At 43.6% G+C, this 144179-nt stretch overlaps 3 protein-coding genes and 1 long non-coding RNA gene across 8 annotated transcripts in view; 3 read left to right on the top strand and 1 right to left on the bottom strand.

The window, feature by feature from the left end:
* The first annotated feature begins 50960 nt into the window (after positions 1-50960).
* NEIL3 (nei like DNA glycosylase 3) lies at positions 50961-75960 on the top strand. The gene is made up of 10 exons (XM_069977790.1): positions 50961-51116; positions 57011-57138; positions 60435-60569; positions 62878-63091; positions 63294-63368; positions 63705-63871; positions 64837-65000; positions 67422-67815; positions 71837-72011; positions 74422-75960. Exons 1-10 carry the CDS (start codon positions 51012-51014, stop codon positions 74578-74580), a joined length of 1716 nt encoding a protein of 571 aa, XP_069833891.1. The 5' UTR covers positions 50961-51011; the 3' UTR covers positions 74581-75960.
* Positions 75299-116612, bottom strand: AGA (aspartylglucosaminidase). Its single transcript, XM_069976169.1, has 10 exons — positions 116535-116612; positions 108925-109144; positions 100930-101083; positions 99273-99385; positions 87098-87210; positions 83298-83415; positions 83125-83200; positions 82240-82347; positions 79414-79547; positions 75299-75771 (listed from the first exon to the last, which is right to left on the bottom strand). Exons 1-10 carry the CDS (start codon positions 116610-116612, stop codon positions 75671-75673), a joined length of 1215 nt encoding a protein of 404 aa, XP_069832270.1. The 3' UTR covers positions 75299-75670.
* Positions 116613-118594: 1982 nt separating this feature from the next.
* LOC138797517 (palmitoyltransferase ZDHHC1-like) lies at positions 118595-121805 on the top strand. Of its 4 annotated transcripts, none has more exons than XM_069977793.1 (2): positions 118595-118697; positions 120591-121805. In XM_069977793.1, the coding sequence occupies exon 2, from the start codon at positions 120656-120658 to the stop codon at positions 121718-121720; it is 1065 nt and encodes a 354-aa protein (XP_069833894.1). In that variant the 5' UTR covers positions 118595-118697; positions 120591-120655; the 3' UTR covers positions 121721-121805. The 4 variants fall into 4 exon arrangements, with proteins under 4 accessions (XP_069833894.1, XP_069833895.1, XP_069833893.1 ...); XM_069977794.1 differs by having other exon boundaries at positions 118609-118697; positions 120594-121805; XM_069977792.1 differs by lacking the exon at positions 118595-118697 and adding an exon at positions 119023-119303 and having other exon boundaries at positions 120594-121805.
* An 18635-nt stretch (positions 121806-140440) lies between these two features.
* LOC138796862 (uncharacterized) overlaps positions 140441-144179 on the top strand; it is a 4606-nt gene continuing 867 nt past the window's right edge. Inside the window, exon 1 of one of the 2 annotated variants that reach the window (XR_011363830.1) lies at positions 140441-140519. This is a non-coding gene — a long non-coding RNA (uncharacterized lncRNA). Of the gene's footprint in view, positions 140520-143207; positions 143260-144179 lie in introns of those variants that run through there. The other variant, XR_011363831.1, reaches the window with a different exon arrangement.

Below are 144179 nucleotides of genomic sequence, written 5' to 3'. Positions count from 1 at the left end.
CTTGGCACCTGGGGTGGAGGGGCAGGGAGTGGAGCAGCATTGAAAAGCAGGTGGCTTGATGAGCGGATCGCTGATCCAACAAAGTGCTTTGCTGCGTTTAGATGAGCGGTTGGCTCCTCTCTACTGGCAGCACTAGTGTTCACAATATGGGATGTACCTGGAATGTTTTTATGAAGAATGATTATCAGGCAGCACTGGACGTCATCATCATTTTTTAAATTACTTTCATTTTTCCTTTTAAAATTGGTGCCTAAGTACCTTAACTGAGAGGCAGTCGTCATCTCCGCTCCCTGCTGTCTGTACCTGTGGAGGTGCTGTCGTCTCCGCTAGAGATGATCGAACATCAGGATTTTTCAGGTTCGATCGAACTTAAACCTTCTCAAACCGTCGTCATTTGATTCCCGATGCCTTCCCATTCTGTGGGGAAGGTGGAGACAGCCCGAGTACCGCCTGGGAAACAGGGATACAGCGTATTACCTAGGCTGAATCCCGGAATTCCAGGTGGTACCCGGGCTGTCTCTTCCTTTCCCACGGACCGAAAACGCATCGGGAATAAAATGCGGTAGGTTCCACAAGGTTTCCGGTCATGTCTAGCCTCCGCTCCCTGCTGTCTGTACCTGTGGAGGCTTCATTGTCTCCGCTCCCTGCTGTCTCTACCTGTGGAGGAGCCGTCGTCTCCACTCTCTGCTGTCTCTACCTGAAGAGGCGCCGTTGTCTCTGCTCCCTGCTATCTGTACCTGTGAATTAGTAGGCAAAGCTTCCTGATCTATCTCCAGCGTGATGCCCAGTGTAATGTGTAATGTGCCATCTCCTAATGCACAGGTATGCTCAGCAGCGGAGATAACAGCAGCAATACCTCCAGTAAGGTATTCCCTCATCAAATTCAAAATAGAAATAATTTAGAAAAATGAGTCTTGTATCCAGTGCTGCCTGATGGTCATTGTATATACAGATGCAGGTGCATTACAGATCAGCGTAGTGAACCTTGGCTCTCCATCTGTTGCAAAACTACAACTCCCATCATACATGGACTCCAGGCATGATGGGAGTTCTTCAACAGCTGGAGAGCCAAGGTTCCCTACCCCTGGAGATAGCAGGGTAAGTATATATAAATATCATATATTTTTGGAGAGGGCAGTTATTAACCCTTTAAGGACCGGGGCAATTTTGATTTTTGCGTTTTCGTTTTTTCCTCCTTGTGCATAAAAGGCCATAGCAGTTGCATTTTTTCACCTAGAAACCCACATGAGCCCTTATTTTTTGCGCCACTAATTATTTTAAATTTTTGCATAAAGTACACTGCAAAAGCAGGAAAAAATTTAATAAGTGGTGAAATTGAAAAAAAACCCCACATTTTGTGTTTTTAGTGGATATGTGTTTTTACGCCGTTCGCCCTGGGGTAAAACTGACTTGTTATATATGTTTCACAAGTCGTTACGATTAAAACGATATATAACATATATAACTTTTCTTGTATCTGATGGCCTGTAAAAAATTAAAACCATTGTTTACAAATATACGTTCCTTAAAATAGCTCCATTCCCAGGCTTATAGTACTTTTATCCTTTGGTCTATGGGGCTGTGTGAGGTGTCATTTTTTGCGCCATGATGTGTTCTTTCTATCAGTACCTTGATTGCGCATATACGACTTTTTGATCGCTTTTTATTAACATTTTCTGGATTTGATGCGGCCAAAAATGCGCAATTTTGCACTTTGGGATTTTTTTGCACTTACACAGTTTACCGTGCGAGATCAGGAATGTGATTAATTAATAGTTCGGGCGATTACGCACGCGGTGATAGCAAACATGTTTGTTTGTTTATTTATTTACTTTTATTAATAACCTGGGAAAAGGGGGGTGATTCTGACTTTTATTAGGGGAGGGGGCTTTTTATTAATAACAACACTTTTTTTTTTACTTTTACACTGTGGTATAAGTCACTGGGATCGCCTTTGCTGGGGTCAAAGGACACGTATCTGGTTCATCCAAATCAGGCCAACAGCATACATAGGTGCAATCTGACACGTAGTCAGGTTTATTTAAAAGGTTGCAAGCAGAAAATAAAACAAAACAGCAATGAAAGAAAATCCTTGCCTGTCCGGCACTTACTATACATTCAGGTATCCTGACTATCAGCTGGAGAGCTGCTCCCTGCCAGCTTACCAAACACTTAAGCAACCTTTACTACTCACACCAATCTCTCACACAGACAGGCTTTCTGTGTCCCCAGCCAGAGAGAGCTATCTGCCCTCCTGGCTTCTCTTATATACCCGCCCTCTTAGCAGCTTCATTAATTACCCTGCAGGTGAGAGGCCTGGGCTGTTAGCTGACATAGGAGAGGAACCTAGAAGAAATATACCTCCCTTCCACAACCATTCCTGCATAGGTGTCACATATCCCCCCCCTCTGCTCAGGCCAGTGGGACTGGGCAACAGTAACCACTAGACAGTGCACACGAGACAATGCATCGGCATTGCCCTGTAGGCTTCCCGGCCAATGCTCTACTGTAAATTTGTATGCCTGAAGAGCTAGGAACCATCTAGTTACTCTGCTATTCCTTTCTTTATTCAGGTTCTTCCCAGCAGATAATATTTGAGGGATTCTAGAGCCCATTTGATGGCCAAGCATTCTTTTTCAACAATTGCATAGTTTCTCTCATGTTTATTTAACTTTCTGCTTAAATAAAGCACTGGATGTTCCTCTCCATCCCTGACCTGAGACAAGACAGCCCCTATTCCCGCCTCTGAAGCGTCTGTTTGTACCACAAATTCCTTTTTGAAGTCCGGAGTGACCAACACTGGCTGTGAACAAAGAGACGCTTTCAGTGTTCGGAAGGCTCTTTCTGCTTCAGGGTTCCACTTTATCATCACTGACTCTTTTCCCCTGGTGAGATCAGTCAGGGGACCTGCTATGGCTGCAAAATTGGGTATGAAGCGTCTATAATACCCAGTAATTCCCAGAAATGCCCTCACCTGTTTTTTATTAATTGGTTGGGGCCATTTCTGAATCGCTTTAATCTTGTCAACTTGAGGCCTGACTATACCTCTTCCAATTATGTATCCCAAATATCTGGCTTCCTCTAGCCCAATGTGACATTTCTTAGGGTTCGCAGTCAGCCCTGCCTCCTTCAAACTATCAATGACGGCCTGAACTTTTGAAAGGTGTGTTTGCCAGTCGGGGCTATGTACCACTATGTCGTCAAGATAGGCTGAAGCATGTTGCCTATGTGGCTTCAGCACTCTATCCATTAACCTCTGAAAGGTCGCTGGAGCACCATGTAGACCAAAAGGCATAGTTACATATTGAAATAGACCATCCGGTGTGGAAAATGCTGTCTTTTCCTTGGCAGACTTCAAAGGAAGTCAAAGGAATCTGCCAATACCCTTTTGTCAGATCTAAAATTGTTATGTACCTAGCTTTGCCAAGTTGGTCTATGAGCTCATCCACTCGTGGCATTGGATAAGCATCAAACTTGGATACGGAGTTTAGTTTTCTAAAGTCATTACAAAATCTTATGGTACCATCTGGTTTTGGTATTAGCACGATAGGGCTGGACCATTCGCTATGAGATTCCTCAATCACTCCCAACTCCAGCATCTCTTTCACTTCCTTTGAGACTGCCTCCCGCCTGGCCTCAGGAATTCTATAGGGCTTTACCTGTACCCTTACTCCAGGTTCGGTTATGATGTCATGTTTTATAAGTGAAGTCTGCCCTGGTTTGTCAGAAAAAAAATCTGTGTTATGAAGGACCAACTGTCCAGCCTCTTTCTTTTGCCCATCAGATAGGTGAGTTAAGCTCTGCAGCCAGGGCCTGACGCTCTTTCCAAGGTTTTATCAGATTCACATGGTAAATCTGTTCTGTTTTTCTTTTCCCTGGCTGGTACACTTTATAATTAACGTCCCCTACCTTTTCAATGATCTCAAATGGACCCTGCCATTTGGCCAGGAATCTGCTCTCCACTGTAGGGACAAGAATGAGTACTCTATCTCCTGGGGAAAATGTACGGACCTTAGCACCCCTGTCATAAACCATCTTCTGGGCTCCTTGAGCCCGTTCCATGTGTTCTTTTACAATTGGCATGACTGCTGAAATCCTATCCTGCATCTGTGAAATATGTTCTATCACGCTTCTGTAGGGGGTGACCTGCCCCTCCCAGGTTTCTCTAGCCACATCCAATAAGCCTCTAGGATGTCTACCATACACCAGCTCAAAAGGTGAGAACCCTGTGGATGACTGTGGTACTTCTCTTACAGCAAACAACAGATATGGAAGCAAAAAATCCCAGTTTTTGCCATCCTTGTCCACTATCTTCTTCAACATCTGTTTCAGAGTCTTATTAAATCTCTCAACTAAACCATCTGTCTGGGGATGATAGACTGAGGTACGTAACTGTGACACCTTAAACAGCCTGCAAAGTTCCTTCATTACTTTAGACATAAATGGTGTCCCTTGGTCTGTCAGTATTTCCTTTGGAATGCCCACTCTACTGAATACCTGGACTAACTCCTTTGCAATGGTTTTAGATGCTGTATTGCGTAAAGGAATGGCCTCAGGATAACGTGTAGCATAATCCATTATGACTAGAATGTGCTGGTAAGCCCCGTGCAGACCTTATTAAGGGACCTACCAAATCCATCCCAATCCTTTCAAAAGGTATTTCAATGATTGGTAAGGGTACTAAGGGGCTACGAAAATGAGGCATAGGCGCAGATACCTGACACTCAGGACATGACTCACAATAAGCTTTTATGTCACCATGCATGCCAGGCCAGAAAAACCTCAGCAATATTCTCTCTGTCATTTTCTGGATCCCCAAGTGGCCACCAACAATGTGTCCACGTGCCAGATCCAGAACTGTCCTCCTGTAGGCCTTAGGAACAACTAATTTCTGTATGGTTTCCTCACCCTTTTTGTCAATTTGATACAGCAATTCATTTTCCAGGACCATGTATGGGAAAGCTAGCCTAGCCCCAGGCTCCACAGCTACCCCATTCACTACTTATACCACTAATTCCACCTGGATAATAAAGAAATTACCAAAATATTCCTGTCTCAACACAGGTTATATCCAGTCTACCTTTTAACATCAACACCTCTATAACTTATTTTATACAACAAGAACCATATTGAGGCTAGTTAACAGTTTTAAAAACACATACTTTATTATAAAATTACAACATACAAAAAACTATTTGCAATAATAGAAAAGACCAGCAGATGGCAATATACAAGCACACAGATAAATATGTAGATTTTTTAATTTTTATAACATCTAGGGTAGTGCAACATGTTCATCAAAACTCCCTATATAAAGGCTAGTGTAAGTAATCTCACCGTCGTCCACACTGGGACTAATAGTACCGGCTAACTAACCTCACAATAAATTAAACTCATATAATCCTGAGCACTCACCCATTACTGCTGCTGTGTATCTACCACCATATACCCCTCAACGACGTTTCGCGTTGGTTTGCTTCCTCAGGAGGGTGTGGCTTAACCCCTGTCTAACCCCATTATTTATATGATGCCGCTGATGACGTTGGCGCCAAGCGCCGGGTCGTACGGGTATCGCATCACTTCCGCTTCCGGCACTCAGCGCTGGAACGCACATCCGCCGTGTGACACGGACATGCGCACTGCGCATCTTGAGACCGCTTCGGAAGGATGCCCGTACCTGAATCCCGGCTCTCGGCGCACCACCATTGGAACCAAGTAAATATATTCTCATCTACCTAGACCTAATACCAAATATTGCATATAGGGCCTCATTCATGAACTACGGACAGTGATGTAAATATAAATAATAAATGTATAAATAATAAATAACCAAATAAATAAATAATCTAACAAGTCATAGAACCATTACAATTAAACCTCATTTGTAAACCTCATTTATAGACTACAAGTCCCCAATGTAAATGTATAGACCAAATGATGTGTATCAGAAAGATAACAACCTATTGCTAAACCAATACTATACTCGTGTAATTGGGTGTTATATTTAAAGTGCAAAAATAGATATATTTGTAAATAAATAAATTAATAAACAAGCTAATTAAGTGCATAGTTATAATTTGAATAGTTATGTGTATCTTACCCACTAAAAAAGTGCTAGTGCATATTCAAAAAAGTGCAAAATCCGCAATAAATGATCCACTGCAATTCATATAATATTGTAAAAAACCACATGATCTCAAATTTGTGTAAATACATATAATCAATTTTCCAATACCAAAAACCCCCATTTACTCTACCCCCCCACCCACTACACCCCTTACTCCCTTTCCCACACACTCAAACATAACTACCCCCCCCCACATTCATACAAACATCCATCCACTCTGAAAATCCAACATCAATTATTGTGTCTATATAGTCCTTATTATTATGTTGTAGTCCATGTCCTATATCCATAAATTTCCAATCACTGTTACTATAATATTCTTTCCTTTCTCTCTCTTATCTTTGTGAGATCTTCTTTTCTTCAGTTTTATCTGTATAGATCTGTATAGATCTGGTAGATTAATTACATGATGTTTTTTCAGATGATTCCTCATCCATGGTTCCAACAATGACAAAATTCTCGTGTAGCAGCAATCAAAGCAAAAAATCACTAAAAAATATATACAAAAAAGACAAAGGTTAAAATATGAATTTAAAAAACTGATATTACAGGAAAGATACAAAACTTCTCTGTTCATTTAAACCCATAGGGTATAGCGTACCAAGAGTTGTTATCCATCTACATTCTTTTTGGGCAAGAATCCTTTTCATGTTTCCCCCTCTGATGCCACTGTTGATCTTCTCTATCCCTCTCACTTTAAATGATTTTGGATCACAATTGTGGTATGTTTTAAAGTGCCTTGGTATAGTCTTAAGTCCTCCTCATCTTTTGCTGCGATAATCCCCCTTACATGTTCTCTCGTCCTTATCCTTAATTCCCTAGATGTTAGTCCCACATAGACTTTTCCACAACCGCATGTGGCATAATAGATCACATACTTTGTACTGCATGATATGTAATCACGGATCTGAAAATTTCTCCTCCCATCTACAGATCTAAAGCTCGCTGCTCTTTCTATGTTGGCGCATGCCATGCATCCACAGCATGGGTAACAACCCACTCTTTGGGTGCTGGTACCGCCAAAAGGACATTTCCTCTAAGGTGCGTAATGACTTCGCACCAGGAGGTCCTTTAGATTTTTACTCCTGCGGGCTGTCATCATAGGGGAGTCTGACAATTTCTTAGCTAACACTGTATCAGTGCATAGTACAGACCAGTGTTTTTTCATAATTTCCCTCATCTTTTCCCAATCCGTGTTGTATGTGGAAATAAAACGGATAGTATTTCCACTAGCTTTCTCCTTTATTTTATTCTGCAACAGAACCTCTCTCCTTGTACCCTTGGCTCTTTCATATCCTTTCTTTATCTTCCTCTTACTATATCCCCTTTCCATAAATCTGTTTTTGAGATCCATTGCTTGCTTCTTGAACAATTCGTCGGACGAGCAAATGCGCTTCATCCTGAGGAACTGTCCGATAGGTACTGCCCCTATTGTTGCCGGTGTATGTGACGAAGATGCATGAAGGAGGGAATTCACTGAGGTGCTTTTCCGATATACATCGGTTTGCAATACCTCATGTGCATCCACCTCCAACTGGATATCCAAAAATTCAATTCTTGTTTTACTGTATTTGTATGTCAGATGGATATTAGTTTCATTGAGGTTAAGCTGTCTCATAAATTCATGAAGCTGGGACTCCGACCCCTGCCAAATAAACAAAACATCGTCTATATAACGAAGCCAGCACTGCACATGGGGGACAGCCCCAACGCCCCAATCCTGGAAGACAGTCCTCTCCCAGTACCCCAAAAATAAGTTAGCATAGGCAGGGGCACAGGCCGCCCCCATCGCAGTGCCGCGTACTTGTAAATAAAAAACCTCCCGAAAAACAATAAAATTGTGAGTCAAAACATAATTTAACAATTCCAAAATTAAATTACAGGTGTCGGAGTCCCAGTTGCTCATCCTCAAGAAAAAGCCTACAGCTTTTAGTCCTACCTCGTGTTGTATGCACGTGTATAAGGATTCCACGTTTGCTGTAACTAAAAACATATCAGAATCCACGCAGATCCCATCGATCCTAGCCAGGGCGTCCGTAGTGTCTTTAATATAGGATGGCAAATTTTCCACCATCGGTTTAAGATAATAATCTAAAAATTTGCAAATAGGATCACATAATCCATTTATCCCTGACACTATAGGGCGCCCTGGAGGATCGAGGGGATCTTTGTGGATCTTAGGTAAGAGGTAGAATGTTGGAATTTGGGGGTGGGTCTGCACTAGGCCCTCAAACACTTTTTTTGGGATCGTACCCCTATCGACTGCTTCCTCTAATATAGGCATTAATTCCTTTATGAATTTCTTCAAGGGGTTGAATGTAAGTTTTTTATATGTGGACCTGTCCCTTAATTGTCATAGGGCCTCCCTTTCATATTTTTCTATTGGCCACACTACGATATTCCCCCTCTTGTCAGACCCCTTGAAGACTACGTTATCCATAGCCTGTAGCTCTCCAAGGGCCTGACGTTGGGCTGTGTTCAGATTATCATCCTTCACAGATGGTTTTATTTGTCTAAATTCCTCCTCAACCAATTTTGTAAAAATGTCAATCTGAGGACATAGTGATAAAGGGGGAAAGGTCTTGGACTTAGGTAAAATTTTATCAGGAAACCTACCTTGTCCCTGACTGTCTTGTTCATGTAATAAGTCTTCTAAAGCATTCAATGCTTCCAACTCCAAGTCCTCCTCCCGTCTGTCCCCTATTGTAGTTTTTGTGTGAAGTTTCATTAATAGTAATTTTCCCTAGCTCGAGCAAGTGTAGGGTCCCTCAACTGTTCAGTCTGGAAGTCGTCTTTTCTGAACTCTAAGTCAGGCATAGTCTGTTGTGTGGCCCCTTCATTTTCAGTCTCTGAGGATGGCTCCTCTAAGTCCCCTGCCATAACAGAAAATGGGAAGGGAGTGGGCCTTTCTGACGAAACCCCAACTACAGCCTCTTGTGGGGGAACCTCAAATGGTTCTGGGCTTATGGAAGGTGTACTCTCTGTAGTGACCAACTTGCTTTCCCATAATTTCCAAAAATATGGAAAATCCCTTCCCAGAATAACATCATGCATTAAAGTTGGGACTAGCCCAACCTTATGGTACACTGACCCATAGGGAGTTGTAACACAAGCAATTGTAGTTTGGTATTCACATGTATCCCCATGCACACAAGTTACTGTGAAAGTGTCTGACTGACTGACTGGAGGACTGATAAGCTTGGCCTTTACCAGAGTTACCACACTCCCCGAGTCAAGCAATGCAATCACATTTTTACCATCCACTGTCAATTCACACAGATGTTTTTTAGAGTCATCTGAGCATGCAGCAGTACACACCAACTGAGCAAACATTGACATACGTTTTTTCAAAAAGGCAACATCACATTGCATAGGTTCAGTAGTTACAGGACAGTTCATCGCAATATGACCCAACTCGTGGCAACGGAAACACCTTATAGGACCTTTGCTTAGTCCATAATTAGGCATTTTAGGCTTTGCGGAGCCCACAGTCTCATCATCATCCACACTCAAAGTCTTTACATTCTTCCCAGCGCCCTTAAACCCCGGAACAGTCTTACCAGGAACACCTGGAAATTTCGTCATCCGAGTAGATGAAGGTTGATGCTGGGCATCGCTCAGCAGTTCTGCTGACGCCGAATAACGTTCGACAAGGTCCACCAGCTCATCGGATGTTTTATGGTCACCATGGCTTACCCACTTCCTCAGTGCTGGGGGTAGTGCCCGTAGATACCGGTCCATGACGATCCGTTGAACCACCTCAGGTGATGATAACACCTCTGGTTGTAGCCACTTTCTGCTCAGGTGGATGAGGTCAAACATCTGCGAACGTGGAGGTTTGTCCACTCTGTAAGTCCACTGGTGTACTCTCTGGGCTCTGACAGCTAGGGTTACACCCAATCTAGCCAGGATCTCGGCTTTAAGCTTATCAAAGTCCTGGGCTGCCTCTGGTTCCAGATCAAAGTAGGCCTTTTGCGCCTCTCCTGCCAGAAACGGGGCAAGCAGACCAGCCCAGCGTGCTCGGGGCCAGGCTTCTCGCAATGCAGTCCTTTCAAAGGTAGTAATAAAAGCCTCCACGTCATCCTCCGGTGTCATCTTTTGCAAATATTGGCTCACATGAATTGGTCTTTGCTGTGCCTCTGGCGATACCACAGGCAGGCTTGCCACCCGCTGTACCACCTCCTGCAGTGTCTGGCGGTCTTTACTTGTGGTCTCTATTAATGTTCTCAGCTGTTCAGACAGCAAGCGGTTTGCTTCTTGCTGGTTAGCGTTTGTACGCTGTTGTTCTCTGGTTGCCTCCTGCTGGGCTGCAGTAGAACGTAACAAGGCGTTCACCACGTCCTCCATTTTCTCAGATACTTTAACGTGCTGCCCGCATCCGAAGCACCAATTGTGATATAAGTCACTGGGATCGCCTTTGCTGGGGTCAAAGGACACGTATCTGGTTCATCCAAATCAGGCCAACAGCATACATAGGTGCAATCTGACACGTAGTCAGGTTTATTTAAAAGGTTGCAAGCAGAAAATAAAACAAAACAGCAATGAAAGAAAATCCTTGCCTGTCCGGCACTTACTATACATTCAGGTATCCTGACTATCAGCTGGAGAGCTGCTCCCTGCCAGCTTACCAAACACTTAAGCAACCTTTACTACTCACACCAATCTCTCACACAGACAGGCTTTCTGTGTCCCCAGCCAGAGAGAGCTATCTGCCCTCCTGGCTTCTCTTATATACCCGCCCTCTGAGCAGCTTCATTAATTACCCTGCAGGTGAGAGGCCTGGGCTGTTAGCTGACATAGGAGAGGAACCTAGGAGAAATATACCTCCCTTCCACAACCATTCCTGCATAGGTGTCACAACACTTATACTAGAATCCCCCCTAGGGGACTTCTAGTATAAGTGCTTTGATCTCTCATAGAGATCTCTGCAGCATAGATATGCTGCAGAGATCCATGAGATCGGCACTCGTTTGCTTTCGGCTGCTGCAGCTGGAAGTAAACGAATGGCGAGTCGGGGACGGCGCCAACTTGGAGCGCTCCCCGGCCGGCTTCAGAAACGGAGATCGCTCCTCCGGGATAACGTCCCAGAGGAGCGATCTCCCCACTAGACACCACGGATGACGCTGCAAACGGTAATCGGATGCAGCTGTCAACTTTGACAGCTGCATCCGATTACTGTATTAGCGGGCACGGCGACTGGGCGGACCGTGCCCGCTAATACCTGCGGTCCCGGGCTACAAGCGGCACCCGGGACCACCGCGGTTCAGAGCGCGGCCGCCGCGCGGCCACGCTCTAAACGTCCTTAACGACCGCAGGGCGTAAATATACGCCCGCGGTCGTTAAGGGGTTAAGTATAGAATAATGTACAACCAGACCAGACCCCCCATCCCAGACTTGTGTCACCCTGTACCCCCCTGTCCCCCTCCCCACTCCAGACTGGGCACCCTTCACCCCCCACCCCAGACTGGGCACCCTTCCCCCTTCTCCCCAGACTTGGCACCTTTCCCCCTCCTCCCCCGACTGGGCACCCTTCCCTCTCCTCCCCAGACTGGGCACCCTTCCCCCTCCTCCCTAGACTTGGCACCCTTCCCCTCCTTCCAAGATTTGGCACCCTTCCCCCTCCTCCCCAGACTTGGCACCCTTCCCCCTCCCCCCCAGACTGGGCACCAATTGTAGTGCAACAGTCTATCCAGAAGCACTAGACCTGTATATTAGAAATTGTATTAGCAGTATTTATGCTTGTACCCTACGGATGGCGGGCACAATGAGTTTTACAATAATGCATGATAATCACTGTTCACTGAGATGGACAATGTCCGTATCTGTGATCGAACGAGATTGAAGCCTTTTAGTGAGACTTTTGGTTCATGCAGGATTGTATAATGTTGTTAGTCTCACCGATCAATTGCCAGTATTTGCACAATATATGGGTATGTACATAATGAGTAAATCAGGCAGAATCCCACCTGCCTCAGTGTGTTATAGCCCGTCTATGGGAGAGCGCATGCTCCTCCGCTCAAAGAAGTGACATGTCGCTTCTTTGAGCGGAGAGCTGCGACAGCGGAGGAGCGCGCGTCTGATTTACTCAGTGTGAACATACCCTTATAGTCACCATGTCAAATGCACCTCTGAGAAAGCCAGTGCAGCCCGGTTAAACTTGTCAGACGGCATGTATGATTTTTAACTTACCACCTCAGTCCTGGGTTATCTGCAGTGACCCATCAACAATGCTTTTAACAAAGAGAAGCATTACTAGACCTTCAGTTGCCTGAGTTAGCTAGCAACAGCTCACTGCTGGTGATAAGATATAGAGGGCGACACATTATTACCCCTATTTGATAGAATTGTTACCATTCACAATTTTATCAGTGTACGAACTGTCTCCTCTCCTGGTGGTAGAGGTAGATGGGGAGAGAGTAGAGCAGAAATCCAGCAAGACAGAGAGATACCCTATACTACTTACCGCAACAGGGCCTCTTGCAATCCCAGCCTCGTGGATACAGTCAATGGGGAGAAGACACCGCAGTTAAATCAGTGGCTACAAACTGAGTATCACTAGCTGCACAGGGCATGCTACCAGCTGCGAACCACTCAGTAACCACCAATGGCGGTTGTGAAGCAACGCTGTCTAGTGTGTTAGCACAGCTGTAGGGTATAAACCCACACACCGTATATGCAGCAGATATGCAACAAATACGCAGCAGATTTGTTGGTACAGATTTGATGCTGTGTTCAGTTATTTAGATCTAATCTGCTGCGATTTTGCTGCGATTTTGCTGCGAGTTTGCTGCGTATCGCAGCAGTAAATATGTTGCATATACGGTGTGTGGGTTTATACCCGTATACTGTTTTACCAGAGGCAGAGCACTTAATTCCTCGACATAGCATAGTAGTTCCTCGACATAGCAGGCTATCATCCTGCATAGCATTAAAATTGTTACAATATTTTAATGACATATAACACAGAGTAACACTGATACGGGGACAGCCACGACCAGCTAAAAGATATACAGTAAATACAGTTTTTACCCAAAGTGTTGGATCACTGTTATGGTCAGTATGGCAAAGGCAGTCTGACAAGACACGGACAGTGAGCCCTGAGCTGACCCCACCCACTGACCCTGCCTAATTGCCACGGACGGCCCTAAATGGCCCGGACAACCACGGAGTCGGTCCCTACACTGAATAGGTGCGACACACAAAGCACGGACAGACGAACAAAACACAATAAGAGGTGTCAGACAAACCAGGTCAGCAACAGTCGAGTGGCGAAGTACAAAAACAGCAAACAGGAGAATAGTCGAGGTCAGATGCAGAAGGTCCAGAATACAGAGATCAGAGGAACTAAACAGGGAGCTGAGCAGGCGAGTGAACTCTAATAGTCAGCAGGGAAGGGAGAAACTTGCTGCTTTTTATCTTGGATCAGAGACTAAGTCCAGCAGATGATTGGACCAGCCCTGATCCCAGCAGCAAGTTCAGCTGAGAAGATCAAGCAGAGCAGTGACCCCTGTAAAAAAAAAAACACAGACAAACTCAGTGCTTCCTCGACCGCCCGGCACGGACCGAGGAGCGCAAACTCATATTCCTAACAATCACCTTCTACTTCTTGAAAATGTTACTGTACACTGGACTGAGTGTGGATCCCAGCACTGGGATTAAGCAGGTGAGGTGATATCACATACTGTATGTGAAAATTTACAGGCCCAAGGTGAACTTTTTGTAAAAAGGCCTGTTAATCTATAGCTACAGTAGGTCTTGGGGCTTGTTTGTGGACCCTAACTCTGCCACACAACATGGAATTCACCGAAATATGTAAAATCTAAATATAAATCGAGTTACAAACCAGCACGATACACAAAGGTACATCTTCGCAATGCTTTATTTGAATTATATCCAGTGGTTGCACATTTACATTGCTGATGTCATTGTACTTCTGCGTGATATTTGGAACACATCTCCGAATCGAAATCTGGAGCTTTCTCGATGTTCTTCAGCCTCTGTTTGGGTTGCTCTATCTATTAGAACAGTTATTTCATCTTTCTGTGTTGCTATATCTGACGTTTTAATTGATTTTTGTGTTACTACATTGTTCTTTATTGGCTTCTCTGTCTGCATTGACGTATCATGGAAATATAGGTGGCTCTTTATTTCAGCTGATAGAACTGAGAAATATTGGAAATATGGACAGGAACCGGTGTCTTCAATGTCTATGCTCCTCGTGGGTTGTTGCTGAGAGTTTTTCTTTTCCAATTCACGGTTCTCACAAAACTCTTGCATAGTCAATTCTTGCCTCAGCAAACAAAGGCGGAAACATATATAGTATCCCAACACAGCTGCTGTTAAGAGACTGAGAACACCATATATAAAGGTTATTGTAGGGATCACAACTGAATGCATTTCAAGGATGTTTTTGGGAATGATAAGCCAGCTGTTAGACGCTTCCAGCAACACCAATGGCTGATGGTAATACACAGAAAACTCATACAGGGACAAGATGGCCAGACATGTCCTGCCTAAGAAAGATGCCACCAGGCAATTCATGTAAAACCAAAAATTTCTTCCTCCGATACAGGTGTTAAAAATCAAGGAATGGTGATCAAAGTTGAAAACATCTTTTTGGCAAACACAGCAAAATCTAGTTTTCTCTTTATAAAAAGTCACAGGTATTATGTGGCAATGCATCTTCTCTGGTTCGGTTTTGTTTGCTTCCATGGAGTTGACAGGAACATATAGATCTACACTAGAAGCGTCAATAGAATTTGTAAGGAGATAGAGAATAAAATATCCAGAGAACAAGAAGCCTAGAACCCCGTAGCCAGCAGATTGCCAGGAGCAAGTAAGCAGCGAAATGATTATGCCAAAAATTGTGATTTCCAAAAACATATACATAATCCAGCTAAGGATTTGCAGTCAATGCCATGGCCGCTGTAACCCATTCCTCCGCTTTTTGTCTGGAAGCTCTGTATCCATTTGAAGGTTGTTGATGGTAGATTTGTAGATGTGGGTAACTCTTTTCATTGTTTCTTGAAATCTTCTGAAGAAAACAACATCTTTACAGTGAGGATCTTGCATCGCTCTGAGAACACATCATTCATGTATAGGTCACACAGAATCTATGACATCACGAAGATGACCAGCACACCTACTATGATGTCATTAGACTCTGAGATAGAGGGTGAAAATCATGTAAGATACTTTCTGTATAATGCACCATACTGCAGTTAATACTGGGTGGCAAACATGAATTTATCTCCCACTAGATATAACTGAAATGTCATCTTATTTTAAGCAGATTTTGCACAGAAAACACTGATGTATGGTGTGAAGTGGTCTCCAATAACATGCACCTCCTTATTACATGGCTTCTAAATACATCTCTAAGCACAAGCCTTTTTACATCGATCCAATATATAAAGTACTAAAAAAATTGTGAATCTGTCACATCTTTACCTTAAAGTAATCCTGTCATGACGCTGGATCAGTGGTAAGTCCTTCTGTTAATCTAGAAGTTTGGGTAACGCACAAAACTTCCACTGGATCTGGAAGCGGGCATCATGACAGATACAATTTAAAGCTATGTTCACACACAGTAAAAAAAAATAGAGACCATAATAAACAAGACTAGTCCAGTACGAATGTACTGTGAGTTTATAAGGTACTCAGCTCCACTATATCGATTATAGTATAATAATTGCCCCATATTTATACTGTATGTCGCATGTCCACTATCTGTCCACCACTTAGCTAAAACAAATGGCCGTTATCAACTAACTGACTCTCCTGTCTCTAAATACAAAGGCTTCAAAGGGACAAACTTCCTCAAATGCCTTGCCTAGCTTTAAAGTAAAAGTAGTGTTTTATATCAAAGGGTTGTCCAGCGCAAAATCCAGTTTCAAATCAGATGATTTCAGAAAGTTATATAGATTAGTGATTTACTTTTATTTAAAAAAAAACTTGAGTCTTCCAGTACTTATCAGCTGCTGTATGTCCTACAGGAAATGTTGTTTTCTTTTCAGTCTGACACAGTGCTCTGTGCTGACATCTTTGGCCGAGACAGGAATTGTCCAGCGCAGGAAAGTTTTTTTATTGGGATTTGCTGCTGCTCTGGACAGTTCCTGTAATGGATAGAGATGTAAGCAGAGAGCACTGTGTCAGACTGAAAATAAAACATTTCCTGTAGGACATACAGCAGCTGATAAAAACTGGAAGACTTGAGATTTTTAAATAAAAGTAAATTACAAATCAATATAACTTTCTGAAACCAGCTGATTTGAAAGAAAAAGATTTTCGCTAGATAACCCCTTTAACCCAATGCCACAAAATGATGTTCCAGGAACGTCATGTAAAGCAGGTAGTTCCTGCAACATGACGTTCCTGGAATGTCATGCTGTACCTGCCTCCCCCGCTGTCCCTACTGGTGATCAGGCAGCAGGAGGAAGCTGGCTCACACAGCCTCCTCCCGCTGCCACTGCCCGGAGGGGAGCCGCTTTACTTACTTGGGAGTAAATTAAATACAGCACGGGACTTTATTAACCCCTTAAGGACCGGGCCTGAAATGGCCTTAAGGACCGGAGCAAATTTTATGAATTTGACCAGTGTCACTTTATTCATTAATAACTTCGGGATGCTTTTACCTATCCGGCTGATTCTGAGATTGTTTTCTCGTGACATATTGTACTTCACATTTCTTGTAAATTGGAGTCGATACTTATAACGAATCTTTATGAAAAAACCCAAAATAGCGTGAAAAATTGTGAAAAAATGCATTTTTCCAACTTTAAAACTTTTCTGCTTATACAGAAAATGGTTATACCACATAAATTATATATTAAATAGCATTAGCAACATGTCTACTTTATGTTGGCGGCATTTATTAAACTATATTTCATTTTTTTTAGACAATAGGAAGCTTAAAACATTAGCAGCAAATTTCCAAATTTTCAGTAAAATTTCAAAATCAGATATTTTTAGGGAACTGTTCAGGTTTAAAGTGTATTTGAGGGGACTGTGTGTTAGAAAGCCTCACGAAGCACCCCATTTCAGAAACTTCACCCCCTAAACTCTGCAAAAGCACATCCAGAAAGTTTTTTAACCCTTTAGGGGAGTCACAGAAATAAAAGCTAAGTGTGTAAGAAATTTGAAAATTTTAATTTTCTGTGCAGAGATTTTATTGTAATCCAATATTTTTCATAATTATAAACCTATTACCAGAGAAATGCACCCCAATATTGATTGCCCCATTTCTGCAGTTTATAGAAATACCCCATATGTGGCCCTATTGCGCTATTTGACGCAACCACAAGCCTCAGATATAAGGGAGCGCCTAGTGAATTTCAATGGCTCCGTTATTTTTGGTCATTTTTGACTGTACCACTTCAGGTTGGCAGAGGCTCTGGGGTGCCAAAACCTAAAAAACACCCCTAAAGGGACACCATTTAGAAAACTACACCCCTCAAGGAATGTAACAAGGGGTGCGGTGAGCATCTGGACCCCACAGGTGCTTCACAGATTTTCCAAACAATATGGCTTGAAAAAAGACTAAAGTATTTTTTACACTAAAATGTTGTTCTAGCCTTCAATTTTTCATTTTCACAAAGGGATAAAAGGAAAAAAAAAAACACAAAACATGTAGCACAGTTTCTCCCGAGTACGGAAATACCCCACATGTGGACATAAAGTGCCAAGCGGGCGCAGGACGAGCCTCCAAAGGGAAGGAGCGCCAATTGGCTTTTGGAAGCTGGATTTCACTGGAATGGATTTCAAGGGCCATGTCGCATTTACAGAGCCCTCGTGCTGCCAAGACACTGGAAACCCCCCACAAGTGACCCCATTCTGGAAACTACACCCCTCAAGGAATCTAACAAGGGGTGCAGTGAGCATATGGACCCCACTGGTGACGGGCACAAATGTGGAAAAATGTGACGTGAAAGTGAAAATTTTCATTTTTTCACTTTCATGGCACAAATGTGCCCGTCATCCAGGGGTCCATATCCTCACTGCACCCCTTGTTAGATTCCTTGAGGGGTGTAGTTTCCAGAATGGGGTGACTTGTGGGGGGTTTACAGTGTTTTGGCAGCACAAGGGCTCTGTAAATGCGACATGGCGTTCATCATCCATTCTAGCCAAATCCAACCTCTAAAATCCAAATGGCGCTCCTTCCCTTGGGAGGCTTGCCCTGCACCCACATGGCGCTTTATGTCCACACGTGGGGTATTTACGGACTCGGGGGAAATTGCTCTACACATTTTGTGTGTTTTTTTCTCTTTTAACCCCTTGTGAAAATGATAAATTCAAGGCTAGACCAACATTATAGTGTAAAAAATTTAATATTTCATTTTCACGCCACATTGTTCCACATTTGTGCCCGTCACCAGTGGGGTCCATATGCTGACTACACCCCTTGTTACATTCCTTGAGGGGTGTAGTTTCCATAATAGGGTCACTTGTGGGGGGTTTAACTGTCTTGGCAACACAGGGGCCTTTTGAATGCAACATGGCCCCTCGAAATCCATTCCATCCAAATCCAGCCTTCAAAAACCAAATGGCGCACCTTCCCTTTGGAGGCTTACCCTGCACCCGCATGGCGCTTTATGTCCACATGTGGGGTATTTCCGTACTCAGGGGAAATTGCTCTACACATTGTGTTTTTTTTTATCTTTTAACCCCTTGTGAAAATGAAAAAATCAAGACAAGATCAATGATTTAGAGTAAAAATTTTAAAAAAATTACACTAAATGTTGGTCTAGCCTTGATTTTTTTCCATTTCCACAAGGGGTTAAAAAAGAAAATGAACACAAAACGTGTAGGGTAGTTTCCCCTGAGTACGAAAATACCCCACATGTGGACATAATTTGCCATATGGGCACAGGGCAAGTCACCAAAAGGACAGAGCGCCATTTAGAGGCTGGAATGGGGGATGGAGGCCATGTCGCAATTACAAAGCTCCTGTGCTGCCAGAACAGTAGAAACCCCCGACAAGTGACCCCATTCTGGAAACTACACCCCATAAGGAATCTAACAAGGGGTGCAGTGAGCATATGGACCCCACTAGTGATGGGCACATGTGTAGGACATGTGCCGTGAAAATAAAAAATACCATTTTTTTCATTTTCACGTCCCAAATGTGGCCGTCACCAGGGGGCCATATCCCCGCTGCCCCCCTTGTTAGATTCCTTATGGGGTGTAGTTTCCAGAATGGGGTCACTTGTGGGGGGTTTCTACTGTCCTGGCCGCACAGAGGCTTTGTAATTGCATCATGGCATCCTCTAATGGGAATGGCGGCCATACCTACTTAGCTGGGAAAAAGGGACAATTCTAATTTATTTGGGGGTATTAGGCCAATTATTAGTTTATAAGGTTGAAAATGACAGGTGTCCATCAAATTCAACCTGTGTTGATCCAGAGGAAGGCAAAAACCCCTCGTGAGGCAGACGACAGTAGCCTCATCACAGGGGAAAAATTCCTTCCCGACTCCATAATGGCGATCAGAATAATCCCTGGATCAACGTGACCCCTGAAATAGGAAAAGGGACAGAATTTAGATAATGTAGAACCCCAATGACGTGTAGTACGCCTTGGAGCGATCCAGTATGTAGAGGCCGGGGGGATCAGGACAGGTGTCACACTGGTAAATGGTGTCCTTCCTGATCCCCCTGTTACCCCACACTCTGCACTTCTTCTGGGGTCTCCTGTTCTCCAGTGTGGGGGACGTCACCTGGAAAATGTTGTCCTGGTGCGATACGGGGTCCTTCATATCCAGAAGCGCTGGGTCCGCTCCATGGCTGCTAAATATTAGGGCGCTATTACTATTTCTGATATGTTCGGATCGTGCCGCAAGCTACAGTAGCTCAGGCAGCGAGGGACCAGAAGAGGGGGTGCTGGTATAAAAGTTATCCCCGTACGGGTGGTGGTGACCTTTATCCAGCAGTGGGAAGATCAGTTCCCGGACGATCTCCCCACTAACTCCGAGGATGGGGGGGGGGGCATCTGGCGGCTGGATTCGGGTGTCCCTTCCTTCATACACTCTAAGGGTACGTGCACACTGCGGAATCGCGAAGGATAACCCTTTGTGCATTCCGCAGTTGGCACCCGCCGGCGGACTGATGCAGGCGCACGTCTCCGTCCGTGTCGTAGACTCCATTCTATGCACGGGCGGATTCCGCTCTGCGTCCAACGTGTTGATGGAATGACGGATAATGGAATCCGCCCATGCATAGGATAGAGTCTATGACACAGGCGGAGACGCGCCCCTGCATCAGTCCGCCGGCGGGTGCCAGCTGCGGAATGCACGAAGGGTTATCCTTCGCCATTCCGCAGTGTGCACGTACCCTAAATCTGTAAGTGTACCCTGAGGTACTCTCACAGAGTTTGTAGAATTTCACGCCATACCGTCATCTCTTATTGGGACGGTACTGGCGGAAAAGACGTGTCTGGGGGGCAGCGTACGCTACGCTACTCCCAGACACGTCACTGGATGATGAGGAGGATGAGGATGAATGGAGGAAAGAAGGATCCCCCCAATTCATCCTCACTGGCTGTTTCGGTGTCGGAGGCAATAATAATGTATGCGTCCGACACCGAAAACACCCTGGGGGCCATCTTTATATGGGGATTGGTATATGGGGTATGTAGTGGTGTAGTGTAAAACTTTATTCAATGTAGTGTGGTGTAATGTAGTGTTTTTTTACGTGTTTTTTACAGTAAGTATACAAAAAAAACCTACGCCAAAAATGGTGTTGCTGATGAATGCCGCACTTATGTTCGGCACTTATAAGCAGACCGTGGCAGTAGGATATAAAAAAAAAACACCCTACGCCAAAAAGGAGGAGTTGCTGATTAGCAGCGCACTTTCGTGCGATGCTGATCAACACTCAGCGGCGATAGGGTGCGGAAAATAGAAAAAAAAAAAATTGGGAAAAAATTTTTTTTTTTTACTACATTCTGAACATCCCTGTAGTGGCTGATACGTGTATTACACTTATCAGCCGCTAGGGGGCAGCAGAGCGCAAGATCCGAAAATAGACGACGCTGGAGCCGGAAAAATACGAAAATAGACGACGCTGGAGCCGGAAACAGCCGATCGGGACTCACGGAAGAAGCCGAAGTCCCGACAAGAGGAAGTGGACGCCGGGAACCCGGAAGACGCCGATCAGGACCCCGGGACAGGTGAGTAATGTACAAATACCTGCTCCGGACCCCTCAGCTACCTAGCTGAGGGGTCCGGAGCAGGTATTTATTACTTGTGGGGACTTTGATCGCCGTGAACGGCCGGCCGGCTGGCCGGCCGTTCACGGCGATCGGGACGGTGGTACCGTGACCACCATTACTTTTTACAGTAATGGCGGTCGGTGCCGTCCTCGGACAGCACCGACCGCCATTTTTTTCCGGGTCATCGGGCCACCGATGGCCCGGAAAGGTTCCGATCGCCGCTATGGGCTTATCAGCCAATAGCGGCGATCGTCGGCATGGGGGGGGTTAACAACCCTCCATGCCGACAGGGAGAGATGGCCTGCTATGTATTATAGCAGGCTATCTCCCCCGATCGGGACCCGGCCGGCCGCGGCACCCGTTTAAAGGGATGACGTACCGGCACGTCATGGGTCCTTAAGTGACAGTGATCCATGACGTGCCGGTACGTCATGGGTCCTTAAGAGGTTAAAGAGTCACTGTCGTATTTTTTTTTTTTTTGCAGAAATCAATAGTCCAGGCGATTTTAAGAAACTTTGTAATTGGGTTTATTAGCCAAATCTGCCATTATCTGCATGTAAAAAGCCTTTTCCCAGGTCCCCCCCTCCTTCCTCTTTTTCATCCACTCTGAAAAATCTGAAAATTGTGACTTGTTGCAGGAGACGTCCCCTGTCTGTTCTAGGGAGAGGGGAGGGGGGAGGAGGAAGGAGGGAGTTAGCCGGCAGCAGAAAGCAGATAACAGAGGATTACAGGCAGACAGGTCACTGGTGACTGTCACAGGAGATATCCCGTGAGGGATTTGTAGATTAACTCTTTGTTGTCCTGTTTTGGTCTTTTCTTTAGCTCTCTCCATAGGAGAACAATGAAGACAGGGGGGAGAGCTTCAAACTGCTTTTTCATGAAAAAAATGCATTTTTCGGATAATAAACCCAATTACAAAGTTTCTTAAAATCGCCTGGACTATTGATTTCTGCAAAAAAAAAATTCACGACAGTGACACTTTAACTTATGTTTTAACAAAACACCAAGCAGGGTTGCAAGCTTCATAAACATGTGTAGGAAGTGTGCTGGGTCATGTATCAGCACATTTCCTTAGTGATATAGTAATTTTTGTTATGTGATTGGTTACATTTAACACTAGCTCTTTACCACAGTATGAGAAAAACAAATTTAATATGGATGCTAAATATAATTGTGTGAAGTCGGCTTAAAGTGAATGTACTGTCAAGAACATTCGCTTTTAAGTGTTGCCCATCTATAGAACGCGGGGAAGCCGATGACACAGCTATTCTATTCACAGGCACCAGCCGGGGGTAAGCCACTGGAGGCGGGCTGGCACACCCCCAATGTGAGGAACTCCTTACCCCTTTATGATGCGGCTCCATTGATTCTATCAATCCATGGGCAAAACTTAAAGCAAATGTACTGACCGTACATTCGCTTTAACATTATATTCCAGGAATTGTATATACACCTATGGAAGAAAAAATGCCACCACAGCCTCCTCCACACAACTGAAAATACTGAAAAATGAAGATCCTTAGTCCTTATTTTTTCCTTTTGTGATCTACAAAAAAAACGCTTGCATTGAATCCGTATTGCATCCTGTCACGGCTGCGGCGGCGGCCCGTGCTCCGGGCCGCCGCCGCAACCTCCCCCCTGCCCCCATGCAGCCCGGGGTCCATGTGCAGGGACCCGGCGCTGCTACTAGTTCAGCCCCTGGGGGCACCTCACCTTCCTCCACTCCTGTCTCTTGCTGTGCCGGCCGGCACGCGCGTCCCCGCCTTCTAGGGCGCGCGCGCACCGGCTGTCTCAGAGTTAAAGGGGCAGTCCGCTATTAATTGGTTCTTGCACATCACACTCTCCTATAAATTCCAGCCCTGCCCCACAACAGGTGTTGGAGCCTCTACATGCTTCCCATAGCGTTTGGCCCAGCTCCCTGTTGTTCCTGACCTCAGTCCTTGTTCCTAGTCCCTGTCCGCTGTTCTGGTCCCTAGTCCCTGTCCGCTGCTTACCCATTGTTCCTGAGCACTGCCTGCCACCTGCGGTTACGCCTACAGACCTCTGCCTGCACCATCTCCTGCCTACTGCTCCTGCCACGCCTCGCCTGCTGTCACTAGCAACCAAGCCAGGGGTAGCGACCTGGGGGTCGCCTGCCACAGCAAGTCCATCCCGCCTTGCGGCGGGCTCTGGTGGAAACTAGCGGCCCCTTAGACTCCGCTCCCTGATGCGGTTAATACCATCGCTAGTGACGGTTCAGTGGATCCATGACTCCAGGCGTTACACATCCGTATTTGTGGATATCCAAAAAAGGGAAGTGTGCTTACATAAAAATTAAATGCTTGAAGTAATGTCACAATCCAGGGGTTGCAAGGGAACTAATCTGCAAATACGGACAGCATATGGATGGAATCTGTACGATATCCCCATTTTTCACATTTCAACTGACTTAATCGCCCCAGATCATAAGAGGTATTATCAGCGCCAGAAGCGTAGCTAGCCTTTCCTTTACCCAAGGCAAAGTTTCAGTTTGGTACTTAGGTATAGGTTTGGCAAAGGGAAAAGAAAGATTAGAAACAATGGAGGGTAGATGTTGGCTTACTGGGAAGTTAATCAGTCCATGAAATGAGTAAGGCAATATTCTATGTATGATAGTACTGTATGCCTCTAAATATTATAGCCATAGAGTTGCCATTACAATACCTTAATTTAAAGAAGAAGTCCAGCACATTATAAAATCCTGCAGCCGGCAGGGGGAAATTGATTGCTAGAACTAACTTAATTCTCCCCATGTCGCGGTGAGTGGGGCGCCAGTCGCGGGACCCCTGCTGGGCTCTGGGATCTCCGGAACTGACACGCCACTACCCGGCTGATGGACTGGCTGCTCAGCCAGTTACTGACTGGGGAAGTCCATCAGGCGGGACAGGATGTCATCACAACTCGGGGGAAAAGACCTTCCAGTGGGGGTCCCGCAGCTCCACACTCTACACCGCCAGACCATAATTACACATTACCAACACATAGTGACTGAATAATACCACCATATTGCTTTAAAAAAAAAAAAATTATACCAAGATTAACATATCCCAATATGTACAAATACATATACTAATAATGAAACAATATATGTAGACAAATAATGCCACTACATCATAACCACATTTTACCACCATATGGTTACTAAATAAAACTCACTATACAAAGACCAGAATTAAACCCATACAGTGCGTGCATAGTAATGTATACAACACAAATGCACTCTGCATACAGTATAAGTGATTACAGTACAATTCCATCCAGTGACTGCAGGCGATGCCTTCTCTGATTAAAATAATAATAATAATAATAATTTTTATTTATATAGCGCCAACAGATTCCGCAGCACTTTACAATTCTGGAGGTACATACATAGACAAAAAATCGACATTACAGAGATATACATAAAATTATCCATACATGAGGAGTGAGGTCCCTGCTCGCATACATGAGCTTACACACTATCAGGAGGGGGTGCGAGACAAAATGGCAGAGGGGCAAAGTGCATCGTTGTTCTTATGGTCCAGCCATCTTTATAAATAAGGCAGTGCAGGTAAGGGGGGGTGAACCTGTCACCAGCCAATGCCTGCATGCACAGGTCTTAGTGCTTAAATGCTTGGTGTGTGTGTGCGTGTATGTATGTGTCTGTGTGTGTGTGTGTGTGTGTGTGTGTGTGTGTGTGTGTGTGTGTGTGTATGTATGTGTCTGTGTGTGTGTGCGTGGTGGAGGTGTGTGTGTGTGTGTGTGTGTGTGGAGGGGGGGTTGAGGGTTGAGTCAAAATTAGGGAACCTGGTAAGCCTGTTTGAACAGATGAGTTTTGAGGGCACGTTTGAAGCTTTGGGTATTGGAGGTGAGCCTGACAGTCTTGGGTAATGCATTCCATAGAACTGATGCAGCTCGGGTGAAGTCCTGAAGACGGGAGTGAGAGGTGCGGATCAAGGTGGATGTTAGTCGTAAGTCATTAGAGGAGCGTAAGGCACGGGTAGGATGGTAGACAGAAATGAGGGAGGAGATGTATGGAGGTGCAGCACAGTGGAGAGCCTTGTGGGTGAGCAGGAGGACTTTATATTGTATCCTGTGTTTAACAGGGAGCCAGTGTAGTGACTGGCACAGGGGGGAGGCATCAGTATAGCGGCTGGACATGGGGATGAGCCTGGCCGCTGTATTGAGAATGGACTGGAGAGAGGAGAGTTTAGAGGAAGGAAGGCCGATTAGTAAGGAATTGCAGTAGTCAAGACGGGAATGAATCAGAGCGACAATGAGAGTTTTAGCAGATTCGACAGGAAGGAAGGGACGGATTTTAGAGATGTTTTTTAGATGCAGATTACAGGAACGTGAAAGAGATTTAATGTGAGGAGTGAAGGACACATCTGAGTCAAACATAACCCCAAGGCAGCGGGCTTGCTGTGTAGGGGCTATGGTCGCACCACAGACAGAGATGGAGATGTCAGGTGGAGGGTGTTTAGCAGAGGGAGGGAAGACAAGAAGCTCAGTCTTAGAAAGGTTTAGTTTTAGGAATAGGGGGGACATAGCGTTAGAGATGGCAGACAGACAGTTACTGGTGTTCTGTAGAAGAGCAGGGGTGATATCACGGGAGGAGGTATATAGCTGGGTATCATCAGCATAGAGATGGTACTGAAAACCAAACTTACTGATGATTTGTCCGATGGGTAAAGTGTAAAGTGAGAAAAGGAGAGGGCCCAGGACTGATCCCTGAGGAACCCCGACTGTAAGGGGAAGAGAAGATGACGTGGAGCCAGAAAGTGATACACTAAAGGAGCAGTCGGAGAGATAGGAGGAGAACCAGGAAAGAGCAGAGTCCTTGAGGCCGATAGAGCGGAGTGTGGAGAGGAGGAGCTGGTGGTCTACAGTGTCAAAAGCTGCAGATAGGTCCAGGAGGATGAGAAGTGAATGGTCACCTTTAGATCTGGCGGAGAGGAGATCGTTAGAGACTTTAGTAAGGGCAGTTTCGGTAGGGTGTTGAGGACGGAAACTGGGCTGAAGGGAGTCAAGGAGAGAGTTGTCAGAGAGGTAGTGGGTTAGGCGGGAATAGACCAGGCGTTCTAACAGTTTGGAGATAAAAGGAAGATTAGAGACAGGTCGATAGTTGGCAGCACAGGAGGGGTCTAGAGAGGGTTTTTTCAGTAAGGGAGTGATAATGGAGTGTTTGAAAGCCGAGGGGAAGATGCCAGAGGAGAGGGAGAGGTTGAAGATTTTAGTAAGGTAAGTAGTGACAACAGGAGAGAGAGACTGGACAAGGTGTGAGGGAATAGGGTCACTAGGGCAGGTGGTGGGACGAGAGGAGAAGAGGAGTCTGGAGACTTCCTCCTCTGTTACAGGTTCAAATACTGAGAGGGAAGAGGAGGAAATACAAGAGGGAATGGGATCAACACTGCTTTGGGACTGGGAGGTGATCTCCTGACGGATGGCATCTATCTTTTCCTTGAAGTAGGATGCTAGATCTTCAGCACAGAGGTTAGTTACGGGTGTCTGAACTTTGGGTTTGAGGAGGGAGTTGAGGGTATCAAAGAGACGTTTTGGGTTATGGGATAGAAAAGAAATGAGAGAGGTAAAGTAAGATTGTTTAGCAGAATAAAGAGCGGAGTAGTAGCTTCTAAGCACAAATTTGTAATGTAGGAGGTTTGCATCAGTTTTAGACTTCCTCCACGAACGTTCAGCACACCTAGAACACCGTCTAAGAAAACGAGTTGAAGGTGTGTGCCAAGGTTGTGGTCGTCTGCGTTTTGCTGATTGAGGTGTGAGGGGTGCCATTTTGTCAAGGGTTGTTTTGAGGGTGTCATGATAGCATTTGGCAGCCAGATTGGGACAGGAGAGTGAAGAGATTGTTCAAATTTCTTTTCCAGTCCACCACAATGATTTTGTCCAGCCATCTCTTATCTCTGGCCTACCTTTGGTCCCCTGGTAGGCCAGTCAGAAGTTGGCGGGTATGAAAGAATCTAAAGGTCATTTTACATGGGCTGATTACCGCTAACAAGCTGATCTCACTGTTTTTTGTCCATATAATGGCCCCCATATTGGGCCGTGTATAAGGACCTTAAGGCCACAGACTTGTGGGACTGTGAAAAGCATAGATCCATTGACTGTGATTAATAGTTCTGGGGGAGTTGAATGCAATGGGGAGTTTAGTTACATCTGTGCTTTTAACTGCAATAAAACTGGTATGATAGTGCTGAATCTATTCATGTCACATGCAGAACACAACATCTTAAGTGTTACTTTATTAAATTTCACAATTCTAGCTTTCAAATGGAAATAGCAAGTGACAAAAAAGCTTGAACTGTCATAATATTTCTGACTAATCTTTTTAAGGTCTTTTCTACCGCTGATCTTTCAGGCATAAAACCACCTCTGATTGATTTTTTGATATAAAATAATTTTTAAACAAAATACACAAAAATATAGTTAAAAGATGAAATATGTTTTGGATTAATATTGTAGAAACTGTCTATAAAACCTAAAAGGTTGTAGGATTACAAAAGAGAAAAAAAAACACACTTTTAAACCTTTTACTAAGGAAGCAGCATCCAAAGTGACCTCTGTGACCATCATGTGTTTCTGCCCTTCACTCCATAAAATATAAAATGTATGTCTGAAATCTACTCAGAGTAATTCAAGGCTGCAAAACGTACTAGCAGGAGAAAAAGTTATGAAAAATATAATTTTTGATATATTTGTTTAATAGAGGGTTTCCAATAGACTGGTAAAGGCTGGAACAGGAGCAGTGAAGAAAAAAAAATCACTTTCTGCAACATCTTATGGACAATACATGTGATGTCAACACTTCCAGCAAGCAGAGGGATGACATAGAAATTATTGTGGATTTTTTTTTATGTTATAGTATAGACAGGAGCCAAGGGGTGGAGTAATGCTATGTTTCGTCGCCAAATATGTTTAGCCAGATGCATTTTGAACACAGCCTTACAACATGATCTGTTGAGGTGTCCACCTACTAGAGCTTCTAGAATTAATTTAAAGTGTTTGTCCAGCATTTTAAAAACATGCCCACTTTCTTATGGAACTCCACTCCTCTGGGTACTACAGAGGGCTGAGCTTACAAACAACCAAGACACATGTGTTGTGCTTCTTCTAAAGGCAGCCATGTTTTTCTAGTGCTGGACAACCGTGTTAAATAATGGGAATGTTAATTGTACAGACCAGCTGTGGGAAGCCTAAAATGTCACCATACAAGAATATAGTTCCTGCTATTCAGGCGCTGACAAAAAGCTTTAAAACTGTACTGAAGAATGTTGAATTGTAAGTTGTTGAAAATTATACAGAGAGCTTATTAGTAATTTAGCTGCAATCAATGCTCAGCAGCGAGACTAAGAAATCTAAGAGCTGAAACATCAGCAGGCTAGGAGTGAAAGGCCATGAAAGATTACCAATTGGATCAGCGAAGAATTACAAAAATAATGTTGAAATCAGATGCCAAGAAGAAGTATTTCACTGACAGAAACAAAAAAGTGATGTTGGTTAGTTCCAAAATGAAGCTGACTGCCAAGAGAAGGACAGCTAAATACATATACGTATATACCCACATAGCGTATCTACTGCGGATTTGATGCTGTGTTCAGCTATTTATTTATACTGATTTACAAAGCATCAAATGTGTAGACGATATGCAAAGTGTTTCTATACCCTACATATCTTTTACAAAAGAGCAATAGGCAACTCTGGACTGCTGGGTAAGCTCATTGAATACACCAAAAGGAATTTTCCAGGCGGGTGTGTGTGTGTGTGGGGGTATTTGAAGAGATCAGCTCAGCACCATCAGATGATCGCTTGAACATAACACTGCCTAGTGTCAATTGACGAGTGTCAATAGAAGCAGAGAAAATGCAAAGCTAGGCCTACTCACAGTAGTCATCATGTGAGTGAATAATTCTCCCTAATCCCTAGTTGGAAAAGTTCCAAAACTACATAAGAACATGGTAAAAGTTCACTACTGTCAGGAACCAGGCCCCTTACTGCCATCCGGCCCTCTGAAAGTGCAGACGGCGGCCCTGGCAATCAGCCCGGCCGGTTGCTACCTGGCACGCCAACAGCATCCTTAGCAGCCTGCTGGGTTGCTGGGGGCGCGTTGGCGCTTCCTTGTGATGTAGCTGCGGCCGGGATTTGCATACTATTGTTTACACTGATGGATAAGACCACCAGTCAGCTGACAGTGTGTGGGCCGACCTGGAACCTCAGCCCCAATCATGCCTGGGGCTGGGACATAAGTATCTTCCACTGTGTCCCATTGCTTGCCTGCGATAGAGCCTAGTTTACTCGTGTGTCTTGACCTAGTGTTTCCTGCATTTTGGTATATCTGGTATTCTGACTTTTGGCTTTCTGGACTGACTACTCTCTTGGATCTCGTTATTGTACTGTGACGACCTTCTGTTATTGACTTGAAACTGACTTGGATATATTGTATTTTGTTTGTCTTGTCTTTGTTACGTGTTCATACTATATAGGTTAGGGACCACCGACTAGTTGTCCGCTGCCATTAAGGGCTGTTGGGGCAAGTAGAAAGGGACAGCGTTGCAGGTGCCAGTGTTATGGGATGCAATTGTCCTTTGTCTACTACTACAAAAACTGCCAAGATATAACAAATAGAGATTTTAATGGAAAAAAATTTGTTGTTAAGTGTTTCTTTTTTTAATATACTTCAACCTGCTTTTATTCACAAAAAGTGAAAAACATACAAAAAAATAAAACACACACTTTTTATTATAGTAATAATTGCAGTTTACTCCTAAATTACCCCTAACCCCCCCAGATTACCCGTAACTACCGCAGGTTGCCCGTAACCCCCCCAGGTTGTCCGTAATCACGTCAGATTGCACGTAAACCCCCCAGATTACATGTAACCACCGCACGTTGCCCATAACCACTGCACGTTGCCCGTAACCACCGCACATTGCCCGTAACCACCGCACGTTGCCCTTAACCTCCGCACGTTGCCCGTAACCACCGCACGTTGCCCGTGACCCCCTCCAGATTGTCTGTAATCACCCCAAATTACATGTACCCACCCCAGATTACCTATAAGCACTTCAGTTTATCCGTAACAAATCTAGATTGTCTGTAACCCCCCCCAGGTTGCCCTAACCACCGCAGGTTGCCGTAATCATGCCAGATTACATGTAACCCCCTCAAATTGCACGCAACCACCGCAGGTCGCCTCTGACCACTGCACCTTGCCTCTGACCACCGCACCTTGCCTCTGACCACCGCACCTTGCCACTGACCACCCCAAATTGCCAATGACCCCCTCGAGATTGCCACGCCAGATTACAGGTACCCACCTCAAATTACCTATGAGCATTTCAGTTTATCCGTAACCACCCCAGATTGCCCGTAACCACCCCAGATTGTCCGTAACCACCCCACGTTGCCCGTAACCACCTCATGTTTACCGTAACCACAGCAGGTTGCCTGTAACCACCCTAGATTGCCTGTAACCACAGCAGGTTGTCTGTAACCACAGCCGGTTGTCCGTATCCTTGTCAGGTTGCCTGTAACCACCCCAGGTTGCCTGTAACCACCCCAGGTTGTCCGTATCCACGCCAGGTTGCCTGTAACCACCCCAGGTTGCCTGTAACCACCCCATGTTGTCTGTAGCCACAGCAGGTTGTCCGTATCCATGTCAGGTTGCCTGTAACCACCCCAGGTTGTCTGTAACCACAGCCGGTTGTCCGTATCCTTGTCAGGTTAAAGCAAACAAAAAGAAAAATCAGCTCACCCAAATGTCCTTAGTCAGTGTATATCAACCCTCGGTGGAGCACGGATGAAAATGGGCCGACTCCCATCCAGGAACAATAGACCAAAAACATGCAAATGCAAGAGATGAATCCAGCTCCAACCAGTGCGATAAAATCCAAAATTTATTCACATGTAGAAAAAATACATAGATTTAAAAAACATGGACGTCCATACATGAAAACACCGACGCGTTTCAGAGTCTAAGCTCCTTAGTCATGGCTGACTTTCACAGACTGAATGCCAATATTTATATCCATTGATAGTGATAGCACCTGGGGCTACCGGGTACCGCCCAAAATGGGTTGTAACCAAACCTCATCACAAAGCAGACTATGTGGCATGAATGGAATGCATTAGCAACACATATATATAAGGAAAAGAAAAAGAACAAACAAAACATAATTATAATCTAGGTATTAACATTCTAGTTACACTAATAAATATAAGCAAGATCATTTTTCATATTAAGGCCTCTGGGATTGCGGGTGTCCAGCTCCAGTATCCAAAACGCCTCTCTCAGATGAAGCTGCCTAATCCAGTCTCCACCTCTTACAGGAGCTTGTACCTTTTCTATACCACATACCATAAGGGAGGAAATATCTCCTGAATGGCAATTTACGAAGTGTTTGGTGAGACCGGAAAAAGATCTATTTGAGAGGAGTCTGGAGGCCGCAGAGACATCCGAGATGTGTTCAGCAAGGCGTTTTTTCAACTTTCTGGAAGTGCATCCCACGTATTGTAAGGAACACTTGGTGCACTCTGCAAGGTAAATAACATATTTAGTATCGCAGTTAATAAAGGATTTTATATTAAACTTCTTGCAATTAGCTGTAGATCTGAACGTTTTAGATTTCGGAATAACTTTACATACAGAGCACCTACTAGATGCACAAGGGAAGCAGCCTTTAATGGACAACCATGTGTCCTGATGTGTATCCGAAAGGACACTAGGGGACAGGACATTTGCTAAAGTTTTGCCACGCTTAGCTACACATTTTACACCCCCAGACAATATAGATGTACAGTGCTGATCACTCATGAGAACCGGTAAGTGTTTGTAAATAATATTGCTAATGTTGTGAAACTGAACACTAAAGGGGGTGGAAAACACGAGAGGGCCTGTGGATTCCGATGTTTCTTCATGAAATTGCTCACGTGCAGATCTATCCTGTAAATGATAGTCCCTACTGTGAGATTCTGCAATAGCCCGGGCTCTGCATATGATACCTTTTTTGTAACCTCGGTTTCTCAGTCTCGTATGTAAATTTTCAGTAATCGCTTGGTAGGCAGTATCTGAAGAGCACGCACGGCGAGCTCGAATGAATTCGCCAATGGGCAAATTACGTGAAACATGTAATGGATGACCACTAGATGCGTGAAGGATTCCGTTACCCGAAGATGGTTTGCGAAATAGGGATGTGGAAATACCTGTTTTGTCAGCTGTAAATAATACATCCAAAAAGGAAATACGACTTAAATCATGTTCAATGGTAAACTGTAAATTGAAACAATTGTCGTTTAAATATTTGTGAAAACCATGAATATTAGCCACGCCCCCTTGCCACACTAGGAGGAGGTCGTCTATATACCTGCCATACCAGAGGATACAATCCAGAAATGGATTATGGCAGGCATATAGACAAGTCTCCTCCCAGTGGGCCATGTACAAATTAGCGATAGATGGTGAACATTTAGATCCCATTGGGCAACCTTCAATCTGAAAATAATAACATGACTTAAATGAAAAGAAATTGTGTTTCAGCAAAAATTCCGTAACCACTAGCATGTATTGTTTTAATGGGTCTGCATAATTGCTGTACTTGTTTAAATGAAAAGACAGTGATTGTAAAGCTAGATGGTGGGGGGATACATGTGTATAGCGCAGATACGTCACATGACATCCATACACATGATTCATGCCATGGGATACGGTCAGCTACAGCCAAAAGAGACTTGCTGTCTCTGATGTATCCAGGTATACGTGACACTAGTGGTTGCAAAAGGCTATCTAGCCATGAACATAACCGTTCACATAAGGAACCCACCCCAGAAATAATAGGGCGTAAGGGGGGTGGAAAAATACCCTTGTGAACTTTGGGTAATGCATGGAACACAGGAATGAGGGGATGTTCTACCAAAAGATAGTCATGTTGTTTTTGACTTAAGACCTGCATATCTAAACCCACCAGTAATATACTCTTAAGTTTATCTCTAACAATGCTAGTCGGATTATAAGATAAAGGTCTATAAGTGCGTATATCGGATAACATGTGTAGAATTTCACGTTCATATAGCATACGGTCCAATACAACCACAGATCCTCCTTTATCCGAGTCACGAATCACAATGTGTGAATTGTGACTGAGATCATGTAAGCCTTTACGTTCACTGGGAGAGAGATTATCTGCAACTATTCTAGCTTGTGTCTGTAGCTCCCGTAAATCAGCCTCCACTCTTTGTTGGAACAAGTCCATGCTATCCGAACGGGATTGTATGGGGTAAAAGTTAGTATTAGGAATCCTTAGGCGATTAGATGTAGTGCTCACCTGTTGTTCCTCTTGAATTGTAACAGTCTGGAGGTCCGTGAGTAATTTCACCGTGGTCTGTTCCTGAAAGCTTAAGTCCAACGGAATGAAGCCGGAACCTCTGGTATTCAGATCCTGCTTAATAATGGGAACATGATCATTCTCTGATATGTCTGATGAATGAAAAAAATGTCTCTTCACTGTTAGGAGACGTATAAATTTATTTACATCCCTTAGTGTCTGATGAATATCAAAAACCGCATTGGGCACAAAGTTCAGTCCCTTTGACAATAAACTGAGTTGTGGTTTAGATAGGATACATGCAGAGAGATTGTATACATCCATTGCATCAGATGTGGAGCATGCATTCAATACCTGCTTCTCCTCGGTTGGCTCTTGCCTCCTCTTGTGGTGTTTCCTGCCAGCTCTGTGTCTCCTTGTCCGTTTTTTGAAGCCAAAGCCACTTCCGATGTTGCCGGATTATCAGCAGCAGACCTAGTATTAGGACGGTTACCAGGATTGTAGTACTTACGATATTTTTTGGTCTTTCTGGGCTTGGGACGTTGGGACTCCTCCGAGCTGGACACGTCTGTCTGTGTATCTGTAGTGTCCATTTCCGACAGACTAAAAGACACATTCTTACGTGTGCTATCACCACCTGATGGATTCTTGAGGATTGGGCGTGGACCATGGGATGTGCGTCTCCTTTCCTTCCAGGTGTAGACTGAATTAGAAAGGTAATCCCTCTGGTCCCGGTTAAATTTTGTATGCTTCATGTCCACAATAGTTTCCTCCAGTTCACCTATAGATTGCGTGATCCTGTTGGATAAATTCTCATACTCTGTATTGGAGGAAAACTGTTCACAAGAAGTTAGTACAGTTGCAATATTTGTATCCAGTTCTTTTAATTTCTTTTGTTCCCGTGATATAATAATGGACATGAGTTTGAACGAACATTCACTCAATGCATTGTTCCATTCAAGCATGTATTCCTCCTCAAACTGAGCACTAGGAAATTTCTTGAGGCGCAAGCCTCGCGGAATCATTTGTTTCTCAGTGTATTGTTTCAGCGTTGTGGAGTTCCACCACATCTTCAGTTGTTGTGTTTTTAACTTCTCTAATTCCCATAGAGTTTTTTTCATATTAACCACCAACTCATTGTTGCCTTCCCCCGCAAACACAGAAGCCACCTTGTTCAGTCTATCCTCATTTTCCAAAGGCTGCTGAGATTGTGTAAGTGCATTTGAAGTCATATTTCTTTCTTGTGTATATATGTCAGAGTAATAATAGCACAAAAACGAGGGTTGAAAAAAAAAAAAATCTGTATGTAGAAAGCAGTTCACTGCAAAAACAGGGTTGAGCACGATATTCGGAAAATTTTGGAAAATGGCAAAAGCAAACAAAAAGAAAAATCAGCTCACCCAAATGTCCTTAGTCAGTGTATATCAACCCTCGGTGGAGCACGGATGAAAATGGGCCGACTCCCATCCAGGAACAATAGACCAAAAACATGCAAATGCAAGAGATGAATCCAGCTCCAACCAGTGCGATAAAATCCAAAATTTATTCACATGTAGAAAAAATACATAGATTTAAAAAACATGGACGTCCATACATGAAAACACCGACGCGTTTCAGAGTCTAAGCTCCTTAGTCATGGCTGACTTTCACAGACTGAATGCCAATATTTATATCCATTGATAGTGATAGCACCTGGGGCTACCGGGTACCGCCCAAAATGGGTTGTAACCAAACCTCATCACAAAGCAGACTATGTGGCATGAATGGAATGCATTAGCAACACATATATATAAGGAAAAGAAAAAGAACAAACAAAACATAATTATAATCTAGGTATTAACATTCTAGTTACACTAATAAATATAAGCAAGATCATTTTTCATATTAAGGCCTCTGGGATTGCGGGTGTCCAGCTCCAGTATCCAAAACGCCTCTCTCAGATGAAGCTGCCTAATCCAGTCTCCACCTCTTGTCAGGTTGCCTGTAACCACCCCAGGTTGCCTGTATCCACCCCAGGTTGCCTGTAACCACCCAAGGTTGTCCGTATCCACGTCAGGTTGCCTGTGACCACCCAAGGTTGTCTGTAACCACAGCCGGTTGTCCGTATCCTTGTCAGGTTGCCTGTAACCACCCCAGGTTGCCTGTAACCACCCCAGGTTGTCCATATCCACGTCAGGTTGCCTGTAACCACCCCAGGTTGCCTGTAACCACCCCAGGTTGTCTGTAACCACAGCAGGTTGTCCGTATCCATGCAACGTTGCCTGTAACCACCCCAGGTTGCCTGTAACCACCTCAGGTTGTCTGTAACCACAGCAGGTTGTCCGTATCACGTCAGGTTGCCTGTAACCACCCCAGGTTGTCTGTAACCACAGCCGGTTGTCCGTATCCTTGTCAGGTTGCCTGTAACCACCCCAGGTTGCCTTTTACCACCCCAGGTTGCCTGTAACCACCCAAGGTTATCCGTATCCACGTCAGGTTGCCTGTGACCACCCCAGGTTGTCTGTAATCACAGCCGGTTGTCCGTATCCTTGTCAGGTTGCCTGTAACCACCCCAGGTTGCCTGTAACCACCCCAGGTTGCCTGTAACCACCCCAGGTTGTCCGTATCCATGTCAGGTTGCCTGTAACCACCCCAGGTTGCCTGTAACCACAGCAGGCTGTCCGTATCCAACCCACGTTGCCCGTAACCACCCCAGGTTGTCTGTAACCACAGCAGATTGTCCGTATCCACCCCACGTTGCCCGTAACCACCCCAGGTTGCCTGTGACCACCCCATGTTGACCATATCCACCCCAGATTGTCTGTAACCACAGCAGGTTGTCTGTAACCACAGCAGGTTGTCTGTAACCACAGCAGGTTGTCCGTATGCACGCCACGTTGCCCGTAACCACCCCAGGTTGCCTGTGACCACCCCATGTTCACCGTAACCACCCCAGGTTGTCCGTATCCACCCCAGATTACCGGTAACCACCCCATGTTCACCGTAACCACCCTAGGTTGTCTGTATCCACCCCAGATTACCCGTAACCACCCCAGGTTGCCCATAACCACCTCCAGATTACCCGGAACCACCCCAGACTGTCCGTAACCACCCCACATTACCTGTAATCTAATTTTTTTTATTGTATTTTAGTAACTGCGCTATTCTAATAACTATTACTAGCTGCGGTTTTGCTCCAGCAAATTGGCGCTCCTTCCCTTCTGAGCCCTGCTGTGTGCCCATACAGTGGTTTATGCCCACATATGGGGTACTGTTCTACTCAGGAGAACCTGCGTTACAGATTTCGGGGTACATTTTTTCTCCTGTTCCTTGTGAAATTTTGAAATTTCAAACTAAATGAACATATTATTGGAAAAATTCAAGTTTTTCATTTTTACTGGCCAATTTTGAATACTTTCCTCCAATACCTGTGGGGTCAAAATGCTCATCCTACCCCAAGATGAATTCTTTGAGGGGTGCACTTTCCAAAATGGGGTGTCTTATGGGGGGGGTTCACTCCGCTGGCACTACAGGGGCTCTGCAAATGCACCTGGCTTTCAGAAACCTCTTCAGAAAAATCTGTACTGAAAATGCTAATTGGCGCTCCTTTCCTTCTGAGCCCAGCTGTGTGCCCATACAGGAGTTTATGCCCACATATGGGGTACCGTAGTACTCAGGAGAACCTGCGTTACAGATTTTGGGGTGAACTTTCTCTCCTGCTCCTCAATAAATTGAGAAATTTCAAACTAAAGGAATATATTATTGGAAAAATTCGTGTTTTTTATTTTTACTGTCTACTTTTGAATACTTTCCTCTAATAGCTGTGGGGTCAAAATGGTCACCACACCCCAAAATGAATTCTCTGAGGGGTGCACTTTCCAAAATGGGGTGACTTATGGGGAGATTTTACTCCGCTGGCACTACAGGGGCTCTGCAAACGCACCTGGCGCTCAGAAACTTCTACAGCAAAATCTGCATTGAAAAAGCTAATTGGCGCTCCTTCCCTTCTGAGCCCTGCTGTGTGCCCATACAGTGGTTAATACCCAAATATGATGTACCGTTCTACTCAGGAGAACCTGTGTTATAAATTTTGGGGTAATTTTTTTCTCTTGTTTCTCGTGAAATTGAGAAATTTCAAACTAAACGAACATATTATTGGAAAAATTCGAGTTTTTCATTTTTACTGTCTACTTTTGAATACTTTCCTCTAATACCTATGGGGTCAAAATGGTCATTACACCCCAAGATAAATTCTCTGAGGGGTGTACTTTCCAAAATGGGGTGACTTATGGGGAGATTTTACTCCACTGGCACTACAGGGGCTCTGCAAACGCACCTGGCGCTCAGAAACTTCTACAGCAAAATCTGCATTGAAAAAGCTAATTGGCGCTCCTTCCCTTCTGAGCCCCGCTGTGTGCCCATACAGTGGTTTATACCCACATATGATATACCGTTCTACTCAGGAGAACCTGCGTTATAAATTTTGGGGTAATTTCTTTCTCTTGTTTCTCGTAAAATTGAGAAATTTCAAACTAAACGAACATATTATTGGAAAAATTCGAGTTTTTCATTTTTACTGTCTACTTTTGAATACTTTCCTCTAATACATATGGGGTCAAAATGGTCATTACACCACAAGATAAATTCTCTGAGGGGTGCACTTTCCAAAATGGGGTGACTTATGGGGAGATTTTACTTCGCTGGCACTACAGGGGCACTGCAAATGCACCTGGCGCTCAGAAACTTCTTTAGCAAAATCTGCATTGAAAAGGCTAATTGGCGCTCCCTTCCTTCTGAGCCCGGCTGTGTGCCCATACAGTGGTTTATGCCCACATATGGGGTACCGTTCTACTCAGGAGAACCTGCGTTACAGATTTTGTGGTACTTTTTTTTTCTTGTTCCTTGTGAAATTGAGAAATTTCAAACTAAACGAACATATTATTGGAAAAATTCGAGTTTTTCATTTTTACTGTCTAATTTTGAATACTTACCTCTAATACCTGTGGGGTCAAAATGCTCATCTTACCCCAAGATGAATTCTCTGAGGGGTGTACTTTCCAAAATGGGGTGACTTATGGAGAGATTTTACTCCGCTGACACTACAGGGGCTCTGCAAACGCACCTGGCGCTCAGAAACTTCTACAGCAAAATCTGCATTGGAAAAGCTAATTGGCGCTCCCTTCCTTCTGAGCTCTGCTGTGTGCCCATGCAGTGGTTTATGCCCACATATGGGGTACCGTTGTACTCATGAGAACCTGCGTTACAAATTTTGGGGTGCTTTTTTTATCATGTTCCTTTTTAAAATGAGAAACTTTAATCTAAATGTATATATTATTGGAAAATTTTAATTTTCCCTTTTTTTACCGTCCAATGGTGAATACTTTGCTCCAGCCCCTGTAGGGTTAAAATGCTCATTATACCCCTAGATTATTCTTTAAGGTGTGTAGTTTCCAAAATGGGGTCACTTATGGGGGTTTTCAGGATACCAGACTTCTAAATCCATTTAAAAAAAGAACTGGTCCCTGAAAAAATCAGTTTTGGAAACTTTCACAAAAATGTGATAATTTGCTGATAAAATTCTAAGCCCCATAACACCCTAAAAAAGTAAAATATGTTTACCAAATTATGCCAGAATAAAGAAGACATATTGGTAATGTGACTTAGTAACTAATTTATGTGCTACAACGTTCTTTTTTTAGAAGCAGAGAATTTCAAAGTTCATAAAATGCTAATTTTTTAAATTTTTCATGATATTTTGGTGTTTTTCACAAAAAACACAATGTAGTGACCAAATTTTGCCACTAACATAAAGTGCCATATGTGACGAAAAAACTGTCTCAGAATCGCTAGCATAAGTTAAAGCATCACTGAGCTATAAGAGCATAAAGTGAGACAGGTCAGATTTTGAAAAATTAGCCTGGTCATTAAGGCCCAAACTAGCTGCAGCAAGAAGGAGTTAACACAGCCCCTTTCCTTTCCCCTGGGACCTTCCACCACCTTCTCCTCTTAAACTGCCTTTATCTGCTCTATGTGCTGCTGCCGGCGGTCGGGACACTGGAGGGGAGGAGGGAGAGGGGTCATAGCCTGCACAGTGTGGCCCTGGGGCTGAAAATCTGACATCTTGTGAGCCTGTCATTAACAGTGACGTCCCAACTTCTTTTTGCAGCCGGCCCCCACCCGGCCCCCGTTCTGCTCCGAGAGTGGGCTTCATAATCCAGGACATACCTGTATGCCCAGGGTCGTCTGGTGACAAGCGGCCAGGGCATACAGGTACGTCCTAGGTCATCTAGGGATTAAAGGTGCACTCAAATCTTGAAGAAAACACATGCATCGCATGGTTTATACCTATATTTGCAAGGTTTGTCAAAAGTTCTTTCAAGTGACAGGGTCACACCAATCATAGCATATCATAGCAACATGGACACAACCATAAATATAGATCATATATATGTTGCAGGGAAATGATAAAATCAGCGATTTCATCAAATGCATATAGGTAATGCACATTTCTTTAGATCTGTGTAAGATGTGTGTACATATTGTGCATATTTGTATGTAATGTGTATGCACACGTTATGTTCACTAATTTGTAACTCCCCTCCCATACCTAAACCCGCTGGGGACTCCAAGTGTCCAAGTGTCATTTCAGCAGGGAGAAGCCTCTTTGACAGGGTCATTTCTTGCGCCGGGTGGGCCGGGCGACGGCACGGGGTACCAACAGCTAGGGGGCACTGGTGGCACCCCTGGGACCTATGTTGCTATGCGCCCCCTACCCCCAGACTGTCACCTGGCCAGGTCACCTACACCCCCCCCCCCCCAGACCGCGCAATCCTCTGCTCTGGCCGCCACCCGCATCCGCCCCCTGACCTAGTCACCTAGCCGTCCGCATCTGAGACCCCGCCCTTGGACCTAATCACCTGCACCGCACGCATCCAGCCTGCATCCAACCGCGCGCCTGGATGTGATTTCTCCCTTCAGCAGGTGCACTGATATGACGTCATTGCGCCGGCTGGAGGATCGGTCCCTGTAGTGAGAGCAGAAGACAGAGGGACCCGCCAGGTTAGGTGAGTATAATTTTTTGTGTGCTGGGTAATGCATGGGGCAGGGGACAGTATTAAAATAGGGACAGCACTGGGGGACAGTATTACAATGGGGAAAGAACTGGGGGACAGAGCACAGGTGACAGTACTACAATGGGGACAGAGAACAGGTGACAATATTACAAAGGGGACAGGGCTCAGGGGGGCAGTATTACAATGGGGCCAGCACAGAGGTAAGTGTTACAATGGAGACAGGGCACAGGGGGGCAGTATTACAACGGGGACAGCACAGGGGTCAGTATTACAATGGAGACAGGGCACAGGGGGGCAGTATTACAACGGGGACAGCACAGGGGACAGTATTACAATGGGGACAGCATAGGGGGACTGTATGACAATAGGGACAGAACAGGGGGCATTATTACAATGGGGACAAATTACAGGGAACAGTATTACAATGGAGACAGAGTACAGGGGTACATTATTACTATATGGAGGCACAGTAGGCGACATTATTACTATATGCAGGCACAGCAGGGGGCATTATTACTATATGGAGGCACAGCAGAGGGCATTATTACTATATGGAGGCACAGCAAGGGGCATTATCACTATATGGTGTACAGCAGAGGGCATTATTACTATATGGGGCACAGGAGGAGGCATTATTACTATATGGAGACAAATCATGGGGCATTATTACTATATGGGGTACAGCAGGGGATCCTATATAAAGGGAGCAACCCACATACCTACTGATTCTACTGCATATGACACAAAAATGTGGAAGTTGTTGTAAGTACGGAGCCCTGTAGTCAAAGTTACCTAGAAACTGCTCTTTGACTCTTTGTACCAGGGAAAAAAAATCGGCCGAGTATTTGACGTTGCAGCTGGAGGAGCTGCAGGAGGCCGGTGTCTGTCAGATATCTTTAAGGAAGCGCTATGAGGGTACGGGGACAGTTAAGTATACTTTCATTACTATGTTCCCACTCACCCCCCACCTCCCTGCCTGCCTGAGATTTGTTTCATGACACTTCTACTTTCAAGAAACTTATGTGGCACACTATGCAGTTTGCATAGAGTGACTGACAAGTTACTAGCAGTGAGCCAGCATCGCTGATCACATACACAGCTCTGTGCAAAGTTGCTATAGTAATGTGAAAGGTTTGACGCTGGTTATATCTGGTATATGTAAGGAGGGCCTCTAGAAATAAATTCCCTGGTGGGCCCAAGGTACCCCAGTCCGAGACTGGACCCAAGGTATTTTGATAGATAGATAGATAGATAGATAGATAGATAGATAGATAGATATGTGTGATGGTCTAGCCTCCTACCTATCACCTTAAAATAGAGCCTGTACCCCCCCCCCCCCCCCACCGTGCAGCATGTAATAAAATGCCCCAAGTTTTTCTCTGTATAAAGTGCAGCACCTAATCCATTCTGCCAGGGAGCTGTCAGCAGCAAGCCAAAAGCTGTTACTGCCCCAGTTACTTCCCTTCACAGGAGATTACACAAGGAGCAGGAGAGCCATCAGAGCTATCTGGCAAGAGATGCCTTCAGGTCCTGGCCCCTTGACTGTACAAGAGGAGGAATGCAGCATTCACTAGTGCAGGGGGTGCTCTAAACTACGACCCTCCCCTCCACATGTTGGAAGACTTACTTCTGAGGCATGGAATGTCTGAAAGGGAGCATTGGGAGCAGAAAGTTTAGGCCGTGTTCTGCTAACCGGACAACCCCTTTAATAAATATGTGATAATTGCAGTTAACACACATGAATATGAGGACAATCACCAAATAGCAATAAATCCAGTTTATAGACACTTTATTAGTGCAAAAAACACAGGTGCAGGGGAGAAGACAGAGGCAACAGCAGTTATATGGATTGTTCTGCTTCGTCTGGCCAAATTATTGTCTGAACTTAGTAAATATGGGCCATTGAGCACTGCAAATGCCACTGCTCTATGCTAAATTCAGGGACCAAGAACTTTTATATGGGGTGTCTGAGGGGTCACAAGGACTGTGATATGAGAAGCATGCTATGCAATGTATCAGGCTGGTTTCTGGTTGAAAATAAAAATTATGTGAGCAATTTAATCCATTGCTATGATAACTTTAATTTCCACACTAAACTACCATGTAATATCAGGCAGGCTCATGGTCAGGAGACATGAGTCAGGAGCAAATGCAAGATTTTTCCTGGAGGTTTCACCTACAGTGAAAACAGCAAAGTACACCCCCCTTCTCTCACAAACCCTTTAAAGCGAATGTACCACCGGTTACATGGATAGAGCGGCACCTGTGCGGAGATGAACTGCGGCCCAGTTCCCACGTATGGCGCCATTCTATTCCCGGGAACCGACTGGAGGTTAAGCACTGGAGGTGGAACAGTCAGCCCCCAGTGGGAGAAAACCCCCGCCCCCTATGACGCAGCTCCAATGATTCTAATTGAGCTGCGTCATAGAGGGGAGGGGGTTTTCTCCCACTGGGGACGGACCGGCCCGCCTCCAGTGCTTAACCCCCGGCCAGTACATGGGAATACAATGGCGCCCTCTGCGACTCAAAAAAAGGACAGCGGCACTGGCATCTCCACGTCGGTGCCGCTCTATCCATGTAACTATCAGAAAAACAATGTACTGGTGAAACATTTGCGTTAATCAATACATGGCCTGCACTGTCTAGAAATTTATGTCTGGTTGGTATTAGGTTGACACCTAATGTTCATAGTGGTCTGGAAAAGTGTAGTGGTTGTGTTACGTGAAAGGGCCAATCACTGGAGCTGGCTGCAGAGGGATGGAAGAAGGCCACACAGGAAAAGTCCGACACTGGTGTACACCCTGAAGATCAGTAACAAATACTGTAATACTTCTATTTCCTATATTTATAACTATTTAGCTCATTATCACTATCACAATGATGCTTTTATCCAAACATATCACTGATAAATAATGGAAAAGGCTGCATAAAATAAGCACATTAAAGGGGTTATCCAGCGAAAATCTTTTTCTTTCAAATCAACTGATATCAGAAAGTTATATAGATTTGTAATTTACTTCTAATAACAAATTTCAAGTCTTCCAGTACTTATTAGCTGCTGTATGTCGTGCAGGAAAGGTTGTTTTATTTTCAGTCTGACACAGTGCTCTCTGCTGACATCTCTGAGTGAGACAGGAACTGTCCAGAACAGGAGAGGTTTTCTGTGGGGATTCATAAAAAACTGAGACAGAATTCCTGTCTCGACCAGAGATGTCAGCAGAGAGCACTGTGTCAGACTGAAAATAAAACAACATTTCCTGCAGGACATATAGCAGCTAATAAGTATGGGAAGAATAATAATAGAAATAAATTACAAATCTTTATAACTTTCTGATATCAGTTTATTTGGAATAAAAAGATTTTCGTTGGATAACCCCTTTAAAGAAAACATTTGCTCTACCCTTATGACCCAATACTGCACATTAAGATTCCAAAATAGGATTAGCTGAAGCTCTTGATCTGTGATTCAGATTCTGGTGCTGAATGGTAATTCTGTCTTGCTGAGAACTAAAAAGTTTAATAAGAGACCAAAATAAATTAAAAACCAAAGTACAAGGACCTGAATCATTTGTTAATGCGCCCAGAATATTGTTCCAATCTATTTTACAAAGTTATGGGCCATGTAAAATGAAAGCCATAAGCATGATGCTGCATAACAGCCCTGATCAAGTGATATTAAAAAGCCATTGAGAGTTTATAATTGCTTTTAGCATTAGTAGATGCAATTGTTTAGTATAAATAATATTAGACTGTATCCTCTACTGACTCGTAAGGGAGTAAGCGGAGAGCTAAAGTAGCACTTGTAGCTGCCAAATCATTTACATTATACCTGTTAGAGGTTTATAATTACCCAAATGTTTAGATGCCGAGCTCAAAGATTATTGTAACATGTGGCACCCATCATCCATATTATTCAGTCTACACTGGCAGCAGTCATTTTCTATAGTCTTTGCCAAATCTATTCTGATGCTAAACATAATTGCTAAAATATTCAGAAGTAATTACAGTATAGCCATTCTTAGATGTTTGCGCAGGCATCATATAATGGGAAATAGTCTAGTGATAGCGGTGCGGCACTCTCCGATTCCAGGTGTAAGCAACCATTTTTATCATAGATAGGTATCACAGCAATATTTATCAATTTATCCGCCTTGGTCAATAAATCCACCATGAAACTCATATAGCTGTTAGAAGTGTGCCCAAAAGAGTTTAGCATACCTGATCTAACAAGAAAAATAGTGATACTCAGTTTTAAAGAAGTCTGGCGGAAAAAAAAAAAAATCCAGTGAAGGCAGGGGGTGGGGGTAACATCATAAAGAAAGTATACTTACCTGTGCATGTGCTTCCTGTCCACGTCCTAGTCTCCTGCAGCTCCTGCTGCTGCAACATCATGAGTCAGCTGAAGGATTTCCCACTCAGTGACTAAGCTGGGTCACTGCTACAGTCACTGACAGGCTGAGTGGGCTATTCATCAGCCGCGTGGGGTATTTTCTACCAAGTCGTAACATACCAGGAAGACAGGGGAAAATGAGTTCTGGCGGCTGTCAGAGAGCCAGTGATGCGGTGCTGCGGAGGCACGGGGATGGGGAAGTATACATTCTTTATTATGCTCCCACATCCCCCGGCCTGCACAGGATTTTTTTATTTTTGCCATACTCTTTTAAAGTAGGCTTAATCTATATAAAACTTGCTGTAACACTACTGATTGACTTCCATGGTCCAGTGAGTGCTACAGTCCACAACAGACCATACAACTGAGGATGCGCTCACATCTTTGTAAAGTCATTAAAAAGGATAGAGTAGTTGCAGCCTTTTAACTCCATCTGTAACGCCATAGTTGAAGGCTATGGACACAACTGCACTGATTTGAATTCACTGTGGATTTGTTTCCTGAATAAAACTATAACAACATAAAGATAATAGTCTTTATTAACTATTTCCTACCATTTAACTGGAAAAAAAAGAAAAAGAGAAAAAGACTTTCTTCTCTCTCAAGCAGCAGCAGGGGAAGGGATATGTCATACACAGCAGTTAAGGGTTTGAAAAGTTGGGAAAGCATACATGGGGGGCAGCTCACACAGGCTGTAAGAAGTGGATACAAGGCAGTTTTCACTGGAGAAACTATGTACAATGTAGAGCAGCTTTACAACATACAAACGAGTAGGTTCACTGCTCAACCAAAATTATAATGCCCGGAATCCATGTTGGTTACCTGTGTGTGTATGTGTCCTTTTAGGATCCAGAGGGGTGCATACCAACCCAGGAGCTTGCTTGGATAAAGTGCATAAAGTCCAATGAAATATAACCACAGTACTCCGTCCCATAAAATCACGATGCTTATATTAGAAGCAAAGTACTAAAATAGGTCCACTTAGTTCACACACAGTATATTTCAGGCAGTATTTGGTCCTCATGTCAGGTCCTCATAGCAACCAAAACCAGGAGTGGATTAAAAACACAGAAAGGCTATGTTCACACAATGTTGTAATTGAGTGGATGGCCACCATATAAACGGTAAATAACGGCATTATTTCAATATAACAGCAAATATTTAAGATAACAGCAAATATTTGCCATTAAATGACGGCCATCCACTCAATTACAACATTGTGTGAACATAGCCTTTCTGTGTTTTCAATCCACTCCTGATTTACTGCCTGAAATATACTGTGTGTGAACCCAGCCACAGCTGTCCAGGCATGATGGGAATTGTAGTTCTGCTACAGAAGGCTACTGTATGTTCAGCTGAAGACCCACAGATTGACACTTTTGATGAAGAGATATAGTACCCACATCAAACTCTAGACACCTAAACACACAGAGCTCCCATCCAGCATGTTAAGCATATATGACAGATGCAAAAATAATTTTTCCATTTCAAAGGAGTTCATTAAAAGAATTAGTTGCATTACAAAAAGATTTATGGAAGCCTAATTCATTCATTTCCAGGAAAAATAACAGAGGACTGTCACCACACTAAATACTAAGTAAGAGTATGTGCACACTACGGAATCCAGGTGGATCACCCGCTGCAGATTCAGCTGCTCGCACCCGCTTGCAGACACTGGCATCTGCACGCATCTCCGCTGCTCCCATAGGCTTCATTCTATGGTTTGCCAGATTCCACCGTCCGCCTAAAGAATGAGCAGGTTCATTCTTTGGGCGGAATTTGGCAAACAATAGAATAAAACCTATGGGAGCAGCGGAGATGCGTGCAGGTGCTGGCGGGTGCGAGCGGGTAATCCTGTGCACATACCCTCAAGATACTCCAGGTAATCTGCAGCACATCCGTGACAGTGACTGGGGGCTCAGCCCTTGAGTTCCATCAGGGAAATACATAATGGACTTTACAGGGAAACTAACAGCAGGTTATGTTCCCATAGAGCACAGGATGCTGGGAACGAAGGTAATTTCCTGAGTGGCATTGACATCAAATCCTGCATTTTATTATTATGTAAATGAAGTGGTTTGGTTTAGTGGGTCAGGAACACAGCCCTCAGTGCGCTGATCTGCCCTGCCGGCCCATCCCTCCTCATCTGTCACTCTGGCCGCTTATTACTGTAGAGTGCCGCCTCAATATTCATGGTGTGTCTTCTATCCTGCTGTTAGTTTTCCTTTGACATGCGACAATACCATAATGATCTGTATCTATTTTAATAGGTCAATGCATAACAAAGTAATAAAATATGCCAGTATGGAAATATACTGCATCAGGGGCGTAGCTTATGTCCCTTGGGCCCTGGTGCAAGACCTCAACTTGACCCCCCCCCCCCCCGTTCCTCGCCCAAGCGATGCAATACATAGATAATAGCTAGAGACCAATATTACCAATAATACAAGTATATAGGAAATATTATCACCATACATATTGCCACCATACTGTTACTAACCAAATCCTGTATACTGAGACCAATATTGCCAATAATACCAGTATACAAGGGGGAAATATTACCACCACACCACTGCCATCACCACCATATTGTTACTGACCAAATCTAGTATACTAAGACCAATAAAACACAGTACCAGATTACAAGTAACAAATAATACCACCACATACTGTCTAACACCACCACATACTGACTAACACCACCACTGCTATTGACTAACATCCACTGCACACAGATCACCTCATCCAGTCATATAGAGGCTACACAGGTCCTCATCCAGTCATATAGAGGCTACATAGGTCCTGTACACCATATGCATTACAGTGCAGTTATATCAAGTGACTGACAGTGGACGTCTTCTCTGATCAGGTTGTTTGCTTTTCATCTTCTTCTCCATCTGTCCTGGGCCGTTATGAGAACTTCTCCAAGCCACGATTCCACAGAATCTGCCAGACAGACATATTAGGCTCCTCACTCTGGCACCATCCTTATCTCTATACACACTGCACATCTGTATAGGCCCCTTTAAACCCTCATTAAAGTGACTGTACCACCAGGCCCAGGCTGAAGCACTGGAGGTGGGCCGACCCACCCTTAGCGGGAGGAAACCCTAGCCCCTCTATGATAGGGTTCCATTGATTCTAATGGAGTCAAGTCATGGAGGGGCTGGGGTTTCTTCCCACTGGGGGTGGGTCGGCCTGCCTCCAGTGCTTCAGCCTGGGCCTGGTGGTACAGTCACTTTAAGTGGGTAGGCTGACTCTATGTGATCCCCATGATAGTATATGCCCCCTTCTGTGTAGATGATCCCTAGCTCAGTCTTCCATATAGATGGCCCCATGTGCATCTCCTTGACAGCCCCTCTCTGTGTAGTCCCTCTATAGTAGATGCCCCGTGTAGTCCCCCTTATAGATGGCTCCTTCAATGTCCCCCTTATAGATGGTCCCCTCTGTGTATCCACTATAGTTTACGCCCCCCTCTGTGTAGTCCCCCTTATAGATGCCCCCTCTGTGTAGTGTCCCTTACAGATTGCCCATTTCTGTGTATTCCCCCTTATAGATGGCTCCTCTGTGTATTCCTCCTTACAGATTCCCCCTTGTGTTGTCCCCCTCTGCCCCCCTTTTAGATGGCCCCCTGTGTTTTCCCCCTTATGGATGGCCTCCCTTAAAGATGCCCCCCTTACAAGGCCTCCCTATTATAGATGGCCCCCTTATGTTGCCCCCCCTCTCTTATAGATGCCCCCTGTGTTGTTCCCCTTATGTTGCCCCCCCCTTGAAGATGGCCCACTTATGTTGCCCCCATTGTAAATGGCCCACTTATGTTGCCCCCTCCCTTATAGATAGCCCCCTGTGTTGCCCCCTATGTTGTCCTCCTTATGTTGCCCCCCCCCTGTGTTGCCCCCTTATACATGCCCCCTTATGTTGTCCCCCATATTGATGCCCCCCCTTATAGATGGCCCATCTATATTGCCCCCCTTATATTGCCCCCCATGTAGATGCCCCCACTGTGTTGTTCCCCTATACATGCCCCCCTTATGTTGCCCCCCCCTTGTAGATTGCCCATGTGTTGCCCTCTTATATTTGTCCCCCGCAAAGCAGATAAAAACAAAGTAAAAAAAATCACCTAACAGCTCGTTCCCCCGTCGCAGCTCCCTTCTCATCTATTCTTCTGAGGCGTCGGACGGGCCCCGGTGATGCTCAGCTTCCTGGTGGTGACCCCGGCATTTCCGGGCAGCATGTGCGCCGCCGGGGCTGTTAATTCCGGGTCAGGGAGCGACGTGCTCCGCCGCACACAGCTCCCTGGTGTCTATGCTGCCCGGGAATGCCGGGGACACCACCAGGAAGCTGAGCATCACCGGCGGCCCTTCCTAAACTGACTCTTATGACCGCAAGCAAAACACTGCTTGCGGTCACAAGAGTGATCAATGCAACGGGAACTCGTGGAGGATGGCCGGGGCGGGGGATAGATTGTGGGGCGTGGGCCCCCCTTGACACCGGGCCAGGTCGCAGCGACCCCGCAATGGCTACGCCACTGTACTGCATCCCATAAGGTTCATTATTCACCACCAGTTAAAAAAGAGGGAATAGTCGTCCGCTTTTTCTTTTTAAAATCACGTCAAAATAATGATCATTATCATTACAGGGGTACCTTGGATTACGAGCATAATTGGTTCCGGGACCATGCTTGTAATCTAAATCCACTTCTTAACCAAAGCAAATTTTCCCATAAGAAAACATAGAAATGCAGATAATTGGTTCCACACCCCAAAAATAATGATTTATTATTCTGAATAACATGTAGAACAAATGAAACAAACATTCAGAAACAGCAGAATATGTGATATTATAAATTACTGTACAGTAATGGAGAGGATGGGGCACACAAGGACTGACAGAGACTGCAGGGAGCATGAAGGAATGAGCAGGACAGATGTGGGCACATACTGTACATGCAGCACTCTGTCCGGGGAGAGAGGGGTTACAGCTATGGAGAGATTACCCCCCACAGACCTGTCCTCTGATGCAAGCCCCAGCCTGACATGGATCTGCTATGATTTGGAAGGTGAGGGAGATTTCCTGGGTCAGAGTACAGGGCTGTAGACCCCGCTATGCAGACCATGCCCCTCCTCCACTCGCCCTCCCACCCAGTACAGGGAGCTCTTAAACCAAAGCAATGCTCTTAAACCAAGTCACAATTTTGAAAAACTGTGAGCTCTTAAACCAAAGTGCCCTTAAACCAAGTTACTCTTAAACCAAGGTACTACTGTATATCATTTTATTGGCAAAAAAGTACCATGGCATATTTGCAGAACACCTACTGATTTTCATAGAATAAACAAAGTCTAATAGAGAGTATGGTTGCTACATATACTTTTTCCTTTTCTTGGTAAACTTTAGAGTCGAAATAAAATTAAACATATGGATATGGGAAATAAGCAAATAACGTAGTCACTAACATGGATTAATGTGTAACGCACATATCTGCCATGGTCACAAATGGTGGTGTGAATGGAGACCACATAACTGCACTGCTCTCTGCCATGCCTGGTGAACAATACTAATAATCCGGTAATAGAACGAGATCAAAGATAAATAACAACAAAGGTTTTTCTAGGGCTGAAGCCAACGTGTGCCCCCTGCCGGCCGCATTGCACACAGCCTCTTACGAATCCTTCACCCCTCCCCCCTGCCTCCCCGTACCGCAGTCTTTCAGTAGAGGCATCGGAGTGATGGACAGCTGCTCTGACCAACCACCTGTGACCCGCGCCGGGGTTCACCAGTGGAAAGTTTGTGTATACTTTTCACTTCCTCACTCTGGGCCAATCAGGAGAGTCTGGGGCGGAGTTTGAGCGCTCAGCTGCCGCCACATTTGAATGGTGGTTGTGTAGGTGACGGTAGTTCTCATCATCATGGTGGAGGGTCCCGGCTGCACACTGAACGGGGAGAAGATCCGGGCCCGGGTGTCCCGGGGGCAGCGCGTGCAGGCGGTGCGGGGCAGTGCAGTCTGCAGTGCGGTAATGATGCGTTTGTGTGTAAACAGGGAAGAAATCTATGCACGGCTGTGTTGTCATAGAGGCAGAGTCTGGTGTAACTTATTGGGGTGTAAGGATGATGGAGTGGAAATAGGTCATAGTATGTTGTCACCCAGTGTCAGTGTGAATAGTCTGCATTGCTTGTTAAAGCCTTCTTGTCCCTGCTTGTACTGTACACATAACAGCGCAGCATTGCCCCCCCATAAGCCAAGAGCGACACCCCCGCTGTACGCCCGGAGCGACGCCCCCTTTGTACGCCCGGAGCGACACCCCTGCCGTGCGCCCGGAGCGTCACCCCTGCCGTGTGCCCGGAGCGACGCCCCCGCTGTGCGCCCGGAGCGACGCCCCCGCTGTGCGCCCGGAGCGACGCCCCCGCTGTGCGCCCGGAGCGACGCCCCCGCTGTGCGCCCGGAGCGACGCCCCCGCTGTGCGCCCGGAGCGACGCCCCCGCTGTGCGCCCGGAGCGACGCCCCCGCCGTGCGCCCGGAGCGACACCCCCGCCGTGCGCCCGGAGCGACGCCCCCGCCGTACGCCCGGAGCGACGCCCCCGCCTTATTGCATTTGCCTCTATTCCCTACTCAATGAAATGAAAGTTATTGAAAAATGTGCCCTAATTTTTTATTTTTTTTTTAAACTATATTGCAGATGTTAAATGCCAGTTAGTCTATGGAGTCACATATAATATCTTGTATAATCAGTATATCTTCTATTTTGTATCAGGTTTTTAAAGTGTATTTTAATTTCTAGCCTAGGAAATTAGGGTATGTTCACACTGAGGGAATAAGGAAAGATATAAAGCAGCTTCTCCTGTGTGTGCAGTGGATGCAGCCAGTCTCCAGCCTCCATGTCCTGAACTACTCACAACTAGACTAGATGGAGCAGGTGATCTTTTCCTGCTTACAATCTTCTATGTTTCTAGCTAAATATTCACCATACACAAAGATACACTGCTAACTATGCCAGATCCCTGTAATATAGAGGTCAGCCATAGTGATATAGAGGGGGGGTCACACATAGTGATATAGAGAGAGGGGGGGTCACACATAGTGATAGAGAGAGCGGGGGGGGGGGGGGGTCACACATAGTGATAGAGAGAGGGGGGGGTCACACATAGTGATAGAGAGAGAGAGAACATTGTGTGAACATAGCCTTTCTGTGTTTTCAATCAACTCCTGGTTTTGGTTGCAAAATACTGAGCAAAAATACTGTGTTGGAACAAAGCCTAAAGTGAATCTGTGAGTCCATCTGCAGGCTGTGAGTTTCTGACAGATGATAATGCGATAACAGGAAATTTACATTTTATAAAGTTGGTAGTCTGTGGAAAAGTTATAAAACAAGGTTTTTTTTCAATGCTAAAGTGTCAAGGAGGCAGGACTAAATTGTTAAAGTGCTGCTATGGAAAAAAAACCTTGTTTTATAACTTCTCTAAAAACGTCAAAGCTTCTTCTGCCCACCCTGTCTCCAATACAGATGTGTGACTTCGGACATGCTTGAGTCTGACCATTCGTTTGATTACTGCTGGCTAAAAAAGTTGGATGCAGCCCTAGGGAGTCTGGGAAAACATGGATTCAGCCATAGGTTGTATTCATGTTTTCCCAAACTCCTTAAAGGGGTACTCCAGTGAAAATATTTTTCTTTCAAATCAACTGATTTCATAAAGTTATATAGATTTGTACTTCTATATAAAAAGTCTTTCCATACTTATCAGCTGCTGTATGTCCTGCAGTAAATAGTGTTTTCAGTCTGACACAGTGCTCTCTGCTGACATCTCTGTAGAAGACAGGAACAGTCCAGATCAGCAGCAAATTCCCATAGGAAACCTCCTTGCTCTGGACAGAGCACTGGGATATACAGCAGCTGATAAGTATGGGAATTTTTAAATTAAAACTTGAGATTTTTATATAGATTTGTAATTTACTTCTATTTAAAGAGGATGGACCATCAGGTACATCCTCTTTAATCTAACCCACGGATCGAACGGCGCCGTCACAGGGAACCGTTCCGTTTTTGGAACCGCGGCCGGTTTCAGTGTACGGCGCCATTCTAACCACGGGTCCTGGGTCGGTGCTGAAGCACAGGGAGCGTGCAGGCCCGCCCCCAGTGGGAGGGAATCCCCTCCCCTCTATGACGCGGCTCCTTTAGAATCAATGGAGCCACGTCATAGAGGGGAGGGTATTTCCTCCCACTGGCGGCAGGCTGGCATGCCTCCAGTGCTTCAGCACCAGCCCGGGACCTGTGGATAGAATGGCTCCGTACATGGGAAGCGGGCCGCGGTTCTGAAAACGGACCACGGCACCGGCTTCCCGGTGACGGCTCCGTTCGATCCATGAGTCACATTGAAGAGGATGTACCTGATGGTACATCCTCTTTAACTTTCTGACACCAGCTGATTTGAAAGACAAATCTTTTCGCTGGAGAACCCCTTTAAGGCTGCATTCAACTTCTTCAGACACTGGCATTCGAATGCTGGTCGATTGGACTCGAGCCTGCTCCAATTGTGCTCATCTCTGGTCTCCAGCTCATAACATGCTGATGGGCCCACAGATTCACTTTAAAATATGCAAATGAGCTACAAATGAGCACTTGCTTGTTCAATGGCTGATCATTGTGCCTACTACGCAGGGCAATATGGAGCTGTCCGGCTGAAAATTTCCCCAGGTCCTAGGGTCAGCAGAGGGAATATATGCTGTGCTGCAGTCTCCGGTAGACGCTCTAGGAGACCATTTAATAGAAATCCTTTTGTCCTGCGATAAAACTTCTCCTTTAATATTAATACCATTTTAATAGCTTAGGTTTTCATAGCCTTTTCTTTCTTCTCCCTTTGAAAGCCTCCTTCCTCCACAAAGCTTTGCTCCGCAGTCATTTCACTTTTTAACTAGTATTTAAAGTGATGTCGACTTCATCTTTAATTACAGGTTTGTGCTCAGCCCTGAAACGAAGTAATTGACCATGGTGTATACCCGAGCATATGCCAATAGTGGCTTTGTAATTACCTGGCTAGAAATGAAAGACTACAGATGAGTGCTACAGTCCATTAGTAAAGACCTGCAGCTTCTTTTACATAATATCCTTTTCTTATCTGAGGTCCAAGGCTTCTCGCCGTCTCTTCTGGGTATGCCTGCTATTTAGACTTTTAAATTGCACAAAGCCACAAAGACATTGAGCCTTTGGAGTTATACATCAATGCTATTGTATCCCTCCTGGATATTTAAGGAACATTTTGTACTCTTACGACTGAAAGAAGTGATTTGTAAGAGATTTCATTACATTAAATTATTAAAACAAATATTCTAGCAATGCAGTCTTCGATGTAATGGTGCTAGCGGAGAAGGGTAATTTCACAGTGAAATTGCTCTCTAAAGGGATAGTATAGGGGTTATCAATATAGTTGAGCGGCAGACTTTTTTTTGACAAATGACTGAATAAAGCAGAAGGTATGATAAGAGAACAAGGCCAGACGTGGGTATAAATCTTGACTATGGTGCTTATTAGGGTTCCTTTAATATACCGATGTCATGGCCATAGGGAGAGCTTAGAGACCTTGTTATCCTATGCAGAAAATATGCATTTCTATTGCACTGTATCTTATAAATCTGCTACTAGTATTTGGAATATTAACAAGGTGACCTATTTGGGTGGATAAATCGTCATGGCTGCTGCCTTGTTCTTTCCTAAATCATGCCGGCTAAGCCATTCCCATATGTTTATATCAATGACCTTTGCAGATATACGTACAAGCTTTTTTTCCCAATTCCTAAAAGACTTAAAGGGTCTTGTGAAATGACATAAATAAGCAAGTGCATTTAATGAGCTGTGAAGATTCGCAGGCTCCTGTATCTTAGTGGGAGGCTGCGCAGGTCTATTTATGTGTTTTCTCTTTGGTACCAAAATCCTTTGGAATGTAGTGTTGTCTGTAAATGGGTTAGAAAAGTTATGTGACACTGTATTCTAAATAATTTACACATATACATGTGCTCTCTGTTCTCTCTTCCTGTAGAGAAGTTGGATCTTTGACTTAAAGGGGCTGTCTGGTTTCAAAAGGTGATGGTGTATGGTTAGAATATGCCATTGTTTTATGATCAGTGGGGATCACCGCTAGTGTTTTAAATGAGTGAGGCCAGCTGCAATACTCTGCCTGGTTGGGTGGCTTGGAGCACCGATGTACTAGGAGAGCCTATGTTTATGCATCGTTTCCTGAGCTTTCTTTGAGGCTTAAAATGGCAGAATTTTTAATCATGTTGCAATAATATGCTATCACATTGTGAGGTGGTAATACCCCTTTACTTCAGTTTGCAAAAAAAGTTCTGTTGTCTGGTGAGGCAAAATTTAAAATGTACCTGTCATGATGGCCCGCTGCCGGATCAGCAGAGAATTCCTTTGTTAAACCGGAAGTTTGGGTCTCCCAAATGTCCACTGATTCCGCAGTGAGCCGTTATGAAAGGTACATTATAAACCTTTGGTGTCCCAGAACGTGTTGTGTTCAGTGTAACCAAATATGACCAGAGATGCATCTCTGCGTGTGCATGGTTCTGATGAACAGGCCTTGTATTGGAGAGGAAACCATCACAGTCCATGCCGCTAATGTAAATCAGCAACAATGTTTGCTTCAAAATTTAAGTGACCTGCAGCATTAAACAATGCTTCTTCTGTTATGTGTAGACTGCACACTACGTATAGTACAAGCAAATCTACCATCAGGTACATAGCTATAAGTTTTTTTTATATGAATGGATTGGCAGTGACGTGGTCCTTTTATCAAACCGCGGCCTGGTTCTCATGCATGGCGCTGGTCTATTCCCAAGCACCTCAACATTAGGCGCTGGGGGCAGACTCGTGGCCCCCCAGTGTGCAATCTCCCCTTCCCTCTTTAACACGGGTCCATTAGATTCAATGGAGCTGCGTCACAGAGAGCAGGGGGTTTCGTCATACTAAGGGCTGCCGGGCCGTTGCTGGGGAACAGACCAGCACTAGTTCAAAAGAAGGACCCTGCTACTGGCATCCCTGCGCATTCATCTGAAAAAACATAAAGCAAGGGTTTTTCACACTGTCATTTTTGTGTACCTTTTTTTTTTTTTTTTTTTTTTTTAAATAATGGAAGTCAATTGAAAAATGGATTTAAACAGATGGACACAATTGCATCCTCCCCCCCCCCCTTCAAATGGATACATTGAACGCACTGCTAAAAAAAAGCAGTGTGGCTATACCCTCAAGTTTTTACTAGCAAAGGCCATGTTCCCACATAGTAAGACACGGTCCGTTTCTTGACCCAGTCAAGTCACAGAACGGCTGGTGTCAGAGAAGATCACCCAGTGCGCACCCGCATCCGAATTCCTTGCTGCACACAGTGGAGTGCCCATTATGTGCACAGACAGGTTTTCTGCGTCCGCTAATCACTGAATAGCGGCCGCAGAAAAATGACATGTTAGTTTCTTGCGGCACCTCTAGGGATCTCGGCCGGAGTGTATATCGTGTATACACTCCTGCTGGGATTTCTTAGAAGGCAGCACTACTTAAAATCCGTAGTAATCACAGCCTTTGTTACAACAGCAGTGATTATTATGAAACTTACGCAGTGTGAACATAGCCTAAAAAAGTAATTGGTGCAGATTTTTGGTCAGGAAAGACAAAGGCCCAGATTTATCAAAGGGTGTAAAATTTCGACTGGTGCAAACTGCCCACAGCAACCAATCACAGCTCAGTTTTCAGTGTTGGTAAAAGTAAAGAGGAGCTGTGACTGGTTGCTGTAGGCAGTTTGCACCAGTCTAAATTTTACACTCTTTGATAAATCTCTCCCAAAGTCTTGTTTATCACCAGAAGAACAAAAACAATACTTTGCTTTGGATTAAAAAGTATGTATTATCTTTTTTTCTGCACAGAAACCAGTCAGCAATGCCACACCATGTCCAAATACCATGGCTCTTCAGTCTTTGGTTTCATGCACCTATACTGGGGTGGAAACTTTAGGAAAAGAGCTGTTCGTTTATTTTGGACTGAAAGCATTACGGTAAGATACCATTTTTTTCATTAATTTTTAACCTAATATGATTATGAATGCATATAAATTTGATCTTCTATAACCACGTTCATCTAAAGCCTGACTCCTGAAAGTAGTCGGTTGACACCTTCCATGAGTATGACCTGTGGGTAGTGGAATATTAAGGGTTCTGTTTTATTTAGCAGTGATATTTTTGTGTTCAGTGGGAACCTATAGAACAAGCAAACTAATATGCAGGCAGAATGTTATAGAGCTGAAGGAGGAGGTGTATATGTAGTTTTGGGGGAAAGATTCAGCAGAACTTTATTCATTTAAATTTCTGCTTATTCTGAGTAGGCGGTGCTATGCAGTGATTGACAGGTAAGCATGCTCCTATTGGGAAGACTGTCAATCTATGTAAGACCGCTCATTTAACTTTGCAGAGGTTTCAGTCAAAAAGTTGTAGTGAATCTTTTTACTCAAATCATAACATGAATCTGTTCAGCTCCCCGGCTCTATAACCTAATGGATTGGACTGCGTTTTCATAGTGACTTCCCCTTGGCCTTTGGCGTTTTTGTATTACTTTTGTATAGGTTTTTTACTGTTAAGAAGTGTTTTTTTTTTTTGTTTTGTTTTTTATGGACAGGGCCACTTTAATTCTGCCCTTGTAACATAACGTAATGACAGACATGCTCATTTCATGTTTTACTTGTGTGGCTATGCAGTAGTTTTAGAAAACAAAAAAACACGTCTCACCCCATTCAAATAACAGGACCTAGATTTCATGAAATCTACATTGGACTTGTGTTTCCTGCTGCATTAACACATATAGTAGTAGCATGCCGGTTACCTGTAGCTTAGTTAAACTCTCAGTGTGAAGGCCTGTTCGCGCTGAGCAAAACAGGCAGAAATTCCGAGCGGAACTCACGCTGCGGACTCCGCTCGTAATCCCACCTGCTTTACTGTTTCAATGTGATGTTTTGCATGCCTCAGCTTTAAGAATTGACATGGCAATTGTTTGAGCGGAGAGCGGTGGTGCGCAAGACATCACATTGAGACAGTGAGGCAGGTGGGATCTCGAGTGTCGTCTGTGGTGGCTTCCATCTGTTTTGCTCAGTGTGACCGGGCACTAATAGTTGCATTGAGCTGTGAGGATGACTTCTACATATAAAATTGGTCAGTATTTTTATCCAAAACCAAGAGTGGAACTAGTAAAGAAAAATGGAGAAATCTTTTCATTATAGTTTTTAACAGTGTTTCTGGATTTTGGCCAAAAAACTGTGTAGACCCAGCATTAAACCTTATTCACGAGTTCCATGTTTTACAGACTGTGACGGGCCCCCACCCCCTCGCACGGCATCGTGTGTCAATATCCTACCGATTGTGGGAAAGGTCCTTGAATATTTGTGGCACTGTAATGAAGCAGCCGGAACGTGTGAATAAGGTTTTAAGCTTAATCGGGTAGCTGGTTCCCTTTAGAGGAGTTGTCTAGTGAGCAGAAAAAGTCCCTGATACTCCAGTTCTGCCCTCTGCACTGGTCAGAAGCACATGTGATGGCCGACTTGCTACCCACAGTCTCATCTAGAAAAGTATGTTTACAAGTCATGCAGAGGGCAGAAGGGGAGTGCTGGGGATTCCAGGAAATATGATCTTTTCTTAGTTGATCCAAAAGTAAGGCCAGGAACTCCAATACGTGGAATACTGTTAAAACGTATATTTTATTCATCCATGTTAAACCTCTAGATACAGTGAGACAAGACCTATGTGTTTTGTACAGATGTGCTTCATCATGTTTTGGTATGATGTTTTCTGTTCTCATTGTGCAGCTATAAGGCATTATGTGTGGTTGTGGTTTTGCCTTCCCATAATGGTCACAATGTGCTACATTCCCACTTTTCTTGGAGGAAGTGGATTGCTAGGGAACAGACAAGTCGATATTAAAACTGTGCCAATGACTGCACTGTGTGAAAAGTGTCCAAAAAACGCTAAGTCGCCAGTGTAGGCAAACTTCCAATGTAATAATAAATCCAGTTGGACACAAATTTTAAGTGCTTAATATCTCATTGTTTCAAAAAATACATTAAGTTCCTTCACAAATAATACACAAACGCATCACCATAGTACTGAGGACAGGACGGATCAGGTCTTCACGCTGCAGCTGCAGTTCTATTCAGCAGGCAAAGTCCATAGGAGACTCTCACTCTCCAGGGAACAGGTTAGTGATGTCAGACACTGCTACGTTTCGGGGTCCTCCACTTTCTTATGCAATACTAGTGCACCCTATTTATACTATTTAGTATAAACAATCCCATGTCACTATAAAGACTTAATGAACATCAGCAAAAGGTCACTTTTGTAGCTTCATATATAATAAAAACATAAACCTTATTTAAATATTCTCATGCCTAAAAACACTATAAACTTGCAGCGTGAAGACCGGACCTGTCCTAAGCACTGTGTTGATGCGTTTGTGTGTTATCTGTGAATGAACTTAGTGTTTTGCACTTTTTTGCAACAATGAGAGATTAAGCAGTTAGTGTCTGTCTGGATTTATTATTACATTGCTGGGGAACAGGATAGGTAAGACCTTTTCTGCTCCCCAGACAACCCCTCTATTACCATGTACAGTACTTGCAAATTTAGTGGATACTTCTCACTTGCAGTGGGTCTGTTTTTTTTTTTTTTTCTTTTCCGCTTATATGATTAACCTATATGTACTTTTAGAACATGGGTGAAGACCTGTTGAGTTGTTTGGTAAGAGGGTAGTTTTCAAGCAATGGCTGCTAGTGACAAAAGTCATCCAGCTCGCTGCTCACCTCCACGCCTTCAGTTCTACCTTTATTTTGTAAAACAAACAAAGCCTTGAAAAACAAGAAGTATCTGAGCGCCTGCACAATGACCTTGAATAAATATTTAAAGATCAACAAAACTAGATAATTTAATAGTAAATAATTCACAGGTTTGAGCAAACACAAACATCAATACCTTGTTGTTTTTATTACAACTATACAGGAACAGGTGCAATGATTTTAATGGTCTTTTAAAGTGCCTTTTAACTTCACCTCTGCCGTTCACAGGACTCGCTCAACTTCTACAATCTGGACCACAATGACCCATGAATTGAACTTGCATTTGAAATAATTGACTTTATCGTTATTTAGAGGAGACATTATTTAAAATGTTAGGTAACTTAACCTATATGCCTAGTGCCAAGAAAAGGACCAGCTGATAAACGGGCCACTGTTTCATCTACTGCTTGTACATTTTCCCAATGTTGCTTGCAGCTATAATCATACTTAAACAATGTCCTGTTGTTACATTGTAGAGTCCATTTTGGAATGAATGGATCAATGCGCATTAACCCAGCAGAGAAAAAAGATAGAAGTGGAGCTCCAGCCGCTTTGGAAGTGCAGCTCACCAAGGACTTGATTTGCTTCTTTGACTCCACAGTAGACGTCAGGTAGAGCTTTGGCTTTGTCAACTATTGTTAATAGCTCTGTGGGTAAGAGGACATAGGCAAAGGTTATTATTCACTTCTTTTTTTCTTTAACCCTTTAATTCTGAAACTTTTTTTTTTTACATATATAAAACATCGACCTTCTAAGGGACATAACTTTATTTTTTTGTTGCTGTGGGTGGTTTTGGGAGGAGTTGTATTTTTAATGGGATTAAAGAGATATTATTCTCCCAAAGGAGAGCCTCAAAGACATGTGGAGACTCAAAAGCCAGTCCTGTTCCTCTGGGAAGAAAGAACATTCAAAATGGCTCTCACACTACTTTGGGAAGGTGATGTTACTTTAAGTCAGTGTTTTACTCCATCTAGGAGTCTTAGAACATTGACTAGGGATATACAGTATGCCATGGTAAAAGTCTCTAAAAGGAAAGACTTCCCACCTGCAGACAGCTGTTTCGTGGTTATTGCCCCTCTTCAGTGCAGAGCAGGGTGATTGCTGGCTAGTGAGAGGCCTATTGTCTTTTGTATTTTTAATGTCATTCTTCTATGCATTTTGGATGTTTAGATGCAATGGCCCCCTCACTGTGGCATCTAAGGAGTTAAACACTTACTGCTTTTGAGCTTTCCAACAGTGATTAATATTTCCTTTAGATGTTGCCTATCAGGAGAATCGGGATCTCATTTTAAAGTGGTGGACAATCTTTTCTCTGAAATTGAATAGAAGGGACAGAGTTAAATAGGAAGAAACACCTCTGTTGGTTTCACTGTAAAAAGTGGATGTATAAGCTGATTTGAGTTGAGAAACAAGGGTTAAGGGACAGTACCCATCATCCACTGACCCCTTCCTCATTGGCTTATTAAACCATAAATGCCCAAGAATAAGGGTACCTTAAACAATTTAGCACACTTTGTCTTATGTAGTTTTAAAGAGTTGTCACTGGAAGACTATAAATGCTTTAGAACAGTGCTTCTCAATTCCATTCCTCAGGCCTCACCATCAGGTCATGTTTTGAGGATATAACCTAGAAAGAGCACATGGGGATAATACCTAATGAGTATAATTATTTCACCTGTGAAATACTAAGGAAATCCTCGAAACATGACCTGTTGGTGAGGCCTGAGGACTGGAATTGAGAAGCACTACTTTAGAATATTGCTTTTTGTTAGAAGGCTTTGCTGAAAAGATTGAGCTGTGCTGCCCCCCCGAGTTCAGCAGCAACCTAGCAGCCTTACTGCTAGATTGCTGAACTCTGGGGGCAGCACTACTCAATTTCCCAATGTTCCACTGCCATCTGGTTCTAATTAAATGCAATATAATGCAGGTGTCCTGATCATGTATATGGAGATATTCTGTCTGTTTCTGTTCAAACAAAACTGTTCTGGTCTGTGTACATATACCAAATTCTTCAAAAGAGGCAAAGGGTAATTTTGATAAAACGTGATAACACTTTTATTGCACATTACCAGTACTGTTAATTTGTTAATCATTAATAATTCCTCTAAGCTGACTGACTTTGCTTCAACCCATTATGAATGCAGTGGCCATCTTTATCTTAATGTCAATCGCTTAGGGCCCTATTACACCAACAGATTATCTGTCAGATTTTTTTGAGCCAAAGCCAGGAATGGATTTAAAAAGAGGAAAAATCTCAGTCTTTCCTTTATTACCTGTTCTCTGTGTATAGTCCATTCCTTGGCTCAAAAAAATCTGTCAGATAATCTGCTGGTGTAATAGGGCCCTTAGTCTACCAGCTCAGCATTGTGTCGCTCTGTGTTGACGTTTACACTGCTTGCCTATTTCCTATAGCTTTCCACAGTCCCGGGCTGTCAAATATCCCTGTTTTTATCTCATAACCTCCTCCTTCAGTAAATGACTTTCGACTCAACATTTTAATTCAAGTGGTTTAGGTTTTTAGAACCCCACCTATTGATAGAATGAGCTGGGAGAAGTCTTTACTCCCTGTCTTGCTGGAGAAGAACTCTTTGGTGCGTCTGTGGAGCCAATCTCCTGCATCGAGATGAGGAGCAAAGCACTCAGACGTGAGCTTCTTGCTTCTAAATTCCTGCAGAATGTCTGCGCTATATAGATATATACTATTAATATAATTTTCCTCATATTGTGTTTTTTTTAATTTTTTTATTTATAAATAAGCCTTAGTTTACATTACTTTAACATAATATATAGGTAGAATTCCTTTGTGGAATTTCCTTTTGATTTCCCTGCTTTTATTTACACAATGCCAGAGATAACAGGAAATATTGTTATTGTTGTTATTATTATAATTATTATTATTATTATTTTCTCCTTCACCAGGAATGCATCAGACTGTCAAGAAAAAGTCAAATCTTTTCAGGATTTGGATGTCTGCTCCTCCAAGTTCAGTTTCTCCAGAGCAGAGAGTGAAGTTAGGAAGCAGCCCAGCCGTATGCTGTGTGATGTGCTCCTTGATCAGGCAGTGTTGCCTGGTGTTGGGAACATTATTAAGAACGAAGCTCTTTTTGACAGCGGCCTCCATCCAGCAGTCCAGGTACAGTGTATTCATTCCACTCAGTCCAGCGTTCTTTCTTGTGGTTTAATTATTTAGAGTTCCTTATTCTCTAACAAATGAATTATCTTCAGACAGCTTAAAGGTTAATCTTATCATTGTGATCCATTATCTTGCAATTATTTTTATTTAGTTCATTAATGGAAAAGCCTTTTTTTTGTGTGTCTCCCCTTCTGTATTATAGGTCGGCCTTTTAACAGACAAGCAAGTGAGCCATCTGGTGAAAATGACTCGGGACTTCACACTTCTCTTTTATAAGGTAGTTAGTGGGGTTCAACTAATTCCTGCCATTTAGGCCTTTTTCACACATCAGTATAATGGTCCATGTTTTTGGATTAGTTTTTGTAAGTCACACAAGAGTGGATCCTACACAGAAAAAACTATAATGCAAAGATTTGGACCAACTCTTAGTTTTGGCATACAAACACTGATGCAACATACTGAATGAAATACTGGCATGTGAAAATAGCCTTAGGCTGGGGCTATATGCAGATGTTTTGTAGCATAGCTTTCCAGTATGCAGTCCACAGGAGTCCATTGAGTTGACTGCAGATGTAAGTCTATTATTATTAAAAATTATGTCTGGTTTTTACAGTGTCGAAAAAATGGCTCAGCTCTCTACAAGCACTACAAGGTGTACAAAAAACCTGTTTGTGGCCAATGTGCTACAAAAATTACAGTGTGTCGTCTGGGAGAACATGACAGAATGACCTACTTTTGCTCAAATTGCCAAACAGATAAACCTCAACAGGTTGATGTAAGGTACAGAAAGACCTTGGCTTTTACCGAGTGTTAAAATGTTCTGTCAAAGCAGGATAGTTGCAAGCTCAGGCTATGTTCAAACAACGCTTTTTCAGCTCTGTTTAAATTGACGTCTGTCATTTAGCTGTCTGGCAGTGCAATGATGGCTGTTGGTACATTATTCTATTTTGGTTACTAATTGGCCTTTGGTCTTTAATTGAAAAATCCATTGAATTAAATAGTAAAAATGGTGAAAAAAAGTGTGTGAACAACTAAAAAATTAACATCCGCTGAAGACGTCAGAAAATAATTGACATGATCATTATTTTGAAGTCCGCGCAGACAACGTCCATTATTTAATACATTGTGTGCATTGGACTTCCATCATCCCATTGACTTCAATGCATTGCATTGAAGTCAATTAGATCGAGGCATAAACGGACATCTTTTTAAATGACAAAAGAGGCTGCCTTTTCTCTTTTTTTTGATGTGGTGTGAACAAAGCCTCATAGTGTAAATGATAGGATTAAACAAAAGTTACCAGCTGGACCTAAAAATCATATTTTTACCCAGAACAATAAATCTTTATTTATTCACGTGTATATAAGGATGATAGCAGAATGACTGACAGGTTCACGGAGGGTGGTAGCTGCTCAGCACCTTGTGCCCCATTGGGATATATTAGCAGGTTAGGTGCTTCTAACCTACTGATAGTTTCCCTTTTAAAAAAATGTTTAGTAAACCATTAAAATGTTTTATTTAACATTGAACTTTTAACTGTGCGTGTGTGTGCGTGCGTGTGTGTGTACGAACGTATAGGGATAGAAAAACAATATTATTACGTACACTTGGTGAATAAATATGTGCCATTTCAGAACGGGCAAATAAACTGTGGCAGTCATAACTTAGTAATAAGACACATGTTCTTCATATTATAATTTTATGTTTTTATTTTATGTTTGCCATTCTGTCTTTTTCCGTGAAAGTAAACTGCCGAAAAGAAATAGTATTCTTGGATGGGCATATAAACAAGACTCACAAGACCATGTGGCCAAGATAAAAGAAGAGCACTGGGCCTGTGAAGCCTGCACCCTCATAAATAAGCCATCAGATGATAAATGTGATGCCTGTCTCACTCCTAGACCGGAAGGTATGTGTAATCTCATTGTGTACAGAATGTACATCTCTGCTTTGTAGCTACAGATTATTTTAAGGAAGGTGTTCCCCCCCCCCCCCCAAATTAAAACATAGACTAAGAAAATCTAAATTAAAAAGGTGTGATATTCTGCTTTTGGGAGTAGTTACCATGGTTATACTTTTATTATATGTTCAAAAGAGGAATGAGAAACAGGAAATGGCAGGCGTTCATGTCCTGTCCATTGTAATGTATGGACGTTGCAAACTTGAGGCTTCGACTCCCACAAACTTCCTGCTTCCTTTGGTTACGATAGACATAAGACAACAGTTTATTTTGGGTCACAGGAGCTCTATTCCTTGACAGATAGCAGAGCTACCTTTTGTCTGCATCACCAGTCTATCAGATATTTATATATATATCACCAATATTCCATTAACATGTTAAATGGATTATCCAGGATTGCAAAGCATAATTTTTTTTCTTCTAAGAGCTGAGTTGTTATATCACAGACAAACTAAATACAGGGGTGGTGCTGTTTCTGGAATAAAGAAGCTATGTTTCTTCTATTATGGAATAACCACTCTTGACCTCTCTTGTCCATAAGCGGAAGGAGTATTAGAAAACGGCAGACATTCATGGGGACTATAAAAAATCAAACTAGGACAGCACTGGAAAAAGTGGAAAAAAAATCAAGAATGTTAAGATGGAGTGCACGTCTCACTGCACAGGACCCTTCCGTTCGACTTCAATCCAATAGTAAACGTAGGAGACAGCACTTCTTGTGAAAAAACGTCTTTTTTTTATTCACGTTTGAGAGGCTGAAGTTCCAGCTGAATAAAAAAAATCACGTTTTTTTCACAAGAAGTGCTGTCTCCTACGTTTACTATTCATGGGGACCTGTCCATTGTAGTGTATGGGAGTTCTTCAGGATTCAAGAAACAGTTCCACTCTTGCCCTCAGTTGGTATGTGGTATTACAACTCTGTTCCACTGAGTCAGTAAATTGAGCTGCGGCCAGTGCTTGGCTGAGCAGCAGTGTCCTTTGCCAACCTTGGCATCAGTACATGCCCTATTACACAAAGCAATTATCAGCTGTATTCGGCTGATACCGACCATTACAGCCGATAACCGTTTTATGTAATAAATGACAACTATCAGCCGACATGCACTATGTCAGCAGATTGTTGTCTTTTAACAGGCAGAAACGGCAACTATTAGCCTGTTAACGATCTGCTGTCATCGCTCTGTGTAAAAGTGGCTGCAGCAGACCGCCACTGTCTCCAATGGCAGGCCCCCCAGCTCTTACCCGCTCCTCTCCGCTCGCTGTCGGCGCATACAATAGTGCCAGCAGCGAGCGGGGGAACAAGGAGCAAGTTAGTGCTGACCTGACTGGTCGGCACTTGCTTGCTCTCCGCATCGCTCTGTGTAATAGGGACTTAAAGTGTAAATGTCTGTTTTTTTTTTGTTTTTTTCCCAGAAATCAGTAGTATAAGCGATTCTAAGAAACTGTAATAGGTTTTATTAGGCAAAAAAAAGCCTCTTTCTGTACTTCAAAAAAAAAAAAACAGCCTCCCCCCTCACTGTTCATTATCAGGCAAATCTGTCTTCATTACAGAGAAGCAAGTGAAGACTGGTTCTGCTGTGTCCATTATATCCTATGGAGGGGGGAGGGGCCAAGGGAGATGAGTGAGCAAGGAGAGGAGACATGAAGGTCAGCTGTTTTTAGACTGTCTGGGCACCTAAACTGTTGGATTCAGAGGTCAGAAAGATCAGTGCTTATCTAAGAACTTGTTGACGGAAGATTGCAGGGTGTTGTGCAGTGCAGGACTGCTCCGTGCTCACTCACTCCCCTCAGCCCCTCCCCTCTCCATTGACCATAATAGACATAGAAATCCTTCTTCTTCTGAAGTGGGTGGGTGGGGGGAACTAGTAAAACAGCTTTTTCAGTACAGAAGGAAACTCTTTTGGCGAATAAAACCTATTACAGAGTTTCTTAAAATCGCTTGTACTATAGATATTTATTGTTTTCAGAAAAATTACCCTGAAATGACAAGTTACGCTTTAAGTAAGATACAGCAGAGACCAGGAGCCAGATAATGGAGTTTGCTAGGGTGCATATATAGACAGCAGACAACCTCTTTAGTAAAAGCAGGTATGTCCAGGAGAAGCCACTGGGGACTGCCTTTATAACTGGGTAACTACTGAATGACATCAGATTCTAAGTTTAAAAAGGTATTCTACCAGTAGAATCACTTTTCACACCATCTCTGGAAAAAAGAGCTGTGAAGGGAAAATAAAAAGAGAGCCGCTATGGGGGGAAAAAATTACACTTTTCTTTTTCTTTATGCATGAGAACAGGATGTTGAATATTATCTTGTGTTGTGAGTGTGCATATTGTATTTTTATGTTTTTCTCACTATTATATATTTTCAAGCTCCAGCAAATTCAAGCAGTGAAGATATCACGTTTGATTCAGACCTGATAAAATATCCATGCAATAATTTTGGAAAACCATTGTCTGAAATGAAGATTAATAGAAAGACTGCTTTTGGAGTCACAACATTGGTACTGAGTGATTTCAGTGCAGGCAGTAATTCCTATAAAGAACAGCTAGTTAAATGTGAGTCTCCAGAAGGTGTCTTCATTAGTAATAATTACAACGACAAGCACAAGGTATCCAGTAAGAGAAGCAGCTGTGAAAATGATGAGTTGACAGATTCTCTGAATACAACAAATGCAGGAACTTGTTCATTCACTCAACAACAGAAGAAGCTGAAGACAGAACACACTACTCCAAGTAGCAGAAGCTTTGCTTCCTCCTCTGTTAGGTATCTTTTTTATTTTTTTATTTTTTTTTTTACCTTGTGCTACTTTGTCTGCATTTTATTATGGGATGCCTTTAAAAAGACACCCTGCAGTTGCATTGTTGGAGTGCTGATCGGAGGACCGACTGCTATTGATCACATACTTTAGGTGGTTAATTGGCAGGCATCAGCGTGATCGCTGATGTCTGAGATTAGCAGCGGGTGTCTACTGCAGATAGCTCACTCCATAGTTTCCTGACTGCCATGTGAAAAAAATATATAAATAAATAAATATATATGGGTCGTGAATTGGTAGAAAAGAGGCAGTGAGAATGACAGAAGTACACACATATCAACATATATTAGCAGTGCAGCCTGGGTGCTGAGTAGTAACAATGAATAGGAAGGGCTGAGATGTCTGCTTTCTTTTAAGAAGAAAAGTTCCATTGAGATCAATGGAGCTGAACTTTAAGGCCTTATTCCCACGTTCCGTGTTTCACGGGTGACATAGGGGGAGGGAGGGTGTGGATTCCACTACAGGCCTTCCACTTCCGTGTCATTTGTGAAACACAGAATGTGGGAATAAGGCCATTGGGACAGGGGTGCTGTTTTCTCTAGGCTTGGATAACCCCTTTTAAAATATTTTCAAATCAACTAGTTGCAGGCTATACATATTACAATTTAGTAGTTTTGTTTTTTTTTTCCCCCTTTCTGGCTGGACAGCTACTACTGTCCATCTCTTGAATTGTCCAGAGCAGTAGCAGGCCTCTCCTGATCAGGACAGTTTCTGATATAGAGGTCTTAGCAGGGAGAAATGTATCAGACTAGAAAGAATAACACAAGAATTTCTCCAGGGCTCACCACATGTCATAAGCACTGGAAAGCTTGAATTGTTTTGAAAGAGATGTTTTCCAAATCTGTGTAACCTTCTGCCATTAGCTGCTGGTTTTGTTGGTTTAAAAAAAACGAATCAATCACTGAACTCAGGGAGATCAGCGACAAAAAATCCAATGGGGTACTCATTCAAGAGTCTCCACTGATACATTGCCCCCTATAAATTTTAAATATGCAAAAAAGGGTCCGTGGAGCCTTAATTACGAGTCACAGAAAACTGGAATAGCCAGATATCCCTCCAGAGTAGTAAAGCCTGTTGCCAAGGGGGTGCCTCTCAGTGGGGAGATCACCAAACCACCCTGATACGTAGCCCCTTAAATCCCACTCATTTGCAAGTATTGGAACATAAATAGGGAAATACCAGAGGGTCCCCTTTTTTTTTTCATTGCCCCCATTAGTCAGAATCCTACTCCACACTGACAAGGGGCAAATACCCCAAAACAGCAGTCTGTGGATGGATGTCTGGCTTTGGTAAACCCTTGTTATGTTGCAATACTCGCCACAGAGTTAGACTTTGTTGCAAAAGGGGCCACCCTGGTATTTCCCTATTTATGTTCCAATACTGGCAACCGAGTGGGACATAAGGGGCTAAGTATCAGGGTGGTTTGGTGATCTCCCCACTGGGAGCTACTCCTTGGCAATAGGCTTTCCTTCTCTGGAGGGATATCTGGCTATTCCCGTGTTTTGAGACTTGTAACTGAGGCTCTACGGACCCTTTTTTGCATACAGTGGTGCCTTGGATTATGAGCATAATTCGTTCTGGGACTGTGCTTGTAATCCAAATCCACTCTTAAACCAAAGTAAACTTTCCATAAGGAATCACAGACAATTGGTTCCACACCCCAAAAGTAATGATTTATTATTCTGAATAACATGTAAGACAAATGAAACAAACATTCAGAAACAGCAGAATATGTGATATTATAAGTTGCTGTACAGTAATGGGAGAGGATGGGAAACACAAGAGCTGACAGAAGACTGCAGGGAGTACGAAGGAATGAGCAGGGCAGATGTGGGCACAGTATAGCAGCACTCTCTGTCCGGGGAGAGAGGGGTAACAGCTATGAAGAGATTACCTCCACAGTCCTGTCCCCTGATGCAAGCCCCAGCCTGAAGTAGATCTGCTATGATCTGGAAGGTGAGGGAGACTTCCTGGGTCAGAGTACAGTGCTGTAGACCCCGCTATGCAGACCATGCCCCTCCCCCACTCCCCCTCCCACCCAGTACAGGGAGCTCTTAAACCAAAGCAATGCTCTTAAACAAAGTCAATTTTGAAAAACTGTGACCTCTTAAACCAAGTTACTCTTAAACCAAGGTACCACTGTATAATGATTCATTTTTTTGTGAGAGCATGCAGTGTTTGCTATATAGACAGAGGAGTGTCAGGGTCCCTAGCACAGTGCTGATAGAAAAAAAAACAACTAAACACAGGAAGTCCCGGTAATCTGAGCGCTGACAGAGAGGGACGCATTGAGCTGTGACACTCTGTACTGGCTGGGAATCCCCTTCCCCCACACCTACAATTATCTCTCTTCTTGCCAGCAGCGCTATTCACAGGGGGATCCTCTTCAGCAGAATGTGTCCATGACTGCGGTACGCCCATGACGCACGTACAGGTGTCCTTCAGGGAGGGAAGGCCTGTTGCCTGGTATACCTGCTTCTCCCCAGCAGGAAGCCGTGCAGTGTCATGGGTGTGTGAAGCAGACGCATGTGCGGAAAACTCCTGAGAACAGGCTATGTTTATAGACCATCTTTTTTGGCTGTTTGATGTCTGTCTTTTAGGACAGCTGTCATTTTTCAGCCAAATAACGTCTGACTATACAAAGAACTCAACGGTCATTATTTGACTATCCAAAAAAGGGCCATCAAACGGCTTTAAAGACTGTATAGGAACATAGCCTAAAGGGGATGTGTGTTTTTTGTTTTTTTTTTTTTGTGGGGGGGTGTTGCAGTCTACCATTCAGTTTTTTTGAGCCAATGTCAGAATTGGATTTATAAGGTGTAGGCGTGCCTCTCCTACTACTACTTCTTGCAATGTGTGAAACCACCATAAATCTGGTTTTAGACTGACATAATTTTAATAATTTATAATATATTTATATTAATATATTTCATACTTTTTAAGGCATTTGTAAGAGCAAAACCCCCCTTGTCTTGGATAATTGATAGATGCCATGACCAGGAGAACAATAAGTGAATTTCCTTTACCCCTATTCTAATTATTTCCCTAATGTAGAGAGAAAGTAAAACAACTACTGCCAGGCGTTCGTTCTTTCACCTACTCTGATCCTTGTTAACTCCATTTCTTTGCACATATTTCCCTCTGTGGCATTAGAACAATGTGACTCTGTAATTGCCTTCCAGAAATGTCACTTTGTTTTTCCTGTGACAGAACCCCAGAAAATGATTTAAATATTATTCCATCTGTGCAAAAACTCCTTGTATAGGTATCATTTATTCATGCCGCTGTTATGAGCTGCAACTACGGTACATATTTAAACTATTGTGTGTTTATGCGACCAACGTTGATGAAAAATAAATGAACTGTTCCTGTGTTTGACATACTGGGTAGCCTTTGAGTCCTTTTAATCGCACCCCTGCAAAACACTCAGTCTCATCATGTCATTGGGATACAGGGGAATAAATGGCATGAGTTTTGTTCTCTAAATACAGTATGTGCATAGAAAAAAGTGTACCTGCACTGTAATGGAAAAAGCAGTAGTTCTGGCTATCATGACTTGTGTGTGATTTTCCCCCCCTCACCAGTTTTCCCTGAGCTCATAACTCACTGCTTCACCTTTACCATTTCCCATCTTCATAGACTTCTTTCAGCTTCGTGTAACTTAAAGGGGTATTCCGGTATCAAAATTGTACCTAAATAAAACTACCCACCAAGATTTGTGGTGACACTTTTTCTTTCTGCTGATAAGTTGTGGATTCCAGTAGGCAGACCCACCTTGTATATACCGCTACTTGTTAGAATTTTGTATCCTATTTAACCTAACAATATGTTGACCTTATTATATTTGAAGTATTAGCTTGATACTAGCCATCATACTACATCCTTATTCCAATATGTTCTTTTCTTTCCCAGTAAGTATGAGATTTATTCTTTCTACCGCTTTTCTAAATCTGTGACTTTTCCTTGCAGTTCACCTCGTATTAACATGACAGGGGGCACGTCTCCATTGACTGCAAATAGCCCCCACTGCAGTAAGCATAACCGTCCCTCTGTTCTTCACGTTGTTAGAAAAGATGGCGAGAACAAAGGAAGACAGTTTTATAGTTGTTCTCTACCTAGGGAAGCACGATGTGACTATTTTGAAGTAAGTAAACCTTTGTGATTTAGCAGTGCCCTGCATTCTGCCATACATACCGTATTTACTCAGTGACACAGAGATAAATGGCTATGGCGGGAGATCTGGATATCTAATATGGGTCTATAAAATGTCACATCTAGAATGCTGCTGCATATAATTATGTACATTCACAATACACATAATCAACAAGTCACTTGGATTTGATTGTGCAGGTTACTCTAAACATACAATATATAAGGAGGTGTAATAGAATTGGAATTGTGGTTGAGATCCTAGTGCCTTGTTTTAGGAAATGTTCATTCCCTGGAACATACTAACAAGGCTTCATATACACACAGATACACATCTGTGCTGTAGAGATACCTAAAAAGGTACCCATTCTGTAGTTCCTACCATTGTATAGGATGGTGCAGTCTGACCACCTGCTAGTAAAATATTAAAGTGTAACTACCGTTTTTAAAAACTTATGACATGTCAGAAGTGTGGATCGGTTGGGGTCCAGCTGCTGAGAACCCCACGGATTGCTAGAACGAAGAGGCAGGAGCACGCACTCTGCCCCTTTATCTCTGCTACAGGGATAGCATAGATTAAGGGGCAGAGTGTGAAAAAAAAGACGGACCCCGCACTTCTCCTTTAACAGTGGCTAAGGCTGTTTGCTAATCTGGCACATCATTAGACTGTAGTGTAAAGTTTAGATCCTTTTTTTTTTTTATCAAATCCTTTTTTTAGTGTGAGGTTTTTTTTTTCCAAACAAGTTATCTCCCAGTGTAAACAACCCCCCCCCCCAGAGGGCATACCCTAGAGTTTAGACCATTTTTAAATTGGTTTATTACTGCATATACTGCAAAATGCCAAAACATTTAGCACATGTTGTACAAAACCCATTTCTGCTAAATCACACTCTTGTGCACCAGTGTTTTAGTGCAAACTGTACCAAAATTATTGTTGTACACCCTTTTATACATCTTCCTCATCCCTCATCATTTCCGTAATTAGGTTCAAGAGTTTTTTTTTTTTTTTGTAACTCTAATCCCTCCTTACTGTACAAATTAGTCATTTGATTGCAGACAAAGTGCTCATTTTCTGTTTTACTTAGTGCACTGTTTATGTCACTGACTCTTCCTGCCCCTGTGTCTTGTGGTACACGTAATGAGTTCTGTGGCCATGGGAAATTACCTGTGTCACTGAATTAATTGTCAAACACTGACTGCCAATTAAGGAGAAATTCATAGGGAAAATAAATTGGCTACTCAAACTTAAGAAGGGGAGCAATGCTTAAGTTTAGAAAATTATGATCTCTTTGGACAGACTGTTCTGGGCTGGCCTCTCAGGAATATCTCATACCTCTTTACTGATGCACCTTACTGTCATCTTGTAGTTTATCTATGATGGTTGAACCTCTATGGTGTTATTTTACAGTTGCTGTTGAGGGACAGATCTAAATGTACATTTAGTATATGCATTTAACCAGTTTTATTATGAGCCTGTGTGTGTGGCGGGGGGGGCATCTTTGGGGTATGTTTTCGGGCATGTTTTGGGGTCTTTTGTTATTGGAAAAATGTTAATAAAATATGCACTTAAAAAATAAGGGAAACCTATTGGACAGTACCTTTTTAAGATCTGTGAACTAAAGAGTATGGTGTTACTCTGAGTTATAGTTTCAAAAGTATACATTTTCTGCTCCTCTGACCTCTTTTAAATAAAGACATCGTAGCTTCCTCTCATGCAACCAAAAACGTCTGACTTATTGAGGCACAGTACCCATATACCTCTGATGGTGTGTGTTGTATCTGACACCAAGGCATTGGCAACCGATCCTTTCCACAGTCATTCTTGTCCTGTAAAGTGATTGCTAGACATGAGCAAATCGCTGATCTAAACAAAGCGATTTGCTTCGTTTCAAGCAGCCGCCCTTTCTGCTCTGCTCTGACGTTCTACCCCAGGTGCCAGGGGAAAAGCTGTATCCAATCCTGGGAAACTGCAAGAAGTTTCCCATGATTGGATACAGCTTTTCCCAGCATCTTGGGAGGAGTGGCAGGGAGTGCAGCAGTGCTGAAAGGTAGATGTGGCTTAATAAGCGAAGTGTTGATCAAACAAAGCGCTTTGAAGTGATGGCATATTGCTTGTCCATTTTTCCTGCTTTAAACACATGAACTTCAAGAGTGAACTGTTAACCTGCTGCCTAATATATCACACTCCTTACAGAGGGCATTGTCATGAGATAATGTTGTTCACTTTACTTGCCAGTGGTTTAAACATTATAGCTGATCACTGTATAAGGATGGGGCAAACTTTCTTTGTGTAAGAAAATGACTTGGGAACTGTGCTTGTGAAATGTATTTGTATTCTCTATTGGTTCAGTGATTTAAATATTGTCTGCACAGTGTTATAAAGGATTCTGCTTCTTTTGTTTCAGTGGGCTGATCTGCATTTTCCATTCTGCAATCATGGGAAGAGATGCATAATGAGGACAGTACTGAAGATTGGTCCGAACAATGGCAAAAATTTTTATGTATGCCCTTTTGGCAAAGATAAACAATGTAGCTTCTTTGAATGGGCAAAACCCAGCGAATAACAGTCTGAGGTGTTTCTGTACCTTAATGTAATGTGTATATTCTAATATTCAATGAAGTGTCACTTTGACTATTTCTGATTAGCATCTTGGTGTTTTGCTCTTAAGTGTATTCAGTACTTCAGCTTCTAACTATTATACAATAAAATCTAATAGGCATACTTCTGTAGTGGACGATTTCCTTTGGCAACTTGTTGAAGGACTGGTAAAGAAATCATCTAAGGGTGATTGATTTAGCACCTGTTATTTCACTACTGCATATAGAATAATTACTATAGTACTAACATACTTTGTAGGACTTTACTATTGGGAATATAAAATGACAAAAGAGCTCACTATTTAAATAAAAAGTGTTTGCTATACAGATTTTCAGGTGATATTGATTGGGAACTAGGTTTTATATAGAGCCACTGCTCCATTTACTGATGGAGCAGTGTGGTGTTGTGTTATACAGGTGGAGCAGCATATATTGCTATAGTGACCAGTTGATTCACACTGGGGTTTGTGGCTGGACCAGATTTCACTTTAATGTAACTGACAGTACAACTTGAGTGCCATGGGGAGCAAACTGTACTGAGTAAAATGGAGCTGCCATCTACCACTGCCATATTTATGTTGGTAATGTGTTTTTTTTAATGGTTTGGGCTGGAGTGTTGCTTTAAATGTCATTTGCTGATACATATATAAATTTTTCTAGTAAACATATACAGTATACAAGAAGTTTCGGCTGAAGTGTTGCTTTAAATGTCATTTGCTGATACATATATAAATTTTTCTAGTAAACATATACAGTATACAAGAAGTTTCGGCTGAAGTGTTGCTTTAAATGTCATTTGCTGATACATATATAAAGTTTTCTAGTAAACATATACAGTATACAAGAAGTTTCGGCTGAAGTGTTGCTTTAAATGTCATTTGCTGATACATATATAAATTTTTCGAGTAAACATATACAGTATACAAGAAGTTTCGGCTGAAGTGTTGCTTTAAATGTCATTTTGCTGATATATATATATACACATATATATATACATTTTTCTAGTAAACATATACAGTACACATGAGACAACCATAAAGCGTTATACTGCAACAACTATAGACAGTCCACAATCTCCTCCAGAGGCTGATGCAGACCAGGTTTGTATATGGAATAGTGAAACTGAGTGAAGCCTGGAGCTTTACTGCAGGCAGCACCTATAAAGACAGAGAAAAAGAAAGTGTTAATCTATACAACTGTATGACCTACATCATTTCAAAGGCAAGACGGCATCTCCAGTACACTGTACAATTCTACAAAATGTGTTCACCAGAATAGGCTTTACTTGTAAAACAAATGACTTGTTGTTCTATGAAATGACCTTACGCATTAAAACACACTGTCATTAAAACACGACTCAAAAACTATTCCTGCAACTTAAAAAAAAAGATTGTGGTATCTTAATGATTAAAAGAGTAATGCGCTCCTCAGAGTCTAATCTCGCATCCACAAATCTGTGGGAAGTAAAAGATCAAAGTATGAAATAAGCAGTCTAAGCTAATAAGTCTTATTGATCGGTAAATTGTGCTCTCTGCTAAACTAAACTGTACTAATGAGCCATCCCGCACAATGACTGATCTCTCATTGCTTTGAAGTCTCAGACCTTTCTATATATTTATGCAAAACAAAGCTACATTTAAACGCTGCTCTCCATCATTACACTGGGCAATTTGTCGTAGGGATTGCTGAAGATTTGAAGGGAACTTGTTAAATAGAGCTCTTACTAGAATTCTACTCATCTTTTTGAGAGTCCATCTATAGGTCAAAGGAATCCATCAAAGTTGGACCTGTCAACAACTTTACACTGACCAGTCTCCATCTAACTGAATCCATTGATCCATAACTTTTGTTACGAATGTTGAATTATCCCTCAGGCTTCAATTACTGAAGCCCCTATTACACAGGCCAATGCAGAGAAGCAAACGAGCGCCAACCTGTCAGGTCAGTGCTCGCTTACTCCTTGCTCTTTGCTTCTGTGCGTCTGCAACAAGCAGGTAAGAGCTGGGGGTGCCGCGGGGAGCTACCCGGGTACTCGTTGGTTGTCTGGACAGCTCACAGAAGATAGCGGCGGTCTGCTGTCGCCGTATTTGTTACTCGGAGCAGCGACAGCAGATTGTTGCTATTTTAGTTGTTTGTTAACATGTTGAAAGACAACGATTAGCCAACATCGTTTAAGTCGGCTGATCATTGTCTTCTATTACACAAGAAGATTATCAGCCATAGTTTCGTGTTATAGGGCCTTGAGGCAGTACGTGCTGAGGGTGTCTTCCTATGCCACTAACTGAGCCCTATTCCCCCACTATGGGCTGTATTGCAGGGAGGATATCAGTCAGTGGCTAGGATGTAGGTAATCTGGCTTCAATCCCATTGACATTTTTTCACGATTTTAAAGGCAGTGTGAAGCCGGCCAAAGGGCCCTATTACAAGGGCCGATAGTTTTAGTAAACAAGCGCTGATCTGCTAAATCGGTGCTCGTTTACTGTACCTATTACACGGCCTGATAAACGAGCAGTAAGGGCTGCATGGACATCGTTAGCGCTGACAACTTACTTCTTACGGCTCCCGGTCTTCTCTCCTGTGTGCCGCATCTTCACGGTTTTGGCGGATGCAGTGTCTGAGTGGCCTGTCAGCTGACAGGTTGCTCAGCCATTAACAGGATGGGACCGCCGCAGCCTGTGGTTGGCTGAGCAGCCTACCAGCTGACAGGCTGTTCAGACCCTGCGTCCGCCTGAACCGGGAAGCTGCAGAGCACAGGAGAGAAGACCGGGAGCGGGGAGAGGTAAGGTGTCAGGTGTATGAGCAATCGTTAGCAGTCGGCCATGCGTTGCTATTACATGGTTGACACCTGATGATTGTTGTAATCAGCTGATCGTTGTCTCTATTACACGGAGTGATAATAAGCCAATTATTGCTCTGTGTAATAGGGCCCTTAGATTGGTGTGTTCCTTCTTCCACAGCATGCAGGATGCAAATCTGAGGGTAGGGCCTGAATTTCTGCTGTGAATTCCAGAACAGGATTTTTTTTGTGTAAATGTACCCTTACCAAGCAAAAGGAAGGGAGTATCTCAAACGACTGCACTCCCAACCAGGTCAATGTGGAGAATTTATTTTCTGACATCTAGTATGACTTGATGGGACTACACTGGCAGCACACAACCTATAGATAAAAGGATGCTAGGGCTAAATATATTGAATCAACCCTGACATTATTAAAAAGACAATCATTTTAACATGCACTTTTAGGTGAGCTTCACACGCAGCTGAGTTTGCTGCAGATGTGCACATTAATCCAAATTGTGCTTGCAGGAATCCAAGTGCTTACTGCCAAAAACAGCCAATTTTTGATGAACAGAATACATATCCAGTTGCAGACATTTCTGCAACTTTACAGGTGAGAGATTGTACTGCACCATTACTGCTGTTTGGGTTTTTTTTTGTTCAACAAAAGATAACATTTTGTGTGTTATACAATGTATCAGGATAATGCTAACAGAATTGGACTACTTTACACAAAAATGCAAAATAACATATAATCCATGAGGTTGTAAGGCATGAAGCTTCATAATCCAGGACAACTAGAAGTAACCTATGCTTCAGTGAGAATCTGCAGTGATTACCATGAAATCTTCCACAATCCCAGAGTTCTTAATCTTATTTTATTAAAGGAAATGTGTACTTTGTAACACCTGACCTACAGACAACTGAAAATAATGCTGTAAATCTTATAATTTACATAATCATGTCATGCTTTTCTTCCAAATTCACAAGATGAAATGTACTCAGCACACTGGCAGCTAGCAATACTACAACTCTACTCACCATTCAGAAGTCGTGGAAAGCTGGGTATATTACCAGTAGAATTTTTTTATTTTGTTCGTGTGGGAACTGACAACAGAAAACATCTTACTGACAGTATCCACTTTGATACCAGCAATGTATATTAAGTAAGTATTCATTAGTGCAATGCTTCTCAAACTGTGAGGCGGGCCTCACCAGTGAGGCGCCCCCTAGTTGTTGGTGAGGCTCAGCTGAGGAGTCCATTTTCAAAAAGTAACTATGATCTGCACCGTCCTTTTGCAGTAAGCAAAAATCTCCATTTTAGCAACATTATTAATTTATTTTGTACTTGCTTTATTAGTATATAGAGCTTGAGAAACGGGTGAAAGGCAGCTCTAACATTATTTCAGCTTTTAAATGGACTTTCACCACAGATAGTGAGGCCCAGGCTTCCTCTTGGTCAGTCTGGTGAGGCCCAGGCATTGTCTTGGTTTGTTGGGTAAGGCTCCAGAAGAAAAAGTTTGAGAAGCACTGCACTAGTGGACTATGCTCGCTATGCTGAGCTCAGTGGATGTGGCAGGGGCTCCTCAACATGCACCCCTATAATGTGAATGTAGGGAAATTATTAGATGTGAACATAGCCTAATACTTAATGGTCATATATGCTTTATTAAGTAAAATAAAAACAGATCCTAGTGCAGTGATACCCATGTTCCTCACAATTAGAGATGAGTGAATTTACAGTAATAATGAAGCAAAGAACCTCTTTATCTCTGCAATATGCTCATCAACCTGCTTTTTAAATGACTGCCACTCCGTTCCGCTCCGCGGGTGCTGGGAAAAGCTGGATCCAGTCCTGGGAAACTTCTCCCAGTTTTCCAGGAACAGATCCAGCTTTTAGTCAATTAAATGGCAGCAGGCTGATGAGCGGATTGCAGAGATAGAGGCTCTTTGCTTCATTATTACTGTATATTCACTCATTTCTACTCACAATATACCGCATTACGTGTAAACAAACATACCATAACTTCCTGTTCTGTTGGCACAAATGATAGCCCCAAAAAAGACTGGAACATGTTTCTGAATCCTAGCGATAGCCATCTGACATGCAGCCGTGGGGTCTGCTCCCATCCTCATATTCTCCACAGCTTGATAACTGAAATAAACCAGTAAATAGTAGTCATCACTGCACTATCAATGTCCATATGTTGAAAAGCTGGAAAAAAAAGGCTGTGTCATCATATCTGGTATATTTAAGAGCAGTACATACAGCTGTAAACCTCATATTATAATAATATATAGTCCTGTATGTGGTCATGGATCAAACTTGTTTTTTTGAGCACATCCAACAGATTGATTTTTGATCACTGAGATCTGAGAAATATAGGTGTCTAGTAAACAACCTGAACACTCTGGCATGTCCCTCAGACCAATCCTCAACATTTTTTGTTTTTGGAGGTCACTGCCATTAGGCATTACCATTGCCATGGAGTGGTGTACTTAGTTAGGTTTCATGAATACCTGGACTCAAGGCTTTCTAGCAGAACATCCCAGAGCGTCTCACGGCTACTGCCAGCTTGTATTTTTCCTATTGTGCAGCCTGGTGCCATGTCTTTCCCAGGCAAGCTGCACATACACACTTGTCAAACACAACCAACATTAAATGGGCTGTCAGGGGCATAAAAACTGTATTTTATTTATGGCTCTACGTGGTAAAATAATAGTAATACTCACCTACCTTGAGCCCTCTGCACCTGCTGCTCTCAGGGCCGGATTAAAGAGAGGGCACCCGGGGCACGTGCCAAGTGCCCTCCACCAGCCAGAACCCGGAAGCAGGTTCAGGGCAATAGAAGAGACTGTAGAGAAACTGTGCGTAGGATGACATGAAGAACGAATTCCCTGGCCTCTTTATACAGGTGAATAAAGGAAGGGAGGACATGCAGCATCCCACTATATGCTGCACATTCTCCATTCCACTTCTTCACTCCTCTGACGCTTCCTCCTTCCTCCTCTGTCGGGTCAGAGAGGAGAGGGAGGGACTCACTGTACAGCAGCCTGATGAGGTCAAAAGGCAGCTCAGGGACCAGAGACCTCATGCTGCCTGCTCTGTGCTGTGTGTGCTCTGCTCTGTCCTCTCCTCCCAGTGCCCCCTCCTTCCCATAGTGATCTCTATACTGAGCCCCCTCCTCCCCATAGTGATCTCTATGCTGAGCTCCCCCTCCTCCCCATAGTGATCTCTATGCTGAGCCCCCCTCCTCCCCATAGTGATCTCTATGCTGAGCCCCCCTCCTCCTCCCCATAGTGCTTTCTGTGCTGACCCCCCACCTCCTCCCCATAGTGCTTTCTGTGCTGACCTCCCCCTCCTCCCCATAGTGCTTTCTGTGCTGACCCCCACCTCCAACTGCATGCCTGTCCCTGCTCCTGACCCCTCCACAGCAGTCCCATGATGGATTTCTGACAGGTGAAAGCATTGCCTTCATGACAGATCCAGCACAGAGGTCCGTGTATTGTATGATTTTGTGTAAATGCATGTGTTTGTGTCTAATGTGTATAAATGTGTGAGTCTGTATGTAAGTGGTTGTGTGTGTGTGTGTATGTATGCTATTGCCTACATGCTATGCCTATTGTATGTATAAGGAGTAGGAAGATATGGTTGGGGTAGGGTCACTTGTGGCACATATGCTGTACATTTTGCACATGAAATGTCAGTGTGGTAAATCTGCCCCATATACAGGAGCAGTAGAGGGGATGAGAAATCAATTTTTCAAAACACCACCCAATTTGTCGTTTTTTGCCTATGCTGTGAGGGGCATATGACATATACCCTCTGTGTGGCATATGATATATACACTCTGTGCGGCATATGACATGTAGTATGTGTGCAGCATATGATATTTACACTGTGTGCAGCATATGATATATACACTGTGTGCGGCATATGATGCATACACTAGTAGTGTACATGATTGGGAACTGCAGATGGGACCTAGACTTGCATGTCCAGGTTCTGCCTGCAATTCACAACTGGATATGCTAGCTGTGGTGGCTAACACAGTGGGCAAGAGCACACAGATTGTACTAAAAGGCTGTATTCTCACATTGTATTATATAAACACAATGTGGCATTTTCCTCTGCACTGCAGCTTCTAGTGACCATCACACACACATACAGCCAGGAGCGAGGAGGAGTAGGTGTGAAGTCCCCTACCGTAAGCAGCAGCCCTCTGTGTAGATCGATGTATTGTTTTTTTTTGTTTTTTTTTTGGGGGGGGAACCAAATTGTCGCCTGGGGCCGCCACCAGTGTTAATCTGGCCCTGGCTGCTCTAATGCTGTCTGCTTGCTACCTCCTGGTTCCTTGCAATGCCTTGTCCCTCCCTGCAATAAGCAAGGCAGTTCATGCACAGACAACATTTCACCAGGAACCAATAAGTAGAGTAAGGAGCACTGGTGCTGCAGGGAGCCAAGGTAGCTGAATATTTCCACTTTTGTACACCACCTTGAGCCATACATAGATTTTTTTTTTTTTTTTACTCCTTTAAATTTTCAACCATATGTGCTGTAGTAGCTCAATGCGATCAGCCCAGTCAGACTAGGCTATGCTCCAATAAGTCATCGGTAGCCGATGACTCTCCCACATCACTGGTTGTCCTTCCTTGGACCACATGTAACAGGCGCTAACTGCTACATACCAGGAACACTTCATAATACCATTTTGGAGATGTTCAGAACCAGTCATCTAACACAACTTCCAGCATCCAACATGGTAGCACAATAAAATTTAGTGTAAGAGGTCCCCATCTAAAACATTAATTTATTCTACCTACAGAACTGCTTGCTTTCATGTTACCTTGGTAAGAAACGCATCATGGTGTCCCCATCCCCAGTGGCTGCGGCTCCTCCAACTGAACTGTCTGCGTAGGATCCGGATCCAATGATTGGAGAGTCTCCCACCCGTCTAGATATAAAATATTATTTTTACCATACTATATATTAAATTCAGAATTTCATAGTTTTGTATACTTTTCTAACAATGTCCCCTCCAAGCTTGTGCTCTCACATATGAACCCCGACAAAAAGTGTCACCTGTATTTCTCATATGTGAGCCACCTAATTCATATAAATAAGACTGACGGATGGAAGCCCTTCCCATCCTGTTTAGCCAGGCCCAATTTTCATGTTTTTGTTTCAACAAGTAGGAAGAGTCGGCATGCTAAAAGTTTCGGACAATCACTGTCTGATCCAGGATGCATGTTTTATTTTCCTGAATGACTCCTTTATTAGGCAGCAGTAGATTTTAAATTTGAATCCCACCTGTCTCAGTGTCACACAGTGTCTCTATATAGGATGGCTTGGACACCTCCGCTTTTATCGCTCTCTGCTCAAAGAATTGACATTTCAATTCTTTGAGCAGAGGGCGACAGGAGCGGAAGCACGATCCATCCCATAGAGACACTGAGGCAGGCAGGATTTCGCAGTGGGGGGCTCTGCCGCGGAATTCTGCTTGTTTTACTCAGTGTGAACATACCCTTACAAATACAATCCTTCTTTCAAAAACCACTACCTAGGCTTCAATACCTCCATTTCCAATGTGCCCACCACTATATTTGACCCACACTTCATTAATATAAAAATACTACTTGCCATCTGCTTGCACAAAGAGCAGGACAGTGCTCCACTTGTGGTTACCAAAAAAGAAAATGTAACTGGTTACTAAAGAGAATTATTCACTTACCCGGGGATTTTGTGAGATGCTCCGTTTGTAGAGGTTCCAGTGGCAACATTTCCATTTCTATCAACTGCAATCATACCTAGTTACCAATATAAAAAGTTGCATGATGGAACAACCTATCAATGTATATGTGTATACTTTATCCTACATATATTGTATTTACATCAGATACTCACCAATGGTATCATGGCTATGCAAATCCACTTCTTTCTGTAGAGAGGCTGTTTTTCCTTCTGGTAAACCTCTTACAGGTTTATAAGGGCCACAAGATTTAGCAGGATCTGGAATCACATTCTGTAAACATTGTGCAATCCTATGTTAATACCGCTTACATTATCTTTATGTAAATTTGGTATCTACACACATTGGGCCTCATGTATCATCCGGCGAACGGATGATTTTCGGCGGAAAGTGCCGATTTGCGTATTATTTTATACGCAAATGGCCGATTTGCGAATAAAATATTAGCAAATCGGCACTTTCTGCCGAGTACGCCAGGGGGGCGGAAAGGGGGCGTGTAGTGGGCGGAACGGAGGGCGCGGACTCAGAGTCCGCACAATTTACCATCCGTTCCGCCCAAATATACGCCGAAAACCTACTCCAGTCCTCAGCTGGCGTAGGTTTTCGGCGGTGCGCACCGGCGCGCACGGGATTTATGTAGAGGCAGTCCGTAAAAAACGCCGGACTTAATAAATGCCACCCATTGAGTGCACACAAAAGCTGTCTGCTACAACATAGGTTGTGTACAATACAGCAAAAATAGCACATACAGAACATTGTAGAGGCTGTAGATGTAAAATAATGTTATGGTGTCTGGAGTATAATAAATTGAAAGTATAGTGCACTGAGAACCACTTAGGAATTCTATGTATATAAAATTAAAAATAAGCACTGTGTCATTTAAAGGAGAAGTCCGGCAAAAATTTTTATTATAGTATTGTATTGCCCTCCCAAAAGTTATACAAATCACCTATATGCACTTATTATGGGAAATGCACATAAAGTGCTTTTTTTCCTGCACTTACTACTGCATCAAGGCTTCACTTTCTGGATAACATGGTGATGTCACGACCCGACTCCCAGAGCTGTGCGGGCTGTGGCTGCTGGAGAGGATGGTGGCAAAGGGATGCTCAGTGTCCCCCAGTGCCCTGTGTCCCTCTGTGTCCCCCTGCCATCATCCTCTCCAGCAGCCACAGTCCTGGGAGTCGGATCGTGACATCACCATGTTATCCAGGAAGTAAAGCCTTGATGCAGTAGTAAGTGCAGGGAGAAAACACTTTATAAGCATTTCCCGTAATAAGTGTACATTGGTGATTTGTTTAACTTTTGGGGGGCAATACAATACTTTAATAAAAAAATTCGACAGACTTCTCCTTTAAACTAAAGTGCCCCTGTCATTATAACTTTCTAAATCAATAGTATATGTGAAATAAAGCAAGTTTTCAATTTAAATAAAAAAAATTTATATCATGGAAAACACAGCACTTCCTGTGTTTAGATTCCCCTTCCCCCCCAAAAGAATCTACGTACAGGAAGTGCCGTGTTTCCCAGATCATCTGCGCTCACAGAGAACTCAGTCATTTGACTGACGGACACATTGAGCTGTGCCCAGGACTTCATGCTGGCCAGGACTTCATGTGTTTAGTCTTTTTTTTTTTTTTTCAACCAGCACAAGACTAAAAAAAGCTACCTTCAGGAGACTGGACTTGAATTTCTGGCCAGTATGGCTTTAATTTTACAGCATAAGAACTAAAAAAAGAATGTCAATTGCAAACTTGCTTTATATAACATCTACTGTTGATTTCGTTTTTAGAAGTTATAACAACAGTGACCCAACATTAAAGTGCGCCTCCACTGTTAAGAAAATACCATGGTGCAAAACTCTGCAAATTATGGTTTATTATAAAAAGCAACATGTTAAAGAAACATGTTAACCCTGTGCTTTTTATAATAAATTGCTGTTTTTACTCAACCATACTTTAAAGAATTGGATTCTGTCAGAGACAGTGTTGAGTCTTATGCTGCGTTTACACGAAACGATAATTGGCCCGATCGTACGATTAACGATGTCAGAGTAATGATTTTTTTTTTCACAACGGTCAGCGTTTAGACGGTACGATATATCGTACGGAAATTCGCTCTGCGATCGTTTTGCGATCGCTTAAGCCTATCTCGCACATTGGTTAAATCGGCGAACGACTCTTTACACGGAATGATCTGCGAATTTTTTACGAACAACGATTTTGGAACATGTTGTAAGATCAAAATGAACGATTTCTCGTTCGTCGTTTGATCGTTCAGAACGTTTTCACGTACGGTTATCGTTCCAATTCGATCGTTATCGTGCGAATTCGCACGATAATCGTTTCGTGTAAACGCAGCATTAGATACCTCAATTACCCTTGCTGGGAGCATTCCGTCACAAGGAGTCTCCAGCTTCTTAAACCCCCTGATCACCTGCCAGCTTCCCCAACTGGGAATCTACCCAGGGCCTATACCCCATATGGGGTGATATGCAACTAGCCCAAGGGCCTCTAAGGTGAGCACACGTCTTTTTATTCTATCATATCCAACCTTACGGTATCACACAAGGTGCCTGTGCCCTTGTTTTCCTTCTCTCCTCTTGCATCACTGGAGATGGGAACTATAAAGATGCAGAAGGAAGCCCCGTATCATAAGGTATAGCTATGTGGTCGGAAGTGGGCAGAGTGAGCACTCTGAAGCTTTTAGTGCCTGATTCAAATTAGATTCACAGAGAAATGACTATTGTGCACGATAATTTCTCAATTTAACAGTTGAGGTACACTCTAAAGAGGTTATCCAGTGCTGCAAAAAACATGGCTACTTTGTTTCAGAGACAGCATAACTCTTTTCCTTAGTTTGGGTGGGGTTTTGTAATTCAGTTCCATTGAAGTGAATGGAGCTTACAACACCTGAACTGGAGACAAGAGTGGTGCTGTCTCTGAAACAAAGTGTCCATGTTTTTGTAACATTGGATAACCCCTTTAGGATAGGTCAGGGTCACAGTGCTAAGACCCCCTCCAATCCTTAGCTATAGCTGGTTAAAGTGCGGCAAAATGCTTCATTCCCTGACTCGCTGCTTTTTCCATCCTGTTGCAGAAGAAAGTCTCCCTTGTAAGTCTATGCAGAGAGATATTTATTAAATATGCTTCTCGTAACATAAAAAAAAAAGAAAAGAAAATAAATTTTTTTGCACTTGATAAATGCAATTTCCCTGCATCTGTATAATACAAGGATGATACCGTATTTCACTCTGCATGACATGCTGTAATCTATCAAGTGAGATTTGTTTCATCTGAGTTGTCATGCAGTTTTGCTGCCCATTGAGCTCTACCCCTGGAAGTTTATTTCAAAGCTTTATAATAGCAATTTATTCAGATGTGATACAGATTCAACAAAGTCTAAAGAACCTGAACTGTACAAAATTGTAGCGTCAATAATGCACAATACTAGAAGTTTTAACATTTTGGATTGAAATTAGTTTAATCCACCATCTATTGCACTTTTAAATTTTTTTTCCTGTTCTGCCTACAAGGAAGTTTGGGGGCCTGGTTTCAGTCGCATTCTGAACACAAAAGTGCAATACAACCACATGTCTTTTTTTTTTGGCTGTTGGATGTCTGTCATTTTGTGGCCATATAACGTCCATTATTTCAAAATAATGTTGTTGTAAAATAACAAACATTATTTGGCTGCAAAATGAAATGGCCAAAAAAAAAAAAGACGTTATATGGTCGTGGCCTGTAGGAGTATTCCCATTTTGTAAAGAGAAGACATACTGCTACAACAGTAAAATTGGTGCTGCCTCTTAATTCTTAGCCTCACTAAGGGTCCCAGAGGTCAGCATCCAATAATGTCAAGCCATATCCTAGCAACATGCCATCACTGTACAATATTGGATTAATTGTACACAGCTAGACTGAAAGGATGTTACTATATCATGGATATTACTTACCTTTCGAAAGTTTGGTTGACACTGCTGATCGAGCCATTTTGTGTAAATGGATAAGGATCTGTTGGTGGTTAAGTCTTCACACACAAAACCCATACTCTCAGCAAACAAGGAGGCTAAAAGTGATAGATTTTATTACTTGCAGTCTGGTTTTAATTGTTATTATCCTGCACTTTCTTGGTAGCTCGTAAACTGGCCGCTCACATTACACTTTGCAAAGCAAAATGCAAATCCATTTAAAAAAAACAAAAAAAAAACAAAAGACAGCACTTTTATGGGCCACAAAAAAAGTGTCTACTAGTATATGCTTAATCCTTTGTCAATTTTATAATGGTGGCATACTATACACTCCATAAGAGAAAATTCTAATAACTTCACAATTATTGCTCCAAAATTCTGTGACCTTAGAACGGTCAGCTTATCCTTACTGCATTGCTGTCAAATAAATTTGCATATGTCCTAGTAAGGTTTTAATGGATATAGACCTATAAGCAGGCTGTGTGTGTGTGTGTGTGGGGGGGGGGGGGGGGGGGGGGTTATAACGTCCCTGAGCCCCCACAGTGCCCCCTCTATATCTCTATGTGTGACCCCTCCATATCACTATGTATGACCCCCTCTATATCACTATGACTGACCCCATCCCATATTACAGGGATCTGGCATAGTTAGCAGTGTATCTTTGGGTATGGTGAATATTTAGTTAGAAGCATAGAGGATTGTCAGCAGGAAAAGATCACCTGCTCCATCTAGTCTAGTTCTGAGTTGTGCAGGACATGGAGGCTGGAGACTGGCTGCATCCACTGCACACACAGCAGAAGCTGCTTTATATCTTTCCTTATTTCCTCAGAAGTTGCCCCAGGATCATGTTGGACATTAGAGAGAAGCTGCTGAGCCAGTGTGATAAATAACTCCCCTGGTAACTGACCGGCCATTTATGAAGGAGCAGGAGTCGGAGTTGGGAGTCGGTCCTAATAAAATTCAGGAGTCAGAGCTGCGGCTTAACGACTCCACAGCCCTGGAGCTCAGGAGCTGAGCTCACTTCAAAGTGAGCTCACTTCTGCACTGCCGTCCAATGGCACAGGATGTTACATATTTTAAATGAATTTTAAATCAAATTTGTGATTTTCCAATAAAAAAAAATCTGAGTAAGCCCCCCCCACCGCCCCCAATGGTGAATTAATCAAATTAATTTGATTAATCACCTAGCCCTAATTACTTGTGTGAAAACTTTGTTTTAAATTGAATAGAGTGGCATTGTGTATGCGCAACACAGCTATTTCTGGCAGCAAGTACCACATTTGCATGTACTACTTGCCGCTCCATAAAAAAAAAAAACTCAGGGTCCCGCACTTGAGATCACAGGAGGTCCCCAGTAACCTGACACTTATCCTCTATACTGTGGATGGGAGGTAAAAGATTTACCTTAGAATACCCCCTTCAAAAAAGTCATACCTAAATGATACCTGGTGCTATTTTTTTTTTATTTTTGCCCTTAGGCACTAACCTAGTGTAACGCCTGGAGTTGTGGATCCACTGAACCGTCACTAGCGATGGTAGTAACCGCACCAGGGAGCCGAGTCTAAGGGGCCGCTGGTTTTCACCAGAGCCCGCCGCAAGGTGGGATGGGCTTGCTGCGGCAGGCGACCCCCAGGTCGCTACCCCTGGCTTGGTTGCTAGTGACAGCAGGCGAGGCGTGGCAGGAGCAGTAGGCAGAAGATAGTGCAGGCAGAGGTCTGTAGGCGTAACCGCAGGTGGCAGGCAGTGCTCAGGAACAATGGGTAAGCAGCGGACAGGGACTAGGAACAAGGACTGAGGTCAGGAACAACAGGGAGCTGGGCCAAACGCTATGGCAAGCATGTAGGGGCTCCAACACAAGGGACAGGGCATGCTGGGATTTATAGGGAGTGATTGGTGCAACTACCAATTAGGGACGGACTGGCCCTTTAAATCTGAGACAGCCGTCGCGCGCGCCGGCCGCCACAGACGGAGACAGGAGCGGGGCGAGGTAAGGCGCCCCCCGGGGCCGAACAGGTAGCAGCGCCGGGTCCCTGCACATGGACCCCGGCGGCTGCATGGGGCGGAGAGAGGGCGTGACAGTACCCCCCTTTGGCCTCCCCCTCTTTTTAGCCTGCAGGAATCTCTTGATGAGATTATGGTCCAGGATGTTAGTCTCGGGTTTCCAGGACCTCTCCTCAGGACCAAATCCTCTCCAGTCCGCTAGGAAGAAACGTCTTCCTCTGACAGTTTTCATGGCCAGAATGTCTTTAACAATGTCTTTAACATCAGAGACAACTTGTGGAGCAGTGAACGAAGACTTATTGGAGAATCGGTTGAGGACCACTGGCTTTAAGAGGGAAACATGGAAGGCGTTCGGAATCCGCATAGTAGGGGGTAGACAGAGTTTGTAGGTGACTGGACCGAGAAATCGAGGACCCAACTTGTAGCTGGGAATCTTAAGTCGGACATATTTGGCCGAGAGCCAGACTTTGTCACCTGGGAGAAAATTCGTGGCAGGTCTTCTTCTCTTATCCGCCTGGTCCTTCATGCGGTCAGATGCCTTGAGCAAAGATTGTCGAGTCTGTTCACAGATCGACTGCAGGTCAGACAACAATTCCTCCACGGCTGGGACCTCGGAGGATGGAGAGAGAGGCAGAGGAGGACGAGGGTGACGCCCATAGACCACATAAAAGGGTGACTTACCTGTGGAACTCGAGTCCAGATGGTTGTAGGAGAACTCTGCCCATGGAAGCAGACTGGACCAGTTGTCCTGGCGAGCAGAGACGAAGTGTCGTAGATAATTGCCAAGGACTTGATTGACCCTTTCCACTTGCCCATTAGTCTGGGGATGATAGGCTGACGAGAAGTCCAGCTTCACTTGGAGTTGAGAACAGAGAGCACGCCAGAATCTGGAGACGAATTGTGAGCCTCTGTCTGACACAATATGAAGAGGAAGACCATGTAGGCGGAAGATATGCTGAAAGAACAACTGGGCCAGGCGAGGAGCGGATGGTAGTCCAGGAAGAGCCACGAAGTGGGACATTTTGGAGAAGCGGTCTGTAACAACCCAAATGACAGTGTTACCCGCAGATGGAGGCAAGTCTGTGACAAAGTCCATGCCTATATGGCACCAGGCACAGTCTGGAACTGGCAAGGGCTGAAGTAGGCCGGCAGGTCTTAGACGGGAGGACTTGTTCCTGGCACAGATGGTACAGGAAGCCACAAAGTCCTTGACATCTTGGAGTAGGCTGGGCCACCAGTAGTGGCGGGAGATCAGTTGCCCGGTCTTCTGAACTCCCGGATGCCTGGCCACCACAGAGGAATGACCCCACTTCAAAATTCGTCTTCGAAGTGCAGGGCGCACATAGGTCTCCCCGGGAGGCAATCTCTGAAGGGTAGATGTGGCGACTGGCACTAGGCGATCGGGAGGTATAATGTGGCGAGGGGATTCCTCTTGCCCCATAACATCAGATGCTCGGGACAGTGCATCGGCTTTCACGTTCTTCTCAGCCGGGCGGAAATGAATTACGAAGTTGGATCGTGAGAAGAAGAGCGACCACCTGGCCTGCCAAGGATTGAGGCGTTGGGCCGATTGGAGGTAGAGAAGGTTCTTGTGGTCCGTGTAGATGTTGACCGGATGCCTAGCCCCCTCTAGGAGATGACGCCACTCCTCCAGTGCCAATTTAATCACCAAGAGTTCTCGGTCACCAATAGTATAATTCCTCTCAGCAGGGGAGAAAGTCCTTGAGAAGAACCCACAGGTTCTAATCTTGCCTGATGCGTCCCTCTGCGAGAGAACGGCTCCAGCGCCCACTGAAGATGCGTCAACCTCAAGTGAAAACGGCTTGGTGGCATCCGGGCGGACAAGAGCAGGAGCAGAGGCAATGGCAGACTTTAGGCTAGTGAAGGCTTGCTCGGCCTCAGGTGGCCAATGCCTGGGATCCGCCTTCTTCTTAGCGAGAGCCACGATGGGTGCAACCAGGGTAGAGAAATGTGGGATGAACTGCCGATAGTAGTTGGCAAATCCTAGGAGGCGTTGGATAGCTCTGAGTCCCACAGGACGTGGCCACTGGAGAACAGCTGAAAGTTTGGCTGAATCCATTTGTAGACCCCAGTCGGGGACAATATACCCAAGAAACGGAAGGCTGCGCTGATGGAAAACGCACTTCTCCAGCTTGGCGTACAAATGATTGGCCCATAGTCTTCGTAGGACCTGACGTACTTGTGTCACGTGAGTCTGCTGGTCAGGGGAGAAGACCAGAATGTCGTCAAGATAGACGATGACGCAGACATAGAGGAGGTCACAGAATATGTCGTTGACGAATTCCTGGAAAACCGCTGGGGCAGTGCATAGGCCGAATGGCATGACCAGGTATTCGTAGTGCCCATCTCTGGTGTTAAAAGCGGTCTTCCATTCGTCTCCTTCACGAATACGGATTAAATTGTACGCTCCCCTGAGGTCCAGCTTAGAGAAGATCTTGGCTCCACGGAGACGGTCGAATAGTTCAGGTATAAGCGGAAGAGGATATCGGTTCTTGACTGTCACCTTATTTAGGCCCCGGTAGTCTATGCATGGGCGGAGAGAACCGTCCTTCTTATGAACAAAGAAGAATCCTGCGCCAGCAGGGGACGTAGATTTGCAGATCAAACCCTTCTGTAGGTTCTCCCGGATGTAGGAGGACATGGCCTCAGTCTCGGGTACGGAGAGAGGGTACACCCGACCTTGTGGAGGAGAAGTTCCAGGAAGGAGGTCTATGGGACAATCATACGTCCGGTGAGGGGGTAGAGAGTCCGCCTCTTTGGCAGAAAAGACGTCAGCCAAGTCTTGGTATTCTGCCGGTAGGCCGGGTTGAGGCTTGACGGAGTCAGGTGACGTCATAGAGCACTTGGGCTGAGGAAGCTTCAGACACCGGTTAGGACAGTCCAGACTCCAACTGAGAATCTCCCCGGTTCTCCAGTCTAGCTGAGGGGCATGTAATTGCAGCCAAGGGAGGCCCAGCAGGATGTCGGAGGAGGAATGGCGCAAGACGTACAAGGAGATCTTCTCCTGATGTAAAGCGCCCACCTGGAGGACTAGAGGTGCAGTCTGGTAGTGTACAGCTTCGGTAAGAGTCTCGCCCGTGACCGAGGAGATAGACAGGGATCGGGCTGGTTGACACTGCTGATCGAGCCATTTTGTGTAAATGGATAAGGATCTGTTGGTGGTTAAGTCTTCACACACAAAACCCATACTCTCAGCAAACAAGGAGGCTAAAAGTGATAGATTTTATTACTTGCAGTCTGGTTTTAATTGTTATTATCCTGCACTTTCTTGGTAGCTCGTAAACTGGCCGCTCACATTACACTTTGCAAAGCAAAATGCAAATCCATTTAAAAAAAACAAAAAAAAACAAAAGACAGCACTTTTATGGGCCACAAAAAAAGTGTCTACTAGTATATGCTTAATCCTTTGTCAATTTTATAATGGTGGCATACTATACACTCCATAAGAGAAAATTCTAATAACTTCACAATTATTGCTCCAAAATTCTGTGACCTTAGAACGGTCAGCTTATCCTTACTGCATTGCTGTCAAATAAATTTGCATATGTCCTAGTAAGGTTTTAATGGATATAGACCTATAAGCAGGCTGTGTGTGTGTGTGTGTGTGTGGGGGGGGGGGGGGGGGGTTATAACGTCCCTGAGCCCCCACAGTGCCCCCTCTATATCTCTATGTGTGACCCCTCCATATCACTATGTATGACCCCCTCTATATCACTATGACTGACCCCATCCCATATTACAGGGATCTGGCATAGTTAGCAGTGTATCTTTGGGTATGGTGAATATTTAGTTAGAAGCATAGAGGATTGTCAGCAGGAAAAGATCACCTGCTCCATCTAGTCTAGTTCTGAGTTGTGCAGGACATGGAGGCTGGAGACTGGCTGCATCCACTGCACACACAGCAGAAGCTGCTTTATATCTTTCCTTATTTCCTCAGAAGTTGCCCCAGGATCATGTTGGACATTAGAGAGAAGCTGCTGAGCCAGTGTGATAAATAACTCCCCTGGTAACTGACCGGCCATTTATGAAGGAGCAGGAGTCGGAGTTGGGAGTCGGTCCTAATAAAATTCAGGAGTCAGAGCTGCGGCTTAACGACTCCACAGCCCTGGAGCTCAGGAGCTGAGCTCACTTCAAAGTGAGCTCACTTCTGCACTGCCGTCCAATGGCACAGGATGTTACATATTTTAAATGAATTTTAAATCAAATTTGTGATTTTCCAATAAAAAAAAATCTGAGTAAGCCCCCCCCACCGCCCCCAATGGTGAATTAATCAAATTAATTTGATTAATCACCTAGCCCTAATTACTTGTGTGAAAACTTTGTTTTAAATTGAATAGAGTGGCATTGTGTATGCGCAACACAGCTATTTCTGGCAGCAAGTACCACATTTGCATGTACTACTTGCCGCTCCATAAAAAAAAAAAACTCAGGGTCCCGCACTTGAGATCACAGGAGGTCCCCAGTAACCTGACACTTATCCTCTATACTGTGGATGGGAGGTAAAAGATTTACCTTAGAATACCCCCTTCAAAAAAGTCATACCTAAATGATACCTGGTGCTATTTTTTTTTTATTTTTGCCCTTAGGCACTAACCTAGTGTAACGCCTGGAGTTGTGGATCCACTGAACCGTCACTAGCGATGGTAGTAACCGCACCAGGGAGCCGAGTCTAAGGGGCCGCTGGTTTTCACCAGAGCCCGCCGCAAGGTGGGATGGGCTTGCTGCGGCAGGCGACCCCCAGGTCGCTACCCCTGGCTTGGTTGCTAGTGACAGCAGGCGAGGCGTGGCAGGAGCAGTAGGCAGAAGATAGTGCAGGCAGAGGTCTGTAGGCGTAACCGCAGGTGGCAGGCAGTGCTCAGGAACAATGGGTAAGCAGCGGACAGGGACTAGGAACAAGGACTGAGGTCAGGAACAACAGGGAGCTGGGCCAAACGCTATGGCAAGCATGTAGGGGCTCCAACACAAGGGACAGGGCATGCTGGGATTTATAGGGAGTGATTGGTGCAACTACCAATTAGGGACGGACTGGCCCTTTAAATCTGAGACAGCCGTCGCGCGCGCCGGCCGCCACAGACGGAGACAGGAGCGGGGCGAGGTAAGGCGCCCCCCGGGGCCGAACAGGTAGCAGCGCCGGGTCCCTGCACATGGACCCCGGCGGCTGCATGGGGCGGAGAGAGGGCGTGACAGTACCCCCCTTTGGCCTCCCCCTCTTTTTAGCCTGCAGGAATCTCTTGATGAGATTATGGTCCAGGATGTTAGTCTCGGGTTTCCAGGACCTCTCCTCAGGACCAAATCCTCTCCAGTCCGCTAGGAAGAAACGTCTTCCTCTGACAGTTTTCATGGCCAGAATGTCTTTAACAATGTCTTTAACATCAGAGACAACTTGTGGAGCAGTGAACGAAGACTTATTGGAGAATCGGTTGAGGACCACTGGCTTTAAGAGGGAAACATGGAAGGCGTTCGGAATCCGCATAGTAGGGGGTAGACAGAGTTTGTAGGTGACTGGACTGAGAAATCGAGGACCCAACTTGTAGCTGGGAATCTTAAGTCGGACATATTTGGCCGAGAGCCAGACTTTGTCACCTGGGAGAAAATTCGTGGCAGGTCTTCTTCTCTTATCCGCCTGGTCCTTCATGCGGTCAGATGCCTTGAGCAAAGATTGTCGAGTCTGTTCACAGATCGACTGCAGGTCAGACAACAATTCCTCCACGGCTGGGACCTCGGAGGATGGAGAGAGAGGCAGAGGAGGACGAGGGTGACGCCCATAGACCACATAAAAGGGTGACTTACCTGTGGAACTCGAGTCCAGATGGTTGTAGGAGAACTCTGCCCATGGAAGCAGACTGGACCAGTTGTCCTGGCGAGCAGAGACGAAGTGTCGTAGATAATTGCCAAGGACTTGATTGACCCTTTCCACTTGCCCATTAGTCTGGGGATGATAGGCTGACGAGAAGTCCAGCTTCACTTGGAGTTGAGAACAGAGAGCACGCCAGAATCTGGAGACGAATTGTGAGCCTCTGTCTGACACAATATGAAGAGGAAGACCATGTAGGCGGAAGATATGCTGAAAGAACAACTGGGCCAGGCGAGGAGCGGATGGTAGTCCAGGAAGAGCCACGAAGTGGGACATTTTGGAGAAGCGGTCTGTAACAACCCAAATGACAGTGTTACCCGCAGATGGAGGCAAGTCTGTGACAAAGTCCATGCCTATATGGCACCAGGCACAGTCTGGAACTGGCAAGGGCTGAAGTAGGCCGGCAGGTCTTAGACGGGAGGACTTGTTCCTGGCACAGATGGTACAGGAAGCCACAAAGTCCTTGACATCTTGGAGTAGGCTGGGCCACCAGTAGTGGCGGGAGATCAGTTGCCCGGTCTTCTGAACTCCCGGATGCCTGGCCACCACAGAGGAATGACCCCACTTCAAAATTCGTCTTCGAAGTGCAGGGCGCACATAGGTCTCCCCGGGAGGCAATCTCTGAAGGGTAGATGTGGCGACTGGCACTAGGCGATCGGGAGGTATAATGTGGCGAGGGGATTCCTCTTGCCCCATAACATCAGATGCTCGGGACAGTGCATCGGCTTTCACGTTCTTCTCAGCCGGGCGGAAATGAATTACGAGGTTGGATCGTGAGAAGAAGAGCGACCACCTGGCCTGCCAAGGATTGAGGCGTTGGGCCGATTGGAGGTAGAGAAGGTTCTTGTGGTCCGTGTAGATGTTGACCGGATGCCTAGCCCCCTCTAGGAGATGACGCCACTCCTCCAGTGCCAATTTAATCACCAAGAGTTCTCGGTCACCAATAGTATAATTCCTCTCAGCAGGGGAGAAAGTCCTTGAGAAGAACCCACAGGTTCTAATCTTGCCTGATGCGTCCCTCTGCGAGAGAACGGCTCCAGCGCCCACTGAAGATGCGTCAACCTCAAGTGAAAACGGCTTGGTGGCATCCGGGCGGACAAGAGCAGGAGCAGAGGCAATGGCAGACTTTAGGCTAGTGAAGGCTTGCTCGGCCTCAGGTGGCCAATGCCTGGGATCCGCCTTCTTCTTAGCGAGAGCCACGATGGGTGCAACCAGGGTAGAGAAATGTGGGATGAACTGCCGATAGTAGTTGGCAAATCCTAGGAGGCGTTGGATAGCTCTGAGTCCCACAGGACGTGGCCACTGGAGAACAGCTGAAAGTTTGGCTGAATCCATTTGTAGACCCCAGTCGGGGACAATATACCCAAGAAACGGAAGGCTGCGCTGATGGAAAACGCACTTCTCCAGCTTGGCGTACAAATGATTGGCCCATAGTCTTCGTAGGACCTGACGTACTTGTGTCACGTGAGTCTGCTGGTCAGGGGAGAAGACCAGAATGTCGTCAAGATAGACGATGACGCAGACATAGAGGAGGTCACAGAATATGTCGTTGACGAATTCCTGGAAAACCGCTGGGGCAGTGCATAGGCCGAATGGCATGACCAGGTATTCGTAGTGCCCATCTCTGGTGTTAAAAGCGGTCTTCCATTCGTCTCCTTCACGAATACGGATTAAATTGTACGCTCCCCTGAGGTCCAGCTTAGAGAAGATCTTGGCTCCACGGAGACGGTCGAATAGTTCAGGTATAAGCGGAAGAGGATATCGGTTCTTGACTGTCACCTTATTTAGGCCCCGGTAGTCTATGCATGGGCGGAGAGAACCGTCCTTCTTATGAACAAAGAAGAATCCTGCGCCAGCAGGGGACGTAGATTTGCAGATCAAACCCTTCTGTAGGTTCTCCCGGATGTAGGAGGACATGGCCTCAGTCTCGGGTACGGAGAGAGGGTACACCCGACCTTGTGGAGGAGAAGTTCCAGGAAGGAGGTCTATGGGACAATCATACGTCCGGTGAGGGGGTAGAGAGTCCGCCTCTTTGGCAGAAAAGACGTCAGCCAAGTCTTTGTATTCTGCCGGTAGGCCGGGTTGAGGCTTGACGGAGTCAGGTGACGTCATAGAGCACTTGGGCTGAGGAAGCTTCAGACACCGGTTAGGACAGTCCAGACTCCAACTGAGAATCTCCCCGGTTCTCCAGTCTAGCTGAGGGGCATGTAATTGCAGCCAAGGGAGGCCCAGCAGGATGTCGGAGGAGGAATGGCGCAAGACGTACAAGGAGATCTTCTCCTGATGTAAAGCGCCCACCTGGAGGACTAGAGGTGCAGTCTGGTAGTGTACAGCTTCGGTAAGAGTCTCGCCCGTGACCGAGGAGATAGACAGGGATCGGGCTAGCTGGGTCACCGGTAGCCGCCATCTTTGGACCAATGTGGCTGCAATGAAACTGCCTGCAGACCCAGAGTCGATGAAGGCAGTAGTCTGGTGCGTTTGTCCTGAGGGTGTCTGGATGGAGACTGGCATAGACAACCTTGAAGAGGTAGCATTCACACCTAGGGAGGCCTCTCCTACCGGACCTAGGTGCGAGCGTTTCCCGGACGCTGAGGACGTTGGGGACATCTCTGCCGGAAGTGATCAGAGCCACCGCAATAGAGACAGAGATTCAGCTCCAGTCGGCGAGCTCTCTCAACAGGGGTCAGGCGAGCTCGTTCTAGCTGCATCGGAACGTCAGTAGTTAACTGGGGTACTGGCGTGACTGGATTCTGGAAAACCGGTGCCAGCCGGTGATGGCGACGAGGCAGGCTTAGTGGCCGTTCTTGCCGGACCTCCTCCTCTCTCTCAGAAAACCGGTTGCCGACTCTGGTAGCCAGTAGGATAAGATTGTTCAAGGAGGTAAGAAGATCTCGGGCGGAGAGCACGTCCTTCACCCGACTGGATAGGCCCTTCTTGAAGGTGGCTATTGGAGCGGCCTCATTCCAGTCTAATTCTGCTGCCAGGGTGCGGAACTGGATGGCGTAGTCGCCAACGGTGGAACTCCCTTGAGAGAGATTGAGGAGAGCTGTCTCAGCCGAAGACGCACGGGCAGGTTCCTCAAAGACGGAGCGAAACTCGGCCAGGAAGGTTCGGAGATTTGCAGCAGCAGGGTCATCTCGGTCCCAGAGAGGCGTGGCCCAAGCCAGAGCTCTACCCTCCAGTAGGCTGATGATGAAAGCCACTTTAGAGCGCTCGGTGGAAAACTGACTACTTAAAAGTTCAATGTGCATGGTGCATTGAGTCAGGAATCCTCTGCACAACTTGGGATCGCCCCCGTATTTACTCGGGAGAGCCAGTCGAAGTCTCGAAGGGGCTGCAGGAGGTGGTGAGCGCTGGGCTGTAGTATGCTGCTGTAAGGCGGCGGTCAGTTGCTGAATCTGCTGCGACTGTTGCTGGATCTGTTACGCCTGTTGGGCGACCACTCGGGCTACGTCACGGATATCAGGCACCTCACCGGGATCCATGGTTGGAGCCTACTGTAACGCCTGGAGTCGTGGATCCACTGAACAGTCACTAGCGATGGTAGTAACCGCACCAGGGAGCGGAGTCTAAGGGGCCGCTGTTTTCACCAGAGCCCACCTCAAGGCGGGATGGGCTTGCTGCGGCAGGCGACCCCCAGGTCGCTACCCCTGGCTTGGTTGCTAGTGACAGCAGGCGAGGCGTGGCAGGAGCAGTAGGCAGAAGATAGTGCAGGCAGAGGTCTGTAGGCGTAACCGCAGGTGGCAGGGAGTGCTCAGGAACAATGGTTAAGCAGCGGACAGGGACTAGGGACCGGGACAGCGGACAGGGACTAGGAACAAGGACTGAGGTCAGGAACAACAGGGAGCTGGGCCAAACACTATGGGAAGCATGTAGGGGCTCCAACACGAGGGACAGGGCATGCTGGGATTTATAGGGAGTGATTGGTGCAACTACCAATTAGGGACGGACTGGCCCTTTAAATCTGAGACAGCCGGCACGCGCGCGCCCTAGGAGGCGGGGACGTGCGCGCCGGCCGGCACAGACAGAGACAGGATCGGGGCGAGGTAAGGCGCCCCCCGGGGCCGAACAGGTAGCAGCGCCGGGTCCCTGCACATGGACCCCGGCGGCTGCATGGGGCGGAGAGAGGTCGCAGCGGCGGCCCGGAGCACGGGACGCCGCCGCGGCCATGACACCTAGTTCTTACCCTAGTGTTTCCTCTGTAATGTCTGGCAAACTGTTTTTTTCTGATAAAAGTTAAGTTACAATAGAAAGCAAACATTACGGGAATTCAAATTTACATACCGGATTCCCCAACTAGAAATGTGTGCTTTGTGTGCTCCATGACAGCTCTGGCCACACCTATGGCATTTTTAATTCTTCTAAGATTTGCTACTGCACCGACTTCCATTGTGTTCCTGAAATACAGATAAATGTAATTCGATGGATTAGATTAAAAGACCTTTATTTTGGCAGCTTTTGTTGATTTTCAGCACTTGTATGGAAATTCTATAAATGGTCTTAAAGGGGTTATCCAGTGCTACAAAAACATGGCCACTTTCTTCCAGAGACAACATAACTCTTGTCTCCAGTTCAGGTGGGGTTTGTAATTAAGCTCCATTCACTTCAATGGAACTAAGTTACAAAACTCTACCCAAATTGGAGACAAGAGTGGTGCTGTCTCTGGAAGAAAGTGGCCATGTTTTTGTGGTACTGGATAACCCTTATAATGTTGTACATGTTAACGGGTGGAGAGTAAAAATAAAGAAGTCTGTACCTGCCTGACTCAGATCCCATGAGGATTCCAAACCTGACAGTTAGCACCTTCTCCTCCCTGTACTGATACATAGGAAATGTCTATCCAGCCAATCCCTGGCTGAGGTGAGCTTCTGGCTGGCCAAGCATTTCCATGTGTCAGGATGAAGAAGAGGAAACACTGACAGCTGGGACCAGCTCTGGCAGGGAATTGGTGGCAGGTAAATACATATTGCACTATCCCTCACCCCAACCCTAAGAGGTTTTAAATTCAGAAATAAGTCTCTGAAATGCTGCTTTAAGTTAGAGCTTTCTGGGACTAGTTCCATTAACTCTTAGATAACTGCTGGGATAACTCCTACCACTACTTAGCTGTAGAATAGAGTATCAGTATCCTTAGATATTAAAAATGAGATTAAATTCATGTTCAGTTCTTGCTGTATGCATAGCCATAGTGTGTAAGTAACTAGCTGGTAGTTTTGTGTTTTGGTAGTCTGGTAGTAAGCTTTTGTATGATTCATCATTCATGACAGAACATAAAGAGGTGGATGTCCATATCTCTGTTTATAAGCCAGAAAGAAAAAGCCTTTAAAGGGATACTCCAGAATACACCTACTTTACCTCCCCGGCTCCGGTGTTGCTGCCCTCATCCCGCTGCTTTGGTCCCTAGTCACGTCCTGGTCTGAGACAGGACTTGAGATGTGACTTCTCAGGCCATTCAGCAGCAGAACAGTCACAGACCAGAAAGGAGCAGGAGACCGGGGACGGGAGCAGCAGGATGTGGGAGGCAGCACTGGAACTGGAAAGGTGTCAAAGGAAAGTAGATGTAATTGTTTTCATACACCCCCTCCCCATTGATTGTAAAAAAAAAAAAAGGGGGTCCCGGATAGAGTACCCCTTTAAGAGAGCAATAAAAGGGCTTCACTAGAGGTGCATTGGGCCTATGGCCTCCAAATTCATACAAAAGCATATGGATAATTTGAATACAAAAGAGAAAAATTGGTCCAATGTTCCCACAGTACCAGAGAACACAGAAGCTATACAGCTCTATATACTAGGAAGCCATACACCCCGGGTGCACCACCGTGTAGGTCTGCCATGTACATGAGCCCTGAGGGGACAGCAGAGTACAGGTATATGATAACTTACACGGAAGTGTGTGAAGGGAGACACAAGCACTGCAAGATATAGAAAAATACAATGTTACCCGTTCATGATCATTGCATCCAGTGTGGTTTCTCCAGTTTCATCAGGGCTCCCTCCATATCCCACAGTGCCATCACACTGGTCAACCTCACACTGAGCACAGCCCTTCTCTACCGCATCCAACGCGGATCCACCGATCGCCAGCGATTTCCAAGCTAAGAAGCAAAGACACTTGGTCAATACACACAGAAAGCATAGGCAGACATGACGTAAACCTTGGGTGGCCTTTTCATCTTATACTATTCCCTGCAGAAGCAGACAGTAAAAAACAACTATACAGTATTGATAAGGCCAGATTATGGGATTTTACCTCCTTGCACCGTACCTATATGACTACACCTATATATATTGCCCTCTTAAGAGACTGGAGATGATCAGAGGGTGACAGAGAGATGTTCTGGATGAAGAGGAGGAATGCTGGAAGCACGTCACTTAGAACAACTCCTAGAAAGTTATCATTTGTAGACACAATCCCCAAGGACCCAGAGACTCCTATCTATAAACAATTTATGGAAAACAACTACATTGTGCTCTTGGATTCATGAAAAAGTATCTTTGCACAGAATGTATTGTTCTACCCTTTTTGACCTTTTTGAATAATAATAATGAATACCAATATAGATGCCATTGCGCATGACTGAATATCTAAATCACTAGCACCGCCTCATCTATGTCTTATTAGCATTTGTTACCACCCTATATTTTATCTGTCTATAAAATGTGATGACCATAATAAAACTTGGGCCATTTTCTCCAGGCTTATAATCATGATACATTGTCTTATCTGTGTCAGTGACGTATAAGTAACGAGCTGGTAATACTGCAGGATTCCAACTCTAGATATAATTTAAAAACCATCCTTTACCTGGGTTTTCGGCTTCTCTCCATAGAGAGAGGTCAACATCTAAATTTAGACTTATCATTTGGCGTCCGAACCGGGACTCAGCCTCTTGCAACCAGAACGCAGACAGACGGGATGCGGTGATTTATCCGTCATCGGACGCACAGATATAACTGGCCAGGTAAGAAAGACTTTCCTTTCTTACGTACTATCTGTGCCTCAGGGGAACGGATCTAATCAGATTCCCGTCACACCTGCGTTCTATATATATGTTTGTAAAGCTGAGTCTATTTGTTAGACAAAGAACTCTGTAACCCAGGATAGGACAAGGTTAAAGTGCTGCATTGCCGTCGCAAACTGTGGTGTGATTGAGATAAGCTGTTGCTGTATTCATGCTGAATTAAGGAAAGGGATTGCCGAACTTATTCACTTCTGCGTCCTTACGGGGAGGCTGTGATTAATGCTTAACCCTTGTAATACAGCATGGCATCGAGAACAGCTGCAAGGTCACAGACAGTAGGCGCATAGACTCTTTGTATGAATGGGTTCCTGAACTGAGAATTATCTGTCCAGAGGATGGTGGAAACAGTACTTGTATTAGTTCCACTCCTTGGGTTTGCCTTGTGGAAGGCTTACCTACATACACGGCATGGATCAGTAGATCCGTGGACGATTCTCGCCTCCTAGAAGGAGAGAGCAAAGAGGGAAGGCATCCCGCCGCAAGCAGGAGCCTACTAGACAAGACCTAGACAGGTCTGGAGAGTCCCCGATAAGCTATCTAGGATCAGGGTGAGAATGGGAAAGATGTTCACTAAAGAGGAACCCATCATCTTTATGGGAGGGCTATGGGAAATTGAATAGCTAAGATATAGTTAGCGACGGGCATGAGAAGATGCAGTGCAAGATCTAGAACAGATCTTTAGGAGGTTTGATATGAAGGCAGATACATGCCTTAGCCCCACCAACCTCTGGCTCTCTGACCAACACCTGGGAAACCCCCTACACTCCTGTGCACACTTATTTTTGCCTTGTGGGTAGGTGACCAGACCTACATGTAACATGCAGGGCAAATGGGTCCTTGGAATTTCCAGGAACCTTAGGGGTCAATGTAAGTACTATTCCTAAGGGGGAATCAAGGATTAGAGTTCTAAGAGAGGAGGGTGTGGAGTAGATAGATGAGAGCCAGAGGGTCAGACAGAAGGAAAACATTCAGGATAATGGGTGGGAAGCACAGGTCCAGCTGGGTGGACATGTCATGTGCCGGTTACCAGCAATATCTAGATAAGACAGAATATTGTAGTGTGTGTGGCCGACCCAAGCCACATCATTATGTTACACCATTGTACCCAGTTTATATCTGTATACAAACCCCAGATCCTGCAAAAAGCCAACCTACCTCCAATGGTGGCGTATAGACCCTTTGTTCTGCAGGAATCTTCCCTTGGTCAGCTGTTGAAGTAGTTACTTTGATTTAAAGTGCCCCTGACTTGATTGTAAAAAAAAAAAAAAAAAATGCCTTTTTGAAGTGGGCAACCTAAATTTAAATAGAGTACATTGCCATATAAGTGGAGATGGACGAGGAGAACAGTCCAGCTCATTGCTAGATACAGTGCTGAGAGAGCTGAAAAGGGGTTAATGAATGCTGCGTAGTGAAGCAGCATACAATAATTTTGGCACATAATGTGTGTTATTTGTTATGTTTTGAACAAGGTCATCAACTAGCTCTGCAGATCACATGCAAGCAGCATTAGGGAAAAAAAAAAAAAAAAAAAAAAAAAAAAGAAAGAATCAGAGCTGTTAGTGTAATGTACTCTCCTACATTATATACTGTTGTATTTCAGCCAGTTTTACTAAGCTGATGTTCCCTTTAGAAGTATGTTACATGTCACAAAATGTTGATCATTTTCTGTTGTCCCGATCATAAAACATGTATTTAGTTATGTACGCCACTTTTCTGTAACCAAAGATGGCGACTGAGAGCCAACCACTCCCACATATCATCCACGTCTGTATTATAATTGTGACGTCTCAAAACCATGCCCTAAGCCAACACCCTTATATCCGGTTATCTAGTCCGGTGGCCATTTTAACTTCTGGCATTTCTGTCCTCCGCCCATACTGCTTAGTGTCACTGAGGGGGCGGGCACAGGACTCTCCGATAGAGTCTGACAACTGTTTTGCACATTGATTAATGAATGTTATTACCTGATGGTGAAGAAAGTTAGTCAAAGGTTTGAAAAGGAAAAGTATAGAGACTGTTTGAAGGAGCTGGGTCTAGTAGACCTGTTAGTGTATAAGATTGTTATACGTAAGTGTCAGTAGGAGTCAGAGGGAAAAAGCACGTTTTATTAGGAATGTCAAGAGAAAGTGATAAATGGTAAAGATCAAACGCAGAAGTTTGTGCACTTATTAAGAACCCAATGGTATAAGGAGCCTGTAGTAACTTACTACTGTAATATATGTTTCTATGTAACTTTATAAAAAAAAATTTTGGTAGATATATCTATCCCAATATATATTGTAAGCAGATTTTCTTTGTGTGTGTCCCCAATGTATGATACTTTTAAGAAGTTTTTTTTCCACTCTTGTATCTATGATTTAACTGCTCACTGCTCAAGGTTAGAAGTAAGGCCCAGAGCGTTCTGCTTACTGATAAGAGCCGCTTACTGGAGGATTGGATTCATTTCAGCTAATGATGGTACAAATTAAGCTGAAGGTTCTGACAAAAAGAATTCTGATAAAAAGAATTAGTCTATATACAGTATGTTTTATATTTAATCTTTAAGATTTGTTTTATTTGATTTATAGCAAAAGAAGGTTATATGGGACTAGCCGATTTTAACATGTTTTAACATTTTTTTATGTTTTTTATTTTTAGGGTTAACAGTTTTGTGATGATTATAGCAAACTAGCTCATGACTTTATATATTGATAATCCCTAGTAAAGCCAAACTCATATCCATGGCTCCAGTCTGCACTCCTTATGCCCCCAATATATATATATTTTTTTTGCTAAGTGCATTGAATCCAGCATCTCTGTTGCCTCTTGATGTAGATTCAAATGGGGGAGGGGATAGAGGTGAATATTTTGATGTTTTAAATTTTTTTAAACACCGTACAAATTTTTTATTTTTGAATAAGGATGTTTTTATTACTTAATGTGTTTGATATTTTAAATCTGAAGGATGAAAATGTAATTGAAAGCCCAAATATTAATGAAAGTTTAAAAGTTTTCATTGTAGATTATCTCAGACTTTTCAAAGATGGATGACACAAGACGCAAGGATATATGGTGACCGCCATGCAGCGTGACGTTCCACTGCAGAAACCGCTCCTGCCATAAGCTGGAGGTGAGGACAATCACTGAGACATGTAGGATGGTTGAAGGTAACTGTGCAGATGTCTATATGAAGCCCACTATTATGGGTTAATTGGCAAATTAGAGATTTGTTTGGTCCCTGGGCTTACCAAAAACACTTGTAGAAAGAAAAAAAAAAAAAAAAGAAGAAAAGCCGCCATAGAGCGGCTGACGCAACGTTCACGCAGACAAACCCTGAAGCAAAAAGGGTGATGGATGATGGATGAAGCTGCCAATGCTGTTTCTGTGCTCTTCCCAAGGTAACAGCGTACAAAGCGTACAAGGGAATGGGGAGATGTTTCCAGTCTCTTCCTGAGGTAACCGTACATAGTGTACAGGTGGATGGGGAGATGTGGATCTGTTTGTTTTTAAGTCTTTTCCAGAGACGATCAGCAACAAGCTGTGAGACCAGCGGATGGAGAAGAGGTACAGGGTGAAGATGGCATCCAATAACTATTTGCCGACAGCCTTGTATCTCACTGTAAGTTATCTGACAAAACCAGCAGAAGGAAGCCATGTGTAATGTGATGTAGTATCCTCACATTGGGCGGCCCAGGGGACAACAAATATAGCAGAGAGGGTTGTGTACGGCTGTATTATCTACACCTGTCATAACCTACTGTAAGTAACACCGTAAAGTGCCTGTCTGCATAGTCTGTCATCTTCCTGCCTGTTTCAGGGAATGTAAGTGGACGTCATCCACCTGCCACAGGTGGCCTATATAGGTATGTCCTTGTCTGTACTGGTGTCTTCTTTACAGGTCAGCCAAAGCTATGGGAGAAAACAAAGCCAATGTCTGAGGTGATACTAGTGGCCTATATATAACTGAGGCCAAGAGTCCAAGTGTCTGTAAAGAGGCCTGTCAGTCAGAAGATAGGTTTAAGGATAAAGGATCCATACCAATGCTACTATTACAAAAAGGATCATATGATATATTATTCTCATAAAAAGGCTTTGAAACCTTAGGTGATGTATGGTATATACTTTGCTTTATTTCTATGGTGGTTATTTTATGTGTAATATGTGATGATCTCAGTCAGACAAGAGACAATTCAGTAGGATCCAAATATTATATCGGTAATAAGCGCCCAGTTACTTCATATTATTGGTGTATGTATTATACTATATGATTATGTACAGTAAGAGATGGGACCATGAGACCAGTCATTAGGTCTGTGTGATCTAATTATAAAGATGTTTTCTATGCACAAAACGAAGTAAAAAAGAGACTAAAAAGAAGTGGAAAATTCTGAAGATCTCATACTGACGAGTGTGAATTCACTATCTGGTTATTTTAAGTGAATCTAGTGGTTACATAGTAGGTCACATTGTGGAGATTTTATTGCATTTATCTGTTATGCTGTTTTTAGTTTATGTGTCAATCAACTTTTTATTTTTGCTTTTGCTATGAGATAAGATTTGCTGACATCTAAACTTTCCCTTTTTCAGAAACTTTTTAAAGTTAGTTGTTGTGACTTTCCAATTCCCACATGATGCCGAAGTGGTAGAGTCCTTGTGATAGAGTCACGTCTGTTATATACAGTGAAGAACTTATTGTCTGATCACTCAGTGTCACACGGAGACGTAGGAGTGACAGTAGACTAGTTAGGTTCGAGACGGAGGATTGTCTTACCTTTAAAGCCTTCCTACGGTAAAGGGACCTAGAGAAGGGGACTACATCTGTAGTCAAGATTAGGGACAGGAGTGATAAGACAATAAGGTTCGGTTATTTTGATAAAATCTGGAGAGGTATTAGTCATGTATATATGTTGGTTTGGGTATTGATAATAACCTTTTATTTGTTTTGTTGTAACTAAGCTGTATATTGATTTGATGTATACTGCACAGACTCACCCATTGTTTAGTATTTTCTTTCGGTTATTGCAGATCTACCTACCACATCTGCTGTAAGTTTGTTCCGCCATCTATAACTTTCAATAAAACATATGGTACTATTTTTGTCTATCCTATGGTGATGCCCATAAACTAATAGGAGTCCTTCAGGGTCTCATCCAAGTGGTCTTATGCATAATACTGATCTGTTTGTCAGTAAAAGTGTTTATGTGTATTTTCTTTCGCATAAAACCTCGAAAGAGGAGAAGATCAATTCTTAGATAAAGAGTAACTAACTGTGTTTTCCTTTTCCGGTTCTCTTGAATCTGTGTCGCCTGGACATTTCTGGAGGTTGGATGCTGGACAAGTACTTGGAGGATGGGTTCACCCTATGGAGAAGATGTGACCCCTGAGCAACCCGCGGCTCAGACAGTATCTTTGGAACCTCTGGCTATGTACCAACCACAGTGATTCCAGTCCAAGGCTTCACGGATGTCAAATGGGGGAATGATAAGGCCAGATTATGGGATTTTACCTCCTTGCACCGTACCTATATGACTACACCTATATATATTGCCCTCTTAAGAGACTGGAGATGATCAGAGGGTGACAGAGAGATGTTCTGGATGAAGAGGAGGAATGCTGGAAGCACGTCACTTAGAACAACTCCTAGAAAGTTATCATTTGTAGACACAATCCCCAAGGACCCAGAGACTCCTATCTATAAACAATTTATGGAAAACAACTACATTGTGCTCTTGGATTCATGAAAAAGTATCTTTGCACAGAATGTATTGTTCTACCCTTTTTGACCTTTTTGAATAATAATAATGAATACCAATATAGATGCCATTGCGCATGACTGAATATCTAAATCACTAGCACCGCCTCATCTATGTCTTATTAGCATTTGTTACCACCCTATATTTTATCTGTCTATAAAATGTGATGACCATAATAAAACTTGGGCCATTTTCTCCAGGCTTATAATCATGATACATTGTCTTATCTGTGTCAGTGACTTATAAGTAACGAGCTGGTAATACTGCAGGATTCCAACTCTAGATATAATTTAAAAACCATCCTTTACCTGGGTTTTCGGCTTCTCTCCATAGAGAGAGGTCAACATCTAAATTTAGACTTATCAGTATCATATTCAACATGGTGTCCTATGGAGCTCACATGCAGCACACATTGCTGTCCTCCATTGGAAGGATATGTTAGGAGATTCCCCTAAGTAAAGGAAGGGACACATTAGGTTTCCAAATATGTACTGCTGCCGCTGGGGTGTGTAAAGAGTGTGCCCTCACAATGGCAGGAAACATTCATAACACTGGGCGGCAGGGGGACAGCCAGGGAATAAACAAGGTGAAGGATATACTAGTCACTATAACCTAGTCAGGCTAACTTCCCACTGCGTGTCCAGCGTGTTTCATGGTAATGGTTCACACTGCGCCTCTGTGTGATGCAGCAGTCTTGTAAGAGACAGTGTGAACAGGGTCTAAGGGGACACCAATCTCTGCCCTTGATGCATTGTGAACAGACTGGCAGCAAGGAGTGGCAGAAGTCTATAGTTGTGTTTAGCCAGCATTGGACCCTCACCTAGAATAGTGTTTAGTGTACCCCTGTTGCCCCCTCTTGGCACACATAATAACCGGCCCTGCGCCCCCTCTGGTGGTTACAGGAGACAGATTCCTGGGTACTTTCACTTTAAGGTCACGTGACTGATAATTCTATACAATGACCTGAGCTGGAAATCCTGGTAGTGTCACATAGTCATACCCGAATGACATAATGTCGCGATACTTTATGTTGGACCCCCTCTTGTTCCTCGTTTTAGGTTATTCCTTCCGTCCCTCCCCTACCGTCCCCACTTAGTATAACCCAGAAGCAGCAGCAGTAGTCACACGGCACATGCGCGCCCCTGAGGCTGCAGGGTGCAGGGGTCCTCGCTCCCGTCTCACCTGCCTGTGTGGCGCTGACGAAGTGCCACGTATTGACGACCAGGGGCAGCCGAGGCTGCGGGGGCTGCGAGTACACGGCGTACAGCTGAGCGACCAGCATGTACAGCACCGGGGAGCCGCCGCCCTCCATCTCTCTGCCGGAAATACAGCTGTGTGCACGGCGCTGCGGGGCGGGCGGAGGACGGCACAGGGAAGCGGCTCCTGTACACTGACCTATCGCCTATCGTATACAGGAGCCCCGCATAAGCTTCATCCCGGGCTCATAGCATAACCTGGACGGGAACGGAGGAGGGCGGCTATATACTGCACCGGCAGATATCAGTTCTACAGCCACAAAGCCTAACAGCGCCACCTACAGTCACCCATAACAGAGCAATAATTCCCATATCTATCTATCTATCTATCTATCTATCTATCTATCTATCTATCTATCTATCTCCTATGGCTCTTTCTATCTATTATCTATCTATCTATTATCTATCTATCTGTAATTCATTTATACCTCTAACATCTCCGCTGTGTTGTTTCATTCCTGACCTCATTGGGGCTCACAATTCAAACTGCATCTCCTATCAGATTTTGTAGTGTGGAACCCTAGTACTCCAGTACCAGCTCCATATGGATAATGGGAACGACAAAGGGTGGCAGCAGAGTAAGACCGCCTGGTCTATCTAGTCTGCCGTTATAGTATGTCCTTTATTATTATCTTACGGTATGTTCACACTGAGTAATATAGACGGGACCCCGCCTGCCTCAGTGTCTCTATGGGATGGCTCACGCACCTCCGCTATTGCCGCTCTCTGCTCAAAAGAATTGACAAGTCAATTCTTTTAAGTGGAGAGCGATGGAAGTGGAGGTGTGCGAGCCATCCCATAGAGACACTGAGGCAGGCGGGGTCCCGTCTATATTACTCAGTGTGAACATACCCTTAAAGGAGACCTGTCACCCCCCAGGCTCCCGACCCCCAGCTAGATCCTCTTATACTGACCTCATCTCGCCGAGTCCCGGAGCCGGTCCCGGGACGGAGATATCCTGGTCAGAAGCTGGCGCGCGATGTGGAGATGAGTCCGGCTCTATTCATTCTCTATGGACGCCGGACCTATCTCCACAGCACGCGCCGGCTTCTGACCAGGATATCTCCATCCCGGGAGCGGGACTCGGCGAGATGAGGTCAGTATAAGGGAATCTAGCTGGGGTCGGGAGCTTGTCAGGTCCTCTTTAACGCCCTATGACACAAAGCGACTATTGGCCATTACGGACAATAATCGTCTGGTGTTATACAAGACAACGATCAGCCAACATGCACGATGTCGGCTGATCATTGTCTTTCAACATGTTGAAAGTTGAACGATGATAGCGATATGCTGTAGTCTCTTCTTGGAATAGGAGCAACGGCAGCAGACCGATGGCGATCACAAAGGCTCCCTCGGCTCTTGCTCGCTGTAGACACGTGTAATAGCGCCAGCAGCAAGCGGGGAACGAGGAGCGATCGAGTGCTGACCTGACAGGTCGGCGCTCGTTGCCTCCTCTGAATCGGGCCTTTAGAGTAGATACACACTGCTTACTGCTTGGGGGATGAAATTTCAGGAAGAACTTAAAATGCAGTTTTTACTCTTTTTGGAATAGAGTGGGAAAATAATAGGGAAGAGAGTGGGGAAATAAAAATACACACCTCCCTACCTGCGGCCCATACACCGCTGCTCTGGACTCTTCCAGGTTCTGAGTTGTGACATGGTGGGCCCGTTCAGCCATTCAGTGATGGAGCCAAGACACTGCTACAGCCTACCTTCAGTTACTGCTCCTTTACCAACCATATCTGCTGGAAGGTTCCAAGCTTCTACTTTTCTTTCAGTAAAATATTATTTCCTCACATTCCCTCTGATCTTTCCCCCAGCTAACCTCAGATTGTGCTTATATGTGTTAATTAAAAAGCTCTTCCACTTGGAAGAAGTTACATGTGAGAAATCACAGACACTCACAGATGACTGGTGTTTCCTACAGTGCACTAGACCAGTGCTTCTCAAACTTTTTCGACTGGAGCCTCACCCAACAGACCAAGGCAATGCCTGGGCCTCACCAGACTGACCAAGAGGGTGCCTGGGCCTCACTATCTGGAGAAAGTCCATTTAAAAGCTGAAAATAATGCTAGGACTACCTTTCACCTGTATCCCAAGCTCTATATACTAATAAAGCAAGTACAAAATAAATTAATAATGTTGCTAAAATGGAGATTTTTGCAAACAGCAAAAGGACTGTGCAGATCATAGTTACTTTTGTGAAAACTGGCTCCTCAGCTGGGCCTCACTAACAACTAGGAGGCGCCTCACTGGTGAGGCCTGCCTCACAGTTTGAGAAGCACTGCTCTAGACAGTTCTGCAAGGCAATGATTATGTGCTACTACCAACATGAAAAAGGGATTGTAATTGACTTTTATGCTCTATATACGCTGCTACCAGAATTTCTATATTGTCAGTCAAAACATTTGTACAGCATCTACAACTGTTCTAGTCAGTGCCATAAAATGAGTGCTAGTGGTGCCCTACCATATCATGCAATACTATAAGGATAATACAGCTATAAAAAAAAAAAAAACTTTAGATTTGTACAGATATTAAATCAATCAGAAGATAGCACAGAGATTTATCTAACAGATCTTTGAAGGTAAAGCCAGGAACAGACTATAAACAGAGAACAGGTCATAAAGGAAAGACTGAGATTTATCCTCTTTTCAAATCCATTCCTGGCTTTGGCTTAAAAAATCTGTCAGATAAATTTCTCTGTGTAAACACACCCTTATGAATAATCAATGCTGCCGGGCATCCTGCTCGCTCAGCTATCAGCCACTGTTTCTCATTGCAGATCAGTCCTCTGTAGACAGGTTTTGTCTGAAAGAAACATGCAGATACAGTTGAATCTCTGAGCCCAAATGTGTTGGAGCTGTGGTAGGGCTAACTCACCTGTCTAGAGACCTGCCAGCAGGTCATTCTTTGGTTCAAATCCCTGTTAATATTGAGTGAATGGCCACCATTTAAAGGGGTTGTTCAGCAAAAATATTTTTCTTTCATATCAACTGGTGTCAGAAAGTTATATAGATTTGTAATTTACTTCTATTAAAAAACTCAATTTTTCCCTCATTTATCAGCAGCTATATGTCCTGCAGCAAATGTTTTATTTTCAGTCTAACACAGTGCTCTCTGCTTACATCTCTGGCTGAAACAGGAACTGTCCAGAGCAGGAGAGGTCTCGGCACACTGCCGGGGTCCCAATCAGACATTGACAGGACTGCAGGGGTTCATTGCAGTACAGCACACTGTCAGCACCTTAGGTAGAGCCCGGGAGCTGACAGATTCCCTTTTAGGGTACAAACCCACTTGACGTATTTGCTGCGTGAATCAGTCTTAAAAATAAGCAGGCAAAACGCAGGTTGGCTTTATACAATTGTTCTGTGTTAAAATACGCAATTGCGTATTTTTGAAGCGTGAAGCTTGTTGTTAGCAAAGCATCAGTTGTTAACAACCTGTGCGAAAAACGCATGTAGCTTCACGCTTCAAAAATACGCAATTGCGTATTTTAACGCAGAACAATTGTATAAAGCCAACCTGCGTTTTGCCTGCTTATTTTTAAGACTGATTCACGCAGCAAATACGTCAAGTGGGTTTGTACCCTAATAATGTTTTTGTTTTTTGCTAGATGGACTATAAGAATTATGAAAGTGCATTTGTATATTTTCTTTCATGCACTCACTAGGTGGGTTTACAAAAAAATCAGTGATTTTTCTAATGGCTTTTGATAGCATGGAGTATGATACTGTGGAGTTATTAATAGTAATTATGCTGCGTTTACACGGAACGATTATCGTTCAAATTTTTGCAATAACAATCGCAATTGAGCAATAATTTGAGCAATAATTGTTCCATGTAAACACAGCAAACGATCAAGCGACGAACAAGAAATCGTTCATTTTGATCTTTCAACATGTTCTCAAATCGTAGTTTGCTAAAAATTCGCAGATCGCTTGGTATAAACAGTCTTTCAAAGATTCACCCTATGTAAAAAATGGGCTTAAGCGATCTTAAAAACGATTGCAATAACGATTTTTCTTACGAATTTTCTAACGATTTATTAGTCTAAACGCTGAACGTTATAAAAACCAAATCGTTGCTTCAAAATCGTTAAATGATTGATTGGGCAAATTATCGCTTCGTGTAAACGCAGCATTAAAACAAATAATAAAATAACACCAAAGGTAAATGAAACATAAAGGAGCATTCTTACTTACTGTGATGTTATACATAAGAGGATACACTAATTTTTACCAGTTAACATCATGGCTGCTGATTTAAATAATGACTCACAACCCTACTATCGAGCTATTTTGGCACCAAGAAATATTAGAACCTGGGAGCCACCCTGGGAGCGCAGAGATAATAAAAGTACATTCCTGATTTGAATATAAAGGAAATCAAAGCATCCAGCAAAGAAATAAATGCTAGCTCTGTATGGCTCTTATATAAGATCAACCAACAAAACACAGTAATCACTGAACTCAAGGAGAACAGCGAAAAGAATTCCAATGAAGTACTCAATCAAGAGTCTCCACTGATGCCCCCAAAAATTTAAATATGCAAAACAAGAGTCCGTGGAGCCTCAGTTACGAGTCTCAAAACACGGGATAGCCAGATATCTCTAGCCTGTTGCCAACGGGGTGCCTCCATGATGGGGAGAGCACCACACCACCCTGATAAATAACCCCTTAAGTCCCACTCGATTGCGAGTATTGGAACATAGACAGGGAAACAACAGGGTGGCCCCTTTTGTCAATGTCTAACTCAAGGTGCGAGTATTGCGATCATGACAAGGGCTTGCAAAGGCAGGCTTCCACCCACAGACAGCCGTTTCGGGGTTTCGGCCCGTTGGCAACAGGCTAGAGATATCTGGCTATCCCGTGTTTTGAGACTCGTAACTGAGGCTCCACGGACTCTTATATAAGATGCAAGATTTCCTAGATTGTATGTATTCAACGTGGTAACCTATTGAAACTAACTGTTATCCTACTGGGAACGATAGGATTAGACTTGACATGATCTTCCTAATCATATATTGACATTTTGCTTCTCAGTCTTTTGGCTGCAATGTACTGCACAAAGCTTTGAGGGTATTTTATGAGAATCTAAATATGAGCAGTACGAACGTGCAAGAAGAACCTTGATTTTATAAGCGAACCAGGTGCTACTATCCCTACCTTCAAAGCCTAATCTTTCCCTGGATTTTTGATATATTCACAGTGGTTTTGTAGCCGGAGGCAGCAAGTGAAAGGAACGCTTAGAGAAGCAAGTATTGACATTTTGAAATATTAAATTGACTTTCACTTGAATGCTGCAAAACTACTTTCCAAAGGAAATGTTTAATTTGTAGATTTCTTTTACCTGTGACCATCACATTATAGGCTAGGAAAGCTGTCTCATAGATTCTTGCTTGAGTTCAGAGTACATGACCCATGACTGTACTGTCTCTCTTTATTTTTAATGACTGGAATCACACAAAGTTTTATTTTACAGACAGTATTGTAAACTGTGAAGAGAAAGCAAAAAATCTTCCTGTCGATGCCTGAGGGTGTGTTTCCACATATGTGTTCGAAACACAGCCCAATGCAGCAACTTAAAGCGACTCTGTACCCCCAAACCACTTGTACCTTCGGATAGCTGCTTTTAATCCAAGACCTGTCCTGCGGTCCACTCGGCAGGTGATGCAGTTATTGTCCTAAAAAAATACTTTAAAAATTGAAGCCCGTGCCAAAAGGGAGTATCTGTGCCCTAACATTGCACCACCCCTCCGTCCCTTCTCCCCACCTTCTTTATCACTAGAAATGCTCCAGGCAGATTGCCTCCTATTCCCCACCTGTAGCAGCCCGGCACATGAGCTGGATCGTTAAAGTGACACTGTCACCCCCTTTGTGCATTCTGACATCTCTACACAGGTGTAAAGGGTAAATTTAGCGTTTTTCATACCTTATTTCATATCATACGTCATGGTGCTTGTTCAAGTAAAAAGTGTCCTTTTATCAACTGCAGATTGTATTAAGTGGGCGTGGCCCCGCGGCATTAGTGCCACTTAGCCCCGCCCCCTTGACGCCCATTGGTTGGCTGGCGTAAAGGGGGTGGGGTCTAGAACTTTTAAGTCAGCCTGTTCCAAGGGCCGACGAGGGGGCGGGGCCAACTGTGGTGTTGTGGGCGGGGGTTAAAGGGCGCTAATGCCGCTAGGCCCTGCCCACTTAACACAATCTGCAGTTGATAAAAGATGACTTTTTACATGAACAAGGAGGTGACAGTGTCACTTTAAGGACCTGTGCAATGTTCAGCGCGGAGAAAATGTTTCAGTGGCATTCCTAATGATGAAGAGGGTGGGGAGGAGGGACGGAGGGGTGGTGCAAAGTTAGGGCACAGATACTCCCGTCTGGCACGGGCATCAACTTTAAAAGTATTTTTTTAGGACAATAACTGCATTCCCTGCCGAACGGACCGCAGGACAGATCTTGGATTGAAAGCAGCTATCCGAAGGTACAAGTGGTTTGGGGGGGGTCAGATTGTGGGTACAGAGTCGCTTTAATTATTTTTAATGTAACTAGAGGTGAGCACAACTTGAGCATGCTCGAGTCCATCCAAACCTGGTGGGTAAAAGAGCTAGTGTTAATTAATGGGGCTGTTAAGATGGGTGCCAAAGTAGAGATGTGGTTGCTATTTGTTCAAAAAAGTTCCAATTGTTCTAAAGTTCCAAATCGGGGCCAGTATGCATTACTTTATTTTGTTTTGCAGATGAAAAACACCAATTGTCTCTGGAGAGGGATTAAAATTGGATGCCTCCATACGTAATATTTCATCCATATGTTATCAGTATTTTTATCTGTATAGTATATTTGCATTCATTTTTTGACAAATCTTCCTGTGAAGATGATATGTGTGGTTTTTTTTAGCCCCCTCTGGAAACATTACATGAGTCACATACTGCAGCAGGATTAATGGTTGCATTGTGCACTGTACTTTGTATGGAGGGATTCTGCAGGGTGTACATTACTTGACCAGTGAGTGGGGTTTTGATTCCACACCCGGCAACAAAACTGTTCTCTTTGTTTTTAAATGTTTTTACTTCGTACTAGGCATGTCTTTTTCTATTCATGATGTGACCATGTACTTCTATTCATATTCATTTTTAAGATTTGTTGTTTAATAAAGATTGTCCTGGATTTGCTGTTAGAGATAAGCAAACCTTGAGTGCGCTTGTCCGAACCCAAATGCCCCATATTTAATTACCAGTGGCAGCTCAAGAGAGTCCTGGAAAACATGGATACAACCTATGGCTGTATCCATGTTTTCCAGGCAGCCTTAGAGCTGACACCAACTTCTTCAGCTACCAGTAATCAATGCAAGGCGTAAGATGAACCCGAGTATGCTCGAAGTTTGCTTAACTCTATTTTCTATATATTTGCATGTGTGTCTTTGCAATGACATACATACTTAAACTAGAATGTGCTCTCCTCTGGTGACAAGCTACAGTATAAGGGCCCCTATTACATTCTTGCTTTAACATGTAAGTGCACAAGGGATATTCCAAACCTCATCTGGCATGTTGAAGTCACTCATAACTACAATGTCCCTCTTTACTGACATTTTGGTAACTTCATCCATCAACATGTCGTCATAGTCCTCAGTGTGCCTCCGTATAGATAACACCTATCCTTATTCTGTTGCAATTTGCAACAACAGCCGTGATTAATTCAAAAAATACTTTCAATTAAAAATGAACGGGATCCCACATAATATAAACTCCGGCCAAGATCCCTAGCAGCCGCAGCAAAAACTGACATTTTACACAATGGAGAGTGTAGCCCTGGCCAGGTTCTCCATTGTGTACAGTGGTGAATTTACAAGAAAAGAAGTTTATCCGGCCGGTACTACAGTACCAGCCGGGATAAACTTCACTGACGCTGGCTGTTCTGTGACACGGCCGGGTCACAGAATGGACGGTGTTTTATGATGTGTGAACCCGGCCTTAGACCGCATACAAACCCAATGCAATACTGAAACAATACTGATGGTCTTTCATCCATAATGCCTCAGTATTTTGGATCCGTATGCAAAATCTACATGCACCTATGTAAAATGGGGGAGTGGCAAACATCTTAAAAGGGTTTACAAAATTTACTAATTTTACTTAAAGGACAAGTGCCATGAAAAACTTTTTCGCAGTAATTGAAGCACATTACAAAGTTATATAACTCTGTAATATGCTTCAATCACCTATCTGCCTCCCTTCCCTGTCTTTTCCCCCCTCCACCCCCCACCAGGAAGTGTCCTAACTCACACAGACCTGATTACTGTCGTCACCGTCACCAGGCAGCTCCTTCTTGTGAGGATGAGTCATCAGCAGGAGGGCTGCTCTAGGTCCTGTTACACCAGCCTTCCTCTCCCCCTCCTTGTCAGGTGACTCTGCTTGCTCAGCTTATCTTCTCTAGTGACATGACTCCTTCACTGAGTCCACGGCAGCAGGAGAGAGGGGATGAGGGGAGGGGGAGAGAGGGTATGAGGGGAGGGGGAAAGAGGGTATGAGAGGAGGGGGGAGCTGCCTAAGTGCCGGAGTCAGTCAGAGGGAAGATAAGCAAGTGAGATGTGACAAGTGATGGCTTGCAGTTGTTCTGCCAATGGGAGCTGAGCAAGCCTGTCACCTGACAAGGCAGGGGAGGGGGGAGGCTTGTGTAACAGGAGAAGGAGCTGAGAGAAGAGCTTGGTGACGGTGACAACAGTAATGAGGTCTGTGTGAGTCGGGACACTTCCTGCTGGGGGGTGGAGGGGGGCAAAGACAGGGAAGGGAAGCAGATAGGTGATTGAAGCACATTACAGAGTTATATAACTTTGTAATGTGCTGCAATTACTGGGAAAAAGTTTTTCATGGCACTTGTCCTTTAAACAAGAACCTATCACCATATTGTCACTTTACAGTAATGCAATGGCCTTAAGTGCCATTGCATAACTGTAAATATATGTTATTTTTTTTTTGTTGCCTCTATGAGGCGTTATAAACTGTCACACGCCGACTCTTGAGCTACAGAGCAATCACGGGAAATCGCTGTGTATCTCTCACAGTTAGTAATGTCCCTACAGCCTATACCTTCCCCTGCCCCTGTGTTCTCCTCCGCCCTCCCTCTTCACCTTTTCTGAGCTGTCAAAAGCAGCTCGGGGTCCCCGTTGTAATGACAGAACCAAGATCTATTTCATCATTACATTAGAGGCCCCGAAGATATCGGCAGCAAGGGGAGCTGCTTTTGACAGCTCAGAAAAGAATAAGAGGGCCGGCGGCAGCAATCAGGCTGAAGAGCAGGCACAGGTGAGAGAAAGCAACTCCCCTGTGTCTGCATCTTCAGGACAAAGCCGGGCCCAGGACATGACACATTTGGTATTTTCTATTTAAAAAAAACACACCCTACACCCCTCTTTGGCCATTTTATATTAAAAAAAAGCTGGTCATTGACATAGTCCATGGGGGGGGGGGGGGGGGGGTTGTTAAAAAATAACATCCACTTACCTCCTTGGTTGTTCTCCCTCCCTATTCAGTTCTATCAGCAGGAGCTGCCGGGATGGCAAGAGCCCCATGCTCCCTCTTCTGCCTCCAGGACGTCTGCTCTGTGTAATGAGCAGAGGGATTGGTCCCGCCCCCATATGCAGCAGCCAGACCTAACCAGGGGAGGCCAGAGCCCCAGAGAAGAGCATCAACCTGGACAAGTGAGATTATCTTTACTTTAAGCATAGCTTCACATGTCTCGCTGCAAACTCGCTGCGGATCCTGGTAGGGCGGTTAAAGGGGCCGGGTCACATACTGGATGAAAATTCTGCTGCAGATGTGACCAATTCCCTTCACACTACCAGGATTCGCAGTGGATTTTGCTGCAAACACAGCTTGAAATCCGCTGCGGATCCGGTACATGTGAAGCTAACCTTAATGTACAGAAAAACGTGGTCACCAGCTGCTGATTGGCAGTTATCTATTCATGCTGTGTATAGGCAGTCATCTGTCAATCAGCAGCTGGAGGGCGGGGTAGGGGTGGGGCAAGGATCCTTTTCTCCTCGATATAAGGAAAACGCCTGGACAAAATTATGTAACTAATACAACCAAGCTGTTTCTGCAAATAGTTTATGCTGCCCTCATTTAAGATGGCATAAACCTAGTGACAGATTCCCTCTAAAGCTAGGCAAGGCATTTGAGGAAATTTGTCCCTTTGCAGCCTCTGTACTCAAAAACTGTTTGGAGAGCCAGTTGCTCGATAACTGCCATTTGTCTCAGCTTAGTGATGGAGGAAGGAGTGATGGTGGACATGCACATAAGGACTGGTAAATACAGTACAGCTATTTATTGTAGTATACAGTATAAATATGGGGCAATTATATAATATAGTCTATATAGTTTAGCTAAATAAGTGACCTAATGTAAACTCACATTCATACTGTACTAGTTTTCTTTATAATGGTCTCTATGTCAAAGCACTTGGATGTACAGTACATCGCAATATTACCAAAGGATATAGGGATGTATAATAGGAATATAATATAATTATTCTAAGCCATAGAGGCATACCAGCAGTCCAGAACACCACCCAACCAGCCCCACTTACATTTCTTATAAACCTAGTTATATGAACAACATGTTGTGTTATTTCTTTTTATATGATGATCTTCACCCTGATCTCATCCGCCATGAGCAGGGGTTTTATTATTTCTATGATTTTGTAAGCATGTTTACGTAGTAAAAATAGTTTTCTGAGTCTTACAAAATATTGAACGTTTCAATGATTTACATTTAGCATTGGCTTTCCTTCTGGATTGTCGCTTCTTATACAGTATATAGATCTAGGTTATGTTGACCATAGCCTTAGGGTAGCTTCACAAACACCGTATCGCAGCAGAATTGATCTGAATAACTGAACACAGCATCAAATCTGCTGCGAATTCTGTACGTGTGAATGAACCCTAATGCTTGAATCACACACAGCAGTTTTTGCCACTGCAATTTTTGTGCCAAAGCCATAAATGGATTCAAATGGGATGGAATATATAAAGGTTCTCCCTTTGTGCTACTTTGTGGATCTACTTCTGGTGTACAGTAGATATGCACTAAGTATACCACATGATTTCCAGCCTCTATTCTATTTCCAAGCTTGAGAAAGGCTCTCTTTTATGTGTTGAGTTAGAATTCTGCTGAGACGCATGAACGTGTCACATGCGGTTTTCATGCATTTTCCCCTGGTTTTACACCTGCGCTGTTTTCTGCATCTTTCTGCTATGGTTCCTTCACACTTACTGCTTTTGGTAGTGGTGGTCTACAGCTAGCTGCAGTGGTTTCTGCTGGATAAGCTTTAAGTTAGTGTTGTGCCTACTACAGCACAACCTAACAAGGTGAGTGCACTCCATACTTTTTCACCCACCACATCTCTACGCTGCTGATATTAGGTGCCCCCCCATCCTTCTTTTGTTTTAAACCCTCTATTTCAGAATCAAATGACATCATAGTAGGTGTGCTGGCCATCTTAGTGATGTCATAGATTCTGTGTGACCTATACATGAATGATGTGTTTTCAGAGCGAGGCAAGATCTTCACTGTAAAGATGTTGTTTTCTTCAGCAGATTCCAAGAAACAATAAAAAGAGTTATTTACATTCACGTAAAGTAAAATCATCAACCTTCAAATGGATATGGAGCTTCCAGACAAAAAGCGGAGGAATGGGTTACAGCGGCCATGGCATCGACTGCAAATCCTTAGCTGGATTATGTATGTGTTTTTGGAAATCACAGCTTTTGGCTTAATCATTCCGCTGCTTCCTTGCTCCTGGCAATCTGCTGGCTATGGAATTCTAGGCTTCTTGTTCTCTGGATATTTTATTCTCTATCTCCTTACAAATTCTATTGACGCTTCTAGTGTAGATCTATATGTTCCTGTCAACTCCATGGAAGCAAACAAAACCGAACCAGAGAAGATGCATTGCCACATAATACCTGTGACTTTTTATAAAGAGAAAACTAGATTTTGCTGTGTTTGTCAAAAAGATGTTTTCAACTTTGATCACCATTCCTTGATTTTTAACACCTGTATCGGAGGAAGAAATTTTTGGTTTTACATGAATTGCCTGGTGGCATCTTTCTTAGGCATGACATGTCTGGCCATCTTGTCCCTGTATGAGTTTTCTGTGTATTACTATCAGCCATTGGTGTTGCTGGAAGCGTCTAACAGCTGGCTTATTATCATTCCCAAAAACATCCTTGAAATGCATTCAGTTGTGATCCCTACAATAACCTTTATATATGGAGTTCTTAGTCTCTTAACAGCAGCTGTGTTGGGATACTATATATGTTTCCGCCTTTGTTTGCTGAGGCAAGAATTGACTATGCAAGAGTATTGTGAGAACCGTGAATTGGAAAAGAAAAACTCTCAGCAACAACCCACGAGGAGCATAGACATTGAAGGCATCGGTTCCTGTCCTTTTTTCCAATATTTCTTAGTCCTATCAGCTGAAAGAAAGAGCCACCTATATTTCCATGATACGTCAATGCAGACAGAGCAGCCAATAAAGAACAATGTAGCAACACAGACGTTAATCAAAATGGCAGATATAGCAACACAAAAAGATGAAATAACAATTCAAATAGATAGAGCAACCCAAACACAGAATGAAGAACATCGCCCAAGCTCCAGATTTGGATTCGGAGATGTGTTCCAAATATCACGCAGAAGTACAAGAACATCAGAAATGTAAATGTGCAACCACTGGGTATGACAACTCCACATTGTGCACAAACTAAATGAGACGTATATTTCAAATAAAGCATTCAGATAATGTGCTTTTGTGTATTGTGCTGGTGTAAAACTCAATTTATATTTAAATTTCAGATATTTCCGTGAATTCCATGTTGTGTGGCAGGGTTAGGGCGTATTACACAAAGTGATAAGGCTGACTTGGCCAATTATTGCTCTATGAAATAGAGACAACAATCAGCTAATGACAATGATCATCGGCTGATCTTGTCTGTAGGTTTGGACCTAAAATCATCAAGTGTCAGGCTGATGGCTAACAATTAAGCTTGCATGCATTACCTGTCCACGCTCCCGGTCTTCTCCTGCCTTCTGCTTTCACTTCGGGCCTGTCTGAGCTGACAGAGAGCGTGGAGAGGTAATGTATATCAGTTTTGGGCAAGGGCTGCACGGACATTGCTAACGATGTCCATGCAGCCCGTGCTAAATGATTATGGAGCTATGTTATAGGTTCAGTAAACGACCGCCAATCTAGCAGATCGGTGCTGGTTTACATTATTGATTGGGTCATTGGTTCGTCTAATAGGACCCTAAGGGTCAACACACAAGTCTCAATACATAATGGGTCTTTTTGCATAACATCCATCTAATCCTGAATTTAAATTGAACTGAAATTAAAAGTCATAGTGATAACTGTCCAATGTCAATGAATAAAAATAATAATCATAGTCATAACTGTTAGTAACAGATGAGTCTTTAGGGTATATTCTCAAGTGCATTTTTTGTGCCTTGTTTTTGCCATGATTGTGCGTAGTCTCTAGTGGTAAAAAACATACCCTAAAATAAAAGGTATAAAAGGTTCTATGCCAAAAAGTTGTCATTTATCCATAGGATAGGAAACAACTAGTCGATTGGTAGGGTGAAGGGTCCAACCACTCAGTTACAGTTGATCATGAGAATGGAGGTAAAATGTCCCCCGGAATGAATGGAGCACACCATTGTAAAATGAAGAGAGCTCTGCCACCATTGTGACCCCTAATGTGTAGCCACTAAAGACAACACATCAGCACACATGGTTTACCAAAAGTAGCAGCAGGAACAGGGTGCATTGGACACTAATAATGCAATTGGTAATGATATTTCAAAGTTTTCTATTTTTATGGACACAGTTTGGGGTTGAGGAGGGCACAGCTTGGGGTTGAGGAGGACACAGCTTGGGGTTTAGGAGGTTGTGCACTTAAAGGAGAAGTCCGGTGAACATTTTTATTAAAGTATTGTATTGCTCCCCAAAAGTTATACAAATCACCAATATACACTTATTACGGGAAATGCACATAAAGAGCTTTTTTCCCTGCACTTACTACTGCATCAAGGCTTCACTTCCTGGATAAAATGGCGATGTCATGACCCGACTCCCAGAGCTGTGCGGGCTGTGGCTGTTGGAGGGGATGATGGCAGAGGGATGCTCAGTGTACCTCCTGTGCCCTGTGTCCCTCAGTGTCCCCCTGCTAGCATCCTCTCCAGCAGCCACAGCCCGCACAGCTCTGGGAGTCGGGTCGTGACATCACCATTTTTTCCAGGAAGTGAAGCCTTGATGCATTAGTAAGTGCAGGGTAAAAGCACTTCATGTTCATTTCCCGTAATAAGTGTATATTGGGGATTTGTATAACTTTTGGGGGGAAATACAATACTTATTTTTTTCCCGGACTTCTCCTTTAAAGGATGATCAGGGGAATCTCACATCGTCCCCCTTCTACTTTATAATGCAGTAAGTGCACCCACTCTATTCTTTAAAGTGTATTCCCACCCAGGGATCCGAAATCTGTACTAGGTTAGCAGAAGTTATTGCCATAGTTGTACTTCTAGAGTTAGAGACAGAATGCTGTGTGACCCATCTCTCCTACAGAAAGACTTTCATTGTTGAGTTACAGTTGATAATCATTATAGATGATGGAGGGGGAGTTAGAAATGCACTGTGCAGGAGGAGGGGAGGAAATGGATAATGGAACACAGAGAACTAAAATGACAGGGGAGATGCCATAATAATTATAAACTTTCCATTTCTTGAGCTTATTTTCTCATTTTGGAGGAGTGGGACCCCATTCCATTTCTTTGCTGTGAGCCCCTAATTATCTCCAGAGGGTATAATAATAGAGCTAAAATCACGGTAGATCAGCAAGTCATGAATTAATGCATAGCTCTTCTGTTCTTTAAGGTACAGTATATTGCTGAGGGTGGAAGGAGGGAAAACACATTTAAAGCATGTTGGAATATTCAGTGTACAACTTGCACGAGAACTATCTCTTCCAAGCTTGCCGGACTGTCCATAATGGCCAATTAGAAAATGATCAGGCGCCCAACTGAAGCTCGAGTGTGCTGTATTTTTCTGTTTTTAAACGGATACTGATAATTGCCCAGAAGAAACATTATCCCTGAAAGATGTCAGATTTACATGCCATTGGTTTCACTCTATATAATACCCAATACAGCCAAGGGCAATTGAGTGGAAAATGTATTAAGAATATGAATCAACAGTGTATACTATGTGCATTAAGTGTAGAGAAGAGTGGGATGAAGTGCTCATCACCCTCTATGCGAACATATTTTTTATATTACTGTACATAGTTTGTAACAGGAATATTATCATTCAAATAGGGAGACCAGCTGTGCAGTGTGGGGCCCAGCTGTTGGATTCTGGAGTGAATGGGCATCTGGAGCCTGGTGCGATGTTGTTAGATTCCAGCTGGGTATTTGAGATCCTGTCTTGCATTCACAGTTGGAATGAATGGGTGCATAATATTTTGCTGAAGTGGCCCTTCTGGAATTTTTTTTTTTTCGTCTTCTTTTGCAGAGAGCATCAATGAAGCATTGCTGATTAGATTAGCGGTCCTCTGTTTAGATCATTTTCTGTTAGGCAGAACAGAAAACTTCACTTATTATTTGTCTCTGTTCTATTACCAGACTTTAAAGAAAAATACCATGTTTAACTAACTAAAAAGTACATTGGAAATTAGGCATTAGGCTATATACCACATATATAGCAGCGATAGGTAGATAGAAGAGTCGGACAGCACTCACTCATAAATGCAAGGTCTGTTTATTGTGGCATACAATCACCAAACAGAGTGGGAGATAATGTCATAGGCAGGAGCATCCCACAGGCGACTAGTGTCTGGCTATTAAGCATATAAATTACCACAAAAAAAACATATATAGCATCTAGAGGTCACATAGCCTGAGGACACTTTTTGTAAGGGATTAATATTATAATTTTTGTTACCAGCTGATATTGCAGCTCAGTTCTATAGAAGCAAGAGAATCCGAATTGTAATACAAACACAGCCTGAGCATTATAATTTAATAGTATTTATAGTAAAATTTTTATTACCAGCTGAGGTCATAGAGAAGGAGCTAAGTCTATGGGAGACTTCAGCTGATAATGACAAGGACTTACAGGAGGCGTCTTCTCTCCATGAGTGATGTTTTGCTAAATCAAAGTTGTTTGTTTTTCCTCTTTCTCTCAATCTGACTCAGCCTATCATGAAGACTTCTCCGGCCATGACTATTATCCTCATCTCAATACAAAGTCCACATCTGCTTCACACAGTAATCGTGCTCCCTCTGTGCCTCATATAAGTGATTAGGCCCAATGTGTGTCTCTAAATAGTCTGTCCCTCTGTGCCCCATATAATAGGCTTTCTCTTGGCTGTGTCCCCCAAATAGTATAAATGCCACTCTATTCTTCTCTCCTATAGTCGTCAGGTGTGGCATCCCCTCCATGTATATAGCTCCCTCTGTGCAGCATCCCCCCATGTATATAGTCGCCTCAGTAGCATCCCTTCATGTGTATAGTCTCCTCAGTAGCATCCCCCCATGTATATAGTCCCGTCAGTAGCATCCCCCCACGTATATAGTCTCCTCACTAGCACCCCCCGTGTATATAGCCCCCTCAGTAGCATCCCCTCATATATATAGCCCCTTAGTAGCATCCCCCCATATAAATAGCCCCTTAGTAGCATCCCCCCATGTATATAGCCTCCTCAGTAGCATCCTCCATGTATATAGCCCCCTCAGTAGCATCCCCCCTTGTATATAGTCTCCTCACTAGCACACCCCCTCGTGTATATAGCCCCCTCAGTAGCATCCCCCCATGTATATAGCCCCCTCAGTAGCATCCCCCCATGAATATAGCCCCCTCAGTAGCATCTCCCCATGTATATAGTCCCCTCAGTAGCATCCCCCCATGTTAAAAATAAAATAATAAAAGCCTACTCCCCTCTCACAGCGCTCCCCAGCAGCCTCTCTCCTCCTGGAGCTCAGGTTCCCAGCAGCATGGCGACGTCGGTCCTCTTCTCTCCAGGCCTCAGGGGGACCGGCCCAGGGAGGGGAGAGGTGAGCAGCGGCAGTGGAGGCCTTATAATGGGGGCAATCTCGCTTGGGCCCCCCGGAGCTCTGGGCCCCGAGCGGTTGCCCAGATTGCCCTCATTATAATCCGCCTATAAATGTACATACATACTGCTGATCGTAGCTATGAGTCCATGCCTGCGAACAGTGCTAAGGACATGGGAACCTGGCCTTAGGGTGGTAAAACCATGCACAATAAGTTAAGCAGGTTGTGAAGATTAGTCTTTACCTTCATGCCTGTGTACATGAATCCTCGATTCTAATCTCTGCTTAGTCTTTCATGTAAATTCTTCAGGGCACTTGGTATTTTGTTTAATGCATAGCACATGAGATGTAAGTGAGATCATGACAGTGATTTTGCAGTCCTGTTGTGTTTTTGGTATGTGGATGTAATGACGATAATAGGCCTCTAGACAACAGAATTGGAATTTACCTATAACATTTTCCTTTTCTGGGTCCTCATTGTGGCTTCCAGTACTCAGATACACTCAGGATTCACAGTAGAGACAAAGAAAATAAGCAAACAGTTGCAACAAAACATACAAGGAACATATAAGGAATTATATAAGGACATACAAGGAATTACCTATACTGGCAGATAACAAGAACAAAAATAGCAATTCAACAATAGAAGACAAGAACAGGAGAGGAGAACATACGTAATGGAACAAACCAATGATGATGATTACAGTTGAGAATGAAGCATAAGATAATGAACAAGAATAGTGAGGATTCTAAGTAACTACTAGTGATATCCTGTTGTTATCTTCTTTCTGTTTGAAATCCTAAAAGTTGCTTCTTGGAACCTGGCCCTGGCACTGCTGGGACATGTGGCCAGCCTTCTGCAAGAGCCAACAGCATCCCTGACGACCAGCCCAGACGGTTGCAAGGGACGTGTCGGCGAATTGTCTTTCTGCTGTCACACCCGTGGCGGGGGCTTCATAGTGTGTGCAGGGGGCTGGGATCTCTGTCTCAATCACGCTTGGGGCTGAGACTCCAGCCTCCATTTAACGACCACTCCCATTATGTTTCCTTGCCTGCGATGGAGCCTCTTTGAGTGTGACTAAGCTAACTTTGTATCCTCATTGTTAGTGCCTGTTTTTTCCTGATTTTGGCTTCACGACTATTCCCCCTTGACTTCTGATTTTGCACTGCAACGACTGATAGTTCCTGACCTGGCTTATTGAGTAGGGCTAAAAAAGTGGAAAGGGCGCCATAGGGTGATAACGTAAAAAACAGATTGTAGGTCGAACAAGCTGATAATAAAACTGCTCACCTGATGGTGTTGTGCTAAGAACACAACACCTGTATGCACTATCAGTGAAGAGAGAGGTAGTAGCCGTAGCAGCCAGGCTCCAAGGGTAGATGCCGAGATCCCAAGCCAGGAGATCAGGGAATGGAGAATGGTAGATGAAGTGTCGGATCCTCGGGGTAGGCGGGGACCACAGGAGCCAGAATGACGGCGCTTCACGGCTTCAGGTTTAATGAAGTAAAACAATGAATTTTAATGGTCTCATAAACAACGCGTTTCGAGGCATAAGTTGCCCCTTTGTCAAGTAGGAGAGACATCGCTGGCTTGTTGACCCAGAGATGTTGTGTTTGTTTTGTCCTGTGTTTGTCTTGTGTTTCACTTATAGTAGCACAGTGATCAGTCTTCTGGTTGGGGCCGGCCTGCTAAGGAGCTGATCACTCCAAAAGAAAGGGACAGCGGGAAGGGTGCCAGCATTAGGACTTTACTTGTCCTGTGTTCCAAGGTCCCAGCCTGACATTGTAGCTACTCACGCACACACACATATACACACAAACAAAAAACAAAAATTAGATATCTGAAAAATGTTAAATACATTAGTCTTTATGGCTGATAGGAAATTCCCAGCTAAATAATTTTATCTATCAAGTTACTCATGGACATAAATAGCTCAACAAATTAGCTGTCTCATACACCTGATCATTGAGTTGGGCTGAGTGTTCATGTGTTCTAAATGGAGAGATGAGAGGAGAGGCAAGCTGCTGCCAGACTCCTATGGTGGTGACTTATCTCTCTGAAAACAAAATGATAAGGAGGTTGAAATCTGAGATGCCTTTTTCTTCTCTCCCATGACACCATTTGTCGGGAGACCTCCATACACATGAGACAATCAGGTGGTCCGACCCAAAATTGATATTGGTTACATTTTTAATGTGCATGGGACCTTTAGGAAAGAATTACAGCTCTATGTGGCTGTTAAAATTCTTCTTCTACTGCATATAATTCCGATGTCTTCAGGAGTTAATATTTTTTGTATGATGATAATGATCGCTGCCTGCATGGATAACTTTGTAGCTATGTATGTAGTTTTCATAGTCCTTTACACAAACAACGTTTGATTTTGACATTCCCAGATCAAGGGAAACTCTCGGCAATCACCAAAATAATACCTTTCATCACAGTTCAGGTAATAATTAAATGCATCAATTATTCAACTAAAACCACATGATTTTGTTTTTGTCTTGACCTTGGTTTACACTAAATCTTGAATGGGAAGTCATCTTTTTTGCTTTGAGGTATTATCAAACCTTTTGAGACATAAATTGCAAATAACCCTTTTTAGGAATACAAAACACTTAAGACTGTATGACCAGGATTTAAAGAAAAGAGTATTCTGTCAACTGTTTAAAGACAATAAAGTCTCTAGGAATATGAATCATTTTGGAAATGTTATGACATATTGCTGATTGAAGAAAGAACAAGTCTTTTTGATTGAAGCAAGAACAAGTCTTTAAAAAACAAGCAATCAATTGATTATCATTTGTGCAGTGTGCAAATTTATGCTGCCAAATACTGCCTCAGAGCCTATGACAATGGGATCTGGATAACTTAGCTCTCTCCAAAATGAGTCATTCACCATCATTTTGGTAGAGGGGATAAAATGATGTACATAGAAAATTGTAATTTGGCATCTTTTGAGTCTTTTCAGTTCTCGTAAATAGTACATTTCCATTAGAGTAATGATTATCTTCAGCATATCAATCAACATTGTTCTTCTTTGAAAAATGTATAAAAATTTTTTTTAGGAAAAAGCACAGTTCCAACATGTCTGATGTTAAGTGAAACAGGGAACATATAAATAAAATCATGTAGTATTCGTCCCATTTATCCGGCCGGATTTACCCCTTAGTAAAGCCGGCAGGTCCTGTGCCTGTTGCAGGGTTGTGCAAAAATCTACACCTGCTCCCCCAATCTACACCAATATGGTACCAATAAAAACTATAGATCATGTTGTAATAAAATGAGCCCTCAAACAGCTTCATTGGTGGAAAAATTAAAGTTTTCAGGCACATAAAAGGCGAGGCGAATACTGCTTCAGTGTGACCTGGACATACAGTACGTGCATCAATTAGGAGTATTTAAAAAAAAAAAAGTTAACATTTCGCACAAACATGTCAAAAGTTTTGATCAGTTGGGGTCTGGGTGTTCAGTTCCCCACCAATCTCTAGAGCTGACAGAACTGTGTGCTTAGCTCACCAGCTCACTATGACCTTCAATCTCTCAATGGAGCCCATCGCCTACTGTGAGTCACAGAATTCAGTGCTTAGCTCTTCTACCAGTTGGAGGAAGTCTGAAAACCTAGGCCCTGACTAATCAAAACTTTTGACTTTCAAATGTTTTTTTTTTTTTTTTAACATGTCAGAGACAATACAAGGGATTGAAGATTATCTGCACAGCAATAACTATCTAACATGCAATTTTGGTTTGATTGTCTATGTAGATAAATCTTAAAGTGAGCGAGATAGTTTGAGTTTGTCCAATATAAATATTATGTTGTGGAAGAAAAAAGACATGTATAATGCAAAAATGTGTTTTTTTTAATAATAAAGTCAGTGGTTTGTGGTTAAGGGTGGTGTGGTATAGAACCGTTTGTAATAAGCAGATAAACCTTTATCGGTTCTGTTAGGAATATGGAGAAACAGTTCAAAGAGCCTTAATGGCTTTCACTCTGAGCATCTAAGGAGGTGATAAAGTGGTGAAGATATTTATAGAAATCTTTCTGTGATATTAGATAAGTATGAAAAATGTTCTCAAATGATTGGAATATATTGTTGCCATACACGTCTTTCAAATGACCTAAACCCTTATTAACCTAGTCCAAGAAATTTATATGCAGGATTTTGTTTTGGATGAAATCTTCTATGAAAAGTTTTAGTATTTAATTTTTTTTTTCCATAGCAGCTATAGTAAAAATTACAATATTTCCCAGACACCACTGAGGTTAAACATTGAAGTGTAGGGATATTTGTTTAATGAGCAAAGGAAAACTTAAGTTCAAGAAATTGTTGTTTATTATCTCTAACAGTATTAAGTATGAGTGACACACGCAAAAATACATGTACTTACTTGTCCTGGTATTCTATTAGTAAGGTTATTAATGGCTCTATGATAGAATGAATTTTCTGCCATGCTGAATGCACTTGGGCACACAAGTGGTGAAGCTGCTAGCAGCTCCCTTTGCAATTGCCGACTAATGAAGTCCCAGATGGTGGTGTTTTTAGGCCCCATAGGCTACCCACAGTAGTGCAAGCTACATGCAGTCTGGTTGTTAGGACTCGGGCCGTGCGTTCGGCTCGGAGGCCATAGCAACCAGAATGTTTATGTTTTTCACATACTCTGCTCTTCTGCTCCTGGTGGTAGCAGTATCCAGTGTTGCACTCCACCTGATGATCAGCACTAGGTGTGTGCAATCACAGTGATTTGACTGACAACTAACTCGCCCAGTTAGCTGTCAGTATCTGGGCTGGGACTTCTACTACTATAAGTTTTTCACCTTGTCTCAAGTTCTCTGCCTGTGATAGCGCCTTGTGCCTTGACCTAGCATTTCTCTGACCATTTGTTATTGTGACTCTGACCATAGGATTCTGTGACCCCGACCTTGCTTCTTGGATTTTGATTCTGTACCTTCACTACCCTGATTTCTGACCATCCCTTTATTGTGTGAGTTCGTCTTGTCTTTGTTTTGTGTTGCACCTATTTCAGTATAGGGAACATCGATGAGTTGTCCGCAGTAACCTTTAGTACTGTTGTGGCAATCAGGTAGGGAAAGCTGGGGAGGGTGCCAGTTTTAGGACTGCACTCGTCTGTTGTCTTTCCAGACCTGACACTGGTGTTGTGTTTGAAAAACAGTTCCTGGGACACTTCAGAGACATGGCCATGCCACTGGTTCCATGACCAAATCAATGTAGCACTGGACTGTTATTGTACCTCGAAGGATGACTAAAGTGGTCCAGCTACTATACATTATGCCACATACTATACATTATGCCACCATACTCCCAGGGGTAGTACCCAGTATGAAGTTCCCTCATGATGGCTTCTTTATGTCATTGCCCATGTGGTCTCCAGACCAAGCCTTAGCTTTTACTGAGCTTGAGATAAAAGCTAGATTTCCATTCCAGCCTGCCTTGTTACCTAACACTGCACCATGATAACCAGGAATGCATCCCATACGCAGAAAAGGGTGCAAATCCTTTTATTATCGTTTTTTCTTATGATGGACTGAGCAAAATAATATACAGTATGTGAAAGAGGCCTTAGGCCGGACATACACATTAAATAGCTGTTCATCTGATAACTATCTCCTGACACCCCTTCTTCCCATACATGTCTATGCTCGGCTTGGCCTGACTACTCTTGTGCAAAAACAAAGAAAATTAAAAAAAAAAAGGGGGGGGGGGTAAAGGGGTTATCCAGTTAGGTAAAATACATGCTGAATAATCCCCCCCCCCCCCCCCCCCGGAGACTAACAGTTAATTCTATACAGTTTCCTTCCCCCAGTTCTGAGCCTACTACTCTCTCCTCCCCCTCCCTTCTGACACGGCTCATGTGAACAGTGTCCCTGGCTGCCTTACTAAGGGCCCTATTCCACAGGCCCGATCAACAGTGTAAACGAGTGCCGATCTGCTAGATCGGCGCTCGTTTACTGGGTCTATTCCATGGCCCTATGATCGTTTAACGAGGGCTGCAGGGACATTGTTACCGATGTCCTTGCAGCCCTTGCAGCACACATTATTTAGCAGGGCTTCTCCTCCGCTCCGTCTTCCTCGGCGGGTCCCGCTGCGCAGCATCAACTCCTGAGTGGCCTGACTGAGCTGTCAGACCACTCAGCCAATCACTAGCCACGGCGGTCGCGGCCAGTGATTGGTTGAGCGGTCTGACAGCTCAGTCAGGCCGGACCGCAGCTGAAGCTGCACCGCGGGACCCAGGGAGAAGGACGAAGTGGGGAAGAAGCCCTGCTAGGTAATGTATGCTGCTTCTCAAATCGTCCGTCGCCCGCCGCGCATCGCTATTCCACAAAGCGATGTGCGGTGGGTGACCGATGATTTTAGGTTTGGGCCTAAATAAACGATCAGCCAATGACACGTTCATCGGCTGATTGTTTTCTCTATTCCACCGAGCGATAATCGGCCGAATCAGGCCGATTTGTCTAATTATCGCTCCGTGGAATAGGCTCATAAGCATTGCAGTGCCCCGACTCTGATTAATCCTCCCAGCATCATATAGTGTAGAAATAGTGCAGGAACAGCTGGCCAGGGAGAGAAAGGTTCACACAGTTTTCTGTGTCTTCAGCACAAAGCAGCAGCACAAAACTGGAGGAAGGAGACCAAAAAGGTAATGACATATATGAAATAATATTGTTAGTCTCTAGGAGGGGGGATGATTGAGCATGTATTTTACCTAACTTGATAACCTCCTTAAATTGGGTTCATAAACATGGCTGCTTTCTTTCTTTCATAAACAGCACAACACCTCTTGACAGGTTGTGTATTGTACTGCAGCTCAATCCCACTGTAGTCAATAAGGCTGAGCTGCAATACCACTCACAACTTGTACTGTAGATGAATTTAACACTGTCTTTGGGGAAAAAAAAACACTCCCTTTGAAGAGGACCTGGGATCAGTTTAAAAAAATATAGTGTTTTATTTATTTATTTATTTCTACAAAATTTTGCAATGTGTAGTGCCTTGATTCTAATGCTGTTTGAAATGTGGTGATACCCTTCCCATCTTCACATATTAGATTTGATACGCGTTTTGATGTCCTCAAAAAGCACGGATCCCATAGACTTCTATTAGTAATCCATACCGCAATCACAATCCGCACTAGGACGTGTCCTATTTATTTGCGGTACGGATTGCACATACACAATTGAACAGACTGCGTAAATAGCCCAGCAGAAATCAATAGTAATAAATTGATCCGTGATTGCGGACAACTCTGCGGGAAGTGTGACTAAGGCCTAAGGTTACAGCACCTGCTGCTTAACAGATCAGGCAGCTGTAGACAATACTCAATTTGTAGTTCTGCTGTTTTCCCACTTATGCTGGGTTTACACGGAACGATTATCGTGCGAATTTGCACGATAACGATCGAATTCGAACGATAATTGTACGTGTAAAGGCAGCGAACGATCGAATGATGAGCGAGAAATCGTTCATTTTGATCTTTTAACAGGTTCTTAAATCATCTTTCGCCGTTCGCAAAAAATTCGCCGATCGTTCCATGTAAACAGTCATTCACTGATTTTTCCTATGTGCCAGATAGGCTTAAGCGATCGCAAAACGATCGCAAAACGAATTTTCTGTACGATATATCGTTCCATCTAAACGCTGATCGTTATAAAAGAAAAATCGTTACTTAGAAATCGTTAATCGTACTATTGGGCGAATTATCTCTCTGTGTAAACCCAGCATTAGTTATATTAAGTTATTTGTGGGGATTAATAGTTTTTTAAATATAATTTTCTTACACTAGATAACCTCTTTAAAGGAGTGACGGGGAGTGTGAGGATGAAAGAAGTAACATGTTTTCACCTCCAGGACCGGGGGATTGGAGCTGCGGAAAACTGGCACCAGCACTGAAGCACTCTGCCAAAAATCACCCCAGCCCGGAGTTCTCCTTTAAGTATTACTTGTCCAGTTGCCAAAGCGGGAAAATAAAGCACATGTCTATTTATTAAAAGTAATATGTGTTTTACTGCGTAGTCTAGTGGCAGTCTGAGGTAGCCTTATTTATTTTTTGTCTTCTGATCGACCCTGTCACCATCTTTACACTGCATCTTTATTAGCTGTAAGACAAGCTTACACAGAGGACTGATTTCCATTACAAAGAACAAGCGACTAAACCTTTGAGAAAAAATATGTTATTACCTAATATACATTGTGGGGGGATCTTAAAAGATTTCTTATGTATTAACAATAAATATCAATTGAGCAAAGGGTAAGAATAAAACATTACACAAAATAGCAATACAAATTTGAACCATGACATATAGCATTTACATATTCCATTTGTCAACATCTTTTCATGGTGCGCTCCCTGGCCATTAGAATCATCCTGTTTAATGTGGAGCAGCGTGTTTTGTCTTTTTGAAAGCTCTACTAGTCTCTCAGTATGTTTCTCTTAGGAGGGCTAAACTGAACGGATTGATCTATGTTTTATTTGGAGTCTCTTCGTGTAATTGACACAGAGGATTTATGGCACATTTGGTAACTTACTTGCTCAGTAACTTTTCAGCAGAATGACGGGAACACTGTGTCCTTGAAAACTTAAAATTTTTATCTTAATATAGAATAGCAATGGCAATTTAAAGCCTCCCAGGTAAAATCTTCAAAGAACAAATAGTTGCTGATAAAAATGGATAAAAGTCGATAGTTTAGACCACTCAATTGCTTTTAAGATTTTCATCAAATACTTCTCAGCAGTAGAAACTGACTAGAAAAGCATCCCAGCTGAGTTAAAAATCATAAAACATGGGCAAAGTTACCTTTGTTTCTCTTCAGCAAACAGGCAGTGGACAGCCTTATAGCAAATACAAAGAAAGACTGTACATTTCAACTAGGTATTTAAAATGCATCATATCATATGTATTTACTACTTTCATAAAATATTTTTGGGCTGCTTTTTCTTATGATGAATGAAGGAACCACAAATGCAGTGAAAATTCTTTTAAACAGAATGTTAGGGAATTACCTGACCTCACTCCAGCGGCATTTTCCACGCCATCCGGAACGCTTCCCCAGACTTACAGGGACCTGCCCCAGGAGCCGCATGATGCAGGAGCACATCCGATCTTTCAGCTCTACCACCGATTGCCGGGTGAGTTCACAGATACACAACAGCATCCCTGGCAATCAGGTACACCACAGGTCCGCGACACTACAGATCCGCCTCTGTACAGTGTGTTGACTATCAGGTCTCCCTGCCAGTCAGTGTGTTTTGATACAGGTGCCTTTGGTTGGAGACCAGGGGGCTGGTCCAATCACATTCTGGACCAGGCACCTTAGCTCCTCTATAATGTCCCCTTGATCTGTTAATGCTTGCTAGCTATTATTACTAGTATGCTTGGCGTTTCACCTGACTCTGCTTTGTTATCTGACTTTTCTGACCTTAGCTCGTTTACCTGACTATTCTCTGGATTCGGATTTAATACTTTTCTGCTAGTTTGGTTTGCCCCCGGCATGTTAATCCTTAGAGGACCCGGCATATTTCAATTTTTGCGTTTTTGTTTTTTCCTCCTTGTGCTTAAAAAAACCATAGCACTTGCATTTGTCCACCTAGAAACCCACATGAGCCCTTATTTTTTGCGCCACTAATTCTTCTTTGCAATGACAGGCTAAATTTTTCATAAGGTACACTGCGAAACCAGAAAAAAATTCAAAGTGTGGTGAAATTGAAAAAAAAAAAAAAAAACGCATTTCTTTTATTTACAACAATATGTATAACTTTCATTGTATCTGATGGCCGGTAAAAAATTCAAACCATTGTTAACAAATATATGTTCCTAAAAATCACTCCATTCCCAGGCTTATAGCGCTTTTATCCTTTGGTCTATGGGGCTGTGTCAGATATCATTTTTTGCGCCATGAAGTGTTCTTTCTATTGGTATCTTGATTGCGCATATGCGACTTTTTGATCGCTTTTTATTACAATTTTTCTGGATTTGATGCGACCAAAAATGCTGAATTTTGCACTTTGTTTTTTTTTTGCGCCTACGCCGTTTACCGTGCGCGATCAGGAATGGGATTAATTAATAGTTTGGGAGATTACGCATGCGGCGACACCAAACATGTTTATTTATTAATTAATTTTTATTCAAAACCTGGGAAAAGGGGCGTGATTCAAACTTTTATTAGGGGAGGAAGGGCCGTAGCTTGGGGGGGCAAAGGGGGCAGCTGCCCCGGGCGCCTAGACCAGGGGGGCGCCATCACAGGGAGCAGAGAGAAGGATCACAGTTGATGAGGCAGCCTGGAAGCCTCCTGCTCTCTGTCAGTGTGGGGAGACAGGGGACGATTTTTACTTCATCAAAAGAGCTATTTCCCATACTGTACTGTCTCCTGGCTGCTGTTTAGCTATAATTTGCGCAAAATCGCGGCATTTTTACAGCGATTTTGCGCAAATCAGGGCTAAACAGCAGCCAGGAGACAGTACAGGAAAGAGATGGTGAAGGACCTTGACATGTAACCAAAGAAAACAAAAGCATATGCACAAAGAGGTAGCACATCACAAAAAAATCTTTATTATAATATTACCACAAATACAAAAAATGAACACTAAATCAATCATGCAGGAGTATAGCAAAAGGGAGACAAACCCCAAATACCACTCCACATTAAAAACAATTAAAATGTCCACATAAGTCCTGCCGGTGTGCCAGCAAGGACTATTCAACCACACCGACCCTGGACTGTATACACAATATTAGAGTATAACCAAGCTGCCTAGGCAGAATCTCTGTAACCTATAACAACACCGCAATGGTATATAGATAAAATGAAAGGATAGAGATGATAACCATATCAGTCCTAAAAGGTATGGAAAGTGGGTGAGGTGGGAAGGAGTACCCCACGCGTTCCGCCGCCCAGCGGCTTCCTCAGGGACCTTGACATGTGACTATGATGCCACCGCAGGTCCTGTATGTACACTGCACTATGGAGGAGGATGAAGAAAGAAGATACAGGTGTGTGGGAAGGGGAGGACAATCAGGGGTGCACAAAAAAAAAATTGTATTGAGGAAATGTTGTCTTCACTTAATGTTCTTTGTGGATGAAATACTGGGTGAAAGCTGACCTAGAGGAGGACTATGCATCCAAGTAGTAGGGATACCGCTTTTTCTATATGTGGAATGTTTTTTTGGTATTATATACAATTGGTGTGCCAGTCTGCCTATATAGTATTTGCTCTCTTTTTTTTTACTTTCTCTGATTTAGCACTTTATATACCTGTATTTATAGCTCAGCCCACATATTCTGGAGAATTCCAGGCTGTTATCCTGAGGGTATATATAGCCACCACCTCCAAACCTTTGTGCTCAGTTGTTGGTGTGTTTTAGTCAGCAAACCACGTCTGTGCTCACCACAATGGCAAGATACAGACCCACTACAGACAATGAAAATCAGCTCTCTTCGGTAATCTACGGGGATGCACTAACTCATGCTGGTCCACCCATTACATAAATTTCTACTGAGAATGGCCCGTCAACAGATGTTTTGAAATCACCAGTGTCGGCAATGAGTGGATGGCCCGGGACCTGGTACGGCGGAGCAGAACAGGTAAGTATATGTCCCTGACATCTCTCTACAGCACCGGCAACCCCTTCAAGGATTTAAATCTGTATAGTCTCGAGAAAAAAGAGGAAAGGGAGATGGTGGCTCAAAGAGTTTGCATGTTCTCTCTGTGTTTGCGTGGGTTTACTCCGGGTACTCCGGTTTCCTCCCAAAAATTTTGATTGTGAGCCCTATTATTATTATTATTATTATTATTATTATTATATATGTTATAAGACTAAACAAGGTTTAACCCCTTAACGACATAGGGCGTTTATTTACGCCCTGATGCCATTAAGGACGTTCAGAGCGGGGTCGCCGCGCTCTGAACCGCGGCGGTCCCGGGTGCCGCTTGTAGCCCGGGACCGCAGGTATTAGCGGGCACGGTCCGATCGCCGTGCCCGCTAATACAGTAATCAGATGCAGCTGTCAAACATGACAGCTGCATCCGATTACCGGACGCAGCGTCATCCCTGGTGTCCCTGGTGGTCCCAGGTGCTTTGGCCTTTTAAGCACAAGGAGGAAAAAACGAAAACGCAAAAATCGAAATTGGCTCTGTCCTTAAGGGGTTAAGAGGAAGGTGTCTTTAATAGAAACTGAACACAAAAATAAGGGGCATAATTTTCAGATGTGGTTGGTACATCTACAGTAACTGAATTTACACATGCCTCGGATAAACATGTATCTATCCTAAGATAATAAGAAAGGAAATACTAATAGGGCAGGCTAGATGGAACAAGTGGTCTTTTTTTCTGCCTACAATCTTCTATGTTAATATGCTCTGTCTTATACTTAAGACAGCTGACAACAGGCAGTGGTTAGCAGACTGAAATGAAGAGAGACACCTAGTGGCGAAAATGTTAGAGCAGTTTTTCTGGGACATGGAGTCATTTGGTAAATCAAGTGATTTACAAATATGTTAGGAATCACAATTTCTGTAAAATAGATGAAAGTTGTTTGAAACAAAATTGCCCATTTAACTAGAAAGAACTTGAATTTCCTACTTTGATCACTCCTGTGCCGCTGTATCTATCTAAGTGAGGGGGGTCTTAATAACCCAATTGTCTTAATAACCCAGTCGTCTTTTTGTAACCCCAAGACGACCAAGGATGTACCGATACGCCCTGGAAGTCTGTCCCCAGACAACCCTGGATGTACCGGTACGTCTTTTCCTATGAAGCGCGCTCCGGAGCGAAGCACACTTCATAGGGAGTGGGAGCCAGCTGCAACAAGCAGCCCGGCCCTTACTGTTAATGACAGGCTGCAGCGATCGCGCTGCACTGTGTCATTAACCCTTTAAACGCCCGAGGTCCCGATCTTTTTAACGGTCCGATGGCGATTTGTTGATTAAGTCTGCCACAGGCAGGCTTAATCAGCAGAGCGCCTGTCACACTGATCAGTGCTATGCCTATGGCATAGCAATGATCAGTGTGCATAATCTAACAATTGTATGTAAAAGGCCCCCAATGGGACTTAAAATGTGTAAAAAAAAAAAAAAAAATAATAATAATAATAATAATAATAATAATAATAATAATAATGTCTTTTTAAGTTCCCCAAAGCCCCTCCCCCAATAAAAGTTTAAATCACCCCCCTTTCCCATTCTATAAATAAAAAATTTGAAAATAAATAAACATATAATATATCGTAGCATGCGTAACTGTCTCATCTACTAAAATATAACAGGCGTCACTACTGACGGCGAACGGCGTAAACGAAAAGAGGGAAAAAAGTGCCAGGATTACCGATTTTTTTGTTACATTATATAAAAAAAAATAATACAAAGTGATCAAAATGTCTGATCTTCACAAATATGGTATTAATAAAAACTAGAGATCATGGCGGAAAAAATAACACCCCATACAGCCCCGTAGGTGAAAAAATAAAACTGTTATAAGCCTCTCAATAGGCCCATTTTATTAATAAATGTTTTCCAAAAAAAAGGATTTCATTAATAAAAAATATACAACATATGTGTAAACCTGCATATGGTTGTGTTTGGGCTGACCTATAGAGTAATAGTATCATGTCACTTTTATTGGATATTGCATTACGTAGACACAGGAACCCCCCAAAAGTTACCATATTGCTTTCTTTTTTACGATTTCACCTATTTATATCTTCATAAATAATATATTTGTGATTCCGTCATACATGCTATAGTAAAATGAAAGACGCCATTACAAAGTACAACTATTCCTGTAAAAACAAGCACTTGTACATGGCCTTGTAGATAGAAAACTGAAAGTGCTGGAGCTCTTAGAAGGAGAGGAGGGAAAAACAAAAACACAAAAAAGAAAATTTGTGCGGTCCACTGGGTAATTTTGGGCTTGGTCTTCAAAGGGTGAAACATAACTCCTAAAATTTGCTGTAGCCTGTAGCTAGTATATGTGCCCCATTCTAGGCCTATCAGCTACAGAACAATCCTCATACTGCCCGATAGAAATTAGACTAATATGTGATAAAGAGATAGATAAATAGGAGATAGATAGATAGATAGATAGATAGATAGATAGATAGATAGATAGATAGATAGATAGATAGGCCTAGGCCTTTTATAACTGAGTTCTTATTACAGTGTGGAATCTGAGCACAACACTATGGGGGAGATTTATTAAACATGGTGTAAAGTGAAACTGGCTCAGTTGCCCCTAGCAACCAATCAGATTCCACCTTTCATTTTTCAAAGAGTCTGTGAGGAATGAAAGGTGGAATCTGACTGGTTGCTAGGGGCAACTGAGCCAGTTTCACTTTACACCATGTTTGATAAACCTCCCCTCATATTTAATTAGGTGAAAAGAGCAAATGTAAAGTAACACAAAGTAAGTCAATGAGGGGAATATTATAATGGATTTTAAAGCACTATTAATTCCAGAGCAATATAAATAGCGAGAAAGAGAGAGAGAGAGAGAGAGAGAGAGAGAGTGGTGGGGGTGGGGGGGTTAACATACAGATCAAAACATAAAAGTACTAACGACATGAATACATTTTTTGCATAAAAAATTATATACAAACATGCTATTTTGATAAATTTGGCACAGATACATGATGTACAGCAGGGAAGACATCAAATCTAAATACACAAACAAGTATACATTTTCCATCATATCTTTGTGTAACGTGTATTGTAGAAGAGGATTTTTAATCCTATATGGTAAGACACAATATACACAATTATGCTACTAACCTTTTGGGTAGCTTCACACGTACCATAGCTTCACACGTAGCTTCTTTAACGCTGCGTTTTTTATGCGATTTTTACATGCGAGTTTTAATTTTTAGAGATTTTCCATTCTGTCTATCGTAAATAAAATCTCTATGTGTAAATAGAATTAACCCCTAGACGACCCAGGGCATATAGTTACGCCATGGAAGTCTGTCCCCAGACGACCTAGGGCGTAACTGTACGCCCTGGGTGTTTCTCCTGCTATGAAGCGTGCTCCGGAGCGGAGCGCGCTTCATAGGAGGTGGGGGCCGGCTGCAGTGAGCAGCCGGGACCTCACCGGTAATGACACGCTGCAGCGATCGCGCTGCCGCGTGTCATTAACTCCTTAAACGCCGCGGCGTTTAAGTGTAAGTGACAGGGGGAGTCCCCTGTCACTTACCGATCGGGACCCCCGCAGTGTGACTGCGGTGGTCCCGATCGTTGAAACGGACCGCCGGAGGTTTCTCACCTGCCCCAGTGCGGTCCGATCGGCGATCTGCTACACTGAGCCTGCACAGGCAGGCTCAATGAGCAGATCGCCGATAACACTGATCAATGCTATGCCTATGGCATAGCAATGATCAGTGTAAAAATTAAACTAATGTATGTACAAGTCCCCCAAAGGGACTTCAAATGTGTAAAAAAAAAAAGTTAAAAACACTAACACACTACCCCAAAACCCCTCCCCCAATAAAAGTTGAAATCACCCCCCTTTCCCATTATATAAATAAAACATATAAAAATAAATAAACAAATAAACATATAATATACCGTAGCGTGCGTAATTGTCCGATCTATTAAAATATAACAAGCGTCATTGCGAACGGTAAATGGCGTACACGGAAAGAGGGAAAAAAGTGCGCGGATTACCGATTTTATGTTACATTATATAGAAAAAATTTTTATAAAAAGTGATCAAAATGTCCGATCTTCACAAATATGGTATTAATAAAAACGAGATCATGGCGGAAAAAATGACACCACATACAGCCCCATAGGTGAAAAAATAAAACCGTTATAAGCGTCACAATAGTCCCATTTTATTTATAATTAATTGCCAAAAAAAAGGATTTCATTTAAAAAAAAAATATATAACATTAGAGAATCTGTGTAAACCTGCATATGGTTGTGTTCAGACTGACCTATAGAATAATAGTATCATGTCGCTGTTACCATATAGTGCATTACGTAGACACAGGAACCCCCCAAACGTTACCATATTGCATTCTTTTTTGCGATTTCACCAATTTATATCTTCATAAATAATATATTTGGGGTTCCATCATATATGTTATGGTAAAATGAATGACACAATTACAGAGTACAACTATTCCTGTAACAAATAAGCCCTTACATGGCTTGTAGATAAAAAACTGAAAGTGCTGGAGCTCTTAGAAGGGGAGGAGGGAAAAAACGGAAACACTAAGATTAAAATTTGCGCGGTCCACTGGGTCGTTTTGGGCCTGGTCCTCAAAGGGTTAAAAAATGTCTCCCCTTTTTGTTTTAGCACTTACCTAAAGCTCACGTTGTTAGGTATCTCTTCCCTCTGTATATATGTAACTTATAATAATAGTCTAATACACTCCACGAATATGCTTAATGTTTAACCATAGAAAACACTACTAAATTCTATTATTCTTAGGTACAGGTGGCAATGATATCTGATAGGAGTGATCTAAACCTAATAATATTGAATCTCATGTACAGTGTGATTATAAAAGGAAATCTTCTATATGAACTTTTACATTTTTGGGCTGGTTGCCTAGATACACATCAATTTATGCACAGCTTTCCCAGGGGATTACCGTGATAACATTATCACTGAGTACTATTTCATGAAACTAGAATGTCTTCATGATTGTCATAACCGGCAGTGGAAATAATATGATTTTATAAGTGATATATCTCCAGCATTAATACTGGTTTTATCTTACTTTGATTTAGAAGCTGGTAGCATATCGTGTGGTTCTCAGTCTCTTTGATGTTCTTCCAAGCAATGAATAATTGACCTGTGCAGATTAATCATTGTTTCTGGAGTTAGCAAGCACTGGTCCATCAGTGTATATCTGGCATCCCACTATTTCCACCAACCTCGCTGGCAAATTACAGTCAGTAGGTGAAAATCCTTGATTATCTCTGGTTGTAGAGAACAAAGTGCAAGCAAAAAGATGGCACATTGGGTGCCATAGCAATATTCAATGGATTAAAATCACCAATTAAGATCCCTACCGTCAAAGATCAGTAGAACAAAGTCAGTGTTTTCCTGGAGGTTTGGTATGAAGTCTGTAACCCTTTATGGTGAATCAAATACAGAGTAGTGCTGACATGAAGGGAAAATGGAATTTCCTGATCTCAAAGTAAGTAAAGTAGGCCAGGTAAAATATTCATAACAGCAACATATTATCATCCAGGACTGTTATTTCCTGATAGTAGTATACAATAACTGATAAACACATTGTCAGATTTTGGCCTATCTATTTAGGGCTTTTTATAGTTTGGGTGTCAAGTTATATTTATCCCTTCAGGACTCCATGGTGTACTGTCATGGTGCTCTTAAGGTGTTTAGAAGCACGCGTAGGAGCTGGGCTGGCTCCATACTCAGTGGCTCCCTGTAGCAGACAGCTGCTGCTAATGGTTATTGCTAACAGCTGTTTAAATATCACTGTCAAAACTGACAACTGCAATTATATGCACATTTTAGGGCTATAGTTGCAAGGATTTGCTCCACAGACATGCAAGGGAGGCAGGCTTTAGCAATCTAATGGATCAATGTAATACTATAGTAATACATAAGATACATTAATAAGTTTCTTATATTTGCTTTTACTTTTAAAGTATCCAAAGTTTATTGAAACTTTGGCAACTTTGAAGGTCTCCCATCCAGTAGTGGATTATAATAGGGGCGTTTTGGGCGGCAGCCCGGGGCCCTGAGCTCCTGGGGGGCCCATGACCACCCAAAAAGACATACTTTCAATGGTGTACTGTCTCCTGGCTACACTTCTGCCATGATTTGCAAAACAATCACTGTTTTTTAATGGCAATTTTGCACAGATCAGGACATCATGACATTATCTATCCTGTACTATGAACGCCAGGCTAGTGCCGCCATAGTTACAGTGGGGTGGGGGGGCCCAGGCTTGGTGAACAGCCCGGGGCCTATGGTAAAGTTAATCCGCCCCTGCTCCCATCTCATCACAGGGTGACCCGCTGATGGAATTCGCAGTAATCAGTTGTTATTTAGATGGGGAGCGCACAAGTATTTTCCTGCAGCACCATT

The sequence above is a fragment of the Dendropsophus ebraccatus genome, chromosome 7 (genome assembly GCF_027789765.1).
Source record: "Dendropsophus ebraccatus isolate aDenEbr1 chromosome 7, aDenEbr1.pat, whole genome shotgun sequence".
In the NCBI taxonomy this organism is placed as follows: Eukaryota; Metazoa; Chordata; class Amphibia; order Anura; family Hylidae; genus Dendropsophus; species Dendropsophus ebraccatus.
This window is presented reverse-complemented; position numbering and strand designations above follow the sequence as displayed.

Coding starts and splice junctions, on each gene's coding strand:
- NEIL3 (XM_069977790.1), top strand. CDS start 51,012: ATGGTGGAGGGTCCCGGCTGCACACTGAACGGGGAGAAGATCCGGGCC. Junction 60,570..62,877: donor GACTCCACAGTAGACGTCAG/GTAGAGCTTTGG, acceptor CTCCTTCACCAG/GAATGCATCAGACTGTCAAG. Junction 67,816..71,836: donor TTTGCTTCCTCCTCTGTTAG/GTATCTTTTTTA, acceptor TTTTCCTTGCAG/TTCACCTCGTATTAACATGA.
- LOC138797517 (XM_069977793.1), top strand. CDS start 120,656: ATGGATATGGAGCTTCCAGACAAAAAGCGGAGGAATGGGTTACAGCGG.
- AGA (XM_069976169.1), bottom strand. CDS start 116,612: ATGTTGATGGATGAAGTTACCAAAATGTCAGTAAAGAGGGACATTGTA. Junction 83,201..83,297: donor GCATAGCCATGATACCATTG/GTGAGTATCTGA, acceptor ATTGGTAACTAG/GTATGATTGCAGTTGATAGA. Junction 79,548..82,239: donor ATGATGCGTTTCTTACCAAG/GTAACATGAAAG, acceptor GGTTTATTTCAG/TTATCAAGCTGTGGAGAATA.